This window comes from Eleutherodactylus coqui, chromosome 1, assembly GCF_035609145.1.
Source record: "Eleutherodactylus coqui strain aEleCoq1 chromosome 1, aEleCoq1.hap1, whole genome shotgun sequence".
NCBI classification, from domain to species: Eukaryota; Metazoa; Chordata; class Amphibia; order Anura; family Eleutherodactylidae; genus Eleutherodactylus; species Eleutherodactylus coqui.
The window spans coordinates 96,656,801-96,765,203 of NC_089837.1; the positions used below are offsets into that span (position 1 = coordinate 96,656,801).

The following is a 108,403-nucleotide window of genomic DNA, read 5'->3' on the forward strand; positions in this document are numbered from 1 at the left end:
ACAGGCTGAACTAGATAGACATTGTCTTCATTCGGCCTTACATACTATGTTAAAAAAAACTTCATTTTTGAACTCTATTGCATTTTACAGGATGGGCTTTATAGGGAAAAATCCATGGAAGACCTGCCATGGCAACTAAATGGCACCTTGCAAGCTCATTGCCGCAGACCATTTGGGAGACAGAGTTTAGTCTGATTCCAGCTGCTGCAGTCGAACTCACTCAATACAAACCCTGCAAACATCCAATGTACATGTATGTTGGATGTCACGAACAGCTAAAGAGGACCACTTATGTCCGCAGGCCCGCCTACATAGCTTTGTAGCTACATCCTGCTGACTCTTTGGATGCTTTTCTTTTGTTCATACTCACTCCTGTCCACCTATTTAGGCTCTACTGAGATTCGGCTCCTGAATTTAAGTGGGTAGCCCACACCATTTACTGTCAATAAAATCTGACTTCATCCTGTTACGGATTTTGGAATGAGGACTCACTGGGATAAACCAACAAGTCTGGTTTTTATACCAGACCGGGTCACTGGCAGCTGACCCCAGCAGATAGGAGTACCTAAGAAGGGAAACCGGCCCTAAGGGAAACAGGGAAATGGAAGGGGCCTTGCCTACAAGCAGGATGGGAACATATGTTGTTCTAAAACCTTTATATAAAGCTCAGCATGAACCCTTTCCAATCCAATTTTGGATTCAGGGTTTCCTAAAAGGCTTTCTCTTTTTGCTGTTATACAATGGTGCCATCTGCTGTCTACAGCCAGTGTGTGTGCGCCAGAGAGGCTCCGACAGCAGAGTGGCTGGCAATAGACAGTAAGAATACCCTGTCGGACATCTTCTGACATTGGAGCTGTACAAGCTTCAATCAGAATGTAGGAAGATGTCAGACAGTGGATTGGAAAGGGTTAATAATGAGCATTGACAATGCCTTTCAAGATGTGTAAGCTGCCAATGCCACAGGCACTAATGCAGCCTCAAACCATCAGAGGTGCAGGCTTTTGAGCTGGGCGCTGATAAAAAGCTAATGGTCCCTCTTCTCTTGAGTCCGCAAGACATGGCATTTGTGATTTTCAAAAAATATCTCAAATTTTGATTCATCTGATCACACAACAATTCTCCACTTTGCCTCAGTCCAATTTAAATGAGCTTTGACCTAGGGAAGATGCCTGCGGTTTTGGATTGTGTTGATATGTGGCTTCTTCTTTGCATAATACAGCTCTAACTCATATTTGTGGATTGCACAGAGAATTGTGTTCACAGACAATGATTTCTGGAAGTATTCCCGAGTCCATGCAAGGATTTGGATTACAGAATCATGCCTGTTTTTAATGCAGTGACACATGAGAGCTCGTAGATCCCAAGCATCTTATCAATATTGACCATCGGCCTTGTCACTTGTGCACATGAGTTTTTCCATTTTCTCCTAATCTTTTGATGATACTATGTACTTCAGAGGGTGGAATATTCAAAGCGTTCTCAATTTTACAGCGAGAGACATTTTTCTGTAATTGTTACACAATTTGTAGAAGCAGCTTTTTAGAGATTGGTGAACCTCTGGCCAACTTTGTTTCTAAAAAAAAATTCTGCCTCGCTAACATGCTTTTTTATACACAGTCATATGACTCAGCAGAAAATTGACCCCCAGCTGTTTTTCATTAGTGCCACTTACTTTTCCAGCCTTCTGTTAACCCTGCTCAACTTTTTTGAGATGTGTGGCTGTCATCATTTTCTAAATGACTTAATTTTTTAAATTACTGGTAAATAGAAAAATGTCTCACTTTCAACTTTTGATATTTGTTTTATGTTCTAATGTGAATAAAATATGGTTATATGAGATTTCCAAAGCATTGCATTCTTTTTTTCTGAACATTTCTTTACATTTTATACAGTGTTCTTATTTTTTCAGGTCAGGGTGTAGATGATTTATGCATCATTTTGGCATATGTACATATACACTGGGTTTACACATTTTTAATTTTTTAAAATTGTGGAAATTTTGAAAATGCGATTCCCCAATTGTTTTATTTTCTTTCAAATTACTTATATATTTTTTTAACATGTCACTTTCATTGAGCTACCTTTATTGTTAATATATGTATGGGGATGCCAAATATGCGCAATGTATGATTTTTTAAGTTAAAATTTTTTTTATTGGTAATATTAACAAGCCAGTACATAGGAACAATGACATGTGATAGGAACAATAATATAAGTTATATATATTTGTCATCTCACCTTACAGCCCATTGTAAGGCTTGTGCATTAATATATCAAAACTGCCCTAAAGGGGTATCGCCAGCCAGACACCAACTAGTATAACAAGTCCCAATTATAGAAACACCTTAGCATAACTAAATTAGTACAAAAGAGAAAATCTTATACACTAGAAGGGGAAAATTGAGAAAGAGAAGAGGGAAGGGGGAGTAAGGGTCCACACACACTACCAAGAAACTAGCGTGAGCTCTATGTGATGCGAGATGCACAAAACCTGCACAAATATGAACCCTATTCAGTGAATGGACTGATTTACAAGGGCAATCCCCTCCTCCACAGCAATGCTGCGAGGACAAAAATAGCAGAGAACGAACATTGACAATTGCGACTCTGGGCCGAGTCCCTTGGCCTGACATTGCACATGCTTGCGCGAATGGAACCCTAGAACAAGGAAAGGGAAATGGTGTCCTACAGAGTACCATGCAATATCCATCAATCAAAGGAGGGATAGTCATGAAAGCCCAACCACACCTACCGAATGGAGTAAAAACCTGTGAGTTTGACGTTATGGTCGGAGGATTTCAGTTCCTCCAAGTGTTGAAAGGAGTCCATAGCTTCCACGCGGGCTATCTTGGGGATAGCCCCATTTTACTTCAGATTCTAGTAATAATTAGGCGCATTGCCATTATGAAGTACCTGAGAAGCCCTCTTTTAAATTTCGAGATTAAGCCCAGGAACATTGACAGCAGAGCAATTTCTGGTATAATGACAAGTGTAGATCAACTTACTGCTCCGTAGAGTCTAGAGATATCCTCCCAGAGGGGTGCTATGTGCAAACACCCCCATCATATATATTAATTGACTCTACATCTGAGAGACATCTCCAGCATTGATCTGCGAGTGTGGGAAACATTTTGTGTAATTTCTCAGACACTGAGACATAATTTTGAAATTAAGTTACCATAATCTACAGAATTTGGACATTTTATGGGGCATTATGTATGATTTGGTCCAGAGCTCTCCAGATTATGATCTTCTCAGCATTCTCTCTCATAACTCAATGCAACCTGGTTGCGAACCGCCCTTCCACTCCCACACCAACAACCCATAGACCGATGATATAAAATGCGTAGGTGCTGCTGATAAAAGGTATAATTTTTCAAAGGGGGGTGAGCTTAGCAATTAAATTCGAGCGAGGTGCAAGAGAATTACTCTAGCACTGTATTTGAAAGTATTGAAGCCACCCGGTGACCATGAGTCGTCTCTAAGATCTGAAAGTGTACTTAGCCCAAAGGGACCCATCACGTCTCCCACATGTGGAGCAGGCATCAATGGAATGAACAAGAGTGTAGAATGTGACAAAGGGGACTGTATCTGGGGGTATATGAGAGGAGCCAGGCTGGTGCCTGCTTACCACCTTCCAAGCAGACAGTCAAGGTCTGTCAACCACCAGGCCTTCATGGTCCTCACTGAGTGCTGGAGAAGAGGCCTGAATAATACTGTCTGGGAGTATACACTAAGCAGCCACCCCCCTTTTTATTAGGAGGTTGTGTGAGTGGCTGTCTCATCAGTGTCCTTCACAGATGTATTTGGCTCCCTCATTTGGCTTCCTGCATGTTGAGGTGGTGCACATGTCTGCCCTCCTGTATCAGTAAGTATATGGCCGTTTTCTGCGATTATGAGTGCTAACACTTAATGTTGGTGTCATCTTGGATTCCAGGAGCTGCTTACCCTGCTAGGCCTGAATGCCAAAGAACTGCTTCATGGAGTCTCCATCTTCCATCATCACCGCAGCCGAGGTTCTCTTCTGCTGCCCCATCATTTTCTGTATACATTGCCTGTGTGAAAAGATGCCACTAAATGCTGGGGTTTCTGCCAAAGCTCAGATAGGAGATGTCTTACCCAACTATCCACTAAGCAACACCCTCGCAATATATGATTTTTGCTGTTTATCCATTTTTATTTACCCCCATAACGACCAAGCGCTGCGCATGTACTGCGCTTGGTCCTGGGCTCTACACCCATGGCATTGTAAATGAACAGCATATGCTTAAAGCTTCTGCTCTGGAGATGTCTGGTGTCCCACTGTAAGAGACAGCCGGGGACTCCCAAAAGAAGACAGAAGTGGTTAATAATTCTTCGGTAATTTCTTTCCCAGCTTACTTGGCACTCAATGTTTCTGTAGTGAATAAAGGAAACAGCAGAGATGTTCCCTCTATTAAACTCAGCGATCACATGATCACCAGCGCTACCGGCATGGCAGAGTTTCTGGGTCTTAGCAGACCCAGCTCAGCTCCGCCAGTCACTGTCACCATATGGTGATGTTTTCATGTGTAACTGGGGCTCCTTTGGATGTCCCAGTTTTAGAGGAACCCTGCAACATAAGTAGAAAAAAGTGACATTGTGAATGTCCCCCAGAAGTCTTATCCTGAGTATAGATCATTATACTGGCCTCAGCTTCACTTTTTTTTGCTTGATATAGCTACTCCGGTACCATGGATTTGCTTTTTGTATGATAAAGTGATCCAGAGTAAAGATCACAGCACCACTTGTAACATGCACCTGTGCCAAATGCTGCAAAGTAAAAGGTGAAACCCAACTGTCAGTTTGTTCACATGTAACTAGGAGGAAGAAGAAAGGTAAATTCCAACACCAAGTTCTAAGACAAGATGCTTCAGAATGGATATTTTATGTGAAATTCAACTAATTACTAAAATATGCAGGTCAAGACAGCTGACAGGTGTCACTTTAATGTTTTTATTTATTTTTTAAACTAGTACAATCTGGAAAGTGGCCACTGGGCCAGAAGAAATTGTACAACCCTGGTGGTAATGATTTTTTTTTTTAAGGAATATAAAGTTTCCCTAAACATACACAAGCATATAACTTTTTGCTTGTCGGTATCCTGAAGAAAATGTCTAGATGCCTAGAATGCATAACAATATATGTCTGGCACAAGCAAAAAATAGAGCACCGCAGAGCCTAAGATCTTTGGTTGCCAGATCTCAATTCCTTAAAAAAAAGAAAAGTGGACTAGAAGTGTGGGCAGCAGATCTTGGGAACAGATGCACCGTAGTCTTGAAGAGCTCTGTACCTGGCAAAGATTTTAGGTCTTTAATCCTATTTTTTCTGCCTTTGAAATAAGCCAAACTTACCCTGTCCTTGCATCTTTGGCAACCATCGACCCCATCGCCTGCATGGTTTTCCATACCAACTTCAGGCCTGCCGTCCAAAGAGACCAAGTCAGGCCCTGCTTTATGAAGCATTCCAGGACATTTCTACTTAAAGCAAAGGGGATGTCTTGCTCCATATTCCCTATTCTCTGTTATATTTTTGGCCTTGTTAATGCCTATTCCTTCCTAGCTATAATGTTTGTCTTGTGGTTGGATTCCTCTACTGGCCTGTATCAGACTCTCTATGTGGAGGATTTATATCGCAGGCTTAGTGAGGTAATGTTACCCAGAGCACTTGCCCAGGGTACAGTCAAGTAGAGATGCTGTGGGGGTCCAGTACTTGGATCTCCTGGAATTATATGTGTTTAATGTGTATATGTATCATATACTAGTAGTACCCGCTTCCCTGAAAATAAGAGCTACCCCAAAAATAAGCCCTGGCATAATTTGTCAGGATTTTTGAGGATGGAGCAGGATTATTCAGGATGCTTGAAATATAATAAAAAAGCCAATTTAAAGAGTGTCCAGGCAGCTATACATGTAACAAAGTAAAATCTTTTTGAGCGAAAATTAATATAAGACCCTGTCTTATTTTGGGGGAAACAGGGTAAATGTGGGAGGTTTCTAGAAATATGCATGTGGTATAGCAGCATGATGTACTTGTGCGAAGTATAGTGTCATGATGGTTTACATCTGCTTCCTATTACTTCATTTGAGGCTTTACCTCCTTCTGCTTTCATTGCTGTATGATCCTGGGCCTCTGGCTTACCCTCCAACCACTACGAGATGGTGGTGTAGAAGACCTTTATTGTAGGGTTTGTATGCAACTAACTAATGCACTCCACACACCTCAATAGGGTTCTTACTGCACCAGGTGCATGGATTTCTGCAAGTTCCATTGAATGGCACAGTCACAGAAATTTTAACAACAAATCTGCCATGTGTGAACGTAGGGTTACTTTACATAGGACAACTATTGGGAGCATGAGTGCCCAACAGTTGTCCCGACTTATTGCAACTTGCTTTCACACCGTAGCAATAGTCATTCAGTGAATGGAGGCAGAGCACGCCAAAGCACTCTTCTGACCATTCATTTTTTTTAGTCTTAATGACCGCCAATGCACCTTTTTACGGCAGTCACTAATGGGCTTTTTACCTGCATATATGCCCTTTTACTGCACTGCAAATTTAGCCCATATGAGTGTCCCATGTTGGGAAGAGCCGTGGCTCTGCTGTCTAATAACAGAAGGGCTCCTGCTCTAACAGCAGAGAAACCTCCAATCCCAGCCATTTAACTACCTACATGTCACAATCAATAACTATTGCAGCATTAAACTGGTGACAGTGGCTTCCCCTCTCACCCATCGGCACTTCACGATGCAATTTTGGTGTGCCACAGGGTTCTCAGGGTAGAGTGAAGGATTCTAAGGGAACCAAGTAACGTGATTGACAAACCGCTATTTCTTATATTTAGGGACACTATTAAGACCGGTGTTGTACCACTGGATTGGAGTATTGTCAGTGTGGTTCCAATATACAAAAAGGGGGCAAGAAGAGAGCCTGGTAACTACAGGCCGGTGGGTCTCACTTCAATAACTGGAAAAATATTCGAGGGGTTTCTGAGAGATGCCATCATGGAATGCCTCAAGGAAAACCATGGTATAACTTCTCATTGGGCTCATGAGAGGTCAATCATGTCAGACCAATTTGATCAGCTTCTACAATGAAGTAAGTTCTAGGCTGGACCGGGGAGAGTCTATTGATCTTGTATATCTGGATTTTACTAAAGCATTTGACACCATGCCACATAATACGCTGATATATAAAATGAGACAGCTCGGATTGGGTGAAAACGTGTGTATCTGGATAAAGAACTGGCTTAGAGATAGAAAGCAGAGGGTGGTAATAAATGGTTCGTACTCTGATTGGGCCACCATCACCAGTGGGGTGCCACAGGGTTCAGTACTAGACCACATTCTGTTCAATATATTTATCAATGACCTGATAGAGGGACTGCACAATACAATATCAATATTTGCAGTCAATACGAAATTATACAAGATAATTAATATAAAGGAAGACAATATACAGCTGCAAATGGACCTAGATAAGCTGTAAGCTTGGGTAGAAAAATGGCAAATGAAGTTCAGTATTAATAAATGTAAGCTTATGCACATGGGCAGGAGAAATAGATGTCACCAATATACACTAAATGAGGTACTGTTAGGGAAAAGTAATATGGAAAAAGACATGGGGGTACTAGTTGACTGTAGACTTAACTAGAGCAAAAGCAAATAAAGTTTTGGGATGCATTAAAAGAGGTATAGGGGCGAGGGGCAAGAACATTATTCTACCACTATATAAGGCACTTGTCAGGCTTCACATGGAATACTGTGTATATTTCTGGACAGCGGTGCTCAGGAAAGATGTTACAGTGCTTGATGGGCTTCAAAGAAGGGCAACTAAATTAATAAACAAAATGGGAGGACTAAAATACTCAGAGAGGCTATCAAAATTGGGATTATTCACCCTGGAAAAAAGACAGTTAAGGGGCAACGAAATAACAATGTATACAGTAAATACATTAGGGGACAATACCAGCATCTCTCCCATGATCTGTTTATACCCAGGATCGCGATGGTAACAAGAGGGCATCCTCTACATCTAGAGGAAAGAAGGTTCCATCACCAACATAGAAAGGGGTTCTTTACTGTAAGAGCAGTTAGACTGTGGAACTCTCTGCCTGAGGACGTGGTGATGGCAAAATCCATAGAGGGGTTTAAGAGGGGACTAGACATCTTTTTAGAGTGCTATGATATTACAGGATATAGACATTAAATAACCAGCAGGTCTTGGAGTCAGGTAGGCACTTTCAAACATTAATCTAGGGATTATTTCAACTGCCATTAAGGAGTCGGGAGGGAATTTTTACCCCCGGTGAGCTGGGTTGGCTTTTGCCTTGTTTTTTTTGCCTTCCTCTGGATCGGTGGTGAGGGAGTGGGGGTGGAAGCGGGCTGGACTGGATGGACATTGTCTTCTTTCAGCCTAAGGCCTCGTTCAGACGAGCATGTTTATCTGTGCACAAAACTGCACGTCTATTAGAGCTACTGGTTTCTTATGATGTGTTCACATGTCCGTGTTTTACAGGCATGCAAACTCGCGCACCTGCAAAAGATAGGACATGCGTGCACCATAGGTCCGTGCTGCACATCCATATTCCCTGTGGGGGGTCCCCTTATCACTGAATACTGTGACAGCACTGTCACAGTGTTCAGTGTTGATGGCACTCCCCACGGGGATTAGAGAATCCCCTGCCACAGCTGTGGCAGAGGATAGCGATGTTCTGCCATTGCTTTTAACGGGGCCGCCGCTGCCAGCAATCCCTGCAGTGATTTTTGGGAAAGGGCTTTGAACATAAGCCCTTCCCTGAAAATCATCCCTAGCTTGTGTAAAAAAAAAAATATATATATATATACTCACCTTTCCGCCACTGCAGGGGCTCCGGCGCATCTAGCCGCTTGGTCTCCCTGCACTGCTCTGAAGCTCTTCCAGCTGAAAAGGCTGTATCTGATTGGCTGAGCGCTCAGCCATTCAATGAATGACAGCTGAGCGCTGCCTGTGATTGGTCACAACGCTCAGCCAATCACAGGCAGCGCTCGGCCAATCAATCAGACGTGGCCCTTTCAGGAGGCGGGATTTTAAAGAACTTCATTACAGTGCCGGAGACCAAGCGGCTAGACTAGCCTGAGCCCCGGCAGCGGTGGAGAGTTGAGTATATATATTTTTGTATTTTTTACTAGAGCTAGGAATGATTTTCAGGGAAGGGCTTACATTCAAAACCCTTCCCCAAAAATCATTCCGGGGGGCTGGCATCCTACTGCTTTCAATGGGGCCGCCAGCAGCAGCGGTGGCCCCATTGATGGCAATAGGCACGCAGCTTTGTTCACACGTGTTTTGGCACGTGCGTGGACGTGCGGTATTGTGCGCACACGTGTGCGTGCAAAATAACGCTCATGTGAACGAGGCCTAACATACTATGTTGCTAGATACTGGAGGAAGACGAGGATTGACGTGCTGGACAGGTGATGGAAGATGAGGAGAATCCTTTATTGAGCTTCACATTTCAGCATCGCACTGGTGACTTCATCTGGCTTGTTCAACGGTCCCGGAATTGCTTTAATAGTCCCTATTTTTATAATGGCAATACTGGCAAATATTTGTCCCAGACTGCAGAGTTTTTTTCAATAGTTCACTACCTAGTGGATTAATCCAATAAATAATCGTAAGTAATTTATTTAGGGGTTTAATCTGGGGTTTTAAATAATTTTCTTTACTCTGGTGGAAGGCCTGAATTTAGGGACCTGTTCTGGAGTCTGAACAAATTTATGGAGTTTGTTTGGGGTATGAATTAATTTAGAAGTCTGGTCTGGGGTCTGCATTAGTTAAGGGGTCTGGTGTCTGAATTTGCATTGCTAAAGAGGCTGAAGATGGCTGCTTCACTGAGGGATCAAAGATGTCTCTGGAGTAGACTCTCCAGGGAAGTTGTCATGGTAGTCTGGGCTGGATGCAGAAAAAAAAGGAAAGGTACGTCTACAATTAAAGAAGACATCACCTGTGAGTTACAGTTTTTTTTATAGAGGAGCTGTGAGCTCTCCTGACATAACTGTTTTAATAAACACTTGTATTCCCCATGAGATTACAATTGTAACCATAAATTCATGTTTTGTGATGCTCTCGTTACTCCTGGAAATGTATAAATAAGGCCTGGCCTACATGGACACTTTTTGTAATGCAACAAATTGAATTTAAAGGGACTCTGTCAACAACTATGAGCCCCATAAACTAAAATTATGAGCTCATAGGAGCTGGGACACTGAATCATGGTTATGACACTGCCATAATAACCTGCCTCCCCATTCCCTTCTTGTTCACCTGAAAAACCACTGCATGTATACAGTGGATTACATGTGCACATGGTTGTAATGGCATGACTGGTCACCTTCATTATGAGTGCAGACATAAGTAGTCCACTGAATACAGGAAGCATTAACTTTGTGGGTGTTGGGCGAGAGAATGGTGAGGCATGCGAGTGTGAGAGTAACATCTATCCACTCAATGCATCAGGTCCTATAAAAGCCATAACTTCAGTTTGTGGGGCTTATAGCTAAGTTTTCGGCCTATTCTAGATTTATCAATAGGACATGTTCCCTGTTCATGATTTGGGCACACACTGCATATAGTAGACAAAGTGGCACACCGCTCACATGCTACACTTGAATTGCGGTATATTCCCAGAAGGCGGATTTCCTGTGGATTTTCCGCAGCAGAAAAATCTGTAGCAAATCTGTATCAAAATCAACAGCGTTTGGTGCCGATTTTGATGTGGATCCACATCAGATTTCACCCTTTCACTTCAGCTGAAGGGGTGAAATTTGCTGCAAATTTGATTCAATATCTACACCAAATGGTATAGATTTCCTGCAGGTTTTTCTACTGCAGAAAATCTCCAGCAAATCCGCCACGTGGGAACATACACTAAATAAACCACAGCTAGTATGTTTAATCAAGCAAAAGTATTTTCAGTTAACTAGGTGAAAAAGCTATATGATCTATGGGGTTGGGCACATTTATAGGGGGCACACAAAGCCCCTATGAGTCCTTATTACAGGCCCCTTAGGGCCCATGTGCAGGAGAATGGATCAATAACAGCATTCATTTTTCATGGTCCTGTATGAATCTGTGCGAAAAATCCTCTGTGTGCCCCCCCCCCGTATAAAACAATAACCACACTGAGGTACAGTCCAGATCTATAGGAGTACGACATAGATCTGCAATACTATGCTTTTCTTTTTATTGGTGCCATGAATAAAGAATAGTCAGAAACCACTAGGACGAGCGAGTATCGTCCTTTTCGAGTATCTGCCTGCTCGTCCGCAAAGATTCGGGTGCCGGCAGGGGAGAGCAATGGGGAACGGGATCTCTCTCCCCCCCCCCCCCCCCCGCTCACTCCCGCAACCCACCGCTCACCCCTACCGCCACCCAAATCTTTGCGGACGAGCAGGCAGATACTCGAGGAGGATGATACTCGCTCGAGTATTTGTCCTTAACAAGTATGCTCGCTCATCTCTAACTAGGACGTCTTTGACTTATATAGTACTTCACCTATGCAACTGCTTATTGCCACGTATTTTTCATCGGAATACGATTCCATACAACCTCTGAATTGTACAGAGCAATACAGCGCACCCATAGACTTCAATAGAGCCAGGGGCGTAACTATAGAGGATGCAGGGGATGCGGTTGCACCCGGGCCCAGGAGCCTTAGGGGGCCCATAAGGCCTCTCTTCTCCATATAGGGAACCCAGTACTATGAGTAAAGCATTATAGTTGGGGGCCCTGTTACAGGTTTTGCATCGGGGCCCGGGAGCTTCAAGTTACGCCTCTGAATAGAGCCCTATGTAATATGGAGCTGTAGGGAACTCTGTGCAGCCATACAGCCACCTACACATCTGTATAATGCCTTGGTGGTAGTGCTGTCAGCCTGGCTTTTCCTGGTGACATGTACATTTTATGCTTTTACGATAAGAGTATTGTTATTTTTTAGGTTATTAAAGTTATGTTAGCTTCCTTTTTTTGGCTCCCTGATCAGCCATTTTTGTTTGTCATATTACTGGTCAGATCATTCATACAAACAATTCCACACATAATTAATTATCTTCATTCCGGACGAAACTTATCCATCTGGTGAGGTTAAGACATTATTCTGCTCTTCTATCCTACACTATAAAAGTTAGCCCTCTGAACTCCAGGTACACTGCAATAGCAATTTAAGTGAAATTAACGGGGTAATCCCATATGTGACCTTCATGGCACATCCACAGGATATGGCAAGAAAGTCTGATAAGATGCAGATTGCACCTACCTCTAGTTTGAGTCTCCAGTGCCTCCAACCTGGTTGAAAGCGGTGGCTGGGACTTACAAAAACAGCTAAACAGGCTTTGCAACATTGTTTCCGTTACTCCCATTGAAGTCAATGGGACTTGTGAAAACAGCATAGCACTATGCTGTTCCCATAACTTGACAGCTAAACGCTGTACATGGGGTCTGGCTTTGCTTTTGATTCCCAGTCATTGTAGCAAGACTTGTATAAAAAGTCCCACTTTGACTCGAAGGAATGCTGCCTTTCAGTAGGTGGCACTGTGGAGGATTTATTCCATCTCCCTTATTGACAGCTAAAGAAACAGCTATACTACAGTGTTTGCATAACTTTAACTGATTTCTATGGGCGTTACGGAAACAGCGTAATGAAACACTGTTTACATTAGTCCCGACATTCAGCCAGACCATGTGCAGTTGGGGCTAGAACAAGACAGGTGGGGGTCCTAGAAGTGTTAATCGCATTTATCAGACTTTTAGTGCATACAGGATACACTATAAAAGACTAAGATGGGAATACCCTCTTAGGGTGCTTTCACACAGGCCAGAATTTAGTCACAACACGCAACCGAATATGCCACTTTGGAATTCTGAACCCGCACATTTAAATATAGATTTTGATGCAAAATTGCCAGCAGAATTTAAGGGGTCATCCAGGCATCATCCACCGGGATACACCAGGGTCAGAGCAGAAGCACTGCTCCGACCCCTGTGTAGTGGCCAGAGCTTGTAATTGCAGGTTGGGGTCCCACCAATCTCATTGAGTGCTGGCCACTACTCAGGGGTCAGAGCATTGCTTCCACTCTGACCCCGATGTATCTCAAATGGCGCTGCCTGGATAACCCCTTTAAGCCATTTTCAATTCTACATCAAAATCTGCATGGAGGCATGCAGATTTGGGTGTGGAATTTTCCATGTGTTGCCGCCAAATTTTTCAGTGTGAAAGCACTCTTAGTTAAAATGTGTTAATATATCAAGGTGGCAGATCCAGTTTAACCCTTTCCAATCCAATTTGTATCCTGGTTTTCCTAGTGGGCTTACTCTTTTTTTTCTGTTATACAACAATGCTATCTGCTGGCTAAAGCCAGTACTGCATGAGGTGACACATTGGATAGGCTCCAACAGCAGAGAGGCTGGCAATATACAGTAAGAGAACCCCGACGGACGTCTTCCAACATCAAAGCTGTACAGCCTTAAATCATAATATCTTTAGATGTCAGACAGTGGATTGGAAAGGGTTAAGTCTTAACAATCATATTTAGACTTACAATCAGCTAGGAAAAAAGAAAGCTTTAAGAAAGTCCACTACCATTTAGTCTTTTTATGAGAAATGAAGACATCATAAAACAGGACAAAATGCAGGAAACAAATGAAAAAATACAGAGCAATTAAAAAACATTTCATAGTATAACTGTAATGGATAAGACATTTTACTATTGCCACTAAAATCCTTTGCAGTGCTCAGCAGAGTACTTTCTAGTGCTGGACTATCATAGCGGTTGATCTTTTGGGAATCTTCCAATCCCGTGGTTAATTATTTTTTCATGTCTTGTCTTGTTAGATATGCAAATAAAAAATATTAGGTTAGTTAAGTCTCTTGGGTGAGATTTGGTCACTCTAAAATCACACTTTTGCCACAAGAGTCACTCCATAGTAAGAAAAAAAAAGTTGCACAATGATTGCATGACGGAGCTTGTGTTTGTTGATTTTTCCCTCCTCGAAAGGGAAACATTAAAGTGAAGTGTGAGTTGTGGTAATGCCGAGACTATTCTGTAGTCTGCCGGCAACCAAATATTCCTACAGAGCTCTACCATCACATGAACTCACACGTGGCCATACTATGAGGAACAGTTGCAGGCAATTTGTGTTGATTACAAGGATTCCATGTTGGAACTCTTGTTTGCCATGTGACTTCCCCTATAGGAAAACATTAAGATTGTGTGCGGTTCAAGGGAATGCTGCAATTGTACTGTGAGTTGTGGGCCGACCAAATGAAATGGTAGTGCTTAGCTTAATGTGAGTCTTGCTTAAACCTTTCATGATCATTGATGCTCCTGTGTCTAGGTTACATTCTGCAGTTTTTGTATCCCACTTTCAAAAAATCATAACTTTTTTTTATTCTTAAGATGACATATCTACGAGGGCTTGCTTGTTTTTTTTACAGGGCAAGTTGTATTTTTCTGTGGTGCCATTTAATGCACCATATAATGTGTGTTGGAAGATTTAAAAAAATTCTAAGTGGGACGAAATGGGGGAAAAAAAAGACAAATGAACAATTTTTATTTTTACGGCTTTCATCGAGCAGTAAAAGTGACATGTTATCGTTATTCTGTGGGTCAGTACGAGTACAGTGATACCAAATTTATAGAGTTTTTTTTATACAGTGATACTTTAAATAATAAACCTTTTTTTCCTAAAACAAAAAAATCCTTAGTATTGCTATCTTTTGAGTCCCATTACTTTCTAATTTTTCTATTGATAGGGATGTATGAGGGTTGGTTTTTTTGAAGGACAATCTGTAGTTTATATTGGTACTGTTATTGTGAAAATATGACTTTTTGATAGCTTTTTATTAAATTTTATCGTGACCAAAAAAGTGCAATTTTGCTATTGTGCGTTTTTTTTTTCTAACGAAGGTGATCATGCGGGATTAATAATGTTATATATTTTTTGAAAAAATGGACCATTACAGATGCACAATACCAATTTTTAGAATTTTTTTGAAATTTTGTAGATACAATGACTGGGAAAAGGTTTTTTGAAACTTTTAATATTTTTAAGTTCTATAAGAATTTAAAAAATCTTTATTCTATCTTTATTTACTTTTTACTATTTAGTCCCCATAGGGGCTTGAACTTGCAATCGTTTGATCGCTTACATAGTATAATGCAATACTATGGTATTGCATTATACTATATTTTAACAGGCTTCCTATTAAAGACGTGCCAAAGGCACATCTTTAATGGGCAAAATATCATGGCAGCCGAGGGGCCTTTCACTAGTCCCCAGGTCGTCATGAGACCCGGATGGCACCACTGAGATCTTATCGTGGTGGGCTGTTTGGGACATTTTACTCCCGATCGAAATATTTGAATGCCGTTGTCAGAACCGACAGCCACATTTAAAGAGTTAACAGCCATGATCAGTGTTCTCTTTGATCGTGGCTGTTGCTAGTGGGTGTCGGCTGTCCAAGACAGAAGATACCCACTGTGAATGAAGCGAGTTGGGCTCCGAGGCCGCTCCATACATAGCACATACAGTGAATGGCTATATATGTGCTAACTGCACGGGGTATGTGCAGAGAACTAAGATTCTCCTCTACTTAAAAATACTATTTTTCTCTAATTTGCCTCCCCCCTAGTATTTCACTCTGGTGGGGTAGAGTGAGTGCCGTGGTCTTTTGCTTACTACAGTTAGGACGTATATAGCCGTATGATGCATCATAAAGGGGTTAAATCAACCTTCCTCAAAGTGTCCCTTTCATTCTCAAATACAAAAATAGGTCCCCTGCATTTTCATGCAAATGACATGTTTTCAGCATGGGTAACTATTGTGTGGTTATGTGAAAGATTCTGTAAATCCTAAAAATGATGAACATTGGGACTCAAGACTTAGCTATGAATCCTTGTACTTTTGAAGAATCCTGTCAAGCTGAACATGCTCTCTGATCTGTGGGCACTATGTCATAGCAATGGAGGAGGTGAGCAGTTTCATTTAAGGAAAGGTCTCTTGCATCCAGTAAAGCCATGTGCAGGGATCTTTACGGTGGCCATCCGAGTATTTGAGCCAAAGACACTCTGAACAACGCTATACTTCAGATATACCCCAAAAGTAATGCTTTTAGGGCAGCAGAAGAAAGAACACATGGCCGGCAATGAAGCCAGTCACATGTTCTTTCCTCTGGCGCTGAAGAGAGACATCCGTCCTGAAGTACGGCCGTCTTCTACCTGCAGTAACATGGACGCCGATGCGCCCGTGTGACTAAGCCCTCAATGTGAACTTACACAGAAAGAGCTTTTACCCACTAATGTTTTTTTAACGCTGCGATATCGTTGCATTTTTTTCAATGGGACTTTCTAATGTTAAAATCGCATCGCACAAAAATCGCAAAAGCACAAACTTGCAATATTTGTGTGTTGGGATTTCAACATTAGAAGGTCCAATTTAAAAAAACGTAGTGATATTGCAGTGCTAAAAAAAACACTACTGGGTAAAAGCCCTACGTCCAGTGGATAGAGTCACTTACTGATTCACAATTAGAGATAAGCGAGTATACTCGCTAAGGACAATTGCTCGATCGAGCATTGTCCTTAGCGAGTATCTCCCCGCTCGGCAGAGAAGGTTCGGCTGCCGGCGCAGGTGACAGGTGAGATGCGGCAGTCAGCAGGGGGGAGAGAGAGGTCTCCCCTCCATTCCTCCCCGCTCTCCCCCGCAGCTCCCCGCCCGCCGCCGGCAGCCGAATCTTTGCTCCCGAGCGGGCAGGTACTCGCTAAGGGCAATGCTCGATCGAGCAATTGCCCTTAGCGAGTATACTCGCTCATCTCTATTCACAATCTATCTTCTATCAGTGTTTCCTGCAGGGAAGGCTATCAATCACTCAGTAGGACCGGCCACTCGATACATTAGTTCAGGGTGAGTAGGAATTTCAAGGAATAAAGCATTCAAGAAATAGAACAGAAGTGAGAGAGTTTTTCCCAATCTATATATCAATCTGCTCAGCATCTCTTTCTCTATTATATGCTGCCCACATACCGACAATATGGCATGTTCCCTTTTAAGCCAATAAATAGTCAAATATGGAAAATTTGGTTTTAAACAAAGATTTTACCTCTCAACACCCTCCAAGTCATTGGGGCCAATGTGGTTACACCTAAAATTCACCAAAATGTAGTGCATTTTTTAGTGCCCAATGTTGCATCAACCTTAAGACATTTTTAGGGAGAAAATGCACAAAAATAGAGTAGGCTATTCCCTTAAAATAGCAAGACTTATTGGAAAGAGGCATGACTTTGTGAGAAATAGGTGTGGCTTAAATTCAACAACATGTGCCAAAATATTAGTGCAAGCTAAGCCAACCAATAAATGGTATAAAGTTGAATAACAGTGATTTGCTAAATTTATCATCTGGCATGAGACACTGTGATAAATTTGGCGCATTTTTGGACTGCCTGTTCTAAGTTTATGCTGTCTAACCATTACATAGCATTAGTAAATCTGCCACATTATCTCTGAAATGAGGTTAGGTGTTAAAGGAGTTGTCCAATTACTGAACATTCCCCCTATAGGTCCAACTGTGTAAAAGGAGCTATAGTTACCCATTCTCTGCTGCAGGAATCCAACACTGTAGCCCCGCCGCCCTCCTGGTGTTTGTTGTGGCAGATGATGTCACCGGATGTTGCCCGTCTCCTGGCATCAGCGCTCACATGTGAGCGCCATCATGCCAGGAGTTTGGAATGGTAACGCTACAGCCTCTAAATGGCTCCAGCAGTCAGATGATATCCGGTGAAATCATCTTCCACAACAAACACCGGGGGGACGGTGGGGCTATATCGCTGGACCACTGCGGCAGAGGATGGGTAAGTACAGTTCCGTTTGTTATTTAAGCATAGTTGACCTACAGAGAAATTGTGGTAACCGAACAACGCCTTTAACACTATAGACCCATCCCACTTTCGTACCCTCCCTGATTTTCGAAATGGAGAACCCAATAACTAGGAGGTAAGGAAGTGAGAGAGAATTGGGAAAATCACCAACCCAGATGATTTTATGGTACAAATTGGGCATTTACACACTGTAATAGTCTGAATGCCAAGACTGATACATAATAGATTATGGGATTTTAGGATTGGCTGAAATGTGCAAAATTCAAATTTAACACAACTAATGCAAAGAAAAAAGAAATATCCTTTGGTTGCATAGATAAAATTATCTTCCGTTCTTTCTGCTTCTTTCAGGCACAATCTTGAAAAGAAATCTCAAAACATTATTAACGACCAATACAACACGGTAGAATGTTATTGTCTAAACGAGGCATCTCTTAAAGAAATGATGACAAATAGTTCTTTTGTGTTAACAGTATAATTCACTATAACATATTATGTGCGATTCAGAATTCGAAGATACACGTTTTTTTTTCTTTTGTCCTGGCTGCAGTGAGCTGTCTCCTAAATAATACACTAAATACAATATAAAATATACTGTACATGTTCTACTAAATGTAGCATAATATATGGTATTAAAAGAAGCAGTCCACACAGTTGTACCCTATAGCTAAACAGCACTACAACATCAGAAGGAGCATCGGTCAGGAAGAACTGTGATCTCACTAGAGGAAAGTGCTGTCATTTTCGTTGGGTGTTACAGTCATTTCTGTCCCACTCAATGTCATATCATTTTTACATATAAGGGGAACATGGAAACTCCCAATTTGGTTTAAGATGTAAGAAAGGAAAGGTCATTTCTATGGGCTTTTATGGGCCCACCACATATATGCAGAAAAACACATTGACTGCTGCTTTAATAAACTTATATTATACTTTAATCTGCACAGAAGGTGTAACCTGCTCTCAAAAACACATTGTAAGCTGTTTTTTTTTTCTACACAGGACTGGTGCATGGATGTACAGCTCAGGAAAAATAACACATATTAACACTTAACTTTTTATTAACTTTGACTATTTTAACCATTTTTGCTGCAATTGGGGTCTGTGGTTGTCCTGCGGCAGCAAAGGGGTTAAGAAAATAAGTTTGCACTGCTTATTTCGAAGTGTCCCATCTCAGTCTTTTATGGGACAAATGGGGTCTCAAAACTAGTCATTGTCTTCAATTCAGTGAAAGTCTTAGTACTTTCTTTCAAAGATGAATGATCAGAGTGCATGCTTTCCTCTAAGTTGTACTGTCTTGTTTTCCAGTGCTTCCAGCCTCTCGAGGCCTCCATTAGCACGCTGCTGTTTATTCCAGTTGGAGGTGGCGCTGGAGTCATGAAATGACCATCACTTTCTCCAATTTCATTTACATTCTCCACGAGACTTGCAGCATTAACATTCTGGGGGATTACTTCTGTAACACCGTTGTTATAAGACAACAATGGAGCCTCGCAGTCATCAAAGGAGGGAGGAAAACTTTCAGGCACATTCAAGGAAGCTCTTTCGGCCACGACATTGGATTCTTTGCTAGTACTACTAGCAACATTACTCCAGCTTCCTATTTCGTCCGTAGGTGTTGAGAAGTCTTTACGCTCTTTATGCTTTAGGCCTTTGAGATAGTGCTTTTTTTGGTGCATCCCAAGAGCTGCAGCAGTTTTGCAGACTTTAGAACAGTGGAAACAAACAAACCCTTTGACGTTCTGTTCTGCTAAGTGTTTTTGCTCGTGGTTCTTTTTTGTACAAAGGTATAGGAATTGCTGGGAGCAAAACTGACAGTCGTACGTTTTTTCTCTAGTGTGAATCCTCTCGTGCTTTTTAAGAGTTTCCTGTAACATAAATGACTTGCTGCAGTACTGACACGTGAAGTTCTTTACAGTCTGGTGGATGCGTTCGTGTTTGTTTAAATTCCCTGGGAAGGAGAAGCACTTTCCACATATCTTGCAGGGGTAGGGCTTCTCCCCAGTGTGACAACGCATATGTACTTTTAATGTTGAAGGATTCCGAAAAGATTTTTGACACAGTTCGCAAAAAAACGGTTTGCTGTCCAGTTGCCACTGTGCAGTAGCCATTTCTAATCTATCTGTTTTCTCATGGTCTTTGAAATCATCAGTCTCCAAAGGTTTCTCCTGTAGGTCTTCTTGATCCTCGGTATCCTCGAAAGAGCATTTTGTGTCTACGTCATTAACATCATCGTCTACTACATTGATTTCCTCTTCGTCCTCAACAGATCTAGCTCTACTGTGTTTTTTCTTTTTCTTAAGTTTCCTAAATTTCTTAAAGTGCTTAGATTTCTTTTTAGGTTTGTAGTTATAGTAAGGTCGCCAAGGTTTGTCCGACACATCCTGGTCACTGGCATCATCACACATTTCTTCCATTTGAATACATTCTGATTTCCGAAGTCGAATGGAGCTCCTCTCTTTTTTGTCCTCATCAGAGTCTTGCCTTATTTTCTCCGGTTTGGGCTCAGAATGCCTTGGTTTTCCATTTTTCCTAAAAAACAGCGATGAACCGGAGATCTGTCTTTTTACCAAGGCTTCGCTTCCAATTTTGACTGTGATCTGGCAAAGAGGAGCAATGCCGCTGTTTACTAGAGTCCCAGGTAATGCTGGTTTTGCTATGTAGGTTTCTGTTTTATTTCCTTCCCGGATAACGCTTTTACTCTTTTTATAAGACGTAGCAGGTTGTAAGTATTCTCGCCTTTCTTGGTGCGATTCTCCTGCTCTGCTCTTTTCTGACTGCTCTTCTTCACATATGGACTTTACTTGTATAGCTTCAACATTATTTCCCTGATAATTCTCTTCTCTTTCCGGCGATACAATGGTTCTACTGTGATTCCATCCAATTCCATTTGTTGCTGTACCTCCAGTCACAGAATTTCCATGCATTATCACAGAGGATACCCTACTGCTGTGCATAATTACAGAAGGTGCTGACTTGGTAGTGTTGATAACGGAAGGAATATTTTGATTATCTGTGTAAGACGGACATGCTTCACTATCACATTCCTTTGGCGAGGAGTCTAAAACGTCATTGGGAGAGCTTGAGTTCAATGAAGATATAACATTTGCATTGCTATCACACTGTATTATGTTAAATGGCCAATTCTCCGGGTTTGTGGTTGTCGCATTTTGTGATGCTGGCTCTAGTGTACAAGAAAAGCTATCCTGGTTTTCCAAAACAAACGGCTGAGACATAATTGGATTTTGAACAACAGTGGCTATGTTAAATGAATTCTGTCCTTGGAAGTGGATTCCAGGATGTTCCGTGGAGTTATTCCCAGAGTTATTCAAGGATGCTCTCTTAGACTTCATTGGCAAAAGTCGATACAGTTTGTAGGGATAGATACTAGATTTGAGGCCTCTATTGTTTGCTTTACTGCCTACACCTAATCTTGGATCAATTCCGTGAGAAGATTTTTGATGATTTTTAAGGATGTAATAAGTCATAAATGTTTCTAGGCAGAATATGCACTGATATCGCCGATCCCCTGTATGCCAAATTTCATGCTTAGTTCGATATTCTGCTAAGGCAAATACTTTGCTGCAATAATGGCAAGGATATGATTTCCTCCAGGAGTGGACATTTGAATGACGTCGAAGACTGGAAAGGGTAACGTAATTTCTCTTGCATACAATGCAAACATAGAATATTTTGCCATCTACTATCTTCACAAAATGGTCCGACGCAGTTGAAGAGCCATTGGGAAGGCCATTCTGGTCAGATGTTCCATCAGCGGTGGTGACCTGTGAAAGGCTGTTGGTCAACCTCAAATCTTTTTCTGTGTGGACCACTTTGAAACAGATTTGTTCATGTCTCTGTAGGCGTTTGAAATGTGCAAACTCTTTGCTGCAGTTCTTGCAGCTAAATGTCTCATGAGGCCTTTTAGAGAGTGGATAAAGTGCATTTTCACAGAAAGCCTGTGAGACTGGCGGGTTACTTGAGGGAAGTGGCAGTAAGAGACTTTCTTTTTCCCTTTGGCTATAGAATTTAGAAGGGTTGGCTGTTTGGTCTGTTGAGCAGCTGACATTTGTTGAAGAACTGCTCTGGACTATAGCTTGGGGCATAAAACACTGAGGTTCTAAGACGGGCATATTGCCAGTTGATGATGCTTCTTGGATATTTGGAGCTGTGCATGGCGCAGAGCCTTCGTTATCTGCTAAATGATTAAGCTTACTGCCATGGTCAAACACAGAGTCTCTCTTGTATGCAGCACCTCCAGGAGATACGGCATAAGAATGCTCAGCCAAGGTGTTAACAGGTTCACCATCACTGCAGACGCCATTATCACCATTACTTTTTTCATTCTCTTCTTCAGAAGGGCCATTAGTCTTCTTAAAATTTGCTCTTAGGTCAAGGGGGGAAAATCCATTGACTTCAGTTTCCAGAATGGAAAAAGCATTGGTTATTCTTGGTCCGTTAGCAACTGCAGGGTCATCTCCCCTTTTCTCTACGGTTTCTGATTTCAAACCATTTTCTCCTCGATAAAATACCGGTGGTAAGGCTCCCTCCGTTGAGCATGTGACAGATGAACATTTCTTGGAAGTTTTAATATTTTCTAAAAACGTTATTCCTAGTTTTTTTCCTGCATCAGCAAGATCGGTAAGTGTCTCCTTTTTCTTCACTGCAATCTTAGAGCTGTAAATAAAATTCAGTATCTCTGTAAAAGTGTCCGCTTTGAAATCTGTAAGTTCTAAGACATGTCCTTGTATTAAGATACTCTGGCTCCGGAATTGATTTCTAAAGTACAGACTTGAGGCTGCCAGTATATTCCTATGAGCCTTAAATTTGGTGTCTTCAACCACGATGGTGACATCACACAAGAAACCTTGCATACGCTGCTCATTTAGACTACAGAGAAGACTCTCTCCATGAAGACAATCTGCTAAGTTTTCCGAAGAGCACATTCTGATTTAGGCCTGGAAATCTGTGAAGACAAAGATAAAATATGCTTAGTGTCCATAAAAGTGGCTATAGACATGTCAACCTACTGAGAAGTTATTGTGTCTCTACTAGAGATGAGCGAGCGTACTCGGAAAAGCACTACTCGCTCGAGTAATTGGCTTTATCCGAGTATCGCTGTGCTCGTCCCTGAAGATTCGAGTGCCGCTGCGGCTGACAGGTGAGTCGCAGCGGGGAGCAGGGGAGAGCGGGCGGGAGAGAAGGAGAGAAAGATCTCCCCTCCGTTCCTCCCCGCTCTCCCCTGCAGCTCCCTGCTCCGTGCCGGCACCCGAATCTTCAGGGACGAGCACAGCGATACTCGGATAAAGCAAATTACTCGAGCGAGTAGTGCTTTTCCGAGTACGCTCGCTCATCTCTAGTCTCTACCTAAATGAAACGTGGAACATCAATTTACACAATAGCTTCTGTAGTTTCTATAAATGTAAATCAGAAAAAAGTGCTGCATATTTGTAAAATACATCTGTCGATAAGTCAACCCTTTTATGACTATAGGCGATTTGGGTTTGAATGCCCAGGGGAAAAAAAAAACTTTTTTTGGAATGCTGCATGTTTTTTTTCCCTTTTTTTTAAAGGGGTTTTGCAGGCACAAATACTATTGATGACCTATTTTCAGGATAGGTCATCAATAGTTAATCGGCCGGGGTCTGCCACTCGGGAGCAGCAGAGTGTGTTCCTGCGCAGCTATCACAGGGGTCTCATTTGAATCAATGGGAGCTGCGCCTGCGATTACAAGCGCCGGCCACTACGATGTGTTGTACTGATAGCAGGCACCCAATCAGCTGGGTTCCTGAGTAGTGGATCTTGGCTGATCAACTATTGATGACCTATCCTGAAGATAGTATTTGTGCCTAGAAAATCCCTTTAATTAGAATTTTTCTCTAATTTCTTGGACACATAATGCTTTTTTAGGCTGCCTGTCCATGGGTGTTGCGGAGATCCGGGAGCAGGAGCCGGCAGACGGATCTCCGCTGGTCAGCCTATCTGACAGATTGCCGTCCGTGAGCATGACAGATTGCCGGCATGCTGCGATTTGCTGGCCGTGAGCGGAGAATCACAATGATTCTCCGCTCATGAAAACAGGGGAAGCACTCTCCATAGCAATGATTCTCCACTGCCGAGATCGGCAGTGGAGAATCATCGCATGCCGTGATTCTCCGTGGCGAGCCTATCTGTTAGATAGGCTCAACGCTGGGACCTGTCAGCTCTCCACCCCCCCCCCCCCGGCGGAATATCGCTAGTGATATTCCGTCACGGTTGTGGACAGGGGGGCTCACTGTTTTTTACTTATTTTTCTGTGACATGAATATATTAAAAGACATAGCACCAGCCAGTCATGAAAAATGTATTTGCATCAGGCAGGATCGCCCAAGCAGGTGCAGATGGGTTTGAATAGCACTTTGGTGTAATATCTTGGGGTAAAATTTAGAGTTTTTAACTTTTAAAGTTAAAAATGTACTAATTTATTACTACTTAACGTTAGCATCCGAATTCAGAATTCTATGTATTTAAAATGTGACTTGTCAACAATTTAGGTACTTTTCCATGACAAATTTAAGAATGTGAAAGTAGTTCAAATCCTGACTAAATAAAATCTCCCGATTTAAAATGACCTTTACAATAAGGCAAAAACAAAACTACAACAAGGAGCAACTTTTGTCTTGTTCAGAAAAATATAAAAGACTGATGGCACATGATATAAATTGATAAGTGCACATATTAAGAGCTGATGACATCATCTTATGAGGAATGACAATACCGTTTTTTTTTTATTTTTACAGATATACCGCACTACATGTAGGCTTGGCATGTATAATATTAAGCAGCCACTCCCCCGAATACAAGGTAGACATTTGATTAGTTGTTCATCAGTATATTGCCCCAGTGCAATGCACTCAATATAGCAGTTTGTCCTCCCGCATGCTGAGGGATGTGGTGTCTATAGCTGCCCTTGTATTTGGTATCAGTATACACGTATGGTCACCTTCTGTGATTTTTAAACTTTTGTAGTCCTAGGCAGAAAGTAACGACTTCTTAAAAACAAGTTTTATTGCTAAATTAAAATTAGGGCTACGTAAATAACAACACATATATGATCGAGAGTGTAAACTGTAATACCCAGTTATGCAAATAATAGGAGACAGATTCAGTACCCAGCTAAAATAATTAGCTCGAAACAGAACAAGTACTTCACCAAGAATTGGGTTTATTACGGTTTTCTCTCATAAGAGGATCAGAATGAACTTGCTCCAAGACCTGGACTGCTTTAACACCCATAAGGTTCTCTTTGTCAGTCCACCATCAGGGCTGACAACTGCTTCATTCGCTAATCTACCCCAATAAAATGGAATCACAGGGCTAATCCTAGAGGACCGGATAACCCTCCTTAAACTACTAACACAAAGTCAAAATTAATGATAGTAGATAAACTATTAAAGCAGTGGCAATAATACCCCTGGTAGATTAGCGAAGGGAGCAGTTAAAAGGTCAGACTGTTGACTTTAAGTAAGCTATCTTCCAATAGTTGGCGCTGCGGAGGCACTGTACCATCTCTTGCATAATAAATTTCCTAGAGAAGCACTGCATGGATTATAAGTCTCCTCATGCCAACGTCATGCTCTCCACAAAGAGAAACAATACAACCCCGACTGAGTAATAGTTCTGAAATGCGTCGGAGACTATGCAAGTCAAAATATGACTGGCAATAGCTAAATACAGTTCTTTTCACATAGTTTTCCACTTAAAACATAAGAACAAAAAAAACCCACAAACATATATTTTTCTAAAAATGGTATCACACAAAGGGACATTAAAGTTACATCAAGGGCCAAACAAAGTTAAAGCCATTTAATTAGCCCCAAACAGCAGAACAGCTAAATAAGCTTGATCATAAAATGCCTTATTTCCTCAAAACCTGTTTTCCATCAGACCTACTAAAACAAATTGAATCCTCATTTAACAAAAGGAATTTTTTTTCACATGGAACAAGTCCTACAGGGCGGACTCACACACAGAAACACCACTATGGGTTTTTAATTACCGTATATACTTGAGTATTAGGCGACCCGAGTATAAGCCGAGTGAAATCACTGAATGGCTGTAATTGGTTTATGGAGCGCCGGCTGTGATTGGCCGGCGCTCGATCCAATCACAGCGCTGATGGCGGGAATTTCAAAACTAAGCCAGGGAGATGACAGTGGGGAGAAGTCTGAAGCAGCTTGCTGCACCGCCGGGGACAGCATCACGCTGGGGACACAGACGACGGCTGAGAGGTGAGTATTTAGGGTTATTTTTTTTTACCATACTCGAGTATAAGCTGAGGGGGGCTTTTTCAGCACTTTTTTTGTGCTGAAAAACTTGGCTTATACTCGAGTATATACAGTAGTTATTTTGACCCAAAACTAGAAATGCATCCAGCAGGAAGGAGAAATATAAGTCCTTGCTTTAAATTTCCCCTATTTTGAATCTACTTATAGTGTGAAATTCACAGAGGGGGCAGCTAAAGTCAAACCAACAATTAAGCCCTATTCACAGGAAAGACTTAGACTAAAATAATAATCTTTATCAGAAATTTGTTAAAAACCACACTTAGGGCACAACACAGAACAAAGGTTGGGGGTGTCTCACCCACCTGTAGGTGATCGGACTATCAGGTGGTGGCACACCTCCACCAACCTAGGACAGACAAGAGCAGGCTACAGGTGAATAGGGACCCTGCCAATGTGGATTGGGTACCAAAATTTGAAATAGTTGAAGACACAAACGTGTTGTAATGTGACCGTATCAGTGAGTGATAGCCCCCCTATTATAGGGTGAGATGATCACTTGATCTTTATATAATTGGTTCAGTCCAACCGAAACTGGTGAAGTCGGTTCGGTTGATGTCTCACATGTAGCTCCTGCTAGAAAATTTTTTTTCCCTTGATGTTTTTAAAAGCTTATTGATGTTAAATAGAATCTGTAATGGTCCGTTTGATACACCATATTTAAATTTTTTGACCGTACTTTAGACTCGACGCGTTTCACCACTTCATATGAGTGGATCTTCAGGAGTGGTAGTACTTAGTACAGTAGTGTCAGTAACGGAGATATATGCAGATTGCGCTTCACTGGGCTCGAAATTGAGGACCAAGTGATTGGTACAAATCAAAGTATTGAGTCCTAGACATAGAATATGCTCATGATATTGACTCTAAGACAGGAGAGATAGGACATCCATCAAGACTGTTGTATATAGTCTTATGTATAATGGCGGATGCCTAAATTTTCTTCCTAATGGTAAACTCATCTAGCATATCTGTTAGAGGCCTCTGACTCGTATGGCTATCTTAATGAAACAGGAGCCCCTCCTTACACGGACTTATACTCCTGATCTTTAAAATGCCCCAGCCCAAGGTTAGAGCCAAATGGTTATGGCTGGCACAGCTAGCTTGTTGAGGTCAGAGCCTATCCTCCTAACACTCCAGTCTACTTGATTTTGGATGTGCAAGTTATAGCTAGTGTCCCAAAGGCACAATCGCCCTAGTCAGATGCCAAAAAAGTCAGAGTCAATAGCATAGATCGTTCCCCTATATGCGGTTAAAGAGCTTATAGTACAAAAATAAAAGGTCCCATCGCCTTGATGCATGGGAAAAAAATGCACATGTATATAACCCTATTGAAAAGAATGGGGTTTATATTTGTGCGTCTCGCACGATTTACTCGGCTGTGTAAAAGCTGTCTCAAGGGTATGTTCCCATGTAAGGGAAAATGTTGCGAAATGTCAGCAATGGACATTGCGCACCAAATTGCGCATCACAGCGCAAAAAAAAAAAGTGAACAAAAACTACTAAGCCCTTGTGGACTATGTGATAAGAGGGGTTACCCCTTTTAGGGGATATCCATCATGATAGACAAGTAGAACACACCTTTGTCTACGAGGTTAGCTCAATCATAGCAGTTGCTAGGTATTTAGCCAGCCCTAAGATTGCAGAGGTCTGTGTCCTTAACACTTGATGGGATGGGACAATTTAAGGACCATCCATATTTGTTTGCCCTAAGAATATCGGGCAGCAGTAACAATATCTCTAATAGACAACACAGGACTCCTAGTATGGAGTGGAGTGAATCATTGCATTAACCAGATAGTTGTAGCCAGTAAACAACGTCTGGTATACACCATGGATCTTTTCAATCTTTACGGACTGGCAAACTATTTCAGCTCCCTATATCGATCACGAGACTAGGTGTTATAGATTAAATATATGCGCGATTGAGTGAACCAACACACAAGATCATATATGTACGGAATGGCAGGGATATGAGCTTTTTCAAAAAATCATAAAAGGGGCCTATACTAATTCCTGATGATCCACGCAACTCGAGGTGAAATGCGTTGAAGTCGTAAATAATAAGCATAAGCATTGTTTTGAAGTCATACACAACAAGCAAGGGATTGTTTTATATAATTACATGTAGTGGACTGGTATGACAATCCAGTCTAACTACATTCGAGTATTCTTTACTGTAGATCAACGGAAAGACGTGGATGAATCTGTCTGGTCGACACAGTTTTCATTCATTACTTTCTTTGGCTGATATCCAGAAGTAGAATATCATATCACTGGAGGAGCCTAGGTCACTGTGAAGGGCTCATAGGTAGATAAAGGTGTGTGCTGCTTGTCTATCATGATGGATATCCCCTATTAGAGGTAACCCCTCTCATCACATAGTCCACAGGGGGTTAGTAGTTTTTGTCCATTATTTTTGTCTGTTTGGTGTGCCCCATGTGTGCTATATTTTAGCCAGTCTAATAAAATTTAGTTTTAATAATTTAGTCTATTCTGTAAAAGGCTAATATTCTAAGAATAGACTACTGCCTCTGTGATTTCCATGGAGCGGATTTTGACCTATGAGGAACAGTTAAAGGATCTGGGAATGTTTAGCTTCCGGGAAGAAGTCTGAGAGGAGACTTGCTAGCTGTCTACAAATATCTAAAGGGCCGTCACAGTGCAGAGGGAGCAACCCTATTCTCATCTGTACAAGAAAAGACTAGAAGCAATAGGATGAAACTGAAAGGTAGGAGACACAGATTAGATATTAGGAAAAACTTTCTGACAGTGAGGGTGATCAATGAGTGGAACAGGTGACCACTGGAGGTGGTGAGTTCTCCTTCAATGGAAGTCTTCAAACAAAGGCTGGACAAATATCTGTCTGGGATGATTTAGTGAATCCTGCACTGAGCAGGGGGTTGGACCAGATGACCCTGGAGGTCTCTTCCAACTCTACCATTCTATGATTCAATTTTGGCCTTATGTATTTTTTTCTTTTGACAGCATTCACCGTGTGAGATAAATAATGTGATACTCAGATAGTTGGGGCTTTTTCAGACAAGACAATACCAAATATGTTTTTTTTATTGTTGATATTTTAATCCCCTTAGGAGTCTTGAATTTGCAATAGTTTGATTGCTTCTATAGTATACTACAATACTTCACTATTGCAGTATATAATAATTTTAATGCTCACATTTTAAAGGGGTACTTCCATCTCAGATTTTCATGGGCCTTCTGTTTCCAACCACTTGTCGGATGTGCGATCACTTCAGCCCAACGCTGTTTCCATATCATTCATTAAAGTGAATGAAAGCTATGAAAACAGCGTCGTACAGCGTGCAATGTTGTTTTTCATAACTCCCTGAATTACGGAAACAGCATAGTGAGCTGTGCTATGCTGCTTTGTAACTCTCATTAACTTAAATGAGGGCTACAGAAACAGCACTGGGCTGAAGCGCTTAGCAGTTTCTGTAGGCTCCTGCCAAGGTAGCTTTATGAAGAGCAATCGTTGTTCAGTCGCCACCATTGCTTACATTTAACGATTACACTGTTCTATAAAAAAAATTAGTAACAGAGACACAATTAACTAATTTTACCTAATTTTTGAATTGACATTGAAAATGAAAGATTGGTTCTTGATTGGAAATTACAGAGGGCAAATGTTAAAAACTGAAAATGGCTTTATTTTTGGGATATAAACTGCTTCTCTCCATATATTTATTTAGAGGGACTACAGCGGGGCCACACAAAATTCCATTGTTATTTCTGTGAATGGGACAGTCGTGACAGATTAAATCATTATGGCTTCGTCAATCATCACTTAGTAGCGCAATAGCCGCTTATCACTCCTGATAAAGTCATTCTTCCACCCCTACATAATAAACTTGGACTCATGAAAGGGTTCTCAATAGGAAGGTTAATGTATTTACCCATTTGTGTCAACTAAATCAAGGATAGAATATTTATTGCTCCCCAGATCAGACAACTTCAAAAAGGATGAGGAAGTCAGCTGAAAGACAACGAAAGAGAAGCGTGGAACGCTTTCAAAATTGAGTCATCTATAGATAGGCCTCTCACTAGCCAAGTCAGAAACCTGCTGCACACTGATGAGGGACAATTACCCCGAAACAGCTGTCTGTGCATGGTTATTTGGGCTTTTACCAATCGTTGTTATAAGGCTTGTTTAACCCCTTCCCGCTCCAGGGCGTCTGTTTACGTCCTAGCACCGGGGTACTTCCCGCACCAGGGCGTAAACTTACGTCCTGGGGATAGCGCGAGATCACATATGATCTCGCGGTATTCCGCAGCGGGAGCCGGCTGTCAGTCCCAGCTGTTAACCCCTTCCCTGCCGCGATCTATGTAGATTGCGGCATGGGAAGAGTTCATAGATGATATAATCGCAGAGAGCCCCGCCTGTTGCCATGGCAACAGGATGCCAGACACTGGCGTCCTGTGTTGCCAGTGCCTGAGATCGCTGTATAAGCAATAAGGCATGGCAGGGGAGTAGCCCTGCCATGCCTTATCACAGCGATCATCAGGGCAGTGTTGTAAGTCCCCCAGGGGACACAAATTGTGTTTAAAAAAAGATTTAAAAAAATGAATTAAAAAAAAGTAAAAAAACCCTTTTTTTATGCTTTTTCTCATATTAGCATAAAAAAAGGTTAAAAAAAAATAAAACCCGCACATATTTGGTATTGTCACGTCCGTAACGATGCGTACAATAAGCTGCACATGCTTTTGACTGTGCACGGAAAAAAGCGTTAAAAAAACGCTAAAAAACTAAGGCAAAATGTTAATTTTTAGCATTTTGCCTCCCTAAAAACTCAATAAAAGTTATAAAAAAAAGCCGTATGTACCCCAAAATGGTACCAATAAAAACTACAGCTCGTCTCGCAAAAAATAAGCCCTCATAGAGCTCTGTACATAAAAAAATAAAAAAGTTACAGGACAGCGATTTAGAAAAAAAAAGATTTCCAAAAAAAGGGTTTTTATTGCAGAAAAGTGGAAAAACCTAAAAAAGTAAAAATTTTGGGATCGCTGTAACCGTACCGACCCGCAGAAAAAATGGATTGTGTCATTTATGCTGCATGTAAAAAAAAAATAAAAATCTATGGCAAATTTAATGCGTTTTCTCTCCCTGCTATCATAAAAAAAAAATAAAAGTTTTACAATATAGTCAATGTACCCAAAAGTGGCACCGATAAAAACTACAGTTCGCCATGCAAAAAACAAGCCTTTGTACGGCCGCGTCGACGGAAAAATAAAAAAAGTTATGACTTTTGCTAAATGGAGAAGAAAATCCAGCAAAAATTGTTGCGTCCTTAAGCCCAAAATAGGCCATGTCATTAAGGGGTTAAAAAGTCTGACATTGACTTGCAGGGATGTTGCCTTCCAATAGGTGGCGTTACAGAGTTAGGCTGGCTGCAAACAACCGGGTTTGAATAGCAGAATCCATGATAGTCACCTGTGTGGGGATGATTTGCAGCATTTCACACCAATTCAACTCAATGCAGCATCCGAACATCTGCTCACCGAGCGGACAGTGTCTGTGATTTCTGCTTGCGGAGAAAAAAATCACAGCATGCTGCATTTTTGTGCGGGTTCTACACAGACGACTTCCATTAAAGTCAATGGAAGCCGTCTGACCTGATTCATCGCCTAGCAACGGCGCGGGAAAATTTGTACTGCGCATGTCTGACGGCTCGCTGGCTAGACCATCCGCAATACAGTGGGCCGCCTGCACACGACAAGAAATTACAGGTATGAGGGGTCACCAGCCGGGCACAGGGGCGAATTCCGGTGCAGTATCTCTCATCCAAAATCGGACACGGTCATGTGCAGGCGGCAGCATTGTTTCATCTTCCCAGTTGCATATTTCCCAGAGGAGCATGAATGCCCTTATAAGTCTTCTCACACCTCCTTAAGGAGAAATAACACCCTTCTTGGCTCACGGCTATAGACCTCTCACTAGATCGCCAGAGATCTACTTCACACTGATGAGGGGCAATCACCTAAAAACAGCTGCCTGTGCATGGTTATTCCGGTTTTGGCTCACAAGTCCCAGTCATTGTGAAAAGGCTTGTTTTAAAAAGTGTGACAATGACTTGTAGGAATGCTGCCTTCCAATAGGTGGCGCTGCAGAGGTGTTGTTCCATCGGTATAAGTGTATCTTGACGCCACCAGGAAGCCCTGGTGGCGTCAAGATTGACAGGGGGGTGATGCCCCCTGTCAGTGATTGGTTGCTTATGTGCTTGGGCTGTAGGTCCTGCAAGCCCACTAACCATGAATCCGGGATGGCAGGCGGGACGTTGCAGAGAGGAGGCAGCGGGCAGCCAGCCGGCTGGGCGTTGGAGCAGCACATGCGTGGCCAGCGGCAAGTTTTGCACCTGTGAGCGGGGGAGCAGCCGGCAAGGGACACAGAGGCTGCGGCGGCTGGCGGGACAAAGCAGTGAAGGGGCGGGCGGCCGGCTATGGACAGCGGCTACTTTGTCAGCGCTGAGGGGGTGGATCAGCCCTCACGGAACAGTGAGCCTGCGGCGGCTGCTGGCCTGCAGCAGTCAGCCTCCGGACGCTTGCCCGTGCCGCTGGCGGAACAGAGAAGCGGGCAGCGTCAACATGCCAGTGAGCGCCCATCAGGGAGCAGAAGGGGCTGTGCCAGCTGCCGCTACTCAGCTCTGGGGCGCCGGCCGCCTGGGAGCTGGAGACGGCTGCTCCGCTCACAGTGATTGCTGCAGCGTCTGCATTGATGACAAGCTGCTAATTACTTCCCATCTTAGGCGTACAGTATTACATGTAAATACTGGCAGCTTAGACCGGTAACATTGAAGTCACCGTCAGCATAAGGCAACAGAGCAGCCAGTCATCAATGCACACTGTGCTGCAACAACCTTCGTCTCTTAGCCCTATCGGGAGCTGGGGGTGTGACAGGGGCGTTCTCCCTGTCAAACCTCTAGCTTCCTGGTGGCGTCAAGATACACCAATACCTGTTCCATCTTCCCATTTGCATATTTCCCAGAGGAGCATGGATGGCCTTATAAGTCTCCTCACACCTTCTAGCTGCTCTCCTTGAGTAGAAATGATGCCATATTTGTATGATGCCAAGTACGCAGGAAATAGAACCCATTAATTTCAATGGGCTCATTCACATGCGTATTGGGTGTGCGCATTTTGTTTGTGCAAAGAAATACTCAGCGTGCTATTTTTTTGCGCATTTGAGCATACTGAAGTAATTAACTTAATTCCCCATTTCAATAAATAGGAGCATGCTTTTTGTTCGTGCAAATGTACACGATTTGCACGCATAAAAGTACAGTAAAACACGGACATGTGTGCTTACACCCGTGTGAGACTGGCCTTACAAAGGTAAACGGTGGCCTGCAATGTTGGCAGATTACTGCTGGATAATCAGAAGAAACGCTCCAGAAATGGAACACACGAGACAAACAAAAAGGCATCGAAGCACATAGACGCATTTACTTTCCAATAACAAAAAAAAATCTCATAAAATTAGTTTTCTTGCCTTTTTCCCTCTGCAACTTACAAACAAGAACCAATCTGGCATTTTCAATGTCATTTTTAAATTCAGCATCCGAAATAGGTAAGATTACTGATTTTTTTAGATTATAAAACGCACTCAGGTTTAAATAATAGAAAATGGGATAAAAATATTTCAAACTAATTAAAACTTTCCTGGTGGTCTAACAACCACCGTGGTAATAGTGCCCCCCGTGGTAATAGTGCTTTCAGTAGAAATAATGGCCCCCAATGGTAATTTAACCCCAGTAGTAATAGCAGAACCCAGTATTTCCAGTGGTAACAATGGCCCTTAGTCCCTACGTTGGGGCAGCAACCCCACCACAAAATACTCTACCTTCCGTGCCTAGCTCCGGTCTGGGCACCTCTGAGTATCATAGGCTCTGACTTCTGACACTTCCTCCTGGCATCTGCGTTACTGCACTTCCTGTACATGCAGTGCGGATGCAGGGAGGAAATAACACAGTATGCTCGGCTGAAAAAAGACAAATGTTCATCTAGTTTAGCCTGTTTCCACCCCACTAGTTGATCCAGAGGAAGGCAAAAAAAACAATGAGGCAGAAGCCAATTTACCCCCCCCCCCCAAATTCCTTCCTGAGTCCATAATGGCAGGCAGAATAAGTACCAGAGGTCAGAGCCTGTGACACTCAGCGGCACCCGGACCAGAGCTGCGCAGGGAAGGTAACGTTTTTCCTGCACTATTGCGCAGGGGGCATCCTGCTGTAGATCAGTAGCGGAAATCCTGCCTCCAATCCTGCACCATTGGTACGGATTTTGAAGTGCGTTTTATCGATTAATTCTGTGCGGAATTCACCCCCTCATTGACAAGAGGTGAATTCCGCAGCGGAAACAGCAATAAAATTGACATGCTATTGATTTAAATCCTGCGACACATTTCAACTTCCGCACGGGTTTTGCGTGGATTATTTTCGAAATCTCACCCACTTTGCTGTAAGCGGGTTCGCACGTAAATTCCGCGGCAAATCTATCCCACCTGCACCCCCCTCAGCAAGATTTTTTTTCTGGCTCCAAAAAACACGGTAGATAATCAATCATGTCTCCAATACAAAACCTGCGTTGAACGGTTCTGGCGTTTAGTTTTGCACGATCCAGCGACAAACCGAATGATAATAGAAGAGTAATAAGCGGATTCAAAATGAAGGAAACATAAAGCAAACGGCCTTCCATGACTCCCCTCTTATGTATCCAGAACTCCAACGAAAACTGCATGTGTGCAAGCAGCCGACAAATACAAGACGGCGCAAAATAAACCTTCCGGTATGCATACAGCGAGAGTGCAAGAGCCGTCTAGTTACAGGATGAAAGGGTTAATGCTCGAGGAAAGAAATAAAACCGAGGCCCAAAGATGGGCAGTGCCCGCTGAAGAATTAGGCTTGCAGTGCTGCCATGTCATGCCACACTTCCTGACTGCATACAATAAGGAAGGCCTGGCTGAAGGACACAATCCATTGCACGGACATGAATACGGTTTCCCGCATGCACATATAGAATGGACATATGGAAGGCATTTAGATGTCATCCATAAACCTGCAGCTTCATATAGCGCTGAGCAGACAGCTGCAATGATAGCTGCCATAGCCAGCCCTCCCCATGTGCCATGCAGCAGTGCACCCTGGCATGTAGTGCCATATGAAATATGCCAGCTGCTAATACATTGCACTTATAAGCAAAATCTCATGCAACTAGCACAGAAGTCAATAGCACAGCATGCAGCACAGAAGTGACTGGAGCCAAAGCATCCTCAATTAGTAATGCAGGCTGTAGAATGAACTTGGCATTAGTTGTGCCCCCTCTGCCCCTGTATGTATGGTGGGACTAGGCCAAGCTGTGAGCCCTTACCTCCGTGCAGCCGCTGATGTTTACAAGCAGTGAGGTGCATGCACTCTATGGAGCTCTGCGCGCTTTTCCACCACCAGGTGGCGCTCGAGTCCTTACTGGAGAAGCAAGCATTGAGAAGGAATGGCTCCTCCTTGCTCCACAATGACCTAATGGCAGTGACATGTCTGCTGTGGGCCCGGTGACGTGCTGATAATGCCTCACGTATGACTCAGTCAGGATACTTCGGGACGAACATTTCAGTATCATGAACCTTGACCGAGAATTAGCAGCGCTGAATCAGGTAGTACCTTGTAAAGGTTGCTGCAACTTGTAGTTCTACAATGGTATTTATCTGCTGTGACATGTTGGGTTAAGAGTTGTAAAAAGAAAAGCCGCTTCCCGCAGCGAGTAAGCGGGGTGCGTTATGGAAACGGCTTAGGAAAAATGAAAGCCGGGTCTTGGCGGCTGCTAATTTCAACCGCTGAATAAGGCCGGTGCTCACGGGCGGATTTGCTTTGCGGAATCCAGGGCGGGCGTCCGCAGCAAATACCAGCCGCAGCATGCTATGGAAAAGCCTTTTTTTCCCGTGACGATGAGCGGAAGTCAATCGCGACTTGCTGCTAGCGGGGAGGGCAAACATCACAGCATTCAAGTCAATGGAAGCCGTCCGTCCCACAGCCCTTCTGCTATCATTGCAGAAAGGTCGCAGGATCCGCATCATCGCCTGGCGACAGGGTGGCATTATATGTACTGTGCATGTGTGTCAGCCGGCACATCCACAATGCTGGTAAGAAGACTGCGGACAGGTAAGTGGGGCCGCCGGCTGGGCATGGGGGCGGATTCCACAGCGTGTGCAGGCGGCCTAAACCTGCATGACAACCACTCCACCGCCGACTAAACCTGCATGACAACGGCTCCACCGCTGACTAAACCTGAATGACAACCGCTCCACCGCCGACTAAACCTGCATGACAACGGCTCCACCGCCGACTAAACCTGCATGACAACGGCTCCACCGCCGACTAAACCTGCATGACAACGGCTCCACCGCTGACTAAACCTGCATGACAACCACTCCACCGCCGACTAAACCTGCATGACAACGGCTCAACCGCTGACTAAACCTGAATGACAACCGCTCCACCGCCGACTAAACCTGCATGACAACGGCTCCACCGCCGACTAAACCTGCATGACAACGGCTCCACCGCCGACTAAACCTGCATGACAACGGCTCCACCGCTGACTAAACCTGCATGACAACCACTCCACCGCCGACTAAACCTGCATGACAACGGCTCCACCGCTGACTAAACCTGCATGACAACGGCTCCACCGCCGACTAAACCTGCATGACAATGGCTCCACCGCTGACTAAACCTGCATGACAATGGCTCCACCGCTGACTAAACCTGCATGACAACGACTCCACCGCTGACTAAACCTGCATGACAACCGCTCCACCGCTGACTAAACCTGCATGACAACAGCTGCACCGCTGACTAAACCTGCATGAGGACGGCTTCACCGCCGACTAAACCTGCATGACAACGGCTCCACCGCCGACTAAACCTGCATGACAACGGCTCCACCGCCGACTAAACCTGCCTGACAACCACTCCACCGCTGACTAAACCTCCATAACAAGGGCTCCATCGCTGACTAAATCTGCATGACAGCGGCTCAACCACTGACTAAACCTGCATGACAACGGCTCCACCGCCGACTAAACCTGCATGACAACGGCTCCGCCGCTGACTAAACCTGCATGACAGCGGCTCCACTGCTGACTAAACCTGCATGACAACCACTCCACTGCTGACTAAACCTGCATGACAACCACTCCACCGCTGACTAAACCTGCATGACACCTACTCCACCGCTGACTAAACCTACATGACAACGGCTCCACCGCTGACTAAACCTACATGACAACTGCTCTACCGCTGACTAAACCTGCATGACAACCACTCCACCGCTGACTAAACCTGCATGACAACGGCTCCACCGCCGACTAAACCTGCATGACAACGGCTCCACCGCTGACTAAACCTGCATGACAGCCGCTCCACCGCTGACTAAACCTGCATGACAACCACTCCAACACCGACTAAACCTGCATGACAACCACTCCACCGCCGACTAAACCTGCATGACAACCACTCCACCGCTGACTAAACCTGCATGACAACCACTCCACCGCTGACTAAACCTGCATGAGGACGGCTTCACCGCTGACTAAACCTGCATGACAACCACTCCACCGCTGACTAAACCTGCATGAGGACGGCTTCACCGCTGACTAAACCTGCATAACAACCACTCCACCGCCAACAAAACCTGCATGACAACCGCTCCTCCACTGACTAAACCTGCATGAGAACGGCTCCTCCGCTGACTAAACCTGCATGACAACGGCTCCTCCGCTGACTAAACCTGCATGACAACGGCTCCACCGCTGACTAAACCTGCATGAGAACGGCTCCTCCGCTGACTAAACCTGCATGAGAACGGCTCCTCCACTGACTAAACAAAACCTACATCTCCCCTTGTTCCTTATAGTGTATGGGCCAGGCACTTGCCAGCACATGTATGATGCCGCTGCCCCCCACGGTTGAGGTGTGAATGGCTTCCCTACATGTTGAATTGTAAAATTAGCCATTTTTAAGACCACTTGCCATCATTTTAATGCGATTATAGTCCCATTACAGCGACTGTCCAGGCATCCACACATCACAGTAAAGAGGTTCCCAGCAGCACTCAATGTATATTCCCCAAAGGGAGAGGTGAATAAAATGCCAGCCACTAATAAGAGTCTGATCCCCAAGACTCAACAGTCACATCTGTTTTTGGCCGAAACGTAGCCTACCTTTTTAGATCATGGGAAAATAAAAATGTGATTATTTTGTATTGTATGCTGCCGCTATCCTTTCATATTTGGATCCACACACATCAGCCATAGCAGGAGCTCCACCTGCCTGAGGCTGCGTCACATTTGTGCATGCAATACGCTGAGATTAGAACCCATTCACTTCAGAAGGTTTGTTCACTTGCACGTTTCGGTTGCCCCCCCCAAAAAAATAGCATACTCTGTTTTTCTGTGTATCAGCGCACCAAAGGTCCCAATAGAAGTCAATGGGGTGGGGGCGCAAATACACGTGCGACATGCTAAGAGATCCTCTCACTAGCAAAAGCCAGACTCCTACTGTACACTGATGATGGGCAATAACCCAGAAACAGCTGTATGTACATGGAGTCTGGCTTTGCTTTTGATTCCCAGTCATTGTAACAAGACTTGTATAAAAAGTCCCACTTTGACTTGAAGGAATGCTGCCTTTCAATAGGTGGCACTGTGGAGGATTTATTCCATCTCCCTTATTTGCATATTACCCAGAGGAGCGTGCGTGGCCATTTGAGTCTCCTCACTTAGTTTATAGTATATAGTTGCTCTCCCTAAGGAGAAAAGAGCGTTTCTGACCCCTGTCCCAGGCCTCTCACTAGCAAAAGCCAGACTCCTACTGTACACTGATGATGGGCAATAACCCAGAAACAGCTGTATGTACATGGAGTCTGGCTTTGCTTTTGATTCCCAGTCATTGTAACAAGACTTGTATAAAAAGTCCCACTTTGACTTGAAGGAATGCTGCCTTTCAATAGGTGGCACTGTGGAGGATTTATTCCATCTCCCTTATATGCTAAGAGATGCGTCATACGCTGCGTAATTTCACTGGAAAAAGAACACATCTAAAACTAATTACATATTTAAATTGGTGCGTCTTTGTTTGCCGCACACAAATGAACATGCCGTACGGGCGCAAAGAGTATAGTAAAATACACCGCTGCACCCAGAGAAAGCATAGTTCATTCCGCCTAAATGCATATGCTCGTGTGAAGGAGGCTAATATTGTGTAGGTCCCCCTTTGTGGTGCCAAAAACATACTGACTGATCAAAGCACGGACTCCTCAAGACCTCTGGAGGTGTCCGGTTTTATCCGCTCCAAGACATTTCCTTTCACTCCTGTAAGTTGTGAGATGCGGCCTTCATGACTCAGACGTATGTCCAGCACATCCCATAGGTAACCAGTCAGGTGAGATCTGGAGGACAAGTCATCACCTTGTGGTCCGTTGCGGTCCTGCAGGGTGGTAAGACACATGATGCTGCTGACATTAGGGAATATGGCTGCCATGTAGGGGGTGCTTGGTCCGTACCATGTTTAGGTAGGTGTACATGTAATGCAGAACCCAGGGCTCCCCAGGAGAACATTGCCCCCAGCGTCACACATCTGCCAGCTTGTCTTCTCATATAGCATCCTGGTGCCATCTCTTGTCTAGGCAAGAGTTGCAGTTGGCTATTCACATGATTCATCAGACCAGGCCTTCTTCTTCCATTGCTCCATGGTCTACTTCTGATGCCCTTTGTAGTCAATTTGGCAGTGAAGAAGCATGGGCACGGACACCCGTCTGCAGCTATGCAGCAAGCTGTGATGCCCTGTGTGTTCTGACATATATTTTTTCAACACTTTGTGCTACAATTACTTATGTGGGTTCAGACCACACATCAGGGGGCCTTGGACACCCATGATCCTACCATTTTGGAAATGCTAAGGCATTAAAACCCCCTGTCTAAGAGTTTGTGGGATTGTAGAGTGTAGGGTCATAGACAACCATTTGTGCTACAGTATCTCTTCTGTGAAGCCTGTCCAGAGGAGCTAGCCCCGGCCACCCACAAGCATCAGTGAGCCTGGCTGAACATAACCTGTCGCCAGTTCATCGGGTGTCCTTCCTTGAACCATGGCGTACCGAGAACACACAAGACCTGCTGTTTCGGAGATGCTCTCAGTCATCTGGTAATCACAGTCACTCAGATCCTTACACTTGCCCACATTTTCTGCTCCGAGCACATCAACTTCAACAACTGACTGGCTACTTTTTTTTCTGAAACATTCCGCTCCTGACATGGGCCATTGTCATGAGATAATCAGCAGTAATCACTGTATCTGCCAGTGGGTTCAATGTTATGACTGATTGTGTAAGGTTAGAACCCTCCTGGTCCAGCTGACATGTAGCCATGCCTTGCCCACCCATGCCTATAGTTGTAGAGAATCAGGTGGTCATTGGCTGCCTCAGATGGTGTGGTCTGGGTGCATGTGGCCAGCCAGGTTGTGCATTTTGCAACCTAAGGCCTCGGCCAGACAAGCGTGTTCTTTTGCGGACCTATTAGAACCATTGGTTTCCTATGGAGTGTTCAAATGTCCGTTTTTTAGAAGTGTGAAATAATCGCACCTGCAAAAGATAGGACATTGTGCCTGTAAGGTCCGTGCTGTGCGATAAAGATAGAACCGAACTCTGTATAGGTGCGAGCTGCACATAATTACATCGTGTGAACATACCATTTTGCGCACATGGTTCATTGGCCCCAAATCAATATCTACGGGTCTTTACTGTGGGGTTAATCATGGCCTACTATTTTGCTACCACTATCCATATATTACGTATCCATTCCACCTCTATCAAGTCTGTTGCTTGCTGCAAGCAATCCAATTGCACAACGAGATCTAACAAGGAAGGACCATGCAGGAGAATAGGCTGCGAGACATTAAACGAGATCACAAAACTATTCAGTGACTGCTAAACTTCATACGAAACCATTTCTAATGCTTTTAGGAAGCTTTATGGGAGGTCTCCTTTAAGGCAGATGTTATGGGAGGTCCCCCCATTAATGGGAAAAGCTAATCAATTCATGGAGACTTGTGGACAAATGAAGCAAGCAAGCAAAACTCGAAGAGAATACCGATTGTAACACATCATATAAACAATGAAGCAATTGTTATGATACATTCATTTCCGATTGGCTGAAGATACTAAACTTGACAAGTACCTACCGATTTCCCCATGTATTTCCCGCAATGTATCAGCAGTACGTAGATAAATCACTGGCTTACAGATAGACTATAGAGTTCCAGGCCTGCAATCAGCCGGCTGCAGTGAGCGAATCTGTGAATTTGGCTTCCACCCAGATTGCTGATATCAGCCTTGCAAAATATGACTGACCCACTTCCTGTCTTCTCAGAACAAGCTGTCTTGTGTGCATATAATTTATTTAATTCAGCGCTGGATGTTTTCTTCTCTGACAGTTATCGAAGACTCAGATGCAATCACTTGTATAATTGCATCATTTCTTGTGACGTAAAAATCCGTCAATTTGCCATCTGTCTATTCAGAGCTGGCCACTATCTCTGTTTTTTTTTTTTTTTTTTTGAAACAGTGGAAAATTGTGGTAATTGTACTACAAGTAGAGTGAAGTCTCCTTAAACTGACTGTCCGGGCCTGGAGAAACAAAGATGGCCGCAGCAGCTTCTCTGACTACCTCATGCACGATGTGCAGGTATTATTGTATCCTGACGCCACCAGAAGCTAGGGGTTTGACAGGGGGAACGCCCCTCTTACACCCCCAGCTCCCGATAGGGTCAAAGTAGAAAGGTCCTAGCAGCACAGTCTGCGTACGTGTTTCCCCGCGCTGCAACCTTAGGCTCAGCCTTACTATTGTAGTTAGCCTTATATTATTAGGGGTGTAACATGGCAGTATTTACATGTCATAATGTAAGACTTACTACAATAGTAAGGCTGAGCCTAAGGTTGCAGCGCGGGGAAACATGTATGCAGACGCTGCAGCGTGTCTTCTCCATGCCTCCCTCCATTTCATCGTAGCATGATAGGTGGCCGGCTGCTCACCTCTCCGTTCCGCCCGCACCCTCCGTCCCCGCCTTAGGGCTCCGTCCCGGACACTGGCTGTCACCGCTGTTGCGCTGAGCGCAACAGTGCTCCCTCACGATCGCTGCAGGGAAACCACTCTGACTTGGGTATGGCCTCCCTGCTCCCGAAGTTTGGGGGGTTGGGGCTTGTGGCCCGCTGCCGCTGAAGGAATTTTCTCAAGGGCCTGCAAGGCAGCAGCGGCCACTGTATGCCTTTTCTATTACTGTTTAGTAGGCTTGCAGGACATGCTGCTGAACACCATTTGCAGCCAATCGGGTACAGGGGGCGTCACCCCCTTGTCAAACCTGACTCCACCAGGAATTCCTGGTGGCGTCAAGATACAATAATACCCGCTGTGCATTAGTATCATTAGTCTAAGAGATTACACCTGCTTTTACCTGCGCATTTCAGTCACACACAAAAAAAATGCAGCATGCTCTACTTTCCTGCGCATTTGCACACCAAATGGTAGCATGCTCTATCATTGTGCAATCCTTCGGAACGTCTCGCCTATTGTTTAGTGGGACCTTGAAAGACATTGCATGGCACTCACATGCGTGCGATGTGTATGCAAGTGCAATGCGGTTCCCATTGAAGTCAATGGAAAACACTTGTGATCCTTTCATGCGTGTGAGGATTGCAATTTCAAAGAAGCATTGTGATTTTTTTTAATCAAGAAGACTTACCATCACCATGAAAATCACACGTTGGCAAGCGCAATATCGGACCGAGTTTCTCAATGCAATATTGCGATTACCTGAGTGAATGTAGCCTAACTCCTTGTCCTCTTTCTCTCTCTCTTGTCTTCCTTATTGTCTTCGTCCTCTTACCTCCGTTACTGCTTATTTACATTTTATGTATCATTTATGGCCCAGCTTTTCTAATAGATCTGGTTACTTGTAACGCCCTTTTGACTGTCCGTACACAGCCCGGGCTTGATCCTAGATACCAAGATCATTCTTAAGGCCCATTTAGACACAACATTCTCGCTCAAAAGAAATCTTTTGAGCAATAATCGTTGTGTGCATTTACATGGCAAGATGATCGCTCAAAATTCGCTCAAACGGCAGTTTGAGTGACAGTTTTGAGAGTTCACTTTTCATAAATGTGTACATGAAGGCTCACACTGTATGTAGAAGACAAGCGGGACTGCTATCTTCTGCATACAGCTGTTGTCTTTTTGGAGCGCTCAGCTTGTATACAGCTGAGCGCTCTGAGTGGGGTATACGGAACACAGCTGCAGCGCTGTCTTCTGCATACTCCTGCTGTGTTCACAAAGCGCATGGCTGGTATACAGCTGAGCGCTCTGATCGGGGTATGCAGAACACAGCTGGAGCACTGTCTTCTTCATACTCCAGCTGTGTTCTCCGAGCGGGATAACAGCTGAAAGACAATGATGAACGACTCGTTAACGATAACTGCACGATGTCCGTGCAGTTAGACCCAATGAGTCTCGCTCACAAGACGGCTTTGAGCGATTTTTGAGCAAGAATCATTGGGTCTAAATGGGCCTTTAGCTAGATTTGTAGTATATGTGGTTTGTGATGGGGCATTTAGGACCTCGGTTATGGTTTAGAGACCTAATGTTCCTCTCTTATTGTTATTAGTGATGTATATCATTTCTTGTTATAGCTTCTTGTTTTTCTTGTTCACTGCCTTTTTTATAAAACCAATAAAATTGTTGAATGAGAAATAAAAAACTTAAAGGTGAAATCTGGTCCGCTTTTCCTTCGGACCGCTTCGGAAACATCTACTCTGCTTCATGTTTTGAAAATCTTTGAAGCATTGTCACTTGCTGACCTTCTATGGCAGAGGACTACATTAAAAAGATGACATAGTTCATGTACATCTGTAGTTGTCGTAACTCGCTTGAACCTTTATATCCCAGCACAACGGATAACAGACTAGTTACTAAACCAGGAAACACCAGGGCATAGCATTAATCGACAGCTACAAGACCTTAAACCATTGGAAATGAAGGACTGACCACGATCATCATGACAGGCCAACTCAAGAGTCACAATAGACTGGACCTCAAACTGCTGGACACCGAAGACTAAAAGTTCTCCTCTTGTTATAACCATCTTGCCTGCTGTTTTTTGCTCGCCAACCATTTTTATTTCGGTGATAATAACCACTCCGTTTCGTATGAAGTTTAGAAGTCACTAAATAGTTTTGTGATCTTGTTTAATGTCCCGCAGCCTATTCGCCTGCATAGTCCTTCCTTGTTAGATCACGGGGAATTGGATTGCTTGCAGCAAGCAATAGACTTGGTAAAGTTGGAATGAACACATAATATATGGATAGTGGTAGCAAAATAGTAGGCCATGATTAACCCTGCAGTAGAGACCTGTAGATATTGATTTTGGACCAACAAACCGTGTCTGCCTCCGCCAGCATGCCTTTCTTCAGCCATTTCTAAGGAATGCTCATTGACAAATTCTATAGGGATTTGTTAGTCTCGACTCTTGACCAATGTTATTGGCCAGTGTATATCTCACATTCTCCCTTATGGCTAATATATACTCCTGGTGTCTGACTTCGCTATTATCCCTAGTCATGTTGCAAGGCATGTTAAAGGGTCGGTCATTCAGGGTGAGTAGTTTTGCTCTTTTTGGGAGAACTTATTTACATATTTCTCTCTTCGTTTAGCAGTTTGCTATGCAGAAAGATAATGAAGGCAATTTTAATTTTCCATTCTAGAGAAAACATTAAAGGCACTATGCAGTTTTGAAGAAAAAATAAAACAAAACTAGAAATGTGATAAACCAATAAAGGAACCACTACTTACCTATCCTCTGCCCCGTCGTTCCAGCACTTCTGCACCTGGGGTTCTTCCGATGTTTGTTTACATGCAGCCAATGACATCATTGCTCAGCGATAGGAGCCTTGATATCAGGAATACAGTACATGGCCACTGCAGTCACTGATTGGCTGCAGCAGGAATATTAAACATCACTGCTTATAAACAGAGACTACAGGGGGACTGCAGGTACTTCAAGGCTGGATCACTGGGACAGAGGGCATGTCAGTTGTGGTTATTTTATTGTCTTTTTACATTTCCAGCTTTTTATTTCAAAACTGGATAACCCCTTTCATCCTGCAAAATATGATAGGACTAGGGCTACACTGCATTTTATCTTTCCATGAGGCTACTTGAGAGACAGAAAATACCTTCATGGGGTTAATGCCTAATTCTAAATCCTAAATACAAGATGCTCACCTTACATGGTTGTGTAAACTAGGCACTAAAAGAAGATTTGTCACACTTGACAAATCTTCTAGTTAGTTCATCCACATAAGCCAAAGTGTTGGACGCAGCGTAGAATGATATATTACAAACTTATGCATTAAGAGTATGTATGATCAAGCGCTCACATAGTTCTGTAGATTGATGCAACTCATTGACTGTCAGTATAATTTGTCCTAAGGGTAAAGGTCCATTTAGACGGGATGAAAGTTGCGCAAACGATGCTTGACATTCCTCCTAGCACATACTCGCTCCCGTGCTGTTGCATGAGAGCTAGGAGTGCTGGCTCGCTCACAGAGCAGCCAGCAGGGGGACAGGGAGGCTGGAGGAAATTTCTCTCCTCGCTCCCCCCCACCCCTCTCCATTGACTTGAACGATGAGCTGATCGCTCAGTATTAATGTCAGGACAGTGTCCGGGATATGGGGGTCCCTGAGATATCCCGCAACCCCTGTCCCTGCCTACTTGCCCCCCTGGGCTAACCCCCAGGGCGACAACTGGGCGGCGGTCCCTACCCTCACTAGGGAAGCGGGACACGGGAAGACAAACAGACACTGAAGACAAACAACGGTAGAATGGTCAGACAATCCGGGTCGGCAACAGGAGGGTACGCAGTACAGGGGGGTCAGGCAAAAACGTAGTCAAGGTCCAAAAGCAGAGGTCAGGAAAGCCGGGGTCACAAACAGGAGACAAAAGAATACGCGGGTGCAGCTGGAAGACCAAACTAACACTGGCAAGGGCTGAAAGGAAAACACACCTTTTTAAATGCTGTCAGCGCTCCCGCCCCAGAAGCCGATTGGGGCGGGGAGCCTGACAGCAGCAGGGCTAATCAGGGAGGTGCTGGGGACACACCCCCAGTCTGCAGCACAGACAGTTACTAGGGAAGCCAGCCTGGTAGTCAAGTGCCTAGAGAAGCCCCTGCTGCCTCCCTAGCAACCCGGCGGCGACCAGTCTGACAGCGGCCCGGGGAGATCACAAGAACCGGGGCTCCCCTACGCCGCACTCCTGTAACCCGGGTGGCAGGACCGGTGGTGTGGGCACGGGGCCCCCGAGAATTGCTGGTTCTGACAGTACCCCCCCTTCTACGGGGGGACACCGGACCCCCATGGCCAGGAGCGGGCTTGAGCGGGAAGGCCCTGTGGAATGATCGGACTAGGCGTGGGGCATGAACGTCCCTGGCAGGGACCCACGTCCTATCCTCAGGGCCAAATCCACTCCAGTGGACCAGGTACTGCAGTACACCTCTAACCCGTCGGGCGTCAACAAGCCTTTCTACTTCATACTCCAGTTCCCCCTGTACCAAAGAAGGAGGGGGCGGGTTCTGGGTGGGTAGAACTGGAGTCACGTATTTTTTAAGCAAGCTTTTATGAAAAACCTTGTGGACCTTCCAGGAGTCCGGAAGTGACAACTTATATGACATCGGGTTGATAACCTGCGACACAGTAAATGGGCCAATGAACCGAGGAGCAAGTTTCAGGGAGGGAACCTTAAGTCTCAGATTTTTGGATGACAATAAAACCTGCTCCCCGACCACAAAAGGTGCCGAGATAGTACATCTTTTCTCAGAGTATTTACGTAGCTTCTCTTGGGAGCCCTGAAGGTTCTTACGAACCTGGGCCCAAACTGTGCACAGTTCCTCAGAGGATATGTCAGCGGCCGGATTGTTCGAGACAAGGGGAGTAGAAAGCGAGAATCGGGGATGGAACCCATAGTTACAAAAAAAAGGTGACACTTGAGATGACGAGTTAACATGGTTGTTAATAGCAAATTCGGCGAGAGGCAGGTAGTTGGCCCACTGAAACTGGTTATCAGAGACAAAAAGTCGCAGGTACTGGATAAGTTCTTGATTCATCCGTTCTGTTTGTCCGTTACTCTCGGGATGGAAGGCGGAGGAAAAAGACAAATTGACATTTAGGTTTTTACAAAAAGCTCGCCAGAAGCGAGCGACGAACTGTACCCCTCTATCTGACACAATATCCTCGGGGATCCCATGTAGCCGAACAATCTCCTTGATGAACATTTCAGACAGAAGTTTGGCGTTAGGTAACTTGCAAAGCGGAACGAAATGTGACATTTTAGAAAAACGGTCAACTATGACCCAAATGACCGTATTCCCCAGCGAGGATGGCAGATCAGTAATAAAATCCATGGACAAATGGGACCATGGCCTGGACGGAATGGGCAAGGGAAGAAGAGGACCCTCAGGACGTCTCCTGAGATTCTTCCCCCTTGCGCAAACCGGGCACGCGGACACAAATAACCGTACATCCCTGGCCATGTGCGGCCACCAATAGAGTCTGGATACTAACTCTAGTGTACCCCTGATACCGGGGTGTCCAGCTAGGACTGAAGCATGTGTCTCCTCTAACACTTTCAATCTCAGTGACAACGGAACAAAAAATTTGCCTTCCGGAAGGGCTTCAGGGGCGGATTGTTGAGCAGCGTGTATGAGAGGTGAAAGGTCGGAGGAGACAGCAGCGAGGACCACTCCAGGAGAGAGAATGCTCTCAGGCTCAGACTCGGAAGGTTCCGGAGAACCAAAACTCCTAGACAGGGCGTCTGCCTTGACATTTTTAGAACCGGGTCTATAGGTAACAACAAAATTGAACCGAGAGAAAAACAAGGCCCAGCGGGCTTGCCGAGCATTTACCCTCTTAGCGGAATCTAAATAGGTGAGGTTTTTATGGTCTGTGAGTACCGTGATCTGGTGACGAGCTCCTTCCAAAAAATGCCTCCACTCCTCAAAAGCCCACTTAATAGCCAGCAATTCCCGGTTGCCTATATCGTAGTTCCGTTCAGTGGAAGAGAACTTTCTAGAAAAATAGGCACACGGTCTAAGGTTAGTGAGTGTGGAGGGCCCTTGGGACAGTACCGCTCCCACACCAAACTCTGAGGCATCTACCTCCACCACAAATGGGCAGGACAGATCCGGTTGTACCAGGACAGGCGCTGAAGAGAACGCCGCCTTTAGGTTATCGAAGGCCCTCAGAGCCTCAGAAGACCAGGTACTCACATCTGCTCCCTTTCTGGTGAGGTCCGTTAGAGGTTTAGCCACCACGGAGAAGTCTTTGATGAACTTGCGATAGTAATTGGCGAAGCCGAGGAAGCGTTGAAGAGCTTTCAAGGTACCTGGCCGAGCCCACTCCGTGATGGCTTTCACCTTCCCAGGATCCATCTGGAAGTCGCATGGCGTGATAATATACCCCAAGAATGATATCTTTTGTACCCCAAAAACACATTTCTCGAGCTTAGCAAACAGCTTGTTATGTCTGAGTCGAGCTAGCACGGTTTGAACATGAGTACGGTGACTCGGCAAGTCGGAGGAAAAAATCAGAATGTCGTCTAGATATACAACGACAAACACCCCCATGATATCCTGAAACACAGAATTCATGTACCCCTGAAAAATGGCGGGGGCGTTACACAAGCCAAAAGGCATTACTAGGTATTCAAAATGACCGAGAGGCGTATTGAAGGCAGTTTTCCACTCATCCCCCTCCCGAATGCGAATGAGGTTGTATGCCCCCCTGAGATCAAGTTTAGAAAACCATTGGGCACCAGCGACCTGGTTGAGGAGGTCAGGAATGAGCGGAAGGGCATACTGGTTTCTGACTGTGATCTTATTTAGCTCTCTATAGTCAATACAGGGCCGGAGACCCCCATCCTTTTTCTCGACGAAGAAAAACCCGGCACCCACCGGGGATTCTGAGGGCCGGATGTGCCCCTTGGCCAAGCTGTCCTGGATATAGTCCCTCATGGATTCTCTCTCTGGAACCGTAACATTATAAATGCGGCCCTTAGGAAGTTTGGCCCCAGGAATCAAATCGATTTTACAGTCCCATTCCCTATGAGGGGGCAGGGCTTCAGATAATTGCTTGGAGAAGACATCCGAGAACTCGGAGAGGTAATCTGGTAGGGGAATCCCCTCGCAGGTGGAGATCCCCACCTCCACCGGACATAGGTGGTTGGCACAGCGGGGACCCCACTCTACCAGTTCCAACGTGTCCCAATTTACTACCGGGTTGTGCTCCCGGAGCCAGGGGAGACCTAGGACGACGTCCACAGACAAATCTCTCATCACCAGAAATGTGCAGGTTTCAACATGTAGGGCTCCTATAGTAAACCTTACCTCAGGGGTAACCAGATTAACTACCCCTGCTTGCAGTGGAGTGGAGTCCACTCCTGAAACAAGAATCGGAGTCTCTAAACGTAACAGAACCCCGGACAGTTGAGCAACGAAATTAAAGTTAACGAAATTAGCAGCAGCCCCAGAATCAACGAAGGCTTGCCCAGTACGGTGGAAAGAATGGAATTCTAGGGTGCAAGGCAATAACATTTTGGACAACACAGGGAGTACCTTGGCTCCTAGACAGTCCTCCGGACAACTGCCTAGGAGCGGACGTTTTCCCTGCCATGGCTTCTTGGCGCAGGTTGCAATGCGGTGACCCGGCTCCCCACAGTAGAAGCAGAGGTTCTTCTTCAGGCGATTTTCCCGTCGTTGCTTGGGGTTCATGGCTCCCAGCTCCATGGCCTCGGTGGTGGGAGGTGGAAAAGTCGGGTCAGTAGAAGAAGTGGGCGTGGGGAGTGGAGTGGTCCGAGCGGCGTGTCTGGCCCTCAAACGTCGGTCAGCCCGAATAGCCAGCGACATGGCTTGCTCCAGGGTTCTTGGCTCCGGGTGGGCCACGAGTAGGTCCTTAAGACCCTCAGACAGACCGGTCAAAAATAGGTCTTTTAGGGCGGCATCATTCCACCCGGATTCTGTACAGTGCTGGCGGAATTGGGAACAGTAGTCCTCCGCCATCTTGCAACCCTGGCGCAGGGCCAGAAGCTTGGAGACTGCGTAGCCGGCACGGTCGGGTTCGTCATAAATTTGACCCAAGGCGGAAAAAAAGGCGTCAAGGGATAGTCGGGCGGGAGAGCCAGCAGGTAATGAGAAAGCCCAATTTTGGGGCTCTCCCCTCAGGCGGGTAATTACAATTCCCACTTTCTGGTATTCAGTACCAGAGGAGTGGGGGCGGAGATCAAAGTAGAGCTTGCAGCTCTCTCTAAATGCGAAAAACTGACTTCTCTCTCCGGAGAAACAATCCGGAAGCGTGGCTCGAGGTTCTGTCATTGTTCCTGGAGCGGAAGGGGGCTGCATGGGACCTGCAGCTGCCGCTTGTTCCTGTCGCTGCAAGCGGGCTGTTAGGTCCTGGGCAAGGTTCGTAAGGAACTGGACCTGGTTCGCTAAAGCTGCCATGGCCTCCATCGAGGGGTTCAGAGTTGCCGGGCGGATGCAAGGGTCTGACCTTCGTTCGGCCAGTGTTACTGTCAGGACAGTGTCCGGGATATGGGGGTCCCTGAGATATCCCGCAACCCCTGTCCCTGCCTACTTGCCCCCCTGGGCTAACCCCCAGGGCGACAACTGGGCGGCGGTCCCTACCCTCACTAGGGAAGCGGGACACGGGAAGACAAACAGACACTGAAGACAAACAACGGTAGAATGGTCAGACAATCCGGGTCGGCAACAGGAGGGTACGCAGTACAGGGGGGTCAGGCAAAAACGTAGTCAAGGTCCAAAAGCAGAGGTCAGGAAAGCCGGGGTCACAAACAGGAGACAAAAGAATACGCGGGTGCAGCTGGAAGACCAAACTAACACTGGCAAGGGCTGAAAGGAAAACACACCTTTTTAAATGCTGTCAGCGCTCCCGCCCCAGAAGCCGATTGGGGCGGGGAGCCTGACAGCAGCAGGGCTAATCAGGGAGGTGCTGGGGACACACCCCCAGTCTGCAGCACAGACAGTTACTAGGGAAGCCAGCCTGGTAGTCAAGTGCCTAGAGAAGCCCCTGCTGCCTCCCTAGCAACCCGGCGGCGACCAGTCTGACAGCGGCCCGGGGAGATCACAAGAACCGGGGCTCCCCTACGCCGCACTCCTGTAACCCGGGTGGCAGGACCGGTGGTGTGGGCACGGGGCCCCCGAGAATTGCTGGTTCTGACAATTAATAGCGGTTGTTCAGTATTGAACAGCTGCTACCTTAAGTCAGTGGAGAGGGGCAGGGGAGTGCGAAGAGAGAAATCTCCTGCAGCCTCCCCGCTGTGAGCCAGCGATACTAGCTCCTGTGCAGCTAGTATGTGCGGGGATGAGTGTCAGGAATCGTTTGCTCGACATTCATCCTGTCTAAATGGGCCTTAAGGCCACTCTCACTCAGGTGTTTTACAGCGTTTTCTCATGGCATTTTCAAACATGTTCGATAGCATTTTTAACACACCTCATCCTTGCAATGGGTGATGTAGTGCATTACAAAACACTGAAATGCACCAGAATAGAACAGACAGCGTTTAAAAACTGCTGTGTTTCTAGAAAAGCTCATCTGAGAAGCCCCATTGAAATCAATGTAGGCTCAGTACAGCGTTGTTAGCAGGTGTTTGAAATACCTGCTAAAACACTGTAAAAGTGCGCCCGTATGATAGTGGCCTAAGAGTAACAACTCTGGTTTCAATTTGACATCAAAGGAAATGCCACTTTTAATGACTTCCGCAATCTCAAGAGTTATTCAACCCCCTGAATAAAATGCCTCATAACAGCACACATTTACAAATTTGGAATTGGTGGAAGCATAGCTGATGTAGCTAATCAAGGGCCTCATTAGTTGCATCAGGTGTGCTTGAGATAAAACACATCAAATACCTGAACTGACTAGGGCTTTGTTGACTGTGTTCTTTGTCTGCATGGCTAAGCCAAAGGTTAAGGAAAATTGTTCCTAGAGATACAGATGGAAGCACAGTCCACAAGTTCAAAGTTAAAGGAACGCTGGCTATACAACCTGGACATGGCAACAGAGGAAGTTATCACTAGCTGCCATCATATACATGAGCCGGCAGGAAGTCAAAATCTTTAAAGTGACTTTAAAAGACGTAGCAAAATTTGGTAGCAACAGCTTGGGGATTCAGTTTTATGCAATGAGAAATCAAAACTGGAACTTTTTGGGCCTACTGATCAGCAGTATGTCTAAAAGAGGAAGAGTGAAGCATACGCTGAAATTAACACCCTGCCTACAGTGAAGCAAGTATTAGAAATTATAGGAGGAAATGGCATGTCTCCTGTGAGGAAGCTAAAGCTTGGGTATTATGAAACCTTCCAACAGGACAGTGATCCCAAGTACACCTCATAGTCCACCAAGGCTTGGTTTCCGAGGAAGTCTTAGAAGATTCAGGAGTGACTGTCAGTCGCCTGACTTGAACACCATAGAAAATCTTTGCTGGGATTTGAAGAAGGTGGTTATAGCATGTAAACCCAAGAATATTAATGAACTGGAGGCCATTGCCCAAGAGGAATGAGCTAAGATTTCTCCAGAACACTGTCAGAAGCTCTAGTACTAAAAACACTTGTCATGAAGGGGCTGAATAAGTCTGAGACTGCAGTAGCCGACTGTTGAAAGTGACTGTTGAATTTGGAGAGATCCCTTTTTATATTAGTTGTATTGACCTATTTCAGCTCTTCTTGTTTTTTTTTTATAAACAGCTGAAAGTTTGTAAATTTGGCAAATAAAGCTAATTTACAATGGGGGTGAATTATTTAAAATTTTCAATTTTGAATTAAAATTTTGAATAAGTATAAATCAAAAAGTTGCGAACATTTATGATACATATTTCAGTGTAATGGTAATGTAGTATTCAAATTGACACTGTTCATTGGTTTGGAAATGACATTAATAATGTCGGTTGCCATTACATATGGCCATAACCTAGAACCTCTTGGCGAGCCACACTGCAAGGAGTTGCAAGCCACATGAGGCTCCCGAGCCACTGGTTGGGGATCAGCAGTCTAAATGGAGCTTACTTTTATTGGTCCAAAATTAAAATTTGGTTTGTTGGGTTTTTTTTAAGCAAAAAGGCTAGCATTTGTGTTGACTAAATTATACATATACTTATGGGCAGTTTGTAATGATGTTTGTTTTTCTGATTGGTAGTACATTTGCCTTTTAACAACAAGACTATCAGTTACTACAAAATATCGTATGGCAGAAATCTGTGAACCCTTCCGTAAATGGTTTTGGCCAATTCTGGAGGTTGTCATAGCTGATGAATTTCCACCTGCATATTAGTCATTTCATATTCGAATTGTTTTTTTTTTTTTTACCAGGGTGTGGGGATTTTGTGGGGTTCTGGTTTTTCTCAGCCATACATACAACTTCTTTTATAATGATTATGATGGTGGTATTTGGGGAGTTGTGTATATTCTATAAGTGGTTAATGATACCAAGTATGTCAGTCGGGAGCACTTCTCAGACATTTACTTAATAAAACTAATGGGCGGTAATTTAAAAGTCCTATAAATGTATCATCACTTTACAATGTGAAATACTCGTGTTACGGTATGTTATATAGTGATTAGTTTTTCTTTGCGTGCTACAGCGCCAACAAACTGTCCTAACAGATTCAACTGAGATGTTATTGCTCTAGACACTGTCTTTAGGCACTGGAGATGTGTTTCACATAAATAGATCACATAAATCATGCTCTCGGGGTTTGTTTTTGGTGTTTTTTGGTCTATGGGATAATTCTCATAATTTTATAATTATTTAGTGGTGTATAATTGGTAGACAAAAATTTGGGGAAAACATTGTGGTGTGACCAACAGATTAAAAATGTAAAATGTGATTGTTCTCAGTAAGTGTTACAAGGTAATCTTCTACATATGATACCTTTTTAATGGCTAACAAAAAGAGATGATCTTACAGTAAGCTTTCAAACCTACTTCAAGTTCTTCCTCAGGCAAAATAGAATAGATCTGAAGATATATATATATATATATATATATATATATATATATATATATATATATATGTATATCACACACACGTATACATATAAAAGAGCACAGACATTGTGTGAATAATTTGCACTTTAAACAATACCAGAACAGGATGAGCAGTGGGCAGTGGACTAAATACTTAATTGGTCTACTGATAAGAATGTAAAAGGTTTATGGTCTTTAAATTGGTGTCAGGGGGTCACCAGGCCCATGTGTTATCTCTGCTTCAGATTTCTCACATGGTCCACTCTACCATGAAAACTTTTGTCAAAACCTGTTGATTGGCCCACATACCTAAGATGGGACAGTTTCCACCCAAAACACATTAAAAAGTCCATCATCTACAGCCAGGCCATCATATATAACTGGATCTGCTCCAACCCAGCAGACAGAGAGGAACATTTATACCATATTAAAAGGACATTTTTAAATCTAGGCCACCATCCCACTTCAATTGATGATCAGATCAACAGAGCCACCAGGATACTCAGAAGTCAACTACTACAATACACAGAGATGGAAGAAAATGATAGTGTACGTGTAGTGGCGAGCTACAACCCACAGCTAGAGGTACTAAAAAAAAATGCAAGACACCCCATCATGCCCTACACTAGGATGACCGTCTGAAAACCATATTCCCAGGTCCTCTTGTCCTATGTTACAGGTAACCTCCAAATTTGAGGAGCTTTATAATCAAGAGTGCATTGCCCTCTGACACATAAAAAGTAACTTATCCCTGCAATGTAAGGAGCTGTAAGACCTGCTCACATGTACTGACTGCGGGCAGGATACGGATCCACAACACACAGCAGGACTACAAGATCCCAGGGACATTCACATGTTCCACGTCCAATGTTGTGTACCTCATCCCGTGCAGCAAATGTCCTGTTGAGGGCCTTTATGTTGGAGAAACAGGACAAAAACTTATACAAAGATGAGGTCTCATTGCACACAATTAAAGAAAGAAGAATTACCTGTGGTTGGGCATTTTTCTAGCCATGGGCACAACGTAGAACATAGGAAGATTGCAAAATTAAAAGGCAACTTTAAATCTTAACGTCATAGAAGAATTTGGGGAGTACAAATGTATAACTATTTCTGACATTATTCACAGAAAAAGCCAAAAATACAATACCTGAAGGTCTGCAAAGCAGACACGGTCGCCATGGGCACGATCGCCATAAGGCAGGCACAATCGCCGTAGGGCAGGCGCAATGGCCGTAAGCCCTGGAGATATGCAGTCAGCCAGACAATAAAGTGGAGGAGCAGCTTGTTCCTGGCAGGCTAATATGCAGTCACTCACTCAACCCAGCCCAGATTGGGGAGGAGTGACTGCATATACTAATAGCCTGCACATGTGAACGATACCAAAGATGCCAGCCATAGATGGATGGTGACCCACCATACAGGATATCAACCCTGGCTGATATAACAGCGGGTTGCCCTGTATCTGTAAAGTGGGCCACACTGGCTGACATCTTGGGCTCCCCCACCAACTAGCAGACTACATACAAAAGTACTAATGCATACTAATAAAATGCGGGTGTTGCTACTGCATTTTGGCCAAAACGCATAGGCTGACGGGCCGCGCCGAGGCCACACCGCTTCCGTCAGTACCTACGCTAACTCACAATAAATTACATAAAATCACAGAAGTGAGGGGAAAAAAACAAAGACATTATTCACAGAAAAAGCCAAAAATACAATACCTGAAGGTCTGCAAAGCAGACACGGTCGCCATAGGCACGATCGCCATAAGGCAGGCACAGTCGCCATCGGCACAATCGCCGTAGGGCAGGCGCAATGGCCGTAAGCCCTGGAGATATGCAGTCAGCCAGACAATAAAGTGGAGGAGCAGCCTATGGCGACCGTGTCTGCTTTGCAGACCTTCAGGTATTGTATTTTTGGCTTTTTCTGTGAATAATGTCTTTGTTTTTTTCCCCTCACCTCTGTGATTTTTTTATAACTATTTCTGACACTCAACACATGCCTAAATAGTTCAAAAGGGTTCATGGTAGTGCGGAGTATATGAGAATTCTGGAATTCTGGAGAAGAGATAACAGACAGGTCTGGTGACTTCACCGAACTCCAAATTAGAGACCATGAAATATAAATATATATATATATATTATATAAGTAAGTTTGAAAGCTTGCTGTAACATCGTTTCTTTTTGTTAGCCATTAAAAGGTTTCATATCTACAAGAGAACTTTGATTCTCTTACTGAGAAGAATCACATTTTGCTTTAATACCGTACCGAACATTTTACTTTTTTATTAAAAAATTAAAAAATGGCAAATTTCCAATCTTGTGTTACTTAGAGAATAATTTGCAGGATATTAATGTTACAAAGCCTAGACTGTGTACCAAAAGAGATACATGTGAGAGCAGCGCTGTGATCTGCACAGTAGATAAAGAGAAGGTAAATGATAGAGTAAGCAAAGGTCCTTTTATGTGGGCCAATTCTGAGACCGATTTAACTTTATTACATCAGTCTTTATGAATGTGGTAATACCAAATGTGTATATATATATATATTTTTTACTTTCACAACTTTTACATTATTTGTAAATTCTTAATGGGAAAAAAATTATTTTATTTGTCTTTACCGTAAACATTTTTTTTTAACAGACAAACTGTGCTTTAAGGGGTATACTGGATTTTTTTCAACTAATGATCTATCCTATGGATTGGTCATCAATAGTTAATGGACAAGGCCTGCGGCTCCGAATCCCTATCCATCAGCTGGTCATCCATCATCATCAGCGTACTGGGGAGAAAGTGGGAGCGCCAGTTTCACTCCTATTGAAATCGTTGGGAGCAGCACAATTCTATTGCATTTCCTGCTCCTGACTACGGCTAGGGCAGGACGCCCAGTCCTGGAAGAGTAATAGCAGCACGGTGCTCCCATTGATTTCAGTGGTAGTGAAACTGGCGCTCCCACTTCCTGTGCTTACCACTTATGCTGATCAGCTGATGGACAGGGATCCTGATTGGTGAACCCACAGCCATCAACTACTGATACATGTACTATTATCATTTTAGCTTTTTCTCTTTTTTTAGAGATAGATCATACTTTCTTTGTATGTTTTTTCTGAACAGTTTAGAATTGCGAAGAAACAATAATTGATATCTACTTTTTCATTCTTTAATTTCTTGTCTGATCAGTATTTTATTTATGTTTTCCCATTTGCTTTAGGTTTGTTCTTTGTGAAGATACATTAAAAACCCCTTGAGTCTACCACCCAATATTTCTGTGAAAAATTGTGCTCTAAAGGTTTGGTTATCTCAAAGAAGAGACTAAGATACATACAAGATAGGAAGATATGAAATGTTGAAGTGTATCTTAGAAACGTTTGGTCTAGATGGGGATGGACTTTTGGAGACATTTCACTGTAATACAGGATGTTTCAGTCAAAGTGTAGCCCTTATTTCGTCTTGTAATTTGTGTACAACTGTACTCATTTTCAGGATTCTATTGTATATTGATGACTCATATCCTGTTTTCCGCTAAGAGTGTATTGTTCGTCAGGGGATAGATAGAACATGCTGGCTTGCAGTTTGCATTTCTGAAGAAGATGGGACTCATTTATCAAAACTATCTAACAATAAAAGTGTCCTTGTTGCCCATGGCAACCAATCAGAGCTCAGCTGTTATTTTACTAAGTTTCAAAAATGAAAGCTGAGCTCTGATTATGGGCAACAAGGACAGTCTTAGTGTTAGGTAGTTTTAATAAATGAGGCCTAGTGTTATCTCTGAGCTTTTCTCACTTCCTCAGAGTATGGGTTAGGGTAGTTTCACATCTGCTTTGGGAATTCTGAATGGAGCAGGAAAGGTTCTGTTTGTGGACGGAACTGAACAGCACTGGGTGGACCCTATTGACTATTACGAGGTCTTTCTGCCGAGCTGCCCAACTTTTTGACAGAACTAAAAGAGATGTGTGCTGTGCTATCAGGTTGGTTTATTTACACTGTAAGTTATTTTACAAGATGTTTTGTTCTGTTGAGATAAGAGAACAATAGCTTTTTAAAGGGTTAAGATAACTTTCTGTGCCGTGATATCACAATCTGGGTAAATTTGTCCCATCTTTAGCATTTCAGAATGGCTAAAATAGAAATGGACGTATAACCTATATCTAAGCATAAGTACTAGTACATAGTGTATGTATTTTTATAATCTGGGAGAAAAAACGAAGTCCATATTAGTATGATTATACAATGAATGATCACTGCGCTAGGAACAGCTGGCACATGACATCTTGCCATCAGTAATGCAGTACCAAATGATGGCCATGTCATGATATGTGCACAGATAATATGCTGGCTCCAGAATGCAATATTTGGCAGTCATGGGTAAAATTGGTAACTCGAGTGACTTTGACAGAGAGCAGATTGTGCCTGGAGGTAAGGTGCCAGTATTTCAGAAACAGTCGCACTTGTTGGCTGTTCCCGAACCACAATATCCGGAGTGTACCAAGACTGGCTGAACCATGGACAGACGATTACACAACGGCAGGCCACATGTGATTGATTCTAGAGGCAAGCACTGGGTGGCATATCTGGTATCTCAGCAATGACGTGCCATAGTGGCCCAAATGACCCAGCAGTTCAAAGGTAGATAAATTTACACAATTGCCATGTGGCATACCTTGCATCGATGGGGGTTCAATTTCTGAAGACAGACAAGGGTGCACCTAATGCCCCTGTGTCATCGCCAACAACAACTCACGTAGGCCTAGTAAAGATTTCAGTTGACCTTGAACACATGGCAGAAGGTTACCTGGACTGACAAATCCTGTTTCCTGCTGTACAGTACAGATGGCCAGGTCCGTATCTGGTGTAAATAGCTTGAAGCCCTATCCCATGGGTGCATGCATTATTGGGGTTCAACAGGCTGGTGGTGGCGATGTCATGTTCTGGGGAGTATTTTCCTGGCATGGTCTAATCCATTAGTCATCATAATACAATTTTTGAATGGTGACTGCTACAGGGACCTATTAGCTGACCATATGCACCCATATCTTCAGGAAGTCTTCCCCAACCACAGTTATAGCTCTCAATAGAACAGTGCTGCCATGTCATTGAGCTCAGGTCACTAGGAAGTGGTTGGAGAAACACAACTATGAATTCTCCATACTACCCTGGCCCCCAAAATCACCGCACTGTATCCCCATTGTTTGGGATAGGCTGGAAGGGGCAGTGAGATCTGCTTCCACTTATTCGCAAAGTGTGCACCAACTGACGGAGCTGCTGCAATGGACATGGGTGAAGTTGAGTATGGAGGATGTTTGCCTCCTTGTGAAATCTGTGATCATTCAAAAAGGTGAACCAACCCATCATTGAGTAGGTGTTCCTAATGCAGTGATCGATGTGCGTGTGTGAGTAGATATAGAGCTGAGAGGAGGTTCAAGCCTACAATAATATATATTTATATATAAATAAAATTAGGTATTGTTTTGGAGAGGTTTATACACATATAACAAAGAGTCAGATGCAGCATAGTATAATAGCATAAGGGTCTGCAGAGGAAAGAGAATAGCATTACGTTCCCTATACTTGGATGGTCAGTAGATTCCCCTGCATCATAGAAGAGTGGCAGCGATGCAAAGTGCTGAGGCATACTGTCATCTCCAGCCATTTGTGCTACACTGTAATCCCGATAGACAGAGTAATCATACTCCACAAACGATAACATTATTACTACAGTATAAATAGATACCATTGCAGCATCATATACTGACACACACAACGTTTGCACTAATACCTAGGCTATCCGCCCATCCTCTCAAGAAAAAAGCACAACAACACTGATTCTCATACAGCCTAATGTAAAGGCAGATCCTATTTTACTCCTCCTGATGCATTCATTATTTATCCGTCGGCCATGCATAGTTTTAATACGTGCCATGAAAGAAACCATTTAAATTTTCCAAATCACTAGAGGTTTCCTGCTGTCCTCTGAGAGCTGAAGGGTTAACTCGATTGTAATCAACGACCTTGGTATATTTGCACGTTCCATGTTATAGAAAGCCTTCGTCAGCAGCGACAGAAAGCTAGGTTGCTGCATAACGTTAGAGGTTTTTGTCCTCTTTCAGCCATTTTGCAGCAGGTTATAAAGTGGCTTAAAATGGCTGCTCATAGAGAAATAGAATAGAAGCTGGGGACTCTCAGAGGCTTCCATATCATATAACACACAAAGAGATACCAAACACCGGTGATACTCTACGTAATAGCAGGCATTTAGCAATACTTATAGCAGCTCTACATACGTGGCACATGCAAGATCACTTCTCATGCAAATGTCCTGTACAATAATTGGAATATATCGTAAGAGAGAATAGAAGACGTCACTACCAAAAGCCGCCATTTTCCTTTTTTTTTTTACTTCCTGGCAGCCATTTTGTGATATGCAAACTGACTTAAAATGGCCGTTGCTTCAGGTCTGTTGTCTTTTGTCCACGTTCCACAGCATGAACAGGAAGAGTATAAAAGACAGCAGCGCACGGAATACGGACGTCATAGCATGCAGCCGATAAATCAGAATCAGAGGTCGTTTTCTATATCCTAACGGCAACAATTCTATAAAATAAAGGTCTCCCGATGCCCATCCGCCCCAGGAGCTTTAGGTAGCCCTGTCCATTCCTACCAACACACATGCAGAAAGCGTCCGGCAGAAGAAGTGTTAAATGCAGTTTGGCAGACTGCGGACAATATACCGCATTTGTTTTTCCTTTTTCCGTCTTGTTGATTCGGATACATTTAGTGCGAGGACGTATTCTGCATATATTAGGACCCGACGGGGCTCAGAATGCTCGGCACGCAGCTCCGGCTGCACACGGATGAAAACAATAAATCATTTCCCAGCAGAGAAAACAACAAGCAAAAAAAAAAAAAAAGGAATATGCCTTCTGCGGAAAGCATTTGCTACTTGCCTGGTGGAAATTTTTCTAGAAATAACATTATCTTCTCTCAGTGTTAAAACCATTTAGCGAAAAAATTTTCCGTTGCCACAGTAACAAGGCAAAGGCCCAGTCTAGAGAGAGATCATCAGAAATGCTGAATCTCCGTCTTAAAGGAGCTTCGCAGTAAACAAGCACACACAGCAAGACAAGGAATGTTGGAAGAAAAAAACACCCTGTTCTGTCCGGGATTTGGATTCGTGACATCAAATCATCCTGCGTCAGTCTAGCTATTAACCCTTCATCCTCCACAGCGGCCTTTGCAGGCCTAAAAAAAAAAAAAAAAATTCAGAAAGTGGCAATTAGAAGAACGAGGCGAGACTAGAAACAACTACGTCTATTTCACTTATTGAATTTTCAGAAAAATCAAACTTTTTTTTAAAGGCGTAAACGTCCTTTAATAAAACTTTTAAAAAAAGTCACAACATTACGCTTTTCGCTTTCCTGGATAGCATGCAAGGGGTTACTGTCACATAAAGGCCTCACTTGATCTTGTTCTTTTCGGTTTAACAATAGCAGGGAACAGCTAAGATCTGTTTTTGGTTTATAGAGCAGAGCTCATTAAAATGACCCACAGTTGCTTTTTATTACATTTTACGTTTAAGATTCACTCTTTTTTCTTTCCAAGTCCGAACTAAAAGCCAATCCACTAATGTAACCGGAGAGCAACGAACAGTTAACATGTATAATTTAGCCATCCGCCATACTGTGGCATACACCTATTACTCGGAAATTCATTTTCTGCAGCCGAGCAAGAAATGAGGTGCCTAGAGGTCATTTACATAAAATCTATTTCTTAAAGGCAGATGGCATCTCCGTCCCCGGTACAGGTGAATCATGCATCGTGCCGATCGCCGGTGATGTCTAATGACATCCAGCAATCTACCTTACGTCGCGTGGTAGAGAGATTTCATATACAATTAGACAGAGTTGGCGCCGGACGGTTACGATAACAACATGCAACTTTCGACCTACCTCGATGAACCATTTAAGGACTGTTAACACCTAAAAACACGTTCAATCTTCCGGCGTGTGGCGCAGTCACGGCAAAAAATTAAAAAGAAACCTTTTTTCTATTCGGTCCACGCTTCATGGATATGAAAAGCTGCCGTTGGTGAAATCAGCTGTACAGCAGCTCGGACGGCTGACATGCATGAGAAGTGGATTTTCCATTGCGGAATGGGTCTTGCCAGAACGATAATCCACCTCCGGGTTTTCTTCATGCTGTGTCCTATTGATCCGGAGCTTTGTATAAATAACGGCAGGACTGACCACTGCAAAGGGCCACTTCTCTGTTCCCCTGGAGATCCGTCCGTGTCCCCATCACTTCCGCATACGAGAGGCGAGCTACACTGCTATGCAGGAGTTAAAAATAGATTTTTTTTCCATTCCTCCTACCTGCATTGCAAGCATATTAGTTTTCAAGCGCTTTAATTTGATATTCACATTAATTAACAATACAGCATACATTATTTAAGCCGGGGAAGGATTAAAAAGCAAGATTAATACGATCACGCAGCCTTTCACCGTCTAATTTTTTTTTTTTGCAAGCTTCTATTTTGCATGGGATGACGGTTGTATTAAAAAAAAAAAATGGTGATGCAATGTTTAGATATGAAAGCGAGAGACAGGAGGTGCAGTATGTTATTTACATACTGACAGCAGCGTCTAATGGATTCACAGCACAGCATGCAGAAGACAAGGCATTCAGAATCCTCGCTGCCATTTCAGCCTTGCAAGGGATGCATTCTGCAGCATCGCTTAGGAAGGATAGAGCCAGCTCACCTTTTTAAACGCAACGTGCAACTAATGAGGTGGACAAGTCATCAGGAGCTTCGGATCGAGGAACGGAAGGCGAGAGATGCAAAAAATTAAAAAAACAAAAAATAATAATAATTTCAAAAAAAGAATAACAACCTTCACTCCGCTGCTGTTCCCCAGATGTTACGTGACAGGCTTCTGAAAGATACCAGCTTGTAGGGTGACCGTTCCTGGGCTGATGCAGGATGCACACATATTATGTATGACATCCTTCTTCTAGCTGCAGAATCAACCCTACTGCTTGCACATGTTCTTCGGGGAAGGCTGATGTCCTCTTCAGGAAGGATCCACAACACCGCCCTGCATTCGGATTCATTTGCTCTCCTTTTTGTTTAAGTTTTATTAAAAGCCATATCCTTTCCACAGTTTGCAAGCCTCAGAGATCCAGTCATCTGACCGGCTAATTGTATTTAGGCAACACCCTACTTACCACAGGCTCGGCAAGTGCTAAATATATCAGCATTACAGCTGCTCAGTCGCACAGGAAAATACGTACTAAAGAATTGTTATTTCCTCTCGTGATCAAGCGATTCCTTCACAAGTGGATTCCGCTCTAACATTGAGTAATCCGTTGCAGTTTTTTCACTTGCATAATCCCAGTACTCTGACCCACATAATGCAAACAAGTCATAGCCGAACACATACTAAACTGTACGCACCTACTGACTGGTGGCTGGATTAACCGTCTGGCTGCCTGCTCTGCATATTTTACTGCACTGTGACCGTGAGCTTGTGACGGCAGGGACTACACAATGCATTATTTTCATGATACAGGGGATAGTACTTTATTTTTCATAGGGTTAGCAGTAAAAATGTTTTTTATTTTTATGCTACTTGCTATGGTTTTCAAGAAACAGGAACCATACCGTTCCTTAGCTAGCACACTATGACGATTGCACATTTAAAATAGTCAAATATCAACGTAAGCTGAAATACAGTAATTTAAGTTTAATTAAAGAGGATCTGTCACCCATACAGACTTTAGCAACCCTAATAGCACTAACCTAGTGGGCAGCATTCACTGAACAACTCCTCAAAAGTCTTGATAGGGGGAGTGGGACTGAAAACTAAGACCGCTATGTATGCACAGTAACACATTCCTCTTGACTGACATATTTCATGACTGCTTAAGGACACTGCAGCCGATTGGGTGACAGCCATGCCAAACATAATTAATTCAAAAATTATACATGCTGTTTTGCATTTAGTACATGCTGCCTAAGATACCCAGTAAGCTTATAAGTTCAGGTATTATTTATGTAATGAAAAAGGCTGACCATTCTTAGACTTAAAAACATATGTTAGGCAATAACAATAGGTGATACTTACCTGCTGTTACTTCCAAGATGGATGCAAAACACCTCAAGCGATTGGATGTAATTTATTGCCCTAAAAGGACGGATATATACATAATATAGTAACACTAAATATTTATGACGAAACCTAAAAGTAGGGAAATGGGAAATCTGACCCTAACTTAGTAATGTAATAAGACCCTAACTGAAAGCAGAGTACTCGCCCTGATAAGGGCAACCCCCACATCAGGAACCTGGGGCGATCCTGACTCTCCCTAATTGGAAAATAAGAATAATGTTTACAAGAATAAATAATTTGTACGGTATAGATGTTAAAAGAAGCACGCAATGAACCAGATTAAATACCCATGCAGTCAAGGGATAGAAGTTACAACACCCCAAATAGCTTTTACGCCAAACAGGCTTATCTGACAGTAGAACAGGACAGGAACTACAGACTTGACCAAAAATACCTTTAGGCTGCCTGTCCACGGGTGATAGTCATAGCGTGATCCGCGGTGATAAATCGCCTGCGGATCACGGTATGAAAAGCTTTCTATAGGTTAACTATGGAAAGCGCAGCCCGACATCAATGAGCAGAGAATCATAGTGATTCTCTACTTACGGGATTAAAATCGCGGCATGCAGCGATTTGCCGCAAAACCTGTCAGTGCTCCCCCTTCCTCCCCTGCGGAAGAATATCGCTAGCGATATTCCATCACGGTCGTGGACAGGCAGCCTTAGACTAGAAGTATAACTGCATTCCTAAATGAGGAGGAGGCAGAATTAATGTGTACAGACAAGCACTGATTGGTTGGCTGGGACACATGCTCTCAGCCAACCAATCCATCCACACATCAGCAGTGAGGTGCTTATGTCAGTGCCCAACGCCAACAATAGTGGTCTGTCAGGTGGAGGTGCTGCCCGTTTGGGCTTATCATAAGAAATAAGACTGCTAGTGTGTTTATCGTTGATGAAGCCATCAGTTTAGGCTTCATCTTACAACTATTATCAGTTCTTTAGGCACCTTCCCACACGAGGGATTGAGGGTTTGCAGGAGCACGCTGTTGTTTCTATATATCAAAGAAACCAGTACTCCTATTGTTCCATCGCCTCATTCTATCAACGTTACAAAAGCATACACAGCCTGTCTGGATGAAACAGTGGCTATATTGCTCACACTGTAGAAACGCGTCGACAGTCTCAAATGATATTTTTTTAAGCAAGTCTCTATAATTATTATCTTGGTCGCGGCTGCCTAAATCAACCTACAGCTCCGGCTTTTAAGATCCTCATGAGACAATTGTGACAAGCCTAATCACTGTCGCAATACCCATTTTTCGAGTAACCAATGTGTTGATACGTCACGCATAGCTAGGCCTTATGCGCACGGCCTTCTCAGCTATGCCTTTTTGACAGACATCATTGTTCAATTGGGAGCTAGCATTGTAGTACGAATCCTAGCGCGCCTGGTCTACTTGGCCTAATCATTATATGCCATAGTGACCCAATATTCATATCATATAAGTGGATAAAGTACTCACTGCCCAGGTATTGATTAAATGATACTCTAATCTCTATTTAATTAAGGGCAGTTATTGGATACATCTGTTTTCTCCCCCACTAGGGGATTACTTATTATTATCCGCTAACTCCGTGTCATCCTCTTGAATGGATGATTGTGTGTTTTGTCTGTGTATGTTTGTCTGTTGAGTCTAAACTACCTCAGAATCGAGGAAGAGTGTTTTTTATCCTTACATTAATAAAAGTTATTTTTTAGTCTTAGGCCTTTTCCAGTGATAAGGTTATATTTGCTCTAAGAGCCTATTGTCACAGTGACTTCCAACGCTAACAATAGAGTGCATCGGCATGTGGATCATGTGGGTTAGGTTTGACGCTGTAATGTCACCCTGGTCGCAAACCAACATGGCTGGCAAGAAATAACACTTTCTGTTTATTTTCCTCACTGGTAGTTTGCTTTGCCTCGCAGCTCAGCTCCATTAGACCAGGGATGTCATTTATGACTATTCCCTAGTAACACTGCCTACCGGAGTCTGAGGTCGTCTGTGACACACCTCCTGTCTCCTTGTATACCGATGACTTAGGCCCAATGTCCACGTGTGGATTTTAATTATAAAATCCGCACGGGAGATACACAGCTCTAGAAGCCCATAGGGATGCATTAGCATCCACAGGGCAATTTAAAGCATGCAGATATAATTGTTTTCCCAGCGTGCGGATTGCACGCGTGGGAAGAAATCACAGCATGCTTCATTTTGTCTGCGGATCCCACGGGATGGCTTCCATTGAAGTCAATGAAAAGTTCTGTTAAAATATTTGCATGTTTCATTTCCCAGTGAATGATAAGGGGTAGTCCAAGACTTTTCAATTCCATACAGCTGATGTAACTCTTTCATGACCTTTCCTTGGAGACTGGCCCTTTGGCCTGAATGCATGCATTTGGAGCATCCATACACTCAGATGAAGTCTTGACAAATTGCATGGACAGTGGATTCCATGGTCTGATCTCGAGTGGGAGTCACCACTGCAAACTTCGAGAAATGGTCTGTCATCACCATGCAGTACTGATGACCACTCATGAAGTAGATAGTCGATCATTAGAACTTCAAGGGGCTCTTTCATCTAGATAGTTTGCACAGAGGTATGTTGCTCTCAGCTTTTAGTCACCTCACATTTTTGACAAGCCCAGCAAACTTCTTCAACAGTCTTGTCTAGCTGAGAGCAATGCATGAACCATTGTAACCAATGAAACATCTTGTAAGCTCCAAAGTCAGCTACTCGCTCGTGTCCTACTTGACTGGCGTGCTTTACTAACTTTCCAGGGATCATCACTTGTCATTGGGCCTCAAAATCCATAAGAAGCTGAACTCTTTACTACAGGCCATTGTCCTTTACCTGTAGTCATTCCCACTGTTGTAGAACGGAGAGGATCTCATGAGTAAGATGGGCCTTTTCTTCCTTTCAATGTTTTTCTTGTTGGGTGATCCAGCTCATCAGCTGAAACAGTCCTGGATCCTCACTCTGGACCTTACCTTAATCTACTCAGCATTTGTTTTTCCCAATACTGCCATCAGTGGTCAGGCTTCTCCACCTGACTGAGCTGTTACTGTATAAAGAACATTATACTTAACATTACTCGTGACAACGCATCTACATTCCTGTTATCTTTCTTTGACTAATATCAGAGAGTGAAATTGTACTTGGCTAGTTGGGCCACCCAATGTTTTTCCAGTGCTCCCAATTTAGCGATGTCCAAATGTGCTAATAGATTGTTATTATTTTGATCTTGTATTTTGGACCCAGTGAAGTATTTTGCAAATTTTTCAGTGATTGCCCAGACCAAGGGCAGTTTCAGTTTAAAGCCCATTTTATTGCCCAAAATGTTTCCTTTTGTTTCAGGGGATGGATTGATTTTTTGGACCACCAGCTGTTCCCTTTAACAGTTCACTCAGAAAGCCTGCAATTTTTGCAAAGTCTTTAATAAATCGTCTGTAGTACCCTGCTAAGCCAAGGAATGCTCTCATTTCTCACAAAGTAGTGGTGGTCATTGCTGCACAGCAACTACTTTATCCTGAGAAGCCAGAACCCCATCTTTAGACACAATAGATCCCACATATTTGATCTGCCGCTTAAACAATTGGCATTTCTTTGTTTTAACTTTCAGACTATGGGCTTGTAGATGTTCCAGTACAGATAGTCCCCGACTTACCAACAGGTTACGTTCCAGGAGCCTGTTCACAAGTACATTTTGTTCGTATGTCCGAACAAATGCACATTCAAGTAATAGAATCGTTGGGTAAAAATAGTAACAAAAATAGGATCTTACCTTGATAAGGTGACACAGCAGGAATACGTGGACTAGCTTTTTGTGGGAAATTACTGACTGAAAGTGGAGGAGATGTTGGGCGATGGTGGAGCAGCAGAAATGGGAGACAATGATGCATCAACAATTGGAGAGGATGAGTCATCAGCACTCAGTGGTAATGGGACGTCAACATTAGAGGGAGGTTGAGAAGATTTTGGCGTGGATGCTGTAACACCTGACGTTGATGGCACTGGTTCAGGGTCATGATTAGACTCAACGCATCTTTCCATCCTCCTAAAGAACCGGTCTAAGGATGCCTAGGTGGTAGCCGATTTTTCTCATTGTATATGGCCCGGTAGCAATGAAGTGCATCGTGGAGAGATGCTGCAACCCTGGTGTACCGTTCCACATTTGAGTCCTGTGATTCAAAGAGTGCCAGAGAGTCTTCAATCATCTGAAATGCCTTTGCCATCATCTTGGTCTGGAAATGCTTCGATGCTGGTTCCACTTCCAGTTCGTCCTCTTTTTCTTCCTCCTTCCTCTGGTTTTCCAGTTTCATGAGGTCTTCATTTGTCAGCTCCTGGTTGTGCACAGCAAAATATTCATGGAAGTCCTGTTCCTCAAGATCAAGGTCAAGCTTCTCGCTGATGCTCACTAAGTTGTCAACTACATTTTGTTCCTCTGCCTGTAGCTTCGCTAAACTAGGGGAATTGTGGACAAACATGGGGCACAGTTTCTTCCAAACCCCATTCATGGTGGCCGTGGTAATTTCACGCCATGAAGCTCAATGTTTTTTATGGCATTATAGATAGTGAAGTTCTTCCAAAATTTACGCAATGTCATCCCAGACTCACCCTCAGTTGCCTTCAGTGCCTGACGAAACGTGCGACGGAGATAGTATTTCTTGAAGGTTGCAATGGCCCCCTGGTCCATTGGCTGGAGTAGGGAGGTAGTGTTGGGTGGCAGAAAAACTACCTTCACATTTGCATGAAAGGAGGGTAGCCCGGTGCATTATCTAAAAGGAGAAGAATGTTGAAGGGAATGTTCTTATCTTGGCAGTACCATTCCACCACGGGGATGAAATGGTGAGTGACCCAGGCTTTTCGGTTACTCTTCCACACAACAGGAAGTGAGGCCTTAGCTATATTTTTTAGGGCTCATGGGTTTTCACCATGATACAGTAACAATGGCTTGATCTTCATATCTCCTGCGGTATCACCGCCAAGCAGTAGCGTCAAGTCTGTCCTTTGCGGGTTTGAAGCCAGGCATAGATTTCTCTTCCTTACAGATGTAGGTTCTGTCTGGCATCTTTTTCGAATAAGGCCTGTTTTGTCAACATTAAATATTTGCTGAGGTGAAAACACACCTTCTTTGATAATTTAAGTGTGGCGGGAAACTCCTGGGCTGCTAGCGTATCTGCACTTGCCACCTCTCCAGTCACCTTTATGGTATGGAGGTTATTACGTGCCTTGAAGCGGTTAAACCATCCATTACTTGCAGTAAAGGTCACATCTGCTGCTTCTTTCCCATATTTTGTCTCTACATCTTCAAAAAGACTTAAAGCCTTCTCTTGAATCAGCATCAAGCTTAGTGGCTTTCTTTTCTGATGACAATCCTCCATCCAAATGCTCAGAAGATTTTCAAGTTCTTCTATCACTTTTCCACGTTTCTTACTAATAATAGTAGAGTGCAAAGGCACTGAACTTCTCACATGTTCCATGATCGTATCCTTGTTCTTGAGAATGGTACCGATGGTAGAATGATTTGATATAAGCGAGCAACATCAGACATCTTCTCACCGCACTCCACTCTTTTTATGATGTCAACCTTTGTTTCCACCCTGATGACCTGGCGTTTCTTAGAAATACCTGCATCACCACTGCTTTTGCGCTTGGCACCCGACATGTTTAGAATTCACAACACGCGTTGTACTGAAACCACGTGGGTACAGTAAGAGAGAGCTACTGTTTACGGCAGCAGCTGCTCTTGCTCGCTGCTGCCACCACTCGGCCGTCATGCGAATTAGCCTTAGGTGCTTGAGGACGACCTTGATACCCATACTCCAGGTATATTTTCAGGTGGCCAAGTTCTAAGACTTAATGCTCGAGCTTGAGGAAGCTTACAAATCACATACTGCATTGAATGTGATAGGAAGCTGTCATGTCCTTATTAGTGCTGCATCTCAATTTATAGCGTTAAGTAAAACGGAACATATTCTTGGGAAACCGATGCTGATAACATCAAGGTAATCAGTCTGGATAGTCTTGTACCATTTCGGCAAGGTTAACCCCTTCATTACATGGCCTATTTTGGGCTTAAGGACGCAACAATCTTTGGCGGATTTTCTTCTCCGTTTATCAAAAGCCATAACTTTTTTATTTTTCCGTCGACGCGGCCGTATGAGGGCTTGTTTTTTGCGTGGCGAACTGTAGTTTTTATCGATGCCAATTTTGGGTACATAGACTATATTGTAAAATTTATTTATTTTTTTTTAATGATAGCAGAGAGAGAAAACGCATCAATTCTGCCATAGATTTTTTTTTTTTTTTTTTTACACCGTTAATCATGCAGCATAAATGAGACTTTCCATTTTTTCTGCAGACCGGTACGGTTACAACGATACCAAAATTCTAACATTTTTTTTAGGTTTTCCCACTTTTCTGCAATAAAACCCCTTTTTTTTGGAAATCTTTTTTCTATTCTAAATTGCTGCATTCAAAGTCCTGTAACTTTTTTATTTTTTGATGTACAGAGCTCTATGAGGGCTTATTTTTTGCAAGACGAGCTGTAGATTTTATTGGTACCATTTTGGGGTACATACGGCTTTTTTGATCACTTTTATTGAGTTTTTAGTGAGGCAAAATGCTAAAAATGAGCATTTTGCCTCAGTTTTTTAGCTTTTTTTTTTTAGCGTTTTTTTCAAAAGCATGTGCAACTTATTGTACGCATCGTTACGGACGCGACAATACCAAATATGTGGGGTTTTATTTTTTTTTTAACTTTTTTTATGCTAATCTGAGAAAAAGCATAAAAAATGGTTTTTTTACTCTTTTTTTTACATTTTTTTAATTCATTTTTTAAATCTTTCTTTTTTTTACACTGTTTGAGTCCCTCTGAGGGACTTTAACCACTGCCCTGATGATCGCTGTCATAAGGCATGGCAGAGCTACTGCTCTGCCATGCCTTATCGCTCATACAGCGATCTCAGGCATAGGCAATACAGGACGCCAGTGTCTGGCGTCCTGTTGCCATGGTGACAGGCCGGGCTCTCGCGATGACATCGCGAGTCCCAGCCGGAGACACAGAGGGAGCCGCGCTCCCGCTGTGAACTCTTTCCCTGCCGCGATCTACTTAGATCGCGGCAGGAAGGGGTTAACAGTGGCGGGCGCATCTCTGATGCCCCCCCGCTGTTGCAGCGAGACGCCGGCTGTGACTGACAGCCGGCTCCCGCTGCGGGATAGCGCGGGATCATATGTTATCCCGCGCTATCTCCAGGACGTAAGTTTACGCCCTGTTGCGGGAAGTACCCCCCTCCCAGGACGTAAACTTACGCCCTGCAGCGGGAATGGGTTAATATATGTCTGGAATGCTTTTGTTAATAGAAAATCACAAGGTTTATGATATAACAGACAGAAGCATTTAAGATGGATACAAAGCACAAAATGGATACATATTTACTGCTCGCAAATTTCCCCCCCTTTTTGTGTACACCTCAATATCCTGGACATACAATCTGTCCCTACTTCTACAATAGATGTTGCTTATTCCTTTGCCATGGAGATGTCCCTTGATAGTAGGGAGGTCCATGCCGCCTTACCTTTCCTTAGTCTCCTGTCATGACCCTATGTACTTTGGAAGTCTGGGGTTGTTGAATTGTATTACAATCTACATATTTTGGAAGGGAATAGCTTGTGTAAGGTTAGCGTATTCTCTATAGTTTGGAGCAACTGTACGCAAGAGATTTGTATACTCTCTTATGACAGGTAGTTGCTGTTTTTTGCAAATAAGCAGAATACAGCAGAAGGTCAAATGGAAAATAACATGATGGATGTTCCAAAGAATTATCTGTAATCCACCTGGCTGCATAGGGTGGCCCTGGTTTGTCCCTAAGGAGGCTCTATTCTAACCCTGGGTCTGAGGCTAGGAGACTCTTGTTCTGTGTACGGGAACAGATATAGCATGAGAAAATGTGACACAATCAATCAGATATGTCTACGTTGGATTTCCTGTAATATGGATTGTGATCCTATGTGTGTTTGTGGACCCGTGAACCAAATAATACACAAACTTACTAGATTAAGTATAAAGTAAATGCAATAGCAAAGGAGTACACAACTTACCACTACACTATGAAATATACCAAAATGTCGACGAAGTCAAGTTGCAGTGAATCAGGGACCAGAAAGCCAATCAAACCATCTGTTGGGAAACACTAGTGTGGACCTACTGGGTTAACCTACCTATTTGACGTAGGACCAATCCAGGCGATCTAGCGGTTGACCGCTGACCCTTTGCCAATAGAGGCTTTGGTACCAATTGATGAGAAGCATACTGGTGATGTGTAACAGAGATGGAAAACCTTGCCCTATGCTAGTCAGGGAGATAAGGTGTAACCCTGCCTAGAAGCAGGGTAGGCATCTTTATAAGAACGGCCCTGCAATCTTCCTCTAGGACCTGACTAGCCCTGAAGGAACACTGAACACATTATGGTATACACCTATAAAACAGAACAGGACCAGGAGTCGTGCAGGTAGGGGAAGGCAAAGGACAATAGTACACAGACAAGACAGAATCAAGAAGCAGGATACAAGACAGGGAACATACAAAGACTAGAGAGCTGTAAACACACAAACTCCAATAAGGCACAAGATAAGCACAGACGAGACAAACAGAGACGAGGCCTATGCTGGTTGTCAGAAGCAAACCTACAACAACATTGATGCAATGAGGGAGGACTTCAAGCTCAGCTAAATAGATAGGTAATTACCATGTCCTACAGCTGAGCTGGAAGCACTGGAGCAGATAACCATTGAAGTGCTGCAGGGAAGTATGCAGCAATTAACTTACAGAACGCCGCCTGCATCTGCCAGAAACAGCAGTTGAAGGACGAGTCCGAACTGTAGACCTAATACCATCCCTGGTCGGTATGTTGTCTGAGTGACTGTACTGCCTGTTTTTTATATCTTGCATATACGAATATGAATATTATGAATAGATTCCAAATCATTAGTTAGGTTGCAACAACACAACTTCATATTCCTTGCAGTCATGATGGAAAACCATTAATTGTAGCTATGTTCTTCAGAGCAGCTTTCTGATTACCTTGTACATCCAACAGTAATAAGCCAAAAGCCTGTGAGATGTTGTTAACGGCTTTTGTCATATCACATGCTATACCATTTATTACCTGGCCATTAGTTGTTGCTAGTCCCCAGACTCCCACTATTGATGCTTCCAGAGGTATTACTTCAGTATTACTCAGCAGTGCGGGAGGGCCCTCACAGGTTTCATCCAGCTGGCAGTATTCCCCTAAATTGTAGTCAGGTGTTTGATGCAAGAGGATACCTAAGTGTGACAAAGCACCAAACATTCTGACATATGCCACTCTTGAGCAGTTGTAAGGTAATCTAGCACTATTGTATGTTGGTTAATAACAATAATGAATTAAGCTTCAATTGCATTAGTTTGATTAGCCAGCGCTGCTACTGTGAAACTTTGATCTTCTACACATCTTGGTGGGACTTCCAGTCTGTAGCTTTTGCTAACATCCTATTAGCTGTGTCCATAGACACTACCTGAGTCTTACCATTTGGCCTTGACCAATTATCCACAACTCTCTTTAAGAGTGTGTGTTCAGGACCTACCATTTATGACAGACCATTATGCGGTAACATAGAGATGGCATGGCTATTACCATGTGATCTAGCACGCCAGACAACTGTAGTCCAAAGCTCGGGACATCCTACGTTTTTGCCCAGTTTTCTGGCGTTATTTTATTCAACCCTGAAATGTGTAGTTAACTCCCACACATTGTACTCATTTATTAGATAACCCATTCCAATTCCCATAAGGGGTGTGATTCAAAAACAGTCGTCTCATAATTTGTGACTTACACACGCACATTTTGTCCAGGACGGATAACAGTCTATAGTGACAGTTTTCCTGGGCAAATGAGATGGCATGATGAGCCCCAGTCCAGGAGCAATTAAGAACCAAACAGAGGTCACCAAGGCATACTTCAACCATTACTGGTGCAGGTGTGTTCTGGTGTTTTTGTGATAATACGGGGGTACTAAGAATTTTATTAAACCATGACCTGATCTCCACTGTAAGGGGTATGGCCAAAAAGGGTGCAGAGGAGGACGCTGTAGAGGCATGAATACACATTTAATAGGGATGAGCGAACGTGTCCGTTACGGACACATCCGCACCCGGACACCGGCTTTGCCGAACACTGCAGTGTTCGCGCGTAAGTGTCCGGGTGCCGCCGGGGGGCGGGGAGATGCGCGGCGGCGCGGGCGGCAGTAGCGGGGAACAGGGGGGAGCCCTCTCTCTCTCCCTCTCCCCCCCACTCCCCGCCGCACCCCCCCGCGCTGCCACGGCGGCCCCCGAACTTTTTCGCCCGAACACTGAAGTGTTCGCAAAGTTCGGTGTTCGGGCGAAAAAGGGGCGGAGCCGAACGTGTTCGCTCATCTCTAACATTTAACAATTATTTAGTTTTCTGCATCATCAAATACTACAAGTATTTCATGATGCAACTTATTGTCCCAATTTTTTTCCAACATCTTATTCAAGCCCCAAACCCATGGTACCATGACCATAACTAAAAGGATATGCATGGTTCTAGTGGTTATTTAATTCTTCTTTTTGGATGGAGACTTGCTTGTAGTGGCTGGTGTGGACCCAATTGTGCAGGGGAGGCTCAGGAGATGATCCTTCCTTCAGATCTCAGCAGTGTTCTGTTCGCTCTTCGCATTTGCCACTCTTCCTTTTCTCCCCTGAGGCCTGTTCCTGCAATTTAAGCAGCAGAGAAATATCCCCCACCCTTCGGGTGCAACCAGGTTAACAACCATTGCCTCAGTCAAGGAGAGGCGGGCTGCTGCTTTGGCTGCTACGTCTACTCTCCTGTTCAAACATGGTGTGTGCCTGGACCTTAATGACAACTATCTGTTTGGGAAAACCTACAGCCTTGTTCAACAAAAACACTACTTCTGTGTTCAGGATTGGTTTACCCAATGATTAGAGATGAGCGAGCATACTCGCTAAGGGCAATTACTCGAGCGAGCATTGTCCTTATCGAGTACCTACCCGCTCGGAAGAAAAGATTCGGGTGTCGGCGGGGAGCGGCGGGGGGGGGGGGGGGGGGACGGAGGGGAGATCTCTCTCCCCCCCGCAACTCACTGCTCACCCGCTCCGGCACACGAATCTTTTCTTTTCCGAGCGGGCAGCTACTCGCTAAGGACAATGCTCGCTCAAGTAATTGCCCTTAACGAGTATGCTCGCTCATTTCTACCGATGATCCAACAAAGTTTCCACTATGCCACAAGGGTGTGAAATCGAACGCGATTCCAAAAGTGTACCTCAGGTCAGTGCAGACACTAACAGTCTTACCTTCAGCTAGTCTGCATACTGCAGGGAGCACCATCAACTCCGGCCTCCTGAGCAGGCTCCCTTGGGAGTGGTTTTTCCTACAATTACCAATATTGGTTATCACTGCATAACCTGTTCTGCTTGTCCATTTTCATGATTTCTGGAACCATCTACGAAAAACTCAAAATCTGCATTAGCAATTAGTTAATCTTTAACCTACTCAAATCCAACAGTTTCCCGTGTCACAAGGGCAATGCAATCATGTTGACATAGGACATTTTGTTGTTCTGTGGGATCTGGTAATTTAAAATCAAGAGTATTTTTAGGCTGCTCAGTGGTTACTCTGTCCATCCCCCCTCCCCTTTGAATCCAGTGAAAATCATGTAGAGGGGTTCAATGTAGTTTATTTTATGGCCCCGCTAGTAAGGCATAAATTTTTACTTCAATGGCTGCCTCTTGTGTGGGCTTCAGGGGGTACAGAGGCGTGCACGGAAGAACAGCTCCTTCTTTCAGCTTGTCTAAGACGTGGGATCGGAAGCTTCTCCATATCTGTCTTGCTAGTCGCCCATAGTGTCTGTGAGACCTGAGTAAGCTGGGCTATATCTGCAGGAGGCATGGGCTTGTTTTTCAAGAAGACAAAAGCTTGTAGCAAAGAAATTAACTGTTCCTCCACCTCAGAGCCGAGGGTAACAGTACCATCAGGTGACTTGCAAATTCATTGTCATGGTCTGCCCCTGCCGTTGGGTGTCCTTTTCTCAAACTGGATCACAAAAACCACAAACAGCAATGCTTTAGTTATCAGCAGTGCAATCCTTAGTTCCAATCCCATTTCTCAACAGTCAGAACAATATCCATCATCTACGAGGGTTACTATTTCTCCTGTGCAACAGATAGGCACTTCTCTAAAAAGACTATACTCTCTTTTTTCAATTACCAAATTCCATGGCTTTAGCTGATAAGAGCAATCAGGTCTAACATGCAGGTTAATCTGCCAGAAGGTACTCTCCAGATCACATTAAAATCACTTATGTGATCCTCTTGTGACAGTAATTCACAGACCAAAAATATTCCTCTGTCTGATGATTCTTTGACATGGCTCTCAAATCACGACAGCAGTGCCCTATTTGGCCAGCGAAGAGGGACAATCACAACCTCATAAAAGGACAGATAATTTTGTAAGAAATAAGGATTCTTACCTTTTTTTTTATAAAGCGCTTTATCTGTCCTTCCCGGGGAAGAGATAATCACTAAATTCTTCGCTGGGATCTGAAGTGAGAAACAGGTTATGCCTCACGTTGGGAGCCAAATTTGTTAGCGTATCAACTACGCTCAAGGTATATTTTCAGGTGGCCAAATTCAAAGAGTTAATGCTCGAGCTCGGGGAAATCACATACAGCATTGAATGTGATAGGAAGTCAGCATGTCTTTATTCGTGCTGTCTTTATTCTTTGAAAACTGGTGTTGATAACGTCAAGGTCACCAGTCTGGATTTCTTGTATCACTTCAGCAAGGCTAAGATATGAGGTCTGGAATGTTCTTGTTAATGGAAAATCACAAGGTTTATGATATAACAGACAGAAGTATTTAAGATGGATACAAGACACAAAATGCATACATATTTATTGCTCTCACACGCCTAACAGATTCACTATCTATCTTGAAAGGGAGCTTCCTCTCTGGTTGCTATCTCAAGCCGAATGGCGTCACTGCACCCAAAGTCTTTGGCATGTTGGGTGAATGCTGCTTGGAATTGCCACAATAAATCTTCAATCACTTGTACTTGTTCTGGGGTGAATAATGTGAGGTCACCTTCCATCTGTTCTTGGATAAATGGTCCGTTTCACTGACGTGTGCTTTCATCTGCTTCCAAAAACTAGATCCCAAACATTATCTGGTCTAATTCACACAGAATATTCATGCCCAGTATCACTGGGGCATTTCAGAAGGGTCTACAAATGATGATTACGCCTTTCCTACTGATATCTTGCCCACAAATTCGTACTTTCATCCAGGTAACTCCTTTTAAAGGAACAGGCAGATGATTAGCCGCAGTCAGTTTAATTACAGTTTCCCTCTGGAGCTTGACTAAGGCCTGGAAATGTTGATTGAAGTAAGAGACATGCACCGTTATAACCTGCGAACCAGTGTCCACAAGAAAATTGACCGCCTTTCCTTCAAATTCGTCCCACAGCATCAGGCTCCCAGCAACTAGATGTTTGGAGCATTTGTTAGTGGGCTCTATCCACACCTCCCTTGCAGTGTGCCCCACTACTGCAGGGGGCTTCATACATCGGGGCACCTGACTTCGGCATTCTATAGCGCAGTGTCCACTTTCTCCACATCATCAACATTGCAGTTCTTGCCGTCACTACGTTGTCTTGCACTTCAGGGTGGGGGTGCAGGCTGATTTCTTATAACAGGAGGTGACCGACGTTGATATCGGGGTTCTTTGTATCTTGGCCTCTCAGCCAGGGGTTGACTCATTCGAACTTTGACTAGTATCAGCTCTTCTTTTACGGAGATAAGAGCACTTTGTAACTCTCAAACCATTTTTTTTTCAATTTTTCCCCTCTTTCAATGGTTCCAAAGCCCTCCAGGGTTTGCAACCTTACAGCATAAGGGCCAAAGTTTTCATCCTGGCTCCAGGCAACAGCTTCAGTGAGCAGTTGGTGGAAAGTTAGCAAAGAATCAACCAGGACCCGCTCAATCTTGCAAAGTGGCCCACTTCATAACCCAAGGATAAAGAGATATCTTAAGATTTGATCCATTGGGCCCATGGTGTTCATTCCAGATGCTGGCTAGGATTTTTGTATGCTAGCTAGGATTTGGAATACTGTGATATATTCTCTTCTTCTCTCTGGACTTAAGTAAGAATCGAGCCCTCAAATCTCTGGCACTTGCTGCTTCCCCATAAAAATCCTCAAGTAACTTTATAATGGACTCCACAGTCTGACGCTCAGATTCAGGTCACAAGAGGACAGTTTTTTGTGCATCACTTTCCAATGCATTTAGGGCCAATTCCATCTGCAGCCCTGGAGTTACATTGTACAGGTGGATAATGCTAAGGATCAATAGTCATACAGAAAATGGAGGTGGAGCAGGCCTGAGATCTCTTCCACACTCCCACCTCCGTTTATAGCAAACAGGCAGTCATTCAGAATTCAAACAACTCCTGCCTAGTAGTCATTCCACTTCAAATCACTGAAACAAAACAACTAATGACTTTTTGCTCAGTGCCCTGTAGTGGGCTGTGTGTACATGACAGTCAGTGTCAGAACTCAAACCTGGGAACACCTGTGCTCCAGGCAACAGCTCTGTATTCTGAGCTATCCAGCTTTCTAGACAGCTCCCCTAGCTCCTGTTGATCCAGTTCCTGTTTCCCTGCTTGCTTCTGCCCGCTCCCTTGATTAGGCACACTATAAAAGCGTGACCCTGCCACTCCCTCCTTGCGTGTTTTTTTGAGCCCTCAGCCTTTAAACCAGCTCTTTTCTAAACCTGCTCCCTCTAAAAGAAGATTGCTCTCTGTGTACCGACTACTGGCTTGTTTCCTGATTATGTCTCTGCCTAAATCCTCTGTACTGCATCGCCCTCTTCATGTACTGACCACTGTGTTGTTTCCTGACCATGTCTCTGCTTAAATCCTCTGTACTGCATCGACCTCTCTGTGTACCGACCACTGGCTTGTTTCGTGACTATGTCTGTTATTAAATCCTCTGTACTGCATCGACCTCTCTCCGTGTACCAACCCCTGGCTTTCCTGACCATGTTGCCCGCCCTTGCTGGCTATGACGGGAGACTCCAGTCTAGTGCCAGAATGCAACAGTCAGCCATAATCACTTGTTTGAGCTTTTATTCAAAGGACTGCCAGGCCATGTAAAGGTACCTTAAGGGTGGCTTCAGACGAATGTATGCACAAATACGCTTGCCTCACACATATCGTATTTGCACAGTGAACGAGGTTTGATGAACTAGATTTGAGTGTGTATCGGCACATAGTACTGTACATTTTGCGAGCTAGGGAGCGTGACACACCCCTTCCGTGATTTAAAAGGCCATTTAATCTAATGTTTACATGTAGACACAGTGGCACACACAGCAGAACATCCTAACACGTAGGTACACTTTTAGACATATACACACATCAGCGCAGTTTTACATATATGTACACCCATATGAACAGTACATACACATGAACGCATACATAGATGTGCTTTTATACAGTACATACATGCAGACAGAGGCCCACTTCCACATACCTACACTTCTCGTACTATACATACATGGGCATACATTTACTCATACAGGGGGAAACAAGTACCCACACACAGAAATATACAAAATTCAAATTGCAACAGCAAGAAGGAAAAAACGTAAAGTTAAGGTCTATTTACACAGGATGAATGTCGGGCAAACGATGCCTGACACTCGTCCCTGTGCTTCCTCGCTCCCGTAGAAGCTGAGAGCAGAGCTGGCTGGTTCATGGAGCAGCCAGCAGGGGGGCGGGGCAGTGCAGGAGATTTCTCTCCTTTTGCTCGCCCACCCCTCTCCATTGAGATAACACAGCCGCCGTTTACTACTGAACGGCTTCTGTTTAAACTGCACAATGAGCTTATTGCTCATCGTTTATGCAGCATAGAAGATCAGCGATCAGCTCATCGTTCAGTTTAAACAGTGGCCGGTCAGTAGTGAACAGCCGCTGTGTAATCTCAATGGAGAGGGACGGGGGGAGCAGAAGGAGAGAAATCTCCTACACTGCCCCGCCCCTGCTGGCTGCTCCATGAGTGAGACAGCTCTGCTAGCTCCAGTGCAGGAGCATGCGAGCAAGGAAACACAGGGACGAGTGTCGGCCATCGTTTGCCTGACATTTGTCCCATGTAAATGGATCTTTATGCAAATCAAGGAACTTGAAGGTGTGGCTAAGATATGCAAATTATCACATTTTAAAGCACCTAGCTCCAATCTGTGGCATTTGAGAGGAGCTTTAATTGTGTCAAAGCCAGATCGAAAACAAGTTTTTTCAGCAAAATGAAAGCTCAAACATTGGATAAAGTCTTGTGGTATGATTGTGTGATGCCTCCTGTTCATTGACGTGCTAGTTATCGCCACTTGTTGCAAACTGAGGGACAGAATTCCTTTCATGTTGATGAAGTGAGCCATCTTCGTAAGTTGGTCCACGACAACAAGAATGGTGGCCATCCCTTTCGAGGGAGGTAGCTCTGCAACGAAGTCCATAGATATAAACTCCCCCTGATGGGACTGGAAGGGGTTGTAGGAAACCCAGAGGGCAAACTCGTGAGGTCTTATTCCGATCTCATACCTCTTTACAACCTCTTCCAGTGACATACCTCTTTACATCCTTCGGCCCACCGTGGAGGAGCAAATAACACCTGTGCAGGACACCGATAAGACAGCCACTCACAGCCTCGTGATAATGAGGGGGGTGGCTGCTTGGCATACACTCCCACTCATAGTGGATACATGGTGCCAGACCATTCTGATATATGAAGTTCATCATGCAGACCAGCAACCTATTAATGATGCCATGATAATTCGGCGGGTTGCCCTGCATTTCCATCAGTGAACCACATTTGCTCCTCTATTTGGTAGTCAGCTAACTGCATGGTGAGATGATGCATCTATATGCACTCCTCACTCAGTAAGTAACGGCCATTTTCTGTGATTGTTTTTAATTTTTTTATTTCCCCTTCTGTGATGCATATATATTAGTGTAGGGACCCACTACAACGCAAGGAACCGTGAAGTGGTTAGTGGGCTCATGTATCTTGGCCAACATCCAACCAATGCCTTGCATTTATTATCTATCATTCATATGCAGTGTGGCTTTAAGACTCCAGGGGGAGCCCAGGGTGGCAGTACCAATGTGGTTCACTGATGGAAATGCAGGGCAACCCGCCGAATTATCATGGCGTCATTAATAGGTTGCTGGTCTGCATGGTGAACTTCATATATCAGAATGGTCTGGCACCCTATATCCACTATGTGTGGGAGTATGCGCCAAGCATCCACCCCCCTCATTATCAAGAGGCAGTGTGAGTGGCTGTCTTATCGGTGTCCTGCACAGGTGTTATTTGCTCCTCCATTTGGTAGTTAGCTATCTGCATGGTGAGAGGATGCATCTATATGCACTCCTCAGTCAGTAAGTAACAGCCATTTTTCTGTGATTGTTTTTAATTTTTTATTTCCCCTTCTGTGATGCGTTGGATTCCACATGGTATCATTTGCCCAGCCGCGAAATTCCGTCATATGCTCTGCAACAGAACGTCGTGCTTGTCATATGTTATGTAACCTCCCTTCAGCCATGGCACAAATGCAGGAGAACTTGTCCAGCAAGCTGGATAGCTCACTGAGGAGAGCTACTGGCTGTTTGCGGGGTAGAGCCATTTCTCTACACAACAGCAGGATGCATGTTGTTGGTACAACTGTGAGCAGTTTGTGTGGACAGAATGTGCTAACAAGGCTTGCAGCATCTCTGGACTTGTCTCCCATTGTGCACATCTGGGATGTCATTGTTTGGCAATTGCAGTGGGATCTGCCAGCTACTATTTTGATGATTTGTATGACAAAGTGCATTAAGCATGGCAGAATATTTCTCAGAGAACCATTAATAACCTCATTGATAGCATGCCAAGACATGTAAGTGCGTATATTTCTGCACATGGTGCTTATACTCGATTCTGAATAAATTGAGATGTTTTGAATATTTTGCTTCTATTTTTCCATCATTTGCATATCATGAACATGTCTATTGATCCTGTGATTTCCATATCTCCATGATTTTTCCTTCTTGGCCTTGCAATTTCAATGTTCAGGAGTCCATATACTGTATATATATATAGTACATAACTACCATACCACTAATGGAAGGCTTAGCCTCAGTGGAAAACAACAGCATCTGGAGCCTGGGGGAGAAATAGAGAGGCAGTTCAGGTGCTGCTTTTTGGTCACTGTTTCTACCAACGTTGCTATCATAGAATTTTGCCAGTAAAGATCCACTTGGAGGATCTGCTGTACTAAGGCCCTAAAGCTTTATAGTGCAACCTTGACAACCAATATATCCATTGTTTCCATAACCAAAATGGTCATTCAGCAGCATCTGCCCACCAGCGAAGTAGACTAGAAGGAGGGGGCTGGAGGGGGGGGGGTCGGCGGGGCCCATTGGTAGCGGCCTTGCATTACTGGGTGGTTAGAGAACAGGTAGCACAAGGGTTTAAGTGTTGGTAGGGTCTAGTTGAGAGATGGGGATGGAGAAAATGTGTGTGGGTAAGGGGTGGTGTTATGTAAATGAAGGAAGCGGTGTAGGTATAAGAGGGAGGTTAGGGAAAAGAGGGGATGCCATTTTAGGAAGGTGTGCGGGGATAGGCCCACCCACCCTCCCCTGTGGTATGTTTGTGTATCAGGTGCATGGTGATAGACGATGGATGATGTTGTTGGTAAGGATTTTATGTCATGGCAGCATGGGTGGGTCCTTGGAGTCGGTTTTATATTGGTCGGGGGGGGGGGGGGGGAGAGTCTGTTGGGTACAGCCTCACCTTTAGCACTCCCTCTTTTATGTCATTTTGGTTGGTGTCTGGTTCTGGTGACACAGCCTACTGGAGGGAATCCCTCCAGGCTGATATTTTATGTTACTATTAGCCATCTAAGGTAGCTAGTGGTGCCCCCGAACCAGTCAGCATGGTTGGGGGCAAGGTTCGGTTTAATTAGGTAATTTTTAAACATCAGAATTTATGGTTTCAAGGACCTCTCCTCATATTTTTTCATGTCAGAGTTAATTATGTTTTTATGGTTGTTAGTATGTTAAATAAAATGGCTGCTGTGGCCAATTTATCCAAAATATCGTTATATGGCCTTTATTTTTTAGAGGTGGGGAATAGAATGTGGTTATACTGCCTAGTGACGCTAACTAGAGATGAGCGAGCATACTCGCTAAGGACAATTATTCGATCGAGCATTGCCCTTAGTGAGTACCTTCCCGCTCAGAAGAAATGGTTCGGCTGCCGGCGCCGGTGAGAGGTGAGTTGCGGCAGTGAGCAGGGGGGATAGAGGGAGAGAGAGATCTCCCCTCCGTTCCTCCCCGCTCTTCCCCGCCGTTCCCCGCCCCCCGCCGGCAGCCGAATCTTTTCTTCCGAGCAGGCAGGTACTCACTAAGGGCAATGCTCGATCGAGTATAGCCAGTATGCTCGCTCATCTCTAACGCTAACCTACCCGGGTCATGAGTATATGCTTTTAATGTTTTCTGCATGTAGAATTGTTTACATGCTACATACAATGTAAAACGATACTTCAGTCCAAGCTAGCAGGGTTTATAGGGGTGCTAACAACAACTTTTGGCCTGAAGTCTCAGTGTTTTAGAGCAAGGCTTAATATGAACCTTCTCACGCGCTTTCTTAAAAGTAGACAGGTATGCTATAAGACAGTTTGGGTTATGGGAATGCAACCACCAAGTTCCTTTTGTATTTTTCCAGTGCAGTTTCAAAATGAAATCTAAAATCTGATTGATTGCCACGGACAACAAGGAGAACCTAAAACATTTCATTCATCTGTTGTGTGGATGGAGTTTTCAAGTAAGAACTGAGTTTCAAGTGTAATTCCAGTTGTGCACTGGTCCGTGTCTCCTGAAGTTTTAAAAATGACATTGAAAGCCACTCCTGCAAGAGCTTTCGGTGGGAGCTGCAGCCAAATGCATAACTGGAAGTAAGATTTTACTATGATGAGACACATAGATGGTTCTTTATATAATTAGAAGGGCCTAGAGGTGTGATTACTTTATATAAAGCAAAACATAATTCAAACACAAGGAACCAGGGCCTCTTTAACTGTAGGGAAAATCGTACATCTGCGCCAGAGCCCCTGGCAGCGGCACCACTTTCAACCGTATCTGCATTCTCATTGACAATTATTGTGGAGTTTCAGACATAGGCCTCATGTCCACAGGCAGATTGGATTCCGCATGCAGGAGCCCACAACGAAATCTGGCTCTGCCTGCGGCTGGAGACACTGCTTACCCATCCGGGTCTTCTCCGTGCCTGTCTGTGTCTTCTATTTCCTTCACTGCGGATGTGTGCGGAAGTGCCGGCCGGCGCGTCACCGCACATGCGCAATGGAGCTTTTGTTTCTTTTAAAATTTCGGCTTTCCCGTGGAATCTGCGACCCGTCTGCAATTGAAATGCAGATGGGCCGTGGTTCAGACGCCTTCCAATGAAGCTGTCCATGCGGGAACCGTACTAAAAAATGGAGCATGATGCGTTTTGTTTTTTGGACCAAAAGGTCCACAAATCAAATCTGCATGCTTTAATTCATTTGCGGACACCAATACTTCCCTATGGAAGGGTTGACTTGCGGATCTTCTGTGTGGGTAACCTGCGTGGATTTCGCAAATCAGACCCGCCAGTGGACATTGGGCCATAGAAGGGGATAACTCATGAGCCCTCCTTTACCTCTCTTACAGGCTCTCTCTGTGCCAGCCCCATGGTTTCTATTGACTTCTGGATCCAATGGTCACATGCCTGTATAAGTGCGTGGCCAGCGCAGCCAATCTCTAGTCTCAGTTCCACTGAGGACATTGATTGGCCACAACAGTCACGTGCTAAGACTGGTATGTGATCACAGGATCCGGAAGTGAACAGAGGAGCCACACTGAGCACTGCAGCCTATTGAGTTTGACTTTTTATTTTTTTAGCCCCCAATAAATTTGCAAATGGGAGTGGGGCAACAGTGCAGAAGGGGCAGGGTTACTTTACGGCGGCGTGATGGTGCAGGGAGGCCTGTCTTAAAGGGGTTGTCCCGCGGCAGCAAGTGGGTCTATACACTTCTGTATGGCCATATTAATGCACTTTGTAATGTACATTGTGCATTAATTATGAGCCATACAGAAGTTATAAGAAGTTTTTCACTTACCTGCTCCGTTGCTAGCGTCCTCGTTTCCATGGAGCCGACTAATTTTCGGCGTCTAATGGCCAAATTAGCCGCGCTTGCGCAGTCCGGGTCTTCTTCTTTTCTCAATGGGGCCGCTCGTGCAGGATGCCGGCTCCGTGTAGCTCCACCCCGTCACGTGCCGATTCCAGCCAATCAGGAGGCTGGAATCGGCAATGGACCGCACAGAAGCCCTGCGGTCCACCGAGGGAGAAGATCCCGGCGGCCATCTTCAACCGGTAAGTAAGAAGTCACCGGAGCGCGGGGATTCAGGTAAGCGCTGTGCGGGTTTTTTTTTAAGTCCCTGCATCGGGGTTGTCTCGCGCCGAATGGGGGGGTTGAAAAAAAAAAACCCGTTTCGGCGCGGGACAACCCCTTTAATAACTGCATTGTGCCCACTAGAGTATTTAAACATCTCTGCAAGTGACAATCCTCATGCATTTTAATGGAGGTAAATAATGGCATTCTTAAAGAATAACTGCGCTTTGTATAAACTTTTGACATATCAGAGCGTAATGTCAAAACCTTTGATCAGTGGGGGTCCCGACTGATTGTATAAATAAGGGGGCTGCAGCATTTGCCCAAGCGCTGTGCCCCTTTAGCTTTCTTCGCTGCCTGTCAGCTCGTCTTGGTAGCTGAAGAAGGTTGCATAAACATGCATAGCTCTTTTTATAGACCTCTATACGACTGTCTTCGGCTTCAGAGAGGAGCCGGCAAATAACGAAGACAGACGAAATGCCACAGTGCTCGGGTGAGCATTGCAGGCTCCTCATTTCAGCATCAGCAGGGGTCTCAGCAGCAGGGCTCCTACTGATCAAAACTTTTGGCATTGCGCTCTGAGATATCAAAAGTTTGTAAAAAGTGCGGTTACTCTTTAAAGAAGAGAGAAAACTAAAAGTGAAGTTCCTATTTTACAGGTTTCTGAATCTTTTTGGCAATCAGAATAGTGCAACTTTTGTAGAATGCCATGTCGTTAAAAAAACTAGACAAATCCATTATAATTCAACAGGTGTTAAAAAAATGGATGATGGTGGATCCATCAAATCCGTCAGATTTTAATGTGTCGTAGCAGATCCCACATGTGCCATAGATGTTTTAAAAACAGAAGCCATGGCACCCGTGTAAACTGGGCTTCAGGCCTCATGCACACATAGTACATATTTGATTATTTTTTTTTGCATCAGTTGTTTGAAGCTAAAATGATGAGTGGAAGCAAAAAAAGAATTAAAAGGGGACTTCACCTCTTTTCCAGTGGCTGTTTCAACAGCTGATTGGTGGGGGTGCTGAGAGTTGTTCCCTCCACTAATCTCCTGTATCCTACGGATAGGTCATCAATATTTAAGTCCCGGTAAACCTTTTCAAAGGCTTCAATCTTGACCTCCTCTCCCTTCTCTCCTTCAGGTTATACAGATTAAGTTATTTAAAGGAGCCTGCACACAAACAGATTTGCATTGCAGAATCTGCAGTTGGCATCCGTAACGCGGATCCGCAGGAAATAGCGTTCGTAACATGTTATGGAAAAGCGCTTCTTCCTGCACACAAGTGGAAATCAATTGCGGAAAAAACGCAAAATGTTTTTTTTTTGCATGGATTCCGCACGGATAACTTCCATTGAAGGATTCCACGTCATCACCTAGCAATAGTGTGGGAAAAGCAGGGATTAAAAAAAAAAAAACGACTACGCATGTCCAACGCCGAGCCATCCGGAACATCCGCAGTGTAGAGAAAGAAGACAAGTGCAGGTACGCGCAGACGCCAGTCGGGTACAGGATCGGATTCTGCTGCACGCTTCCACATGTGGAATCTGACCCGTTCGTATGCAGGCGGCCAAAGTCCTTCCTGATAAGTTTTATACTTAAGCCCTTCCACCATCTTTTTAGCCCATCTTTAGCCTTGTTATATTTTATCAATGCCTATGTTTAAGCTCTGTGCCTCCTGTTGGCTAGAGTTATCTAAGTTCGTTTGCTGCATGTGTACCTCCATCACTGCTCTGTCCTTCAGTGGGGCTCTAGAACAGGGCCAATGGCCACACATAGAACTACCTATCTTACAGTGGAATCAGGGATATCATGTAGCAAATGAAGAAGCTATAGATCATGGTGCAAATGACCTGTGAGACACTTTATGCAGATTTCTGAAACAGAAAAAAAAACGTCATGAGTTCTCTTAAAGAACTTGAAGTCACAATAAAGTAAATTATATTTTCTTACCTGAAATACAAGTTGTCGCCAAGCGTGCATGCAATATTATAGTGCACAGATAGAAGAAGGAATCATATTTGACTTATCACTAGATCTTCTTGCAATAAAGGGATTAATCTTTATTCACAGCCCTTCATGTTTTGCAAGATGTTAACCAAAGATGGAAGCCATAGAGTAAAGTGAAAACATACATGTACTCTGTCAAACTGGGATATGGAGGGCCCACCAGTAAAATTCATTCTGGAGGACCACTACAAAGCTACATGCAGATATTACCTGATTCCTATTCACAAATTCCTAGCAATCATATTTTCCATATACTTCAATAGAAAGGTGGCTACATTTCCACTGAAGTATATGGAGAATGCAATGCACAGGAATTGGTAGACTTCCACTCATCCAATATATTCAGGTCATGTGCACACTTTAAGTAGGGGGGTCTCGGGACCGACTCTGGATGAGGGGAATTCACTTGTTACCCCTTGGGCCAGTCTGAGCCCGTGTACATTAGAAGCAAAGGATCAGCTCACTGCTCAAGTGGCATCAGGTCAACAGTTGTGTCTGAACAGTTGTATGCAAATGAATTAGAAGATGAGAATGTAGACAGGCACTAGTTCTTCATTAAAGTCCTTTAGGGGGCGTGGCCAGACTATGGAGGAGTGAGGAAGCTTGTTACAAAGCTCCTTCTCTGGGAGGAGACCCATAGTTCACAAAAAGAATCTAAAAGGCAAAAAATCTTGATGAAATGGGCAGCAGTAATAGAGGATGCGAGCAGCCTGCAGACTGAGCACACGCTCAGGTGCCCAGCTGAAGAAAGTGGAGGATATGCTGCAGAGATTGCCTCCAGGCCACAGGAGGTGAACAGGGAGAGCCTAGGAAGACCACCAGGAGGAGGGAAGATGCAGGAAAGTCAGGCACATGGCGCTTTCCCAGAACATGCGCCAGTGCCGGTGGGGAGGCAGATCACTAGGCTTCTGGCTAATAAGTGGAGCCTCGAGGCTGGCGACGGAGCTTCCTGGCCAAATAGGGACCACTGCAGGAGAAGGAGCCCCAAGGCAAGCGAGGTGCTTCTGGTGGGGAGCTGCTTGAGAGCCCTGCGTACACAAGCCCCCAGAAGCAGGGCAAGGAATACCTTGGGAGCACCCAGAGTAACCACAGAGGAAATAGAGGAACCTACCTTAAGGCACAATACTACCTCCCCTGAGCAGTCACTGGCCCACGAACTCTCCTGATGCGCTTAAGGGAATTCCACCCCAAAAAGCATCAAAGCAGCACCATCCACCAAACAGAGTCCAACGACCCACAGTTCACTACTTCAGCCTTCTACTCCAGCGCAACACGACAAGCTCCCTGCACTAGAGGATAGGGGCTTCCCTGTGACATCCACACAGAGCATGCACAACCCACGCCAACTTCAAGTCTTGCAGCAAGGTAACACAGCCAGAGAGTTAAGTGCCCAGCTGAGATCCATACCTACAAGGGAAGATATGCAGTCTTATATCATATGACTGGAGGTCTCCAACAGGACAGAATTGAACACCATGTGATCCGAAGTGCAACTATTAGGGAAGAAAGTGTCTGTCATGGAGAATACAGTATTTTCCCTGTCTAGCAGAGTGGACTCTCACGATATCATCCTCGCGACAGTATCCTATCAGCTACAATTCCTGACAGACTCTCTAGGTGATATAGAAAACAGAGGCCAAAGAAATAACATCTGCATACGGGCCTCCCAGAGTTTGTGGAACAACAGAGCCAGATGGACCCTACATTTCTATCAGCCCTGGATCTCACACCAATCTTCCTCTCAGAGTGGCCTGTTCTCCCCTGCCCACTGCCCATTGATTACCAGCCGCAATAGCGACGGGGCCCACGAAAAAGAGCAAGAGGTGGACCGGCAGAGGCCCAACCAAGAGCCCCTACCTCTACCACCTAGATTACGGTGACTGTCCACGATCCATATGTTTGAATAGAGCTCATGGGGGTGGGGGGGGGTGTCACATTCGTACCCTCCCATGGATCTCTCCCAAGATAGGCCTCCCTCGATCCCCCACACATCAATAACAGACAACTGTCTAGAGCTATGGGATAGAATCACTAGCAAGGGCGACCTCTCAATCTGAATAGGAGCACTGACCCCCCTTTTCCACAATCCATCCTTCCCTTCAGGAATGGGGAAAACCACATTCCTAGGCTGGCAGGAATCGGAGGATATACACTTCTGTAGCATACCCACTAGAGATGAGCGAATCTACTCGTTTCGAGAATTTACTCGATCGAGCACCACGATTTTCGAGTACTTCAGTACTCGGGTGAAAAGATTCGGGGGGCGAATTCAGGACACTACATACCGGTATTTAGTATTACAATTAATGATTTGGCTAATGTCCTATAGAGTGCAATCAACTAAACCGCTAATTTCGCAATAAATACATATTTGACAAATCCAGCGTGACTATGTCAAGAAGACACAGTGTAAATAGTGTATTATTAAACTCAAACACAACATAGTCTCAGTGAAGGTGCTCTTCTGGCAGAACATCTACATCCTACTGCAAGAATACACCTAAATTAGTCACCCTATGATTGTAAAAGCAAATATTTATTCATAATTTGCGTAACTTGAATAGTTCACTTTGGATAGTGACAAATGTAGGACACTTATAGTGTTTAAAGGGTTTGTACCAAAAACAACTTTTATCACCTTTTTACAGGATAGGTGATTATAGTCTGGTGAGAGCCCCACCAATCCTGAGAATAAAGGTCCTGTATCCCCATCTTCTTGTCACTTCGGGGTCTCTACATTCGACCGCTGTCAATGCTGTAACTAGAGGTAAATCTAAGACTGAATGCATCATTGTTAAACAATTCATCTAGGTCTGGTACAGCCGCCACGCTTCCAGACCAAATGATGATGATGTCATTTATGTAGCGGCTGTACCCGATCAAGTTTTATACAAAGGGATTGAAATGGTTAAACACATAATATTCTCCCTACAAATTTGCTATAGATGGACAAAATCTGTCCCTCATGGCTGTATTGGTGAGCAGAATATAAGGACTGTCAAACATGGAATAATGATAACCAACAAAATGTAACTAATCAAATCAACACTAATAGGGGTAACGCTGAAAATTGGAAGATATTCCTTCCAATACTAATGAATGAGGAATTGAGGTGTATAAAGCCTCAGTCTCAAACGTGACCCAACAATGTGTTTTGGACCATTGATGATGTTGAAGGATCCCCAATATACACTTGGTATCCTCTGACCAAGACAGCGAGGGACAAGTAGTTGCAACAGGGAATTGACCCACAGACGAAAATTCTCATTTTCCAGCCACGGACACAAATTCTGATTTAGTGAACCGATCACAGCAACTACAGGTCTCAAGGTGGGTGAAAAACACCCCTTGAAAACATAAAGCAAAGAAACGAAAACAGAAAGGACAGGGTATAATACGTATAACTACTCATGTACTTAGTACAAAATATGTAATGCAACACCTCCATGAAGAATAGTCAACAATTCTTGTTGGACCTCGCAGTGGGATCATCAGATTATACTTTATAGGTGCAGCGGTCCAAGTTTTTATTGAAAGGGATATACAAATTCATATTCAGCAAGACAGCTGCACCCCCCTCGTCTACAGATTTCATAGTTAACCCTTTCTAATCCACTGTCTGACGTCTAAAGACATTCTGATTGAAGGCTGTATAACTCCGATGTCGGAAGATGTCCGGCAGGGTATTCTTATTGTAGATTACTGGCCACTCTGTTGTCGGGGGGTCTCTCCAGCATGTCCCATACCGCAGTACTGGCTCTAGCCAGCAGATGGCGCCATTGTAGAATGGCAGAAAGAGAAAGCCCCCTAGGAAACCCTGAATCCAAAATTGGATTGCAAAGGGTTAAATCACAATTTAGCCTGAATGATTTCATGGCCTACAACGGTACCTCTGACAAATTATGGGATTGTTTCTCCGAAACATTACAATGCAATCTAATCTTAAAACTTGTTCATGTACACCGGAGAATGTTGATATCATGAACTGTCAGTCAGGCAGTGATAATGTATAATTATTGTATGTGTGGGCCCTTACCTGAGCTTGAATACAAGCTATTTTCTGTACTGTGACCATCGTTATCATCATTACCTCCTTGGAGCTTTAGGTCACTTTTACGCAGGCAGTAAAACCCGTGGAATCTCCTCTAGCGGAATCGCTGCGGAAGCTCCCAACCATTACTGTACAAGGCAGGTAAATGAGATTTTACAAATCTCATTGACACGTTGCATCATTTTTTTGCTACGGAAAAGCATGAAATTTGAAACACACTGCAGTTTACAAATCAACAGAATGTCTATTTATGGAAATTGCGCGCATCTGCAGCAGATGTTTTACATAAAGATCAATGGGTAACCTAAAAACCGCACTATAATCTGCGAACGAGAGTAATGTTGCGGTTTTTGCAACTTTTCTTTTGCGTAAGCACTCTGAATCCACGTGAAAATCAACGATGTTGTTCGTTAATAGTAAAGTTTGCCAGTGTGACCTAAGAAACAGGTACTATCACTACCATAAGATATCACTACCACTACGCACAAGAGTGCAACACATTCCATGTCTCACTATCACTATGGACAAGAACATATTCTGCAGCAGAAGGTCCGCACATAAAAATGCAATTACATATACAATTCTGTAACAGAAGATGCACCAAATTCCATTGTTAGGGGTAACAGGCTGAACTGGATGGACATATTTCTTTTTTCAGCCTTACGTACTATGTTATCCAAACCCTCTGTAGTGAGATGTTCTAATGATCTGTTCTATTGAGAGGTGGCAGAAAATGCTTATTCTTATCCTATATTTAAAAGCTTTTTACTTGATACTTGTCTTCCAAATCATGTCTCTTTTTGTCATGTATGTGAAAAATTGCTGTCTGAAGCCCAAGCTATAATATTTCCACTCTACTTGTTTTTTATATACTTATACTTTATATTAATAAGGCAACACCCAACAGAAACTAATACCTTAAGGCCTTTTTAGACTACGATTATCGCTCAAAATTAGCTCAAAAGCCGTCTTTTGAGCAATAATTATTGCATCTAAACACGCGGCCATCCTGCACTAATCGTTCATCGCTCATTTCTGGCCAGCTAGAAATGAGTGATGAGCCTTATCAACACTGCCTGCTGATATCTCAGCGGGCGGTGCTGATAGCATTCTTTCAGTTGGCATCCCACTGGCAGTTCTCAGCGAGACAGGAGCTGAAAGTCCTGAGAACAATGCAGCTGTTTGCATATTCAAAACAGCTGCATTGTTCTCCAAGCTATTGTGGCGATATCTCACTCCGCCTGCATAACTATTAAGTAGCTAATTAGCTATTAGAGTTATGCAAAGATGATCACTCAAAACTTTCACTTAAACTGTGGTTTGAGCGATTGTTGAGCTATCATCGCACCGTGTTAATAGGCCTATAGACTAGAAGTACTAAAAAAGAATTCATGTTTATTAATGTAATATTAAAACAATATACTCATACCATAAAAAGACAATACAAAGACATGAAACAGGTGGGTGAACCACTAATCACTTAAGTACCATAAAGAAATTACATGATGCCAGAAAGCGAAAAAAAAGAAAGATAATTGATATCAATAATGTGCAAGTGCATCCTAAGCAAACCACCAAATGACAATATAAGCTCAATAGCTTGACAGCAGCTAGGGTTCACCCATCACACCCACTTGCACTTTATTATCTCGGCTTACTTTTTGTTTTTAGCATGCCGTGTATCATGAAACGTGTTGACTTATGTGATTAGTGTTTCACCTCCCCCTCTTTTATGTGTTTGTGTTGTTTTTTTATGGTATGGTTATATGGCTTTAATATTACATTAATAAAGATTAATTATTTTCTAGGACTCTTAGTCTGGCGCTAGTTTGTTTGCCATCTATATACAGCTAAAATTGGATGTGTCTCTGGCACAGAGTCAGGAATGACAAAGGACAAGAATGTTCTTTGGTAGAAAACCAAAGGATTTCAGGATCCTCGTTACTGACATTCCTTCAGCCTTTGGCAAAATCAATCAGGAGTTCCTCTAGTGCAGTCAAGTAAAATGAGCAATATATCCCAAATCATCTTCAGTAATAATTTGATTCTCATAAGGATAACCGTTTACCAACCAGATGCATTGGTTTACCTATTAACTACAAGCTTGGTAAAGAAATAATGTCATTGTATTTAGAAGCATGCTCGTCACTGCACAGGAGTACAGTATGTAACTGGATGTTGTTACTACAGAAAGAATGCCTTCTTTCCTTAGGCCTCGTTCACACGAGCGTGCTATTAGCGCAGATTAGGCGCGTGAACAGATCGCGTCTAAATAGAACCAATGGTTTTGTATACAAACGTTCACATGAAGGAATTGTAGACACCCTAAAAGCTCGCACCAGTCAAAGATAGGACAGGTGTGAGCAAAGCTCACATCTAAGGCCCATGCTGCGAGAAAAGATAGGACCTGACCTATCTTTGGTGCGTGCTGCTGTCAGGACAGTGTCCGGGATATGGGGGTCCCTGATATATCCCGCAACCCCTGTCCCTGCCTACTTGCCCCCCTGGGCTAACCCCCAGGGCGACAACTGGGCGGCGGTCCCTACCCTCACTAGGGAAGCGGGACACGGGAAGACAAACAGACACTGAAGACAAACAACGGTAGAACGGTCAGACAATCCGGGTCGGCAACAGGAGGGTACGCAGTACAGGGGGGTCAGGCAAAAACGTAGTCAAGGTCCAAAAGCAGAGGTCAAGAAAGCCGGGGTCACAAACAGGAGTCAAAAGAATACGCGGGTGCAGCTGGAAGACCAAACTAACACTGGCAAGGCCTGAGAGGAAAACACACCTATTTAAATGCTGTCAGCGCTCCCGCCCCAGAAGCTGATTGGGGCGGGGAGCCTGACAGCAGCAGGGCTAATCAGGGCGGTGCTGGGGGCACGCCCCCAGTCTCACTGCACAGACAGTTACCAGGGAAGCCAGCCTGGTAGTCAAGCGACTAGAAGCACCAGCTGCCTCCCTAGCAACCCGGCGGCGACCAGTCTTACAGCGGCCCGGGGAGATCACAAGAACCGGGGTACCTCTGCGCCGTGCTCCTGTACCCCGGGTGGCCGGACCGGTGGTGCGGGCACGGCGGCCCCGAGAGTTGCCGGTTCTGACAGTACCCCCCCTTCTACGGGGGGACACCGGACCCCCATGGCCAGGTGCGGGCTTAAGCGGGAAAGCCCTGTGGAATGCCTGGACTAGGCGTGGCGCATGAACGTCCCTGGCAGGGACCCACGTCCTATCCTCAGGGCCAAATCCTCTCCAGTGGACCAGGTACTGCAGCACACCTCTAACCCGTCGGGCATCCACCAGCCTTTCTACTTCATACTCCAGTTCCCCCTGTACCAGAGAAGGAGGAGGCGGGTTCTGGGTGGGTAGAACTGGAGTCACATACTTCTTAAGTAAGCTTTTGTGAAAAACCTTGTGGACCTTCCAGGGGTCAGGAAGTGCCAACTTATATGACACCGGGTTGATGACCTGAGAAACAGTAAATGGGCCAATGAACCGAGGAGCAAGTTTCAGGGAGGGAACCTTGAGTCTCAGATTCTTGGAAGACAACAGAACTTGCTCCCCGACTACAAAAGGTGCAGAGATGGTACATCTTTTATTTGCGTATTTACGCAGTTTCTCTTGGGAACCCTGAAGGTTCTTACGAACCTGGGCCCAAACTGTGCACAGTTCCTCAGAGGATATGTCGGCGGCCGGATTGTTCGAGACCACAGGAGTGGAAAGCGAGAACCGGGGATGAAACCCATAGTTACAAAAAAAAGGTGACAATTGGGTCGACGAGTTAACATGGTTGTTGATAGCAAATTCGGCGAGAGGTAAGTAGTTGGCCCACTGATACTGGTTATCAGAGACAAACAGTCGCAGATACTGGATAAGTTCTTGGTTCATTCGTTCCGTTTGTCCGTTACTCTCGGGATGGAAAGCGGAGGAGAAGGACAAATTTACGTTTAGATTTTTACAGAAGGCTCGCCAGAAGCGAGCGACGAACTGAACCCCTCTATCTGACACAATGTCCTCGGGGATCCCATGTAACCGAACAATCTCCTTGATGAACATTTCAGACAGAAGTTTGGCGTTAGGCAACTTGCAAAGCGGAACAAAATGTGACATTTTAGAGAAACGGTCTACTATTACCCAGATGACCGTATTCCCCAGCGAGGATGGCAGATCAGTAATAAAATCCATGGACAAATGGGACCATGGCCTGGACGGAATGGGCAAGGGAAGAAGAGGACCCTCAGGACGTCTCCTGAGATTCTTCCCCCTTGCGCAAACCGGGCACGCGGACACAAATACCCGTACCTCCTTGGCCATGTGCGGCCACCAATAGAGTCTGGATACTAACTCCAGCGTACCCCTGATGCCGGGGTGTCCAGCTAGGACAGAAGCGTGTGTCTCCTCTAACACTTTCAATCTCAGTGACAATGGGACAAATAATTTGCCTTCCGGAAGGGCTTCAGGAGCAGATTGTTGAGCGGCGTGAATGAGAGGTGAAAGGTCGGAGGAGACAGCAGCGAGGACCACCCCAGGGGAGAGAATGCCCTCAGGCTCCGGCTCGGCAGGTTCCGGAGAACCAAAGCTCCTAGACAGGGCATCAGCCTTGACATTCTTAGAACCGGGTCTATAGGTAACAACAAAATTGAACCGAGAGAAGAACAAGGCCCAGCGGGCTTGCCGAGCATTTAACCTCTTAGCGGAATCTAGATAGGTGAGGTTTTTATGGTCTGTGAGTACCGTGATCTGGTGATGGGCTCCTTCCAAAAAATGCCTCCACTCTTCGAAAGCCCACTTAATCGCCAGCAATTCCCGGTTGCCTATATCATAGTTCCGTTCGGTGGAAGAAAACTTCCTAGAAAAATAGGCACACGGTCTAAGGTTGGTGAGAGTGGAGGGACCTTGGGACAGTACCGCTCCCACACCAAACTCAGAGGCATCTACTTCCACCAAAAAAGGGCTGGACAGATCTGGTTGTACTAGGACAGGTGCAGAAGAGAACGCCGCCTTTAGGGTATCGAAGGCCCTCAGAGCCTCAGAAGACCAGGTCCTCACATCTGCCCCCTTTCTGGTGAGGTCCGTTAGAGGTTTAGCCACCACGGAGAAGTCTTTGATGAATTTGCGATAGTAGTTGGCGAAGCCGAGGAAGCGTTGAAGGGCTTTCAACGACCCTGGCTGGGCCCACTCCGTGATGGCTTTCACCTTTTCAGGATCCATCTGGAAGTCGCATGGCGTGATGATATACCCCAAAAATGATATCTTTTGTACCCCGAACACACATTTCTCGAGTTTAGCAAACAGCTTGTTATGTCTGAGTCGAGCTAGTACAGTCTGAACGTGAGTATGGTGACTTGGCAAGTCGGAGGAAAAAATCAAAATGTCGTCTAGATATACAACCACGAACACCCCCATGATATCCTGAAACACTGAGTTCATGTACCCCTGAAAAATGGCGGGGGCGTTACACAATCCAAAAGGCATAACTAGGTATTCAAAATGCCCGAGGGGCGTATTGAAGGCGGTTTTCCACTCATCCCCCTCCCGAATGCGGATGAGGTTGTATGCTCCCCTGAGATCAAGTTTAGAAAACCATCGGGCACCAGCGACCTGGTTGAGGAGGTCAGGAATGAGTGGAAGGGCATACTGGTTTCGTACTGTGATTTTGTTTAGCTCTCTATAGTCAATACAGGGCCGGAGGCCCCCATCCTTCTTCTCAACGAAGAAAAACCCGGCACCCACCGGGGATTCTGAGGGCCGGATGTGCCCCTTGGCCAGGCTGTCCTGGATATAGTCCCTCATGGATTCTCTCTCAGGAACCGTAACGTTATAAATGCGGCCCTTAGGAAGTTTGGCCCCAGGAATCAAGTCTATTTTACAGTCCCATTCCCTATGAGGGGGCAGAGCTTCAGATAATTGTTTGGAGAACACGTCAGAAAACTCGGAGAGGTAATCTGGTAGGGGGGTCCCCTCGCAGGTGGAGATTCCCACCTTCACCGCACAAAGGTGGTTGGCACAGCGGGGACCCCACTTTACCAGTTCCAACGTGTCCCAATTTACTACCGGGTTGTGCTCCCGGAGCCAGGGGAGGCCTAGGACGACGTCCACAGACAAATCTCTCATCACTAGAAAGGTGCAGGTTTCCACGTGTAAGGCTCCTATCGTAAACCTTACTTCAGGGGTAACCAGATGAACCACCCCTGCTTGCAATGGGGTGGAGTCCACTCCTGAAACCAGAATCGGGGTCTCTAAACGTAAAAAAACCCCGGACAGTTGAGCAACGAAATTAAAGTTAACGAAATTCGCCGCAGCCCCAGAATCAACAAAGGCTTGCCCAGTACGGTGGAAAGCATGAAATTCTAGGGTGCAAGGCAATAACATTTTGGATAACACAGGGAGTACCTTAGCTCCTAGACAGTCCTCCCGACAACTGCCTAGGAGCGGGAGTTTTCCTGCCGTGGCTTCTTAGTGCAGGTGGCAATGCGGTGACCCGGCTCCCCACAGTAGAAGCAAAGATTCTTCTTCAGGCGATATTCCCGTCGCTGCTTGGGGTTCATGGCTCCCAGTTCCATGGGCTCGGTGGTGGGAAGTGAGAGAGTCAGGTCAGTAGAAGAAGTGGGCGTGGGGAGTGGAGTGGCCCGAGCGGCGTGTCGGCCCCTCAAACGTCGGTCGGCCCGAATAGCAAGCGTCATGGCTTGCTCCAGGGTTCTAGGCTCTGGGTGGGCCACAAGTAGGTCCTTGAGACCCTCAGACAGACCGGTCAAAAATAAGTCTTTTAGGGCGGCATCGTTCCACCCGGATTCCGTACAATGTTGACGGAATTGGGAACAGTAGTCCTCCGCCATTTTACAACCCTGGCGCAGGGCCAGAAGTTTGGAGACTGCGTAGCCCGCCCGGTCGGGTTCGTCATAAATTTGACCCAGGGCGGAAAAAAAGGCGTCAAGGGATAGTCGGGCTGGAGAGCCTGCTGGTAGCGAGAAAGCCCAATTTTGGGGGTCCCCCCTCAGGCGGGTAATTACAATTCCCACTTTCTGATATTCAGTACCAGAGGAGTGGGGTCGGAGATCAAAGTAGAGCTTGCAGCTCTCTCTAAATGCAAAGAACTGACCTCTCTCTCCAGAGAAGCAGTCCGGCAGCGTGGCTCGGGGTTCTGACATAGTCCCGGGAGCGGAAGGGGGCTGCATGGGACCTGCAGCCGCCACTTGTTCCTGTAGCTGCATGCGGGCGGTTAGGTCCTGGACAAGGTTAGTAAGGACCTGGACCTGGTTCGCTAACGCAGCCACGGCCTCCATCGAGGGATTCAAAGTAGCCGGGCGGATGCACGAGTCTGACCTACCTTCGGCCAGTGTTACTGTCAGGACAGTGTCCGGGATATGGGGGTCCCTGATATATCCCGCAACCCCTGTCCCTGCCTACTTGCCCCCCTGGGCTAACCCCCAGGGCGACAACTGGGCGGCGGTCCCTACCCTCACTAGGGAAGCGGGACACGGGAAGACAAACAGACACTGAAGACAAACAACGGTAGAACGGTCAGACAATCCGGGTCGGCAACAGGAGGGTACGCAGTACAGGGGGGTCAGGCAAAAACGTAGTCAAGGTCCAAAAGCAGAGGTCAAGAAAGCCGGGGTCACAAACAGGAGTCAAAAGAATACGCGGGTGCAGCTGGAAGACCAAACTAACACTGGCAAGGCCTGAGAGGAAAACACACCTATTTAAATGCTGTCAGCGCTCCCGCCCCAGAAGCTGATTGGGGCGGGGAGCCTGACAGCAGCAGGGCTAATCAGGGCGGTGCTGGGGGCACGCCCCCAGTCTCACTGCACAGACAGTTACCAGGGAAGCCAGCCTGGTAGTCAAGCGACTAGAAGCACCAGCTGCCTCCCTAGCAACCCGGCGGCGACCAGTCTTACAGCGGCCCGGGGAGATCACAAGAACCGGGGTACCTCTGCGCCGTGCTCCTGTACCCCGGGTGGCCGGACCGGTGGTGCGGGCACGGCGGCCCCGAGAGTTGCCGGTTCTGACAGCTGCGCAGGAGTTCCCATAGACTCCTATGGGAGCTGGAGAGCATGCACCACGCAGTTCCTGATTGTGTGAACGGGCAATTTCACCACTTATTAAGTTCGAGACTTAATATGGTAGCTTGAAATCTCCAGTTAATCCAATTTTATAACAAGCGAGATGCAAATTTTTAGCGATATTATTAGAGTGTGAAAAGCACGCTTATGTGAATAAGGCCATAGGGCTCTTTCACACGAGCATCACGGGTGAAGCGGGGCAGAAGCTAGTGTGCTAAGCTCCTGCCCCCTCTTCACCCCTTACTGGCAGCCAGCAATGGGATGGGGCAGAGCTTAGCAACTAGCTCTTGTGCTGTCCTGCCCCCTGCAATTGCAAACGGCTGGCAAGGGGCGGAGAGAAGGGGGTGAGAATTTAGCAGTCATGCTGCTAAACTTTGTCCCGCCTCCCTTTTCCAGCAGCTGCCATAGGAGTCTATGCAGCGGCTGACGTATTCGGCCAAGAAGTTAGTTCCAGGACTATGTTTCCTGCCCTGCGTAAAAGCGCCCCAGCCGAAATGCGCTATCTAGGCTAGCCGGGTGTTTTTACGTGGTGGAAAATTGCCCATCTGATCTGATGCATTGGATGGTAGCGTATATCGGCCGGCTGTTAAAACGGCAGCTAATATACGCTCGTGTGACTAAAGCCTAAGGCAAATGTTAACTGGTGGAAAGCACCACCTGGAATGTTATCAATTTATTCCAGGCAGTTCGCATTAGCCTTTTGATTGTTAAAGGTCACATGATTGAAATGTTCACATTATGGTTTTGGCTCCAATTCATTAATTCTTTGGCTGCTATTCTAATCCATTAATTGTATAAATTTGAATCATGCTGATTACGCCTTGGATGTAACCTTCTGATATGTTGAATACATATTGTTACATGCACATGCTTAAAAATTACATTTGAAATAATTCTTGGATATTCGCCACAAGTTTACATGTGTTGCAAACTTTTCTCCTGGTGATTGGACTTACACATAGCCCTCCACATGCACCATAATTTTTCACAGTGTACAGAACATATCCTGAGGATAGGTCATCAGTATCAGAGTCACAGAAAACCCCTTAAGCCCCCTCATAAAGGTATGCACTTTTCCAGATGAAATGTCCTATCCCAATAGTATTAGCTTACTTGTACCCAAAGGCAAGTTACAGAATTGTGAGGCAAAGTCATGATTGTTCATAGTAACTGGTCAGGACAGATGGAGAATACTCATGGATTTTAAAACAAGGCAGGAAAGTTAGATTAAAAAAAAAAAAAGTTAACAACAGGAAGAGTAAATTGCTTGCCAAGAACCTCTCCAAAAACAGTCTCTTCCTTCTATAAAGCCATTATAGCACCACAAACCTCACCTCTGAAGAAGTCTTTTGACCACTGGAAAAGTGATACAGCTACTATGGAGGAACACCATATAGTGGAAATAGCCTCCTTGTGGAGTTCTGCTGTTGTTAGTAGTGATCAAGTGGTTACACGGAATATGTTTTACACCTGTGTGAATTGTTCAGATGTGCAGGTGAACTATACGGTGCAATAGGGATTGGGGTTACCGTATATACTCGAGTATTAGCCGACCCGAGTATAAGCCGAGTCAATAGGTTTTACCACAAACAATTGGTAAAACTTATTGACTCAAGTATAAGCCTAGCTATACTCGAGTATACAGTAGGTACAAAAAAAAAAAACAATACTCACCTATCAGCCGGTGTCTGTGTCCCCGGCGCGATGCTGTCCCCGGCGGTGCAGTCACCTGCTGCAGTCTTCTCCCTGGCTTGCTTTCGAAATCCCCACTGTCAGCGCTGTGATTGGACCGAGCGCCGGCCAATTACAGCTGGCGCTCGATAAACCAATCACAGCTATTCAGAATGACATCACTGAATGGCTGTAATTGGTTTATCGAGCGCCGGCTGTGATTGGCCGGCACTCGATCCAATCACAGTACTGACAGCGGGGATTTCAAAAGCAAGCCAGCGGGGAGAAGACTGCAGCAGCTGGCCACACTACCGGGGAGAGTATTGTGCCGGGGACACAGATGCTGGCTGATAGGTGAGTATTGAGGGGGTTTTTTTGGTACCTCACTCGAGTATAAACAGAGGAGGGCTTTTTCAGCACATTTTTTGTGCTGAAAAACTCGGCTCATACTCGAGTATATACGGTAGTTTATATACAGTGTATAGTATGGGAATGTGTACTTCAGCAACTACTGGGCTGATGTTCGTGGATTTAAAAAAAAGATTTGGTACTGTGTTAGCCAGTAGAGCAAAATGTGAGTAGATATCATACCTTTTAATGGCTAACAAAAATACATGATGTTAATGCGAGCTTCTGAACCATATCTACAAGATTACTTCATTTCTCTTTCTCAGAACAATCACATTTGGATTTTTTAATACACACTTGGCTTTCGGGGAGCATGCTCCCTTGACAATAGCCCTTAAGCCTAGTAAGGCAACATCTGACTAAATTTGTTAGAGATATGACACGGTGTGCTGGCTGCGACATTGTTGCAGAATGCTTGCCACAACACGAAAGCCGGTCCTGGCTAACGTCAGCCTGGCCTATGTGACAGGGCGTTGGTGTCAGTCTATGCCAAGTGCTAATGTGTAAACGTGTTTGTTGGTATGGGGTTTGATTGGTCGTCAAAGAGATGGTTTCCCCAGCCAGCCAATCAACCATTATTGTAGTATATACATTCTGACTCCTCCTTTCAGAAGGTGCCAATTATTCTTCTTCATGGTGAAAGTTTGGTCTGGTCCACCCACTCCTAGAGCCATTTCTGTCAGATAAGTCCCGGTGTGCTTACTTGTCATGGAGTTTGGATGTTTCCCAGTTTTTGATCCTGGTGGACTTATGTTTCTGTTTCCCAGTTTTGTCTTTTTGTTTTCCCGCTCTACTATTCTGTTATTCAGCTCTGCTAATTATCTCACCCCAGTGAAGAAACGGTTAACTCATTTTCCTGTGTTTGACTTCATTATCATACTCACCTGATCGCAGTTTCCAGTTTAGGTTTACTATATCTGTTCTGTCTTATGTTTCATTCTTTGCTTGTTGGTAAATGCCTTTGTTTTAATGGCTTAGCTTGATGCCTTGTTACTGTCCTTGACCACAGCCACCCATACCTGCCTTTGCCTGATCCTGTATCTATGCTTTATTTTGTGTCCTAGGACCTGTATGTATTCCTGTGTGTGAATTAAAGCCTTAATTTTATTAAGTAACTGCCTGCATCTGCCATTACTGGGAGGTCCCACCTTAAAGGTAACCATATCTGCTCATGGAGGATCCATGCTGTTCCCAAGTCTGACAGTGCCAACAAGCCATGGTTTCCTGGTGATGCCTCACAGGTGACTACAAGCCTCTTTGCAAGGCTCCTATGGACTTCTGAACTATGATTTGAGGTTGCAACTACTCTGCTGAACAGACCTGCTCTGCTTTCTTTAGAGTCTGCTGCACCCAGCTAGCCTGCAGTCAGCTATTGGGAAGATTTCCCACAAGGAAGTGACCCCTCAACGCTTCCCAAAGATGGCAACAGTATTCGGTCCACAGCCAGTTCCAATGTCTGCTCCAGTGCCCGGTCTGCAGCCAGCTCCGCTGTCTGTTTCAGTGCCCACTCCTGCATCTAGTCTGCAACCTGAGATGCCTGGCCTTCTTGATTCTTCTCTGCGGGGATGCAGTAAGGGGAATACTGTCATGGACTTTGAACGTTTCACAGTTTTTAAATCTGGCGGACTTAGGTTTCTGTTTCCTCATTTTGTCATTTTTGTCTTCATGCTCTACTATTCTACTCTCAGTTCAGCTATATATCTGAACCCAGTGAAGAAGTGGTCAACTCTGTTAATCTGTCCTGTCTTTTTGTTCAGTCTTTGCTTATTGGTCAATGTCTTTGCTACAATGTCTTGAGTCTCTGCTTAATGCCTTGTTGTTAACCCAAGCCACCAGTGCCTGCTTTTGCCTGATCCTGTACCTGTGCTTGATCTTGTGTCCTGCTTCCTGTATGTATTCCTGTGTATGAATTAAAACCTTTATTTTACGAAGTACCTGCCTGCATATGCTACTACTGCAAGGTCTCACTTTTAAAGAAGACCACATCCACTCCTGGGGGATCTATGTGATCCCCAAGGCTAACACTTATTACTTGCTATTGTGCATCAGCTTCCTAGTACTGTTGTGACTATTGTTATTTACATCTGTTAATTGTCACCCCTTTTTCCATTTATGGACAGTCTAGTTAGCCCCCAGGTTCCAGATGTGGGGTCGCCCTTGTCAGGGCGATCACCCTGCTCTTAGGCAGGGTTTTCCTGTTTTAGTGTGATGGGGTGAGATTCCCCATTTCTTCATTGTTTAGTTTCTTCAATGATAGTTTTGTTCTCAGAGTTTTCAAGTAGAATGTATATCCATCCTTTTTAAAGAACTATTACGTCTGCTCCGGACAAGGTTGTTTTTGGCATCTGTCTCGGATGTAACAAATTCTCTATAGATGTATGTTTTATGCCAGAAAAACTATTCTTCTAGACTGGAAATTCCCTAATAAATCCTTCCTTTCTCACTGAATCCAGCTAATGGATGCTGATCTAGTAATGTATAAATTAGTATATTGATCCTGAGAATGCCAGACCATTTTCTTCAGATCTGGTTGAATGCCCAAAAGATTAAGGCAGCTTTATCAGTGTAATTTACTGCATGTGGTTGTCTGAATGATGTAAATGTGCGCCAAGGCGAATCAGATTATTGAATAATAATGAAAATAGACACAAACACTGATTTGCATTGTAATTGATTTATTGAACATTTTGGAAACACGACTGCAAATTCTTTATTGACTGTTTCTGCTCTGCAATGTATATCACTAATTGGTGCTGGATGGTTTTCAGGTTTCCCTTGTTTGTTAATTGAAAAATGCAAAATAAAAAATTTAAATACTGGGGACTGGGTTGCAAAATAAAAAGAAAATGGACCAAAAGTGAAAAGAAGGATTACTATTATGCATCATACATACTTTAAATGTTTTCTTTAGTGGTGTAGTTATATCCTTTTTTGTCGCTCAAGAGAAGTACATATGGGACACTGTAGGCTATATTTCCAACAATATGAACAATGGGGAGGTACCTTTTCTCCTTTTCTTCTGTGTCTATTTTATGTTTAGTGAATCTGATTTATGTGGCAATCTGATTTATTAGTAGGTTGGACATTATTTAGGGGGTCTCTACCTTGGCAAACTTAAAATCTTCCTGATAATCTGTTCTCTACTCAAAAATTATTAATGTGCTAGAGTCCCAGTGATGGAAAATAAAAGATTAAGCAGGTTAGATATAATTTCTGGTTGTTGAGGAATAGATTGTCTATTATAGGACTAGCTCACCTGAGTACAGGAGAATCCTTACAGTCTGACTTCATAATGGGGTCCTAACAGTGGGGTTCATGAGTTTACGCTTTGGACAATCTCGCAAGAGGCTGATTGTGGAAAGAGCTATTCCTGACAGTGTTTATTTTTAAAGGGGCTGTACCATGATCACAAGTTATCCTCTAATAATAATGTGCTGATTGGTGGGAGTCTCACATCTGAGACCCCCAACGCCCCTGAGAACGGTGTTCTCATGTCTTCCCCTCCTCCTCATTGCAGACTTACTGCACCTCTGAAGTGAGGACGAGATTGAATGGAGCACTGTTCATACAAGCTGTGAATAGGAGGATAACTTGAAATCTTTTTTCAATACCTTTGAATAAACTATTAGCCTTGGTTTATTGTATAACCGTACACTTAACATATACGGATGAAGAATGGGTCTTCCAGAAACAATTTTTCTGGTTGGGCCCAGAGCATCGCTATCCAACGTGATCACGATTTCTCTCCTCTCCCTCTCCATTGACATAACACGGCGGCCATTCACTACACTTTAAACTGAACGATGAGTGATGAGCTCATCGCCGATCTTTTATGCTGCATAAACGATGAGTTCAGTTTAAATAGCGGCCATTCAGTAGTAAACGGACGCTATATTATGTCAATGGAGAGGGGAGGGGGAGCGAGAGGAGAGAAATCTCTTGTACTGCCCACCCCCCCTGCTGGCCGCTCTGTGAGTGAGCCAGCTCTGCTAGCTCCCGTGCAGGAGTACGGGAGCAAGGAAACACAGAGACAAGTGATGGGCATCGTTTGCCCGACATTCGTCCCGTGTAAATGGACCTTTACATATGATACATTATAGTGCAGTGGTTTCTAAATTGTGCTCCGCAGAGCCCTTGGGGATCTGTGAGTGACAGTCAGGGGCTCCGACCGAGCCGTGGTGGCGAACCCATGGCACGTGTGTTGGCAGAGCCCTCACTGGGGCACACATGCTGACGAGCACTCACCACAGTAGTGATTACTGGCTGGGGTGCCACAGCTCCCCAGCCAGTAATCGCACAGCAATGCTGATCCCCGGTGCACACTCTGACGTCAGTGTGTGCACCCGGGATCCTCCTCCTTAGTTCTGCAGGAGGGGACAAGGAAGGAAACGTTCTGGGCACACACATTGACGTCAGTGTGAACCCAGGCTGGGTGCCGAAAAGAGGAGGAGAGGTGCTGCCTACAAGGAGAAGGTAAGAACTGTGGTGCCTTAACATACAAGTTTAATCTGTTCCGAAACGGAGCTCGTAAGGCAAAAAACCCGTATGTCAAAGCACTTTCCCCCATTGAAATGCATTGAAAAGCCACTAATGCATTCCAATGCATTTCAATGGGGAAACTAACTACCTGTAGAAAAAACAAAATCAATACTCACCTCCCGCGGCGTTCTGTGATGATCTGCCACGCTGCTGCAGGCTGTCGCTTCCTCCTCCACGCTGACAGAGCATTGCTTTCTGGATGCGGGGCTTAAATGCCCCACCTTCAGCAAGCTAATGCTCTGATTGGCTAACTCAGTACGGCGTCAGCCAATGAAAGCCAGTGCTGAGTTAACCAATCACAGCCATTCAATGATGTCTGAGAAATTGACTAGAAAATGAATCCATAATCCCAAGTAAGGCCTCCTTCACACGAGGGTTGCAATATTCGTCCGCCTGCATCGTGGCTGAAAAGCGCATTAACGCAGAAAAAGACGCAACCAAGTCATGGCTAAAAATTGCGTTTTCTCACCCCTTCACACAGAAAGGTGCAGTGTATATACGCCGCATGCCGGGTTTCCTTCGAACAGGAATATTACTCAGCATGGCCTCCATTATTTAAGTAGAGCCAGCTGACATGGTTTAGCAGCACTAGCCTCTGCTAAACTTCCTCTTTCTCCCTTTTCTGACGGCTCTCATAGGCTCCCATAGAAGCAAGCATATTCCGGCCAAAAGATAGGGCAAGGCCTATCTTTGCCAATCGTGTCAAAATTCAGCCCTTGGATTGGGCAGTGTATGTGCTATCTTTTCTGGCCAGCCAATTTTACGTCAACCATTTTAAACATCACCCATCTGAACAAATTAATTGAAATCCAATGCTTCAGATGGTCGTGATTTTCAGCTGACGTCTTATCGCAGCTTGTGTGAACAAGGCCTAAATCTACTCTCGTCAGATCTGAGATCACATGACCGTCTGAGGAAAAAGAGGCTGGAGACTCAGACAGACATAAATAACCAAGGTAACACCAGCTCCTAATAGTTACCAGGTATGTCGCAGGATCAGCTGCCAAGCCCCCCACAAACCCTAGCCGCACAACCTATGATGTGCAGTACCGCTATGTCATAGGACGTCAGGGATTAAAGTATGGGGCAGAAGGTTTGGCAGGCTCTTATTAAAAGCAAAGTTGGGATGTACTTTATGTAACCCATTCATTGATAAAAGAAAAGAACACAAACATTTTTCATAGGGGGGAAAAATATTTATTAATGCACAATCTTTATCAACCAGGACTTTTTTGTTTAATTGTTTTTGTTTCCTGAATAGTTTATAACAGAACGGTTAGAGCTAGAATACCCCTAGATTTGTCTTAATACTCTTAAGGTCGCCTGCAGACGGGCGGGTCGGATCCGGCGGCGAGAATTCTCGCTGCGGGACCCGAACCGAGCGCCTGCAGGGAGGAGCGCGTACTCACCCGCGCCCGGCGGCCCCGGCTCTTTCATGTGCCGGCTGACGGGCAGCCGGCGCATGCGCACACTGGAGCCGGTGGCTGGGTGAGTGACGTTTCTGTGCGAGGCTCTGCGAGCCCCGCACAGAAATAGGACATGCCGCGGTTTGTCGTTTGTCGTTTTCGCCGCGTTTACCGCG

The 108,403-nt window shown here is 44.5% G+C and overlaps 1 protein-coding gene across 8 annotated transcripts; it reads right to left on the minus strand.

The window, feature by feature from the left end:
• Nucleotides 1-18,972: 18,972 nt before the first annotated feature.
• Nucleotides 18,973-63,860, minus strand: ZBTB38 (zinc finger and BTB domain containing 38). 8 transcript variants are annotated; one of them, XM_066598152.1, is made up of 3 exons: nt 63,152-63,799; nt 62,342-62,718; nt 18,973-22,895 (listed from the first exon to the last, which is right to left on the minus strand). In XM_066598152.1, the coding sequence occupies exon 3, from the start codon at nt 22,873-22,875 to the stop codon at nt 19,111-19,113; it is 3,765 nt and encodes a 1,254-aa protein (XP_066454249.1). In that variant the 5' UTR covers nt 22,876-22,895; nt 62,342-62,718; nt 63,152-63,799; the 3' UTR covers nt 18,973-19,110. The 8 variants fall into 8 exon arrangements, with proteins under 8 accessions (XP_066454249.1, XP_066454248.1, XP_066454247.1 ...); XM_066598151.1 differs by having other exon boundaries at nt 62,342-62,721; XM_066598150.1 differs by having other exon boundaries at nt 62,342-62,764.
• Nucleotides 63,861-108,403: the final 44,543 nt, after the last annotated feature.

Bases quoted from the DNA above. Each gene is read 5' to 3' on its own strand.
- ZBTB38 (XM_066598157.1), bottom strand. From the start codon at position 22,875: ATGTGCTCTTCGGAAAACTTAGCAGATTGTCTTCATGGAGAGAGTCTT.